The sequence below is a fragment of the Chelon labrosus genome (genome assembly GCF_963514085.1).
Source record: "Chelon labrosus genome assembly, chromosome: 4".
In the NCBI taxonomy this organism is placed as follows: Eukaryota; Metazoa; Chordata; class Actinopteri; order Mugiliformes; family Mugilidae; genus Chelon; species Chelon labrosus.
In genome coordinates this window covers 27952831-28095026 of record NC_140340.1, presented here as the reverse complement: position 1 = coordinate 28095026, position 142196 = coordinate 27952831, and the positions used below count along the sequence as shown (strand labels likewise).

Below are 142196 nucleotides of genomic sequence, written 5' to 3'. Positions count from 1 at the left end.
CATCTTTGTTCTCCGCAAAGATGCTTCAGTTGAAATGCACAGTCATCCACTATTGATTGTCAGAAAGTCAGAGTCTTGCATTAGATAATGCTTTTTTGAGTAAAATGAGATAACAAGATTTTTTTGGATTTCAATAGAAAAAAATGTTTATGTGTAGTGGTTTTATTTTATTTTATTTGTTTTCAGGCTTCTAGGAGGTCTTATACATCTCGTATTTAGTAGTCCTTGCCTTTGTTAGCATACACAAAAAAATCATGTTGGATGTATTTTATTATACTTAAACATGAAGCTTCATTCTGAAGCAGGGGTCCTGCTCAATTTACAAAAGAATAAAATACTATGATGATCAGGGATATCTCAGCCTTGATTTAAAACCTTTGACAGAAATCCTGTGTAACAAACAGAAGATGTTTGTTCTGATGGAAGGCAATCCTGAATGGCCTTGTGGGAAATGTAGGAGCCAGCGTTTTTGGTGCAGTCATGTCTATTTGGACGTAGCTTCTTCAAATCTTATTTTCAAATGTTTCTTGCGAGACTTTGAAGAGACAGAGAATTATTCAGACTTGTTATTCCAGCCATTTATGCGAAATAAATTGGGATACTCTGTGTGCATTTACCTTGGCAACAGGTTATGTCAGTGGCATTTTGTGCATGTGAAGAGTGACCTTATATCTAAATATAATCTTTAGAAAAAATAATTGCCCATGGCTCAACTCCTGCATGACACAAAGGGAAAGAATGAAAGCATTCAGATGAGGGACCCAGTATCTGTTTCACATAGTCCCTGACGCTCCTCAGGACGATCCCCTCCTCCTCCCCTCCATGAGACATGAAAGAGCGAACTTCATAATAAAATGGAATAAACCATCCTCCAAGGTTGAATTATTGTAATTACATGTAATTGAGTGTTTGGCGGCAAACCCATTTCCTCCTCAGATCCCGCATGTACTTTTTGAAAATCACAATCACTTTGTTCTTGGCCCCAGCCACCGATTGACCTTCTCCAATTGCAGTCTTTCGTGAACGGCTGTGACATGAGACAGAGTGGGACTGGAGGGGGGGGCGTGGGAGGCTGTTGAGGTGGGAGCTGTGTGCTACACTGTCACAAGATGAGTTACTCCCATCAGTTCCATATGGTTCCAGTCATCTATTGGTCTCCTTTCTCCCTATCCTTTTTTGTCTTTGCCTATTTATAAATACATGAAGTCTTTCACCATGTCCAGGCCTTGGCCAGAGCCTGGGGTTAAGAATGGGAGAAACCACCAAAACGCAGATTAGTTCATGTTTCATTTCAGTGTCTCTGAGGAGGTTGGTTTGCTCTGGGGCAGAAGTACGTGCCTCTACAGTAGACATGCCTGACGATGCATAATAGCTACCATTGTTTCAGGGTTGCACTGGTCAGCCAACAGTCTCTCAACAGAAGAGCACAAGTTTAATTGACCTCAACTGGCCAACTATTGTGCTGGTGGACTTTGTCTATTACTGTGGGTCAACAAAGATTCTACAAAAATTCATGCTGTTATATAGCTGGAAGAGAAAATTGCAGCATACTGTATGTTACCTATTCCGGCGCAGTAGAACGTTCTCTCTATAAAATAGATTTTGTCAGGCAAACCCACTGACCTGTGCTAACACCCACAATTCCACGTGTCACTTCAAGCACAGATTTTTCAACGTTCCAGCTGTCCAGTGAGGGTGAGGCAATGGGGCGAAGAGTATCCTGCACTGTAAATGCTTCCATTGAGCTTTTTAGCCCTCAAGGACCATTGTGTCATTGTGCATGTTCTCGTCTGTGTCAGCTGCGTCAAGTCGTAATTGAGCGACCGTGCAGAAGTTGCAAGAAACTATTCAGTGAACTTGAGCTCACAGGGTGAGGCGTTATAACTGTACATTGAAGTGGTGACAACGTAATGTAATTCATTCGGAGCAGAACATCGTGCTGACTTTATACTTTATATAAGTTTATATTTTTGGTGAGATTTTTTTTTTTTTTAAATTTAGTCCAGACGAGTCATAAGAAATGCAAAAAAATATGTTGGCTGTATGAAAAACTGAGTAGTATATAAGAACATAGACATTATTTGTATTAATTATATGGGAGCGAGGACCCAGCCAAATGATTATATAAGATGTTGTGGTTACATGGTTCAAAAGACTGAAAACATACTTACAGTATCAATTTATCAATTTTTGTCCTTCATGCTCTGATAGAGACAGTTTACAGCTGACATTTAGAATAAGTAGCATTAGTAAGGGTTCACTGGAAAGGTAATCATTTGAACCAATAAAATGTAAAGAGATAATTACATACATTTGACTTTTGGTAAATGAAGTAAAAGTTTTATTTTGATCTTAAAAATAAAACATGCATTAGTTGTAATGAGAGAATTGTAATTCTAGTATTCATAGTCGATTTGTCTGTGGGTATCGTGCACTTCCCCTTGATTACATGGACTCCAACTAAAAAGTAAGTTGTGATTGGGAATGTCAGCTTGCCATTTTCTTATGATTGGCTGATGAAAGGTATAATTTGGGACTGCCAAGACAGCAACTTCAAAAGCTTGCAGTGCCATATTAGGCTGGAATGTGAAAGCTGTCCAGGCAAAAAATGATCCAATTTTCTACTGGCTTTAATTACAAAGAGGATCCCCTTTCATTGGTGGGGCAATTGCTGTCCATTTCTGAAGACCGTTGGGGAAAATTATCAAGTCAAGCATATCCAGAATGCTTAAATCTGGACTGTCTTTGTGTGTCTTGTCATGATTATATCATATTTTTTATAAAAATTACTTTCAAACTGAAGGAAACCTACAACCAGATTACATTTTTGTGCCAAGGGTAACCAAAACAAGACAGAATTATAATACTAGTGGCAACAGTCCAGCCACTCAGTGTCAATAAAGTAGTTTCTTTAATTACCAGTTGTAATTTGTTTCAGAACCATGTCCATTACTAAGTTTTCTTTTCTTGGCTCTCACCATGCCAGCAAAATAAAAGCATAAATTGTGGTTAATCCCTGGAGCAGAGAGTTGTGCCTGAAGCCTGTTGGTAATGGGTAATGCCCTTTCTATTCTAAATAAAGTTAAGCATTTGTAACAGCGACTGCATTATGTAAAATCCAATTTGTGATTGCAACATCTGTGCTTAACCTATGGCTAGCTCTTTGTTGGTCATAGCTTGTCTTTTCCATGATTAATTTTCCAGGAAACTTGTTCATGACCTTGCATGCAGCGCTTTTGGTTTATATGCAACAACTGAATCCTGATTATTATGATGGTGAAAAACTTAAAAATTTAATATTCTCAGGCATGCAAAGTCATACACAGAGTACAGAAAAACAGCACCGAGTTTGGCAGTAATGCCTCTACAGACTGGTGTCTATTTATATTTGCCAAATCACCATTTGATACAGTGATGGAAATAATGCATATCACTCATCAGCTGGGCCCTTAAATGGCTTCTTCAGTTTATTTTGTTAATATAATTCATATTAACACAGATTAGATGACTTAATTAATCTTGGCCAATACTTCCTTCTCTGTCAGGTCCCATCAGACCATATGTCATGAGAAGAACGACGCAATGACAAGGGACTATTGTCACACATTTTGGGATGTGTCCAGAGGCTTATTTGTTAGCGTGCAGGGCGTGGCAGGTAACCTACTGCCTCAGAGACTACAGCTCCCTCCCATGTATTTGCTGTTCATCAGATCAAGCTGCATGACATTCCTGCATACTGTTCCAAGTGACTACTGCCAAAAGACAGAGTTAACTGCCATCAAAGGGGACTATCTCCAAACTGGATCAGTTGTGGCTGATGAGATGTCGTTGTGTCATTAGCTCAGGTTTCAGGCTACACCCTGCTAATAAACAGTTAAAAAACGGCCGACTGATGGACTCAGCTGAGCTAATTACTACAGGAAGGTAGAAGCCCCATGATCCATCAGTGTGCATAAACATGCTGTTAAACATATTATTCACCCTAATAAGTGATCTTTTTTATCAGAGCTATGACCATTCTAGCACATCAGAGGAAGGATGCATCCCCAGGCAAAGCAGAGATAAGGGCCTTTGATATAATTAAACCAACGTCAAACAGCCAGTAGATGAGTCTTGTGAAGATAAAGCTGCCAGGACTGACAGGTCTGATAATGGTCCAAACAAAGAGAAAGTGGAGATTAAGGGGTTCCTTTTCAGGGAGTTAAGTGGACTGCCCAGAGGATGCTCCAAAACATGGCTCATCTGTCAGGGACGGGGGGAATGGATACCATCGCTGTCGTTTCACTCAGGGTTAGATAGTATCTAGGAATGCTCATGAAGAATCCATAGTCCACTGGACCATAGTTCAGTTTTTACATTATCATCAGTGATCTGCTCTATCAGAATATTCACGTTTTACATTATATTTACAGGAATAAAACTAAGAGCAAAGTACCAAATTTCAAGCAAGCAGGAGTACATTGCAAAGAGGAGGCATGTTCATGCCCTGAGTGAAGTAGAAAAAAGCAAGAATAATCATTCATTCATCTTCTGTAACTGCTTGTCCTGTGAAGGGTCGCAATGTAAACATGACTGAACTAAGTCAGCCAAAAATAGTTGTTCCACTCAAATAACGTTGGGACTGCTCCATTCTTTAACCTTCTCTAACAGTTGACGCCCTCTATCCGGCTACAAACACCAAAACACAGAAATCTGTTGTATTTACTGGATGCCTGACAAAGGCACACAACAGTGTTCAGCTGCTGTACCAGTGGTTCACTGGAATTTAATGACACTGAGGGGCCATCCACACAGAGACGCTTTTTGGTTTAAACGCAGATGTTTTGCATCGTTTTGGCCGATCGTCCAAACGAATCCTGTAAACGCATTGCCTTAAAACGAACTTTTCTGAAACCTGGTCCCAGGGTGAAAAAATTTGCAAACGCAGCCCTTGAGTGTTCGTTTGGATGGCGAAAACGCATACTTGCGTTTCGATGATGTCATCGCCACACCCCTCGAGCTTAGCCTTCCACCTCTTATATCCCGCAAGACGTCTCATAACAACATCAACAACAATGGCGGGCTACATGCTCGTGTTCCTGCTGGAGAAGATATTGAGCCTATTAGGGTTACTCGTCTTCTTCTCCTTGAGTTTGGTTTCTTCTACTGCCAATTTGTAAACAGCGCTCAAGCTTTATGTACATGCTCCGCCTCTTCCTATCCGTTTTTGGTGAATTTCTGAAACTGGAACAGCGCCACCTATAGGCCTGGAATATAAAGTAGCGTGTTGAGTCGTGTTGAGATGGATCCGTGTGTACGCAAATTTTCTTGAAACGATGCCAGGGAAAACGGAGGGGGAAAAGATCGTTTTGGTACGTGTGGACTTGGCCTGAGAAAACACTATCCAAACGCTAAACAGAATGACACCGGAAGTGGTTGACCTGGATGAGATTTTTCGAGAAGTACATCACCACCGCTCTGTGCATATAGCCCATCTGATTAAAAGACAAGCTTGTTGGTAAAGGTAGAAAAGTAACCACCAAATAACAGTAATGATTTTAGTTCATATCTGGCTAAAAATAACAGGGAACAGTGTTGACTGAAATAAAAGTAATCACTAAAGCCTAAATCAGTGGATAAACAGTTACAAAACCAATGGATACATATAAATGGTTAGCAATATATAGGTGTAGGTGAGGGGCTACTTCTGAAGGCTATAGTAAAGGTTTTGAACCATTGTATTACAGAACATGAGTCATTACAGAAAACGTGGCTTTTCAGCACACTTTCGCTATTTGAAACATACTAAGATAAAATCAGTTGTAGAAGCATTATCCCTAAATCCAGCTGTCTATTCTTGTCCAGTACAGTACACGCTTGCGGAAAGCTCAATCCATGTGTTTTATCCTGCAGTGAGATAAAAGTTGACAACTTTCATGCTTGATGAGATTGCATTCAACACATTTGTTATCATAAAGGAAACCTTAGTGCCTATAACCTCAGACCTTGACAAGCAGCTCTCTTTCCACAGTCAAAGCTAAAAGAGCGCTGGGGAAAAAAAAGCTGTTAATGCTTAGACGACAGAAAAGCAGAGACAGTCACAGCACTCAGCTGTAACACAGTCTGGCACAACACTAACAAAGGAAATGAGCAAACCACACAGCAAATAACAGACTTTAATTCAACACTCTGGGCCCCACTGCTTATACCTCAGTGCCAATCGTAGTCACTTACAAATAAACGGATTTATAAGAAATATTACACACAAATTGCTACATTTGTCTAGACATGACATGATTTTAGTTTTGCTTACATTGGCATGATAAAGTTTAATTTTCTTGAATATGAATATTGATACATGTCAAACACTAACAGCTTGACTGAAATGGGATGAATCAGCAAATAAACTAAATTACTACGTAGGAACATCTTACTTCCTACAAATAATAAATCAGTTTCAAAACTTTAAAACGTAATAGCGGAAATTATACAGTTATGTGTTCATGACCTGGAAAAACATTTTAAGGTACATCTTAGTTATTCTGTTTACTGCACAGTACTTTACAGTAATGGAAAATGAAGGATAACAGCGGATATTTAACTCATATTGTGTTCAATTCAATTTTATTTATATAGCGTCAATAACAATACAAATCGTCTCAAGACGCTTTACAAAACCCGGCCTGAACCCTCAGCGCAAGCCTGAAGGCGACAGTGGCAAGGAAAAACTCCCTTTTAACAGGAAGTACCCTTGAGCAGGACCCATCTCATATGGAGGGACCCATCTGCCTAAGGCCAGCCGGGTAGAGACAGAAAAGAGAGAAGAGAACAGCAGGAGAAACAAGATACACATACCTGTCACAGATACATACATCTGACTAAAGCATACACGTGGAATCTGATGATGCAAATACTGTTACATCTCAAGATATTGTCACAAAGCGGCAGTTTTAAATGAATGCAGTAAGTTTCAGCATAGTTTTCTCTGCACTGCATTGCATGTAATATATTTATGTTACATGTTTAATGACCAACAGCATCTTTAATGTCCTCCTTTGCAGATGCAGTGGCATATAAATGTTACCTGCTGACCAGGTCACAAGATATCTTTGAATGGAATGATGAGGAGGCCAGCGGGATTGAAACCTTTGTAGTAGGACAAACCTCATGTTTGTTTGTTTTTTAAATCAGAATATGAAACCAGATTACATTGTTCTTTATTGTTTCTGTACTACTGAAATGACTTTTTCATCAGTTTAATTTTAAGTGTGTAATATTCCTGTTGGAGCTAGTGGACTGCATCCTGTCTTTGCAGCAGCTACATTTCCAAATTCATTCGCCCCTGCAAAGTTGTGCAGTGTGCTGATGGTGGAGACGTAGAGCAGGAAAGATGCAGGTGATCTCCAGAGTCAGTAAAGACCTGAGAAGTAGAAGGAGTGCCAAATTGCTTCGTAGGTGATTTGATTTAACAACATTACAAAAAGCAATTTTATGCTGTGCTGGAAATACAACTAGATCTGGATATGTTGAGAGGTCAAACTTCAATAGTAGATTTTTGATTGCGAAACTTTCATCTCTTGTATGATCATCTATATCACAGCTGCAGAGACAGACAGGTTGATTATTTGATCGATTATCTGTATGTATATACTCTCCCAACTACCCCCCCCCCCCCCCACACACACACACACACACACACACACACAAAAATAGAAGAATGCTAGCCTAGAGCAGAAGATTTTGCATAAATTAATTAGTAGTAATTAGCGTGATCACCAAACTCACATGCTTTCATTAAGAGTTTTTAAACTTAAGTTGTTTTTAAGAGATTTTTGTTTATTTGAACATTTTCGCAGCAACAACTGATTCAAAGCAAAATGTTACTGGGCATAAAGCAGGACGTTTGCACGATGTATATGAAGTGCAATAAACGCCATAAAATATAAATACGACAAGCCCTTAAAGTGAAACGTAAAGCTTTTCTCTCTGTCTCAAAGAAAATCCACGCGTCGCAGGATAATGACGTCCTCACTTGGTGACGTGTCAGTTTGTTTACAGCGGTCCGTGCGCTGCAGCTGAGCACAGACATGGCTGCGGATATAACTCTACTTTTCAAAGCCAGTGTCAAGACAGTCAAAACCAGGAACAAGGCCATAGGAATAGGCTTTGACTCCACCAAAGATGAAATTTTCAAGAAAAGCAGACTAAAGAGCGGTTTCTCTGCGAAGGCAAGAGACGTGGTAAGTTTTTACCCAAGCTAGCTTTAGCTAACTTAGCTAGCACCGACACATTTAGGGAGCCGTTAACATCTGCACTATTTCAGTTAAACGGATTTTTCTCCTGCATTGTAAAAGCAGCGACAGCATATGAAAGACGTACAGTAGGACTGACAATACGTGATGCCAAAGGAAAGTTCTTAATGAAGTGTTTGCCAGATGTTCACAGTTAGCAAGGCAACCACCTACAGTGTGTACAGTATTTTTCTGAATGTAGCATAATATTAAATGGGTTTTAGTAGTTTGCGAAATACAAAGCCTGATTTTGTAACAAGGTATGTGTTGCAAAATCTTGCAAATCAGTTGACGACCTTGTTGGCCAGTACAGTAAATAACAAGATAAATATATATTGATTCTCTTGTGAATATCTCATTCATGTTCAAGAAAAAACTCAATGTCTTTCTAACAATATAGTATTGCATCCTTATACTGTAATAATTTTCAGAGCACTCTTACAAACAATAAGCCTTGTACAGCTTATGATTGAGTTACTCAGAGCTTTATTTACATTCCCTGTATTGGAAACAGTTTTTATTTCTATACATTCACAATCAGAAATTCTTTATTAATCTCCGAAGGGAGATTGGTAGTCAGTTGTCTTACTATGTCTGTATTTCATTGCGGTCACACCCATGTTGCAGGTTTCTCTTCTGGCATCAGTGTAAATTGCAGTTCATATCTTTTAGTTTTAGTTTACATCTCTGGCACATACTTTGCTACCATGTCATCTACAAACCAGGGATTCAATTGTCTTACATTGTCTATGTACAGCGCTGCTTGTCTTGTGACATTAACGTTGGTATATATGAAAAGTACACCAGTGTATTTTCTGAAAACCAAATTGATGAATAAATATAGGTTAGTTTAAGGTTTTCTTTCTTAGATGAACTACTAGCTATTATATTTCAGCCAAAGGCATCAATGATCTGTAAAAAGAAAAGAAAGCACCACTGGTAGACAATGACTATATGGGACAATGGGGAATATCTGAAGACCAATCCAGTTCAGTGTCCAGTCTTCGTCAATAAAAGACACATTCAAGCTCATGTAAGGAGGCATCGTTTTGCTGTTCCATAGACTTGTCGTTGCAGATTAAAACGATGTGTTTTCCAGCTACTATACAATGTTGTCTCGTACCTCTGCAAAATATTTGCAGCTTTGTGGTTTCATACTTAGTCACAATTGTTTTAAACAACCAAATTAATGTAAGCTCTTTAGCTGTTTAAATGGGTGCCATGTCTTTCCAGATGGCCATTGTTTGGTGTTATTTTGTCATAACAAAAGAGCGGGTGCAGCTGGCCTTGCTCAAGCTTGTTGCTGTGCAGTACTTTTTCCATATCATTCAGAAATAACGATATAAATTAATAAAATTATTTTGATATCTCTACCGATCCTTCTAGCTGTTATTGCAATGAAAACTGACTAAAGATAGACCGTAAAAAAGCATTAGCACAACCTAAGTTAATATACCTTTGAAATGTATCACTTCCAAAATATCATTTACACAGAAAAATAAAGTTCACTGAACAACTTTTGTGTAAAGCTGTCATAAAATGCCGCCGTTGTGCCTTGAACCCAGGTCAAACTACAGGAGTGTTCAGATCCTGCTCAGTGCACAGCTCAGAATAAAACTCTGCTCTGCTTGAAATCTAGGCAGACAGAAGTTAAGTTGTTTGGTCCAACTGGCCAGCCTCAGCAATTTTTAAGCAGAACACTTTTATGCCAACTGTCGAGTATCATTGCCCCCCCCCCCCCCCCCCCCCCAACAATGACAGGCTTGGGCTCTGAGCTTTGAATTGACCCTGAAAATTGCCAAATGTGATCTTGACTGTAGGCTGCAGTAAGCTGAAAAATTACTTTAAAAACCGTAAAGGTCACTCAGTCCAATATAGAGAAGCCAAGTTTTCTTGTGATATCCTAAACTAGTTAAAGCTCATGAGAGCCGACAGCATCAGCAAGGAAACTTAGTTTCATTACCTCTTATAAAAGAAAAAGCTAAGCTTTTTGTGCAGTAATTTTGTTTTAATTGTAGAATTTAAGTGTAATTTCACATAAGTCTAAATATATGGGACTCTGAAAACTTGGAAGAAAAAGTAAAACTAGCATTTAACTAGTTCAGGACACTTAACAAAAAACATCTTAAATTGTATTCTTCCATTGAAATGCAGAGCTATCATGTACAGTTGGCAGTAACAGACGGATCATTGGCAAGTAAAAGGCTTTTCTCCATTTCATGAGTATTGCTTATGCAGCCAGAAGTCCTTGGTCTGACATGAATATCATGAGCACAAACCTCTTCAAAGGCACCTTGAAGAACCACTTTACGTTTCCCTAGGGGAGTCAGGGCTTTAAGTTGTACCTGATGTCTCCAACCATCAGTCTGAGTCAAACATTTGCAGCAGCACTGCACAGCCAGGTTTTTGTTATGTTATGTTACATTGATATTAGAAATGGTGGTTTAATAAAAGCACCGCTGCTGATTCAAAAGAAACCCGAACCTATCCTGTGGTGCCTGCCCTCTACTCTCCCCCACTCCACCGCTGTCTCCGTTCACGCTGCAGATATCATCTCAGACCATCTTGGAGAAGCAGTTTTTGCAGAAATTGAAATTGCGAGTTTGGAATGTCCTGACTGCTTACAGTTATGTCGCGGTTTTCACCCACATCTCCCCCATCTCAGCGATCCATTCTTGTGTCTATACGGCCTGACGCAGGCGGCGTTTTTTTGCGCAAGTCGCCTCTTCCCATGTATGATTCCATAAACACGCTGCAATAACATTTTCTTTCGGCTCTCAAACAATTTCTGGGGAAAGCCGATCCTCCCAAGAGCCAGTGATTAAAGGTGGAAGATCAAAACAGAGAAAATATTAAATTAGGTCCCCAGTAACAATGTTGACGGCCGGCACCTAATGCACAACAGATGTGGGTGCCCTTCAAGACATGCAGAACTCTCCCGCTAACTCTCCTCCCTCCCAAGTTCCCACTGAAGGTTCACTAAAATAGAAAGAAAACATCAAAGTTGACAAATACACAGTGGTCCTGTGAGACTTCTTTCCACTCAAAAATCAGCCCAGTGAGAAAGGAAATGTAGCTTTTTTCAAGGCAATGCAGAAAAGGTTTGATTGACTAATAAGAGGGCCAGTGTTTGCAGGATGGGGTTTGGTCAGGGGAATCTTTTACCTCATAGGGGTTGGTTTTGTGCACTGTGATCTCCATTTCACCGCTCACCTCGTCACTCTCCACAGCATGCTGCCCTTCTCGAGTTTAAATGGAGGAGGTCACTCTAAAATTGTTAAATTGGGTGTAGAAAATAGTGCTTGGCTCCCCGCTGTGCCTTTAGTAATGGCTCCTCCTCACAGTGTTTTCTTTGAAACACTGAAAGGTGCGGCTATCAGCCAGCTCTTAAAAGTATGTTGTGTTGTTAAAGGGGCTCTTCCTTGTGAAAACTTCCAACTGAAATACCATGCTTGTGTATTTTAAAAACATTTAGTTTGAATTTTGAGAATCGGGTTTACTTTATATTTTTTCAATGACGATAAAGTTTCCGAGTCTGGAGTGTTTTTTAAACATTTAACATTTCATTGAAATTGTGGTTGCTATGAACGAAATCAGCCCAAACAAAAGCAGTTTGTAAACACTAAGATATTTTCTCATTGAATTACACTGGGATGTTAAAGAGAGTTGGAGATCAAACTTTGAAAAAGTAGGTGGGGATATTTTTACGATCCTACAAATGTTTTCATTCAGATGAAACTGGATGGCTTTCTGATTTTACTTTTGTGTTTAACAGATGGCGTACAACCTTGAGAGCAGATGATACAGCAGTGACACTTAAGAGAGAATACAGTGCACTTTTTTGTAGCCTTTTCGTACAGTAAAAGGTATTGTCTGTAAAATATGAAACATTTATGAAAGAGATACAGGCACAGGTTGAGTATTTTAGTTTATATTCCTTATTGAATATACCCTCACTTTCCAGTTAGTTAGATACACTAGTGGAAAAAAAACAGTCCTGCACTGAACTTTTTTATGACTTTTTTTTGTTACATTTAGCATGCATCAATTTTATCTAGTGCATGTAATGTATTTTGGAATAGCAGGTCTCGTAATTGTTGCAGGAAAGAACAACGATCATTGGAACTAAGAAACAAAACCATAATGTCATATATGATTTTGTCTCAGGAGAAGTAGAGTTTCACTTTCCTCATTTTATTGTGAGCTGTATGGAAGTATGTAATCTACTGTTTTACGTTACGCTCACATTCAAGTAAGCCAAGTCTGTACCAGGCAATTTGCGGGGATCATCCTGAGACGACCGGCGCTGCTAAATGGTCTCTTTACCAGCTGGCCTAATCCCTTCACTGTTTTTCCACGCAAGCTGGGGCAAATTGAATTTTGAGGCATCTGCTGTCAGGCCTGAGCGCAATCTTTATTTTGTTCCACTGCATGCAACAAAATGTTTTTGGATGACTCACAAAACGGAAAATAAACGTGGAAAAGGCAGCCAAACGCAGATTTACAGATGTATGTCAAACTCTAAATCATGAGACGGACACTGGATACACCAGGCTAAATGCTTTCCTCCGAACAAAAGTAGAGTCAAGCACAACAGACAAGTTGTAAGGCTTTGTCATTAGACAAATTTTAGTTCTTGTGATTTGCAGTCGCTGAAATACTACCAGTAGAGATGACAGCAGGCTGCATACTTGACCCTGACACTCCGAAATACAGTCTGAACCATGAAACTTAACATCTGCTTAAACAGATGACAGCTCTAAAAGAGCCCTTTTATTGTATATTAAGATGTTGAAATAAGTCATGGGGTATTCTGCAGGAATTGTCGTTTCACGTTAATACTGAATGCACTGAGTGAAACTGAAGCCAACAATGCTGTTAGAATAACAGCAAACATATTGTTTTTGCTTTCCAACTGTGGTTACCATTCATCTGCAATATAGGAAAGGAAATTTGAGGCAAAGGTGAAAAGAAGTGTTGTTTGCTGCCTTCAAGTTATATTTCTCTGCTTTTAATGAGGTTTGAGCTTCACAATTATTGTCAGTATTAGAATCTGTTATGCACTCTGCTTAAAAGCCTGTTTCTTCCCAGTGGACAATTTCCAGGATTTCTACAAATTATATGGCTCTATTCAGATCTGTCAGGCTATTTCGTTTTCATTTTTTGGCATGCACATTTTAACGTTCTGAGACCAAATCTCGATTCAAGAAAAAAAGATTTTCTATTCTAAGTGCCTTTCCATATTCAGTGATTTATAATCTATAATATACAGAAGGAAGGTTTTTACATTTTGTGCATTTCATATTCTAAAGCTTAATAAAAAATTACTAGGATTTTCACAAATCACAAGACCTAGCAGATATTTTTGGGGAGAATTTTCTGGTGCTTCTTAAATCAGAATCAGAATCAGAAAATACTTTATGCCAAGCATGTTTGTACATACAAGGAATTTGCTTTGGTGTTGTTACGCATTAAAATAAAATAAAATATAGAAAAGCTACCTTATGAAGCATCTCAAGCATCAGTTGTTGTGCCCATTATCATTAGTTGGTGTATTTGCTGCATAATGGTGGGGTATATGCATAACTGCACAACTTATAGATCCAGTGATTTTATTACCATCATGACTACAGTATTCATAGTAATGTATAATTGTATTTAAAGCATGTCAGCCTTTCTTTACTATGTTTGAAGTGGGTGAAATGAAGCTGCCACGGCTTGGCTGAAACGGCTTGACAAATTCAAAAGACCAGGCAGAAATCAAAAACTGGGTGTGAGATTTAAAAACTGCCTCCCAGCGTGAATCCAGGATATGTGCCATTTAGCATTTTACACCGTAGAGGAAGACTAAGTCTTGATAAGAGTGGCAGTGTTGGGACAAGTCATATTGCAGTAATACAACCAGCACGCTGGTGATTCTTACTCAGTGTTATCTAGATGTAAACACTGAGCAAGAGAGGAGTTGATGGTTTTCCCTTATTTCTCAAAACGTTGGAATCACATAGCAGTACATATTGTAACTTACATTTATTGAATATGTGATTAACGTGCTGTTTCCCAGAGCAACTCTGACACAAGTGTTTGTTTTGTGTCTGTCGTGTCTGTTTATCTGATTTTGACTCCATGTCACCTGCCCTTCACAGAAGCAACACTGTTCATTTGTCTTGTGTCCTGTGGCATCCAGATTTTTTGCAACAGCCTCAGCCTTTGCATCTGTTTCATATGAAATTGATTGTTGAAATGTGATTGCTTCAAAATGTAGCAATGGAAACATCATAGAAATTGGTTCAAAGCAGACTACGAGACCTCTGTTAATGGTGATGTCACTAACTGAGTGTATTTCACCGAGCTTCAGCAGCAGGAGAGCTGCAGACTCTGACCAACTCTGACAATCTGTCTTGGTTCTTTTATTCTGTTGTGAATTGTGAAAGTTTAGAAATGTGACAGTTGTACAACACGGTGGCACTGCTCTGGCTGTTTCAGTTTTATGCTCTTTGCATCAAAAGAGTTGCAAAATCTGAAATATATGATTCAGACTCCCCACAGTATTTGAGATTTTATACCCATGCTTGATTGGACATGTAAGATCAAAAATAAACAAACTCCAAGACTGTATGCAAGTGCCACATCTTTGAATCTAAGAGAATTATCCAGTGGAAAGCATTAATACAACTTTAGCATGTCGAACTAAGGTGAAAGACAAAATTCATCAATATTCTTAAAAGCTTTGTTTGATTGCTTTTTGTTTGTTTATAGAGCTGACTGAAGCATTCTGTGAACAGACACGAGAAGACAAAACTCAGCCCATCTGAGAGTCAGACATAAACATGATAATAAAGTCAACATGTGGAACAGTCTTCTCCACTAAAGCATCGTCCCTGTTTCAGGCCTGTGCACAGCGTAGCATGGCGTCAGCATGGATAGCCCACGGTCAGGACACACAGAGACTTAAACCAAAGCAGGGCAGTCATCATTAAATTTTGTCAGTTACCTGGATTTAACAAAACAAAGAGCCGTCCAGGCTCTTTAGAAATCTTTTAGCTAAGCCTTTTCTCTTTTCTTCCTCATAATAATCCCCCCTGATGGTTTGTTTGGGCTCAGTCAGGGCTGGAGGGACGCAGGGGGAAGGAGAAAGTGAGGAGGTAAAGTGGGGGTCTTTGATGATGACGAGATTAGATATAGCCCGGCAGACTGTCTCCTTCTGCCTTCACTGTGAGCTCCACCTCACACACACACACCCCTACGCCGGTCACACATGCACACACACACACGCACGCTCACACATACCTACGTACACATGTATATAGTGAGCTGCATGCACAAGGCCACCCCCTCCCTCATTGTTGAGGAATTACTTGCTCTTTAAGGTCTTAAGTTACAAGAGCAATTGATCCCTCTGACCCCCTGCAAACCCTTGAGGTTGTGCTGGGAATCTGAGCTCCAATGTATACACACAGGAGACAGCTCAACCCCCAGAGCAGCAGTCTTGACACTCCCCTGCACCCCGACTACACAGCATTTTTTCTGATTCAGCATGTCCCAATGGTTTGGATTTAGCACTGCCTGCTGGCCAAGACAGGGTAGTACCATGAACATAAGTTTTGTCGTCAAATATACAGTAGTTTTTACATAAATTCAAAGCTGAGGCCAAGAGTCAGTTACAAGCAGAAAACATAGAGAAAATTTGAAAAGTTGAGATCTTTTCAAATATATTTACAGAATCCCAAACGCCATGATGATATATCATCACTTTACCACTTTAAGCTATAAAGTGCCTCACAGTCTGCGCACCAAACACATCCAGTTTTTTTATCACTGAATATTAAGAAAGTAACAAAATATGCACAATTCTTAAACTAGTCAGTAATTCAATTTTCAAAGTAATATGAGTAAACTAATTATTGTCGCTTTACATTACATTACAAATGTATGTTCCACATTGGAGACATAGCCTTGACTTGTTCCTGTCAAAATAACACCTCAAGACTTAATCAGAAAGCACAAACTAAAACTTTTACATGTTTCGATAAAAGACCCAAGAATATACATGCTTTGTGGTTTATGAAAATGGTGTCTCCATGCATTAATTTCTGAAGAAATCTCTTTCACAACACGAGTTTGTTTGTCTGTCTCATACACTGAAGCGCTAAACTGACAATATTTTGAATGACTTTAAACAGAAAGTCCACTCCTCCCTGAAATGCTGTCTAAGCTCAACTGGACTGAACAACAATTAACTCTTGACCTCAAATAATTATATTATTACAAGGGTCAGCTCGCCTTAAAAGCCCTTGCCTGCATTAGCATGTCACCCACGTCAGCGTCATACTGATACTCTAACATACACTGAGTTACCTTCTACAACAGAGGAGAGTTTTAGGTTTCTCAGATGCATCTCTGCTCTGTTTATCGTGACAGCTCCTTTCTGCATTGAAAAACTTGTCGGTTCTTAAACGCCAGCTCAAACCCAACACTGCTTCAGGTCACTGTGACGCTAGAAATGAATGTTTAGAGACATTATTAGACGGCTGGTGCCAGGTTACTCTTTACAGCCAAGGCAATTTGATAATTGAGGTTGTTAGAGTGAAAAGGTTGAAGTCTGAAGACAGCGTTGTTATGCTATCAAAATAATCCCCCACGCTCTGTGGTCGCTGTCACAGTCAAAGTCAGTGTGTCATTTTTCAATCCTGGGCTTGTCTGAGTTCTGTCTTCTTGTGGATGCAACACAGCATGCTGTGTGTGCATTCACAGCCACTTGTACCCTGCCAGCAAAGCTCTGTGGACAGGGAAGCAATTTGGTCTTTTTTAATATTTGACCGAATTACTGGAGCAAATATTGGATTAAACCAAGTTTCCTCCGGTTTCCCTGTAAACACACACACACACACTTGAACATTTTCTCTGCAAGAAATAGTAACAGATTATGAATTTAAAGCTTATTAGAGATCACTCTGTCAGTGCTCTGTCTGCAGCTCATGGTTTTATTTATGAGAGTTGTTTGACGAGGAAATTGTAGGTTTCATTTTTGTACTTCGAGGAGCTGATGAACTGTCATAAGTAAATATTGAAAATTCACAGAGATAGACATTGGTCGCCTGTCGTCTCCAATAAATATCAAATTATATATTTACTCTGGCTCTGTCCGAATATAGTCGGGAGAAAATAGTTTCCTAAACATGTCTAAAGTCTCTTTCTGAATACTGGGTCGACTGTGTCTACATGTTTGTGTGGTAGCTTTTAAAGAGTCTCATTGACATGAATGTAATGAAGTCGAGTGATGTGTCTTCTCACTTTATCTTGGCAGATCACGAACATCACCAAACTCAAAGACTTTCTGCTACAACACAGAAAAGATTATGTGAGCGCCGGAAGGTAAGCCTCTCCAAATAGTCACAGAAATCCACCACAATCAACAGCAGCCGCAGCAAAACCCTCCAAGGCTGCAAGGAAGGCTGATGAGGGGACCAACGCTTTGATCTTGAAAAAATTTAGAGCAGGTCAGGAGTCAGGGTTATTTGATGGGACTTTTAAACATGTCAGTGTGTGTATGTGTATGTGTGTGTGCTGCTGCAGGGCCTGGCTGCTGGCACAAGGTCAGCATCGAGTAGGGTGGTCTGTAGCAGCAGGCTCCAGTCTAATTGTCTGGAATAATTGAGCTGCAACCAAGTGGAGAACAAATCACGCCCAGGGACTAATCCAGGCCTTCCTCTCTTCAAGGCCCCTCTGTGTTTTGTAGGTGTGGGTGTGTGATTTGTTGATAAAGCCTCAAAAGAACACATTGACGAAACATAAGGGATGCCAGTGGGTCGAGTGCAGTGGTATTTGGTGGTGGGAAAATCCAGGGTGATATGCGCAACTCTCGTACCTATGTTCCAATTTTCTTATTAACTTGAATTTTGCTGACAGAGTAATTATAGATTATTACTGAATTTGTTTAGCTTGTCATCTGTGCAGCCCAAGAATGGCTTTGGTTAAAGTGCTTTAAAACAGAATACAATATAAAGCAATACAATACATATTTTTAACATATGATGGAAACTAAGTTCAAAGGCAATTAGTGGCATCTAGTGGAAGAATTGCAATGCAGAAGATATTCATCCATTATCTCTGTTTTTTGAAAGTGGCAGCCATTTCACCATTAAAAAAAGGAAAATGAAAGGTCCTGTGTTTGATTTGTGTGACCTGAACTACTGTAGAAACGTGGTACTGAAACGAATATCTGTAGATATAATACACTCATTCTAAGCTTACAAACACACAAAGATTTGTAGTTTAAGGTGATGATACTAATGAAAACACTATTTTGAATACAGTTTTTCATTTTCGCTGATATCAGTGGTAAAAGTCAGTGTCAGTCGTAAAAGACAAATACTTCTTTGATCGCGTCTGAAATGTGCCATGAATTACACATGCCAGTTTAATTTAATTTTTCATAAAGATAAAGACAAGGAACTCTGTGACCATTAGTAATTAGAAACATATTAGACTACAAACAGACCAGCTGACCAGCCGACTGACAGAATCTATAAAAATTGTGTAGGAGCAGACTGGATAATTTCTCTATTAACAATGGCTTTGCAAGCTTTTTAAAATATTGTTTTATTGTAAATGTTTTACCATGTCCCCAACACAGAAAGGCATAAAATATGATTGTATTGAACATACATCAAACCACAGATAAAAATGATTTGATAAAATAACATTTAAGTTACAGTGTATTCATCAGGCTTAGTTAAGTGTAGTAGAGGTAAAGGTATTTAAACATGCTCAGATGGTTCTTGTGCATTTTACAGCCTCATTTCAAAAGATCTGACCCGCATGACGGACACTGAACGAGACCAGATCGATCAGGATGCTCAGATCTTCATGAGGACCTGCTCTGAAGCCATCAAGCAGCTGCGAAACGAAGGTATGTTATAGTTTTTCAAAACTCTCAACACTGATTTTTGTTTAAAGCAAAGTCAGGTAGTCTATATTTTCTAAGTGAACGTGTCCTGCTTGTCACCACAGCAGAGAAGCAGGTGACATCAGCTCAGGTGAAAGAGCACCGGGGAGCAGTGCTGGACCTCACTGAAATGTATCTGAAAGGTGAGTTTGTGCAACTAATTACAATCTGAGTCTGCGCTGAACAGAGAGTATTTTGAATGTTTCCATATGTCATTGGCTCTTTGCCCCACTGCCTCATGTTGCATCTGAACCAATATTTTAACAAAACAGGGCTACATGGTCCTATCACGTATATCTTTGTGATTGGTTTTAAGGAGTGTGCAAGCTTTATTCTGAGCAGAGAGCAATAAGAGTCAAGAGAATGGTGGACAAGAAGAGGCTGTGAGTATTTTCATCCCTCATTCATATAATATCGCTCATCATGCTGTTGAAACTGTTGAAACTGTGCCTCACATACCTCTGTGCTCTATGGTTTCAGATCAAGACTGGCCCCAGAGCGCCTCAGTCGGGTGGAGAAAACGGTGGAAGTGGAGCCTGCAGAGGAAAAAATAGTCAAAGAGGAAAGTTCTGGTAAGTTATTGAGTCCCCTGAGACGCAAAGCTCTATTTCTGTGAAGGCACAAATACCAGAAAAAGAAACCCTGCTGCTATATACTCACTTCACTGACTGTGAGTCATGTTTTGTTGGTTATGGAATTTGTGTTTATTGTTGTTTATTTTTGCCTCATAATGTGCACTTCATTCAAGGTGGCAGTGTTTTACAGCGTAGCACTATGTATGTGATCAATGGCCAATCCTGCACATCCAGGGTGTTCACGCAGTTCACGTAAAATATAAATTGCAAGATAAATAGTTGTTCAGAGCAGTCTCAGTTAACAATCTTAAGCCCATCTTCATTCATATCTACATCTAAAGCAAACAAATGGCTCACATGAGGCAATGGCTGCAGGTATCTTCACCATCGTCCCACCTTTAAAGTAACATAGCATTTTTGATTTTATAATATTTATGCCAAAAACTGAAACTGAATGCACAGTAACCCATTTTAACGCCTGCTATTATATTATAATGCAATTCATTTATCTGTTTCCTTTCCTGTAGAGAAGAATGTTCCAGAGGTGCCGGATAACCCCGTCAACCTATGGGAGGAGGGCAGAGTGGAGGATGAGCTATCTCCAGAGGAGATCCAAATGGTGTGCCACCTTAAAAATCTTTATTCATGTTATAGGGTGTACCAAATGTATAGATCTGTGTAAGACATATGTGTGTCCCAAATGTACAGCCACCCTTTGATTAATTCCAGCCATTGCTTTGTAGAAATTCGGTTTGTAAAGGGACCAATTTTGGGCTGTTCGGCATTACAAAAACTGCACTGAGGTAGACAAACCAATATGAAGGTTTACAGGTCAGATAATGCATCGTATCCACAATCTAGATAAACTGAATTATCATCAGACCTGTTCACTGTTCAGCATTTATGAGTACTTTGTAGGTGTATTATCCTTTTTCTTATTCTCTGTCATATACATGTGAATATTTATGAATTCACAGTGTCAGATGTAATCATGGTCAATATAATTAGGCACTTTTGATAAAAAATTGCACCTTTGGCTACAATTAGACACTGCAATTTTTCTCCATTCTTCCTTGCAAAACAGTTCAAGCTCTGTCAGCTTGCATTGGGATCAGGTGTGAAGAACTCTTTTCATTTCCAGTCTCAAATTCTTGATTGGATTGAGATCTGGGTTAGACTTGGTCACTCAGGAACATTCACCTTGCTGTCTCTGAACCATTTCTGTGTAGCTTTTGCTGTATGCTTGGGGTCATTGTCTTGCTGGAAAATAAATCTCCCAAGTCGTAGTTCTCTTGCAGACTGAGTCAGATTACCCACCAGGATTTAGCGATATTTTTCTGCACTCATATTCCCCTCTGCTGCTGAGAGGCATCCGCAGAGTATGATGCTGCCACCACCACCATGCTTCACAGTGGACATGGTGTGTTTGTGGTGATGTGCAGTGTTTGGTCTTTGTCAAACAGTGTCTAGTCTGATGACTAAAAAGCTCAGTTTCTGTCTCATCAGACCAAATAAATTCTAGGCAAGATTTCATTTGAGCTTTTTTCAACGGTGGCTTTCTCTTTGAGACTCTCCCATACAGCTTTGACTGGTGAAGAACCTGGGCTGCAGTTATTATATGTACTGTCTCTCCCATCTGAGCCACTGAAGCTTTTAAATCCTTCAGAGTGGTCGTAAGAGTCTCTGTGGCCTCCCTCACCAGTCTTCTTCTTGCTCGCTTCTCAGTCAGTTTTTGTCTCTAGGCAGAATTAAACAAGTGCCATATTCCTTCTATTTCTTGATGATGGATTTAACTGGACTCCATGGGATGTCCAGTAAGTTGTAAATCTTTTTGTAGCCGTCTCCTGACATTATATATGGCTTGTGATTAAAAAGAGTAAATCTGCCGTTTTGTCTCACAGTAACTGGGTAATGAGCATAATATTTAACCAGCAGAGATGTCCTGCTGTTTGCTGTCATAGCTGTCCCCTCTCTTATTCTGGATCATATTCAGCCTCATCCTTGTACAGACAGGTTTGATTGCCTTTTCTGATCAATAACTTCAAGAGGAAGAGGTGGTGTTCACAAGCTTCTGTTGTCACCTCTCTGCAGGATTATGGAAGTTGTTCAGTCAGAAGGCAGTTGACTTTCCTGAGGGGTATTATAAGAGGCAGTAAAGGATGAATTAGTTTTTTTTTTTTAGTTGTAAATCATACAAAACTTAAAAATAAAAATATTGAGTTAGAATGTCCTCTTTAAAAGTTCTGTTTTTCTGTTTAGTTTGAGCAGGAGAACCAAAGGTTGATCAGTGAGATGAACAGCCTGGTGGATGAAGTGAGGTGAGTGCACCAGCACAATCTTTTAATAAGACTCCTCTGAACAACTTTACTATCACCGGGGTAGGTCAGTAATTTCATTCTGTTCATGTGAGTAGTGTGAGGGAATTGTAAAAATGTAATTAGGGAACTGTAGTAATGCAGAGACACCCTTGTGTGAATGTGTTACGCAGTGTCCCTTCTCAAAAAATGACATGGTCCTCACGACTGAAAAGCCAGGTGAGTGAGACAGTATTAAAATGACCCGAGGACATTTGCAGATGACACTGTTGTGGTGGTAGCCACAGAAAATCATGGACATGTTTGTTCCAGATGGAACAGAACTCCTGAGGTGAAAATCACCAAACACCAGACCTACCCTGGTGATACTAATGCCATCTGGAAAGGCTTAGATATGCTAGGCACGATATTTTAATGGGATGTGTCATGCTTACTTTTTGTGCCCACCAGGCAAATTGAGGGGAAAGTGGTGGAGATCTCGAGACTTCAGGAGATCTTCGCTGAAAAAGTCTTGCAGCAAGTGAGCAGAGTTCCTTCCATGTCATTCCCTCAGTCACTTAAATGCGGTGTGTTCAGGAGAGCTTTTACATCAGCTGATCATACGTCTCAATTTCTGTGACAGGAAACTGAAATAGACAATATCCATCAGCTGGTTGTGGGTGCAACAGAGAACGTCAAAGAAGGCAATGAGGATATACGAGAGGTACCATTTACTAGATAAAACAGACACGTGCAATTTTCTTTTGGTTGATATGAGTGAGCCCAATCAGTCATTCTGTTTACTTCTTCAGGCAATCAAAAACAACGCTGGCTTCCGTGTATGGATCCTCTTCTTCCTGGTTATGTGCTCTTTCTCTCTCCTCTTCCTGGACTGGTATGACAGTTAACATAACTGCCCCCGTGGACACAATGCATCAGGAAGCACTCTGGAGCTGGTACACATTGGAAATCTTATAAAGAAGCAACACTCAGACTGAATGCAGTTTATTATAATGGACAACTTGTTCTTCATGAAGATTGTGTGTGCAAGTGAGGACGGCAGTTTGTTCATCTGTGATGCTATCTATTAATCTTTGTCCAGTGCTTTCAGGGTGGCTCTGATGAATAAATGCACTTCTGTGGGGGCGAGCTCCGTGTTCACTTTAACAATCCATCCAGTGAACCTTTCTATACCACTGAAGGACTTTATAAAGGTTTGACTGGCAGCATCTATCTTTGTGAAGCTGACTGAAAAGCAACACTGGTATCTGCTGATTCATTTTAGAACAAATTAATGCACTAGGAAACTTGTATCTCTATTTCTCTCATGAGATATTGTAAATTATACTTCACTCTCAAATGCTTAACAATGGTTTCCTTTCTAGGCATCACAAAGATCTATTTGACATTTATGACAGCATGACTGTACTGACATACATCTTACGTTCTAGTAAAGCTAAGCAATATTTGTGTTTGAATTATGTATCTTCTTTCCTTACTTTGGGATATGAGTTTAACCTTGATTCTACTCCCAGTTTTAAAGTGCTTTGAGCGTTTTTCTTTGATCTGAACTCAAGGGAACTTGAACTATTAGCAGTAATTATTTTCAGCTCTAGGGGAGCTGCAGCAGCACTGACTAGATTTACTGTTGAAATAATGCATGAAAGCGTTCCATATAAATGGATTCCACGTGGACGTCTGTGTGAAATGTGGGCACTTTATTTAAATTTTCATTTTACATTTTTATGTAGCAAATGCACTTCAATGGTAATCGTTACATTGTTTGAAAAGGTACATAATTTGTGACAGGGTAAGTTAAATGACAAACACAGAAAAAAGCAACAGGACAAGCAACTACTGTCAGATTGTTTCACTACATCAACCTAACTCTAGCATCTGTGATGGCTGAAAACAACCATCGATAGTGACGTTAATCAATGCGAAGCATTGCACAATACAGTGTCTTCACTAGCAATGCAAAAACATTCAGTACAATAGCATAAAATGTATGCTATGAAAAGTAAATATTAAATCAGTCTCATGTAGCCAGCAAAGAAAAGCACATGGTGTTCACCAAGAGTTCAAATGAATGGAAACAATCATTAACGCCTGTTAAAAAGATTTGATGATTTAAATACAAAAAAAAAATTAACAGCACTATATGCAGAGAGCAATGTGGGCTGACTCAAAACAACACAATTTAAAATATTTTTTTTCCGCTGGTACGTTTTATCAAGTCAAGCCTCAATTTTTCACAATATCATGAAAGTAAAATATTTTCCACATAGATGACCTCAATGGCAAATGTGCTGCAAACTTAGTGAGAAATGTACAACTTGCCTGACCTCGAGAGGTCTGACATGCTCCATCAGGACTTCATGTATCGGAAAAGATAATCAAAGCCAACTGATCGATATTAGAGTCGTGCGTGCATGTGCGTTAAAACAAGCGACGCAGACACGAGATGGTTCACAGTCATTTCACAATCTGAGTACTATTGTGAGTTCTGTTACATATGTGTATGTACAAAGACAGTGAGTGTGTGTCAGTGTGTGTGTGTCTGTGGCTTTTTCTACACGATTGCCACTCTGTTTTAAAGTGTAAATAAATAACAACATATGCTATTCAAACAAACCACGAATCCACCCGACTGTAAGCCTCACTTTGCTTGAAACATGTTCAAAATTTCCGCAGATGTCCTGCTACAGTACATATCAGCTGACCAAATGATATCAACAAGGCAGCATTAGCACCTCGGGCAAGAGAAGTTGATTTTTCACCCACAGAAAGTCACTGGACTCTGAGGTTTGCTTGAATGGCACAACCATATTATTTATCTTTCTGCAGCAGGGGCAGCCACCTCCTGATCCCAGGTTGGTTAAGCCAGTTTCTGGGCAGTCTCCGTCTCCTGCTGGGTAACCTTCTCCTCAGACATAATGGTCATCCATGGTGATACTGACCGAGTGATGGTCTGCTTGGCCATGTTGTAGCGGTTGATGAGGGTAAAGAGGTGCCCACGGCCCCCAGGGCCCTGAGGGGGATAGTTGCCGTACAGCCCAGCCGGCATGCAGCGACCTTGCTGCTCCGGAAGGAGAGAGTTAACATACGAAGAGATGATAAATCATTCAATCTGCATTGTGGGTAAGTACGTGAACACAAAAGGTGAAAACATTATGATTCAGGAAAATATAAATAAATTCTACAAAATAAGCGGAGAAAAAAGGTTTAGCTTCAGAGCAAAAGAACACAATTTGCCTAAAAATCTGACAAGAAAAATAAGGCTCAGCACAAGCTACACCACATTACCTTATTTATACAAGCATCTGTGCCAATGTATTAGGATTATACACAAAACAAGACAATACCACAGTTTTAAGAGAAAATGTGTAACAGTTGATGAGCAGCAGCCGACTGTCGCCACATGTGACAAGTGTGCAATTGTGCAAAATGCTACTGTAAGACAATTTTCCACCTTTGGCTGGACAATAAACTTTTATTCTACTCTGTTCTATTCTAATATATATATATATATATATATATATATATATATATATATATATATATATATATATATATAGTCAAAGACAGCAGATTCAATAATGTATTACACTATAATACTGAACTAGCTAACCGACATTAGTCATCATTAGTGCTAGTGATCATTCCAGACCAGTGGGGCTCTAACACTAAAACCACTGTAGTGTGTTTCCTATTTATTCAACTTTTCATCTGGAAAAGGAAGATTGTTGTGTTTTTTCTCTGTAAAAAGTTGCAAAGCCTCACTCATGTGTGGCAGTAGCAATATCATTAAAATGACAGCGTCGCATAAAGATTACGTCTACAAACCAGTCCCATGCAAGTCAGATATCGAAAAGGGTTGTCAATTTCAATTAAATTCCTTTGATTGTGATAAAGAGTCTTGGTAAAGGAATATTACCATCCTTTGTGTGTTGCAAGCTTCATTGCAACACGCTGCAATTTAAAATCCATTATGAATGTCTGGTTGTAATATGAGCATACCTTTTGTATGATTGCTCACGTTTAAGTTATTAAAACAAAGCTATTGCAACATAAAGTACAAAGGTTCACCATGTTCAGGTGTTAACATCTGGGCACTGTCGCCAACAATGAATGCTCAAAAGTGTTTACCGTGTATACAAAGCTGTCAGGACAGGGCTGCTCGTACTGGTAGACCTTGTAGACGACCAGGAAAACCACACACACCAGGAAAGCCAGGGCACAGATCACCAGCAAGGTCACCTAAAGGAGATGTGCAACAATGGCATAATCGGCACAGGACTCACAGTACGTGACAGCTCCGTTAAACCACAAATTCACTGTGTCTGTCTTGTTAAAAGGAAACGAGTGGGCAGATTGGAACACTTTATTATCTCTTAATAATAAAGGTTAGATAGCAGTACAACATTGTAGTATTTAAGTTAAAATACTCATTAGAGAGAAAACAAATGCATGGATGTAGATACATCCGGCTGCAAAAGTGGTATGTGATGTTCTGCATATAGTAACTCAACGGAGCAAATGGCTTGTGTGACCATCTGCACAGCCCAGCTCTCACCTCTCAGGGGAGTTATGTAACAGCTACTGGTGTTTGTGGGCAGCAGGAGAGGGAAGAGACGATGAAGTGTGAGAGAAAACGCCTCAGTTTTGCCAAATATGTTAAAGATGTTCTCGGGTTATTTTTGTGAGACATCATGCATTAATTACATGATCATTTGCAGCATTTTTGCAGAATGCTGTATGAGAAATTGGATTTTTTCAAACAGCTCCCTCACTGTTTGTTTGACTACACAGTTGCAACAGAGACACAGTGTGCTGTTACATCATTATTGTTAATGATGCAGAGGATTTTGTGGATAGGGAGCATCGAAGTATCGTTGCCCGTTAGGATTGACACAGTGAGTATCAACATGAATGAAACAATATACTTTTTATCTACCAGGTTGATTCCTGCAGTGACACAGCAAAGCACACTTTACAACATGTACAAAGCGAAGCAACAGGAGTTTATGAGAGAGGCTGTCCGTGATGAAAGCCCTGCCTGCAGCGTTTCAAAGCACTGATGTGAGGAGACGAGCCGTGTACTCTGAGACAGCGATGCACCTCTCTGCCTTTCAGATGTTTAAGAATTAACGGTGTGTAAATGAAGCTTGACATGGCACAAAAGAGACCGTTTCACCTGTTGGTTTTAAATGTGAAGGGAGAGCGTTGCAGCCTTCACGCACAACACTATGGAGGTTCATGAATTTTAAAGTGAAAAGGGGAAGTTGTTTGCATATGCAGCTCAGTCACCTAACTATAGTTGTGTTTTCACTTTTTAGTTTACAAAACCACCTGTGTTAGTCATTCCATAGGTGTGTAGGGAGAAACACATCTGCAGACCAGCGGGGTGTTAAAGGAGGTGGGAGAGATGCTGTCATTTGGAGGCCATCGCCATGGCAGCAGCTGAATTAATGAGAGTTTCAGGGCGGGGTTAAGTGAATCATTGTGCATTATGTCTCCCTGTGTAGCCTGACAGGATGACATGAATAAGACCTGAGCAAAGAAGCCCCAGACCACAACTCGGACTCAAGAGGGAATATTGTGAAGGCATTGACAAATGTCCGGAGCTGCAGGGAGACAGCTGCCTGCTCCTCGGGCATATGCGTGTGTGGGAGTGTGTGTTGTACATGGGATGATACATGAAAGACAGACGGTGGCAGGGACATTACTCTTACTTTGAGTCGCTCAGATACGCCTTCAATGATGCTTATGGAGAACTCCGCGATTTTGGGAGATCGTAGCTTTCCCTTCTTGCTCTCACCATCATAATCTGCCTTTGTCTTCACCACCACCTGGTAGAAAGACACAGCACACACATATGTACGCATGGGATGTGATCCAATCATATTGCAGTTGTAGCTTCATGAGGAAATGAGACATGGATTGGTGAAATTATTTGTATTTAAAGATAGAAATAATAAATGTGTAAAGATGAATATTGGTGACCCTCAAAAAAAAAAAAAAAAAACGTTTCTTTAATTGCACCAATGGAAATGAAATACATTTTTTAAAAAAGACACTGGGCCCCTCACTCATGCAATCAGTGGAAAAATATCTAACACCTTACCTTATCTGGTGGGGGGAATTGCAGCTGACTGGCATCTAATGGTGTTATGAGAGGGATGGTGTCAAATCCGTCTTCAGAAACCACCTTCCCGTTATTTTTCTCGCTGAAATTATTCCCCAGTTTAACCATTTTCCCCGCACGAAGAGACACCAACCTGGAGGGATAAACGCGCGCTTATTACTAATGTACAAAAACCTATCGATTATCGATTATTCTGCCGCTGAATGATTACACAACCCGTTCGAGAAATCCTAAATGCATGATTTATTTTTTTTCCACATGTGAAAACAGCAGCTCAGATCTAAACTAAATGATGTGCATGGTGTGCGACACATATGTGGGCCTCTTAACCACAAAAGCGCAGGAGAGGACGCGCAATGCTTCGACATAATGGCAATAATGCATCACCGTGGGGGTGACAAAAAAAAGAAGAACAGCGATTTACCGCATCCAAACACTTACCAGCTCAGTCGAGTCGCGTTTTGAATCGGTGCACTTCTCTTGATGGGTTGACTCTATTGTTCCTGCGCTGCTGTGTGCGTGTTTTTTTTTTTTTTTTCGTGTCAGGTGTGACGCAGGCGATTTGCGAGGAGCTGGTGCACAATATGGCCAGCCGGGGTTGTGCGCCGCGTTGCCTCCGAGCTGGATGCTGCTGCTGGCGTCTGGCTGCACTGCAAGTGATGTAACGTCCTCATCACATCCATCCATACACACACACACACTCTGGATAGTGGCAGCAAACCCAGGAGCTCACCACTGCAAGATTTGGAGTAGCAATCACAATGCCATTTATTTGTGTCTGCTGATAAAGGATTCTGGTTTAAAGAACAGGGACATTTTAGGGAGCAACTGTGCAAAAGCACCGCTAGTTGTAAGCTATTGACTTCTTAACATTAGAATACAGTCAGTGTGTCTCCTGCAAAGTAAACCTGTGTCATATTTGCATTTATTAACTTTGCTAGAACAGATTCAAGAAAACATGGATATTATTTATTTGTAATTGCAACATTATATATATTCTGAGAAGTAGCCTATTTATTCAGTGTGTTTTGGTTACTGGCTGCTCGGTTTCATATTAAAACTGATATTTTAATGACAACAAAATCAATGTGAAGACAACGTGACAGTGTCCCCCGGCTTCACAGAGCTACAGTACAGTCTGTTTCAGCTCATTGTTTATGCTCTCAGCTCACAGCTTCACTGTCTGTGGGATTGCAGGCGGCTGTTCTTTACATCAGCATTAAAGGTGATCACATATGAACGTTCACATCTTCTGTTGCTGCCATTAGGAGGCCAGGAGCACAGCTTTTGCAGTATTTACATCTATCATTTGAAATATTTGCAACTGAATGGGCAACAGTCCCATTATTTAGTAACCCTAAAACCCTTCTGATGTGCTACATCACGACTGTATGTGTAGTTTATTCATCTGTTGGCTATATTCTATCCAGACGTACTGACTTCTCTTATATCAGATTTGCATTTTATGTGGCTCTCACCATCGAAGTATGGAAAAATATGTATTCATTAGACACTGTGTAGCTATACTCAAATAACCATGTGCTTGGTGAAGGTAAGCTGGCATGTTGCTGCATATCATCAAGTGGCTTGTTGCCAGGTTACAGTGTGAATAAAAGGGTGTTAGTGAAGGACGCATCAAGTCCGACCTCTGTTAATTTGTTGTGAAAAGGAATCTGTGGAAGAGAAAATGACGGTGATCTCATCTCAGATTGAGGTAGAAACCACAGCCTTTTAGTCCACTCTTGACTCTACTATGGAGGCTGCAAAAGCTGCAGAGGCTCCGTGTGCCACTACTTGCTTAAAGAGTTTTTGATGACTTTATGAATCATGGTCGCAAGCTATCACATTTCCCCTGTGAAACATAAGAGGTGAAGTCATGTGCTTCCTGGAAGCAGATAGTGTGGTGAGGAATGACTGTACAGTGACACAGAATTGAATTGCATCCCTTAGTCCTTTAGATGCGAAGCGGTGACTGAGCTGGAGGGAGTAGACTCATGGTTGATAAAGCTTTTAAGGTAATAATCGTTCTGTCTACATTATGCCAGCCATCCGCTTTAAGTGCATTTAATCTACATTATCGCAACTGAACAAAAGAGTTTCACTGTGGTTTCTTTTGGAGCCCATTATTTTTCATATGCATCATTATTCTTTTATTGGTTTTATAGGCTTGTCAGTGGGTGTTGCAGAGCAGCTGTAGCGTATGTGTTCCTAATGCCTCAGCAGAGGAGCAGCATCAGCCTCTGCAGGAAGAGGCTGATGTCACAGAGATTAAAAAACTGCCTTGGCCTCAATACCTGCACGGTGTAACCTCAGCAGGCTACTGCGTGTGCTGGTTCTTATTTAAAGCTTTGACTGTCACAAACATACAAGGCATGTTATAACATGACAATGACAAAGAATGTGATAATCATATGTGATCAGTCAAGCTGTTGTTATTTATGTATTTATTCACGACATCAGATGTTTTGGGGATCACCACCGGCAGAGAGAGTGCTGAGGTTTTCTGCTGCAGTTGCCTTCTCATGTCAGAACACTAGAGGGAGACACCAGCTCACTGATCTTAGAACTACACTGTGTATATGTTAGACTTTAATCATCCACAAGGGAAATTGCTGGTCACAGTAGCTTAGTTACACATAAAAACACCATTGAGAACCACAAGTAAAAAGAAATAATACAACAATACAATAAAATAGTATAAGCCAAAAATTTACAAAATTAGCACATGAACAAATGTATCAAGAAATAGAGACGGAAGTAAATATGGAGTTACCGTATCTGTTGCAGAAAAGTGAGTTGTTGTACAGCTGGAAATTGTTAATTCTGTCTTGTGTGATCCTCATTATCCCTATAATCAACAAAACTGCTGAATTATACTAAACTATGTTTCTTTAAACAGGCTGAACTAAAAGTTTTTTTGTTGTTATTGTTGTTGTTTTTACCTAGCCTATAGTGGTTATCTGAATCATGTCCTGTGTGATGTGGAATACAGTACGATACGACTTTATTGTCTATTTAGACTTTATCTATCTATCTATCTATCTATCTATCTGTCTGTCTATCTGTCTGTCTGTCTGTCTGTCTGCCTTCAAAACAGTGGAGCCAAAACTAGTCAAATAGATGTAGTGCCTCTGGACTGTGGTGGAGTGTGGCTGAACCATATATAGCGCTGTAACTGCTGTGTCTTTAAAACCCCATTCCGTTTTTTTTTTCTTGGCTGCCTGCCCAGAAAGTTTATTTCCCATTTTCCCATCCAGCCACATGGACTGAGCTCCGCCACGCAGAGAGAACAAGACTTCTCACTCAGAAAGCGGCAACTCCAGCGGCAGCCTCAACACGGGACGTCTATCTTTGACCGGGGAGTTTGACATCCACCGCTCCGTGAAGGACTTCAACCTCCCGGCAGACCTGTCACAGCCTGTCAGCCCTCGGAGAAGTGAGGTATGATTTACACTCACTGCTCCGTTATTCGTGTCACTTAGCGGTTTGTGTACGGTACATGTTTGATTTCTGTTTTGTGGTTCCGCTGTGCTAACTTCTGGACACTGGGTCAGATGACTCATTGAATGTGCTGTGTCTGGGTTAAAGGTCCTGCTGCCATGCGGGAGCTATTGTCTTCTGCGTGAAACACAAAGCCTCTTTTCACAAATCTACAATTCCCTTCACTAGTCGACCCAGCAGGTTGTGTGTGTGATGTACTGAGCTGTATTTTAGCTCCACTCGTTAATGCTTCTCTTGTGTAAATCTACTGTTACAGGTAGCAGGTTGCTGAAATATTTATTCCTCTTGAGGAAGAATCAGTGACACAGATTTCAACTAAAAGTATGTTGTCTTGAATTAGACTTGAAGTTTGACCTGTTCAAGTTCCCACAGTGGGCAGCAGTAACCAGTCTGCACACACACAGAGACTGATGCTCAGGTTGAATGAACACTCACCAGCATCAGCGATGCTGACGTAAGAAGCCAAGCAAGATGTTTTCCCATAAACAGCCTGGTCTGTTTTTCTAGACGACTTGCACAGAGGCAGTATCATGTGAGAAACTGGGCTGCTGAGGTTTTTGAAGGATTTTCTGGGAAGATGAGGTCAGAGGGAGACACACCCAGAGGCTCAGGCTGGGAGCAGGAAAGGCCAGCAGTGGAAGACATTCAACAGTGGCTTTTAGTGAGTCACTTGCTGGGAGGAAGTCATAGTTTGGTTGGAATGTCCATTCAGTTTGGAGAACTTAAGCCAACGACACAAACAGAAGTCGCATGCAAGCCTCAATAAGGTTACGTAATGTTTTACAAAAGCAGTCATTTAGTTTACAATATTGTAAGAGCTTGTTTCCTTAAGTGAACAACTTAGATGATGGAATGTTGCTGGAATGAGGCTTATTTCCTCTTGGACCAAAAAAATAAAAAATCAAGCTGGATGGCCTGTGAACTTTGTGGAAGCAGTTATACCCCCACTTCCTGACTTTTCCTCTCTTCATGCGAACATCCATTAAACAGGTGGAACTTCTTTTAAGTTACAGTTAAGTTTTGAAATAGTATAATCTTGTGTTTTTGTCCGCCAGTGCACTCTGTTCTGTTTTGAAGAGGCTCAGATTTAGCCGTGTACACAGACGTGGCTGAGAAAGCTGACCAGGGCGGAAGTAGGGGAGGGGTAGTGGGGATGTTGAGTCAACACAGGACTGCTTCTCTTGTCACTTCTGGTCTCATGCCTTTCAATGGGCTCACGGGCACACGCCGAGGTTGCGATAACACAAAGTTGCAAATGAGTACAAATGGTTGTGGTGTGGCCAAAATGAAATGAAAGTAGGTTGAGTCTGGTTGGGAGAGTGATTTGCTGCCTCTGAATTAAAAAGAGAGGAAACCTGTGAAACTGCATGTGACTTCACTAACAAAGATCCTTACATTCAATGTGTGCTTGTTGGTTTTCATACTAAGCTATATATCCTTTTACTCTATCTATGAACAATATTTTTGAATCACCAGGCTGTAGAAACATGACATACAGAGAAAGGCCTCCCTTCCGTTTGTACACCTATTGTCTGCATTTTGTGACTATTTTCACTCACCTTGTCCACTGCTGTTTATGTGCATACTTTGTAAATTGCACAATTTATTCTGTTAAAAATATAAATTCACTAATATATATATATATACATATACAGTATATACAGTGTAATATGATACAATGTAATACAATACAATGCAATAGGATATGATACGACATACCAGACAAGCTCTATAGACATGCAACATCAATTTTAAATCTGCTAAACAACAACAGCGGGCAGCGCAGTGGCGAGGTGGTTAGCACTGATGCCTCACAGCGAGAAGGTCCCGGGTTCGAATCCCGATAGACTGGACAGCACTGTGCAGTGTTCCTCACTGAATTATACACCAATCAGGCATAACATTATGACCACCTTCCAAATGTTGTGTGCCCCCAAAACAGTTGTGACTCATCAGAGAATGGACATGGGCCTTCTGAGGGTGTCCTGTGGTGTCTGGCAACAGAATGTATGGGTTGACCGGAGGGGCCTCTGTGGATCATCCCACAGATACTTGATCAGTTTGGGATCTCGTGAATTTGGAGGCCAGGTCAACACCTTGTGCTGCCCTTCATGTTTTTTGAGATGTTAGTAGACTGTTTTCCTGTGTGTGTCTGTGTCAGGCTGCATCCTGCTGGGGATGGTTGCTGCCATCAAGGAGTGTCATTGCTATGGGGTGGGGGTGCCTGGTCTGGTCTAGGTGGGTGCTACATGTCTAAGTAACATCCACATGAATGCCAGGTCCAAAAGTTTCCGAGCAGAACATTGAATTGTTACAAGATGGTCAATGTTATGTACTTTACTTCTGTCATTGATTTTAATGTTGTGGCTGATCGGTGTATTTATGCGGTGTATTTTCACAAATTACATACTGTAGTGTTAGATGCTTGCAGCACATCCTTAAACTATAAAGGAAGTCCACACAAATTAATTATATGTCCTGTAAATGATTGTTGCCATAATCAGCTCATTCATTCATTCATTCATTCATTTTCTGTAACTGCTTGTCCTGGTGAGAGGCGGGGTACACCCAGGACAGGTCTTCAGTCTATCACAGGGCAAACACAGAGAGACAGACAACCATTCACACTTACATGCACACCTACGGCCACTTTAGAATCACCAATGAACCTAATGAGCACGTCTTTGGCACCAGTCGACCGATGGATTCGAACGGAGAAAATTCTTGCTGTGAAGCATCAGTGCTAACCACCACATCACTGTGTCACAATTCTACCTCTTCTTAGTCTGCAAATACCATCTTTTTGAAGTCCGTGTCTGATTGTATGCATGCAGTGCAATGACTGGAATGAAAGAGGGGCTGACCTTTTTGGCTCCTTGACCCTCGGCCTATGAACAGCTCAGAGCTAGAATGTACTGCAAACAAGGCGTCTGTACAAGTTAGGCATTACAATGGTGGTGTTTTACCACTTTCAAAACTTTCATCTTTCTTGTTTCTCACCAAAATTGTCCTATAAATGTATCTCGTAACAGACGTGTTGACAATACAAAATCATCTCTTTCCATCTTCCTCAAAGCCAAGTGCATGTTTGAGTAGTTTATTATTCAAGTTACAGTGCATCTTCAACAAGGATTATCGGGTTATGGGTTTGTCACATAACCCAGATATTGCTTCAGGTCCAACTTGTGACTTATTTCCACTTGCTTGCCACAGTTCAATCCAAGGAAAAACTGTTGCCTCAGGAGTGAAAGTATATTCTTACCGCAAGATTGATATGCACTGGTGTCGCTTATGTTGTACAAATTACACAACCTCTGTGTGTTTAGCTAAACAGCCCTTCAGCATGGCTGACAAAAAAAAATAAATTACTTTACTGTTTAATTATTATTCTAGTCAACATGCCATGAATACAACTTAAATCAGCTGACTTATTTCCCAATGGATTCACATGTTTTGCATAATAACTTCTGGACAAATTACACTATGAACAGCCTGCGCTTGAAAGAACAGTGGCCCTGTGTTCTTCTGAACGCTCTTGCAGCGTCAGGAACTGGTCAAGCCAGATCTCTCAAAAGCCCTGAACCACATCCCACTTTATCTCATGACTCACAATATCTTTTTATGGCTGAGACTTTCTACCCAAAACAAGCAGGCAACACAAGCCACAAGCCGATCCCTCCCAGTTAGATTACACTACAGGATTACAGATCTTTTGTCCACGTTCAGTAAAGTGCGGTTAAGTTGAGGGAGGAGACTTTAGAGTTGTAAAGCAGAAGAGGGAGGATCCACCTGTCAAGACAGAAGAAATCCGACTGCGGGGCAATACTGTTACCAGCTGAACGGTCGCAGAGGAGTCTGTCCATCGACTGGAGAGGGAATATCAGAATGGGTGGCACTATAAGTCAGAAGAAGGGCAGCAGGCGAGCCAGCTCAAGGAGTTATGCCAACAGCATCACGTGAGTTTAATCACTCACCTGTTTGATTACAAAATACGTTACAAAAATGTAACGACTTCAAACAGGCCTCTCCTTGGTTACTTTTTATATATATATGTGAAGTTATGTGATAACAATGAATCATGAGCAAGAATATTCAAGCATCATTGCACTATGCCACGTTACTGTGTTGTACATGAGACTGGCCGCTATTGAAACGTACATTCACATACACATGCAAATATTCACACACCCACAACATGAACCCAGAGATAAAATGGACTGTTAACAGCGTCTGCTCACTAGGCTCACACAGGTACGTGTTTGTCCCCGTGCCTTTTGGCAAATACACCAAAGTAAAGGATGTGATCTGACGTTAGATAATAATAATAATAATTAAAAAAACTCAGAGGCAATAAGTTGAACATATTCAAGGTTTAATGTGCCACGTAAAAAAAAAAAAAAAAAACATGTTTGGTACATCAAGGATTTGCAACTGGTTTAACACGATCAGTTATGGTGTTGTCTGAACAGATCCACGGTTGTATCATTACAGTATGATCTCATTGTGAGAAATATAGCTCCACTGCGTCAATATTTGCTAGAGGCAAATCTTGTCCTCTTTGTACACGGAGGAACAGTGGCAGCTCCGCAGTTCAATTTCTCGGCTGCTCTTCTTTTGAGTTTTTCAGCGTTAACGTTTCGCAGACGAGAGGATTTGTTACACGACCACTGCAAGCGACAAATGCTGTTTGCATTTCACAGCACTCAGCGACAGGCCGATAGTGTTTTACGCTGACCGAAAAATCATGATCACACAATAGGTCATATTCTGTTCTCTTAAGAAGTAAGAGGTACAAGAGAAAATCAGTTCAGACTGAACTGGCTGCTGCAGACTTCAGCGATGTTTCCTAGAAGTGAAGGCTGACTAACTAAATAATCACATTTTCTGAGGAGGTAATGAGACTCCCTGTGCTCATGTTTTAAATCAACAATATATACAAAGTTAGGAGCAAGCTCTCACTTGCTCCTAACTTTGGCCGCCTGTTTCAGAGCTTGTTTGTGCGGTGTCTGTCTCTTCTGATCTGACCCAGGCTTGAGGTAACTGGCTCTTCTGTGTTGGCAGCATGTCAGGCTGGCACGAGTCGGCAAACCTCTCACGCGCTTTCTCCCAGTTCTTCTGGGACCTCGATTTGGTCACCGACACTTCGTCTAGAGACATGGCGGCACCGGCCCCCAAACCAGACTGAGCCTTTCTGATTTTCAGTTGAATCTGTGTACAGGGGAGCGGAAAAATAAAGAACACTTTTAGTTGCTTCAAATAACATCAAAACAGAACCACCAGACTGTCAGATTGTCTTACCGGATTTTTCATTCCTGTTCCCTCTTTACCCAGACCCTCTCCTTTCTTCCAGCCCATCTTTTCCAGCATCTTCCGTCCTTTATTAACTTCACTGATCTCCCTTTAAGAAAACGAGACGCGTGACCACCACTTGAATCTACTGTTTCCCTTCAGTAGCCATTAGGAGTCAAAGTCAGCTCTCTACTTACTCATGAACAGAAGCTGGGGCATCATCTCGTTTAAAAACACCCTCACTGCCCACAGTCTGACGGCGAGACTCCGCTCTGTCCTTGTATTTAGAGTTCTTCACGGCTTTGGTCTCCTCATACTCATTGCTCTGTATACAGAAATGCACAGAGATGACTGAATGTGTCACAAAAACGAGTGTTCAAACTTATCAGGCCAAGCTGCTGCTTCTTGAACACTCACTTGCAGGCCGTATTTGGCCTTCATCTGCTTCAGCTCTTTCTGTCTCAGTGACTCTTTATCCTCTTTGGTGAGGGTGGGACCTTTGAGAAACAACAGTGAAAGCATCAGCTCTGTGGTACTTTCGATCTCATATCACCTCATGCGAGGATGGAGGAGGAATGGATATAACAAGTATGTCAGGATTACTGAAACACTTTTTAACGACAGTTTCCTGAATATATCTAAAATGATCTTTTTCCTCACCAGTCCAGTCCTCTCTCTTGTGCTTGCTGAGGTGAGCCATCACCTGACCGGGCTCACAGCCATCACAGGTATCGGTCCCTGAATGGATATGGAACGACAGCACAGTCTCTCCCATCTTCACCTCATCGCCATGCATCAGTGCGTGTGGATCGCACTTGGTTTTGGGCTGCAGAAGAAAGACTCACTGTTAAGTTGGAGGTTTTTACGGTTTAGTTTAACCGACTGAGACACAATGCCGACCTGCAAGATTCGGTTGCCGTTTATGACTGTTCCGTTCTGGCTGCCTTGGTCCACCAGCACGTAGCTTTGCAGCTCCTGCTCAAAGTACACCTCTGCGTGGAACTGCAACACATTTAACATTTAGAGGAGTCACATAACCCAGCATGACGCAACAGAATAATTTTAATCTCTGCATGAAGCGGAGAGGCACCTTGCTGACTCCCATTTCTGGTATTCGGATTGCGTGGTCCATATCTTTCTCTCTGCAAACACAGAGACAGCGTGTTGTTTTCAAGGAGTTTGTTGATCCATGACATACAGAGAGAGATACTGGTGGCAATCCCTTCTAAAACAACACACCCTTACTTTTGTATGTACCAAATCCTGTATTGAGATGGGACTCAGAAAAAAAGAGCACAAACCTGCCGATGGTGGCTGGAGAGTCGGCTGTGATGATGAACAGAGTGCCCACCTGCAGCACTGGAGACCTGACTACAGTCACTCTTACACAGGGAGGCCAAATATCTTTGGCTGCAAGAAAAATAAACCGTGTCAGTGCTAGAGTTGGGAACAAGTGATGGTCTAATTAGTGTCATGTTACCACCAGATTAAATTCATTAGCCCTAAAAATAATTTTTTAAGATGTATGCCCTGCACACATCAAATTCAGCTCGTTTTTGCTCTCACCTTCTTCATTCTGTGTTTCCATTTCTAACTCTAGACCATCTTCAGAGGGAGAGCTCGAAGACGATGAGAATGAAGGTGTAGACTCTTCTTTCTCTGACTCTGTGATCTCACCCTCCTCTGGTTCACTGTTCCCCTCTGACTCATCGCTCCGAGACGCATTCTTTTTCTTTTTAGGCTTTTCTGACTTAGATTTCTTCCTTTTCTTTCTCGACCTTCCCTTATCATCATGGTGAGAGCCATTCTTCTGCCTTTTCTTCTTTGCTGAGGATTTGTCTCTGTCTTCCCGACATTTAGAGGAGTCTCTTTTACGCCGATCCACATCTGGACTGCGAGATCTTCGATTCGACTTTCGTGATTCTGTGTTCTTCTTAGTTGTTTGCCGTTCTACCCACTCAGTTTGTTCTTCCAACTTTACGTCATGGATTTGGGGTTCCTGCCATCAGACAGTCAGCAGTGAGACTACCATCCAAGTGACAGCGGGCCAACTGACTTTGTAGTGTAGATCCCAAATCTTTTAAGAATTTGAATGCATGGTCTCAGTCTTCAAATACAATACACTGTATGTTCACCAGATTACTTCAAGCTTAACATCGGTGATCCAGTTATTATTTCAAGGTTTATGAGAGTTGTTTTACTACCCTATAAACTGACTAACAGGACTGAATGGTGGCAACAAGAAGTTTGGAATCTGTGTGTGAGTTATCATGTCAAATTTAAACACAGATAAGGCACTGCTTAAAATAAGGTTGAAATGGCCTAGAAATACCGTTCAGTGCTTTACATAATAATATTTAAAGATGTACCTCGGTAAGAAGCAGTTTTCCAGTAAGAGGAAATCTTCATTTTAGCCAAAGAGTTAGTCACCTCTTGCACCTACAGTAGGTCAGATAAATAATCCTTTAGTCAACTAGCCTTGCATCAATTACAAAACAAGAATTAAGTATCTGAAGACTGAGACCAAAAAGATACCAAACTTTAATGGAAACTACATGGTCAAAAGTCAGCTATCCACCACCACTACCAAATACAAACATTTTCAGGCCCAGGCATGGCAACAAAATATCTGGCAGTTACATACCCTGTCATCCTGGTGTGTTTTCTTCCATTTCTTGACCTTTCTGCCTTTCTTGTCAGCAGCATTGTTTTCTTGGCAAGTCTCTGCACTCGCCTGTGCAGCCGGAACCTCGATCTTAGAATGAAACTGGTATCGTCCGCTCTCTGCATCGTAGTAGTAATAAATGCCAGTGTTGGCATCATAGTACAACTGACTGACCTGAGGAAGATATGAAAGACTATTACAAATGTGTGTAAAAACTGACAAACGGCCTAACTGTATATAAAAGAAAAAATGTTGACAAACCGAGTCATAGTAGAAGCCTGTGCTGTGGTCATAATACATCCCAGTATTCTCATCAAAGACAAAGCCAGTCTGTGTCATAGCCTCTTCAGCAGTGGCCCTCAGCATATCAGCTATGGATCCTGGATCACCTTCCTGAAGCAGATGTGATTATATAGCCGTTTAATTATGTACATAAAATTCAAGAATTCAATTTTCACGTTCATAGCTACATAAATTTAAAACGAAAACATCAACAACAACTAATAAATAAATACTGTAACTAACTAATAACGCTTCATAAAGTACACCTCTGTTGTGACTGCAACACTGCTGTCTGGTTGAGCTGACACATCTGCAGCTGCTGCTTCATTTGGTGTTGAAACTTCTGCTGCCTCGCTGCAGTCAGCAGCATCCACCGCAACGTTCACATGTTCCTGAGTCTCAGCCTCCTCAGGGTTCTGAGAGTAGCCTGCGTAGTAGTAATTGTAATAATCTGGAAAGGAAAATTGATACTTTGGTCACTTTTTGGCTACTTGTTCTGCCCATTTAACGAATGAACACAGTAACTCACCACTTTCTGTCCACACATATTCCTCTGTCTGAGTTTCACTGCTGACTCTTTCTTTATCCTTCTTCTTCCGTTCGTGAATCTCTGCACTCAGCTGGTCAACCTGAAGCGATGCATTTTTAGATTAATTCAAGCTCTAGAAACTCCCACACCTCTTAAGACAAAAAATACAATGCACTTAATCGGCAGACATCTTTTGGGTGCAAGACCAGAGCTGATTTTCTCCAAGTATGTTATGAGACATGATTTGTTAGGATCAGGGTAGTTTATTACCACTGCTAAACAATCGATTTTCCTTTGCTAAACACTACAATATACACTCACTTGCCAAAACATTAGGTACACTTGTGGAAACTAATGCATTCTAATATAACCTGCACTAAATCCCTCTCATGACTGTTCTAATGGTCAGCATCAGAAATGTGGTTATTCAACTGCAGGATTGTTTTGTAGGATGTAGTTTGAGGTGCTGTTAAACTGGATTAAGTTAAACACTGAAGTATTTCTGGTATTTAGTCTAGCCCACTGACTAGAACTGGGGTTGTCAAAATAACAAAAACATGTTGCGGTACAACACAATTTCAATAGCACTACAAACCACAGCCTCAAAAATGGAAACACAACTGAATCAATAGTTCTCTCAGTTATTTGAGACAAATGCTGAAAAGCATAACCTTCATGAAGCTACGATTTAGAACAAGACTGTTAAAATGCTACAATTTTCATTGCTGTACCTAATGAACTGGCACGTGTATGTATGGCATTGTCATGATTTAAAACCTTTTATATTCAGAGGGAATATGCATATCCAAGCATGTTGTGTGTAATAAACATTTAGATTTTCAATTTTTAAGTTAACAAAATGTTCAGTAACGCTGAAACAACGTCGTGTAGTATATGTAGCCAATTAGATGAAAACAATAACAGTACATTTTGTTAGTGTTCGCATGGATGTACCTGTTTCCTCAGGTCTTCGTTGTAGCTCTCGGTGCTCCGCTGCAGCCTCTCAGACTGGCTCAGTTGCTTCTGTAACTTGGCCAGCTCGGCCCTGCACTCTTTCAGCTCTAGCTTCAGCGACTCAACCTTCAGACGGAGCTGGGCCTCTTCGGGCTCCGGGTCCTTTTCTCCTGGGCAGTCTTCGTTCTCCATTTGTCAAACTAAAAGCGACAGTATTTATCAATCGTATAACTCGGAACTGACAGAAGCAGCGTTAACGGACGATAGAGCATCAACCTGCTCGTTATTTGTTACCGACTACACTATTCATTCAACACCGGCGATTAAGCAAATATACTAAAATATGAATTATTCGACAAAGCTCTATTCCCACGATGTCAAGTAACGTGAATATTATCAGACTCTATCGCTTCTTACCGTGTGCTTGGTTTTGCGTCTGCGTGGCAGTGATTTATTTGTCTGCACGGCACATGAAGCAACCTGAAAGTTGAAAATAAAGACCTTGTCACTACGCTGCATGTTCGACACAGCCCAGTACATGTTTTGATGATAATTAGACAGTTACAGTTATGACCGTGGAAATGTTTACAGTCCACCCTGTTCGCGACCGCCATTTACTACTCGCTAAAATACGTCACGGCGGAAGTACTTCTTCTTCGGGTTTGGCGGACCTCTCATTTGTCTGTAGAAGAACTCTACCGCCACCTAACGGCATATGATATTATAACCACTTATTTAGAAACCATTGCCCTCATACCTTCTGCCTGAGCTTTCATGGATGTTACTTTATATTCTTCATTCGTATTTCACTATGAAGTGAGGTCACGGACACTTCTCAACATTTTATTGTAAACTATAAGCATTCTTGAGGTTGCTCTATAGTGTTTTAACATTTGCAGGAATGTGTGGTAATAAAAACTTCAAGCAAAAACTTGAATACAGTTTGGTGTAAAAATATATTTTTGTAAATGAATAACATAGGTCAGTTTTAGTAGAGACCAGCCAGCTAAACGTTGCCCTGTTTCCCAGAAAGTTAGGGAAATTGGCTGCTGACTGCTTTTATGAATTCTACAAAAGACTCTCAATTATCTTAACGTGTATATGGTAAAATGTGAATCGAACATGTGCTGTATGTAAATAGCTTGGCATTTCCCTGAATACAGTGGAAAGAATTCATAATACTTTAACACATGATACAATTCATGTACAGTTGATGCAATATTGGGGACTGTGAATGAACTTATGCAACATGAGTGTGAGTATTAAGTATGCAAATATTGGTCTGTAGACAGGGCCGCCTTAACCTAATAGACCCCGGGGCTGAGAAGGTTTTGTAGGCCCCCCATCCCCTCGATTTATAGAGTCTCATTTTAAAAAAGTGTAATATCTAGGCAATCTTCATCACAAAATGCATTAGTTTCTTTCGAGACATACAATGAGTTCCTCCAGTGCTGGGTCCATCTTCAGCAGCAGCTGGTTTAAAAAATCCGGTGAGCTTTGGGATGCTCTTTAGGAGCTCCTTTTCGCGCAATAATATGTTTTTTTCTTTTCTGGGCACCACTCTCAAACGTCCTCCCCGACATTTTCCACTTAATGTCACTCAATCACAGAGGGACACACCCCAAAACTAACTATAGACATTCTGATAGGTAAGCCCACGGGCCATAGGTTATGGCGCCACGTGTGTCACTCCTAATTTGGATCAATCAGTAGCCAAGTAACGTGCGATTAGATTGATTGACAGAAAACCTGACAAGTTACAAAACAATATGACCTTTTCAGCTCATCATGAACCTGAACTTGGGAGGCCCCTGGGCTGGGAGGCCCCTGGGTTTCAGCCCAGGTAAGCCCGTGCATTAAAGCGGCCATGTCTGTAGACCATTACCAGGCTGCAAAGCATTTCCAACTGCGTTCAATTCGGCAGTAACCCCTTGGTAATAAAAATACAGCATGAGTATAGGTTATATGATAATTTTATTTTTTATTATTTGTTAGGTAAGTCTTTTAGATGATAATGTGCATGGTTGTGTGAGAATATGTTTTCAGCAAGTTATCATAGCGTTCATTGTCTCGATGTCATAATGTCATTTGACCACTAGATGGTGCTATCGGATTGCTCAGAGTAGCAGACCACTCAGATGAAAGGTAATATTTACAGTAGCTCAGAGACTGGCAAAAGTACTTGTACTCATTTCCATCTACATGTGGTATTAACGTGTATCCGTTGGCGACTTTATAAATATAGTTTCAGTTTGCTTACCATCTCTACATTTGCTGTTTGAGTGCTGACACTTAAGTTTCCCTCATAAGGCAGAAGTGAGAATTTCAGCATACTAACATGGCTCACTGTTGCATGCTTCATCAATCTCAATGGATCTTACTCCACTTCTCCTTCCTCTCCCTGCTCTGTGTCTCATATTCACATTTTCGGTCACATTTTGTTTCACTTCCTTCCTCCTCGTCCTGTCAGCTCTCCTCCTTTTGCCCTTTCTGCCACATCTTTTTTTTTTTTTTTTTTTTTTTTAATGTTCATTACTTTCCGGGAACCTCTGATGCATTCAGTTAGTTTGCTGGGACCAAGCCATGTGTGTGTGTCTGGACTTATTTTAGTCTCCACAGGAAGGGCTGTTATATAATTACATGGCTCCACTATTGTCTCCTACTCTATTTATGGTGATGGAGTATTGAAAGTATTATACCGTTGACACAGTGTAAACACCATTTGCGCATTTTATCTCTGCATTCTTTCAGACACTTTTAACTGTACATGAAGCCATGTTAACACAGAGCCCAAGCATAAATGTGTCATTAGTCACATTTGCACTGAGACGGTCAAAATTTGAGATGCTGTGTCAGCTGAGAAAAACGTCACAACAGAGACGGGCTGGATTGTCTTTCGGTCTAGTTTAGTGACTATCTGTTTTCTTTAAAAAAAATAAAAAAATAGAAAAGCCTCTTGGGTTCTTCTCACTGTGTTTGAAATATGATCTCTTTTGAGTTGTGTTTGGATTTTTGTGGAGCCTCAGTCTCCTTGGCAGGAGCTCTGGGGTCTGTGGTGGTAGTGGCAGAGCAGCTTTTAAGAATGGGGTGGGCTTTTATCTGGAGACGCACACACTCACAGCTGCCTCTCGCTGCCTACTGATGTTTATTGATGCCATTTTTAGACAAGAAAAACTCCAGTCCTCAAGATCGCCTCTGTGTGCGCGACTCGGAGAAAGAAAACAAAAGACAGAGGTAGTGTTTTAGCTTGGTCTTGAAAACGTTCAGATTCAGATCCTTTTCTTATATAACATACTTATCCCTGGCCATCATGCATATTCAGGGACTCATCACTGCTGGTGGAAGGGGCTATTTGTAATAACAGTAATATACTTTTTCCACTTCAAACAAAGCTGAAATTATTCAAAGTGCTGTCAGTGCTGCTCAAAGATAATTGACAAGAACTGCCAATTCATAAAAAGTTTGGAAACAAAATTGTTTTACTTCAAGAACTTAAAAACACTTCAATTCCAAAATGAATTTGATATTTACGCTCCGGTGAAATTCTCTCTGTATTAATTGTGTACACATGGCGGTTAAGGGATTACTCGCTCTGTACCAGCCCTTAACTGCCATGTGCACACAATTAATGCGTGCAGGGATAGTCTTCACTTCAGCCACAAACTCCATCAGGCCCAGACGGTAAATAAGTAGGCAGAGGACAAACTCCACCTTTTCTGGTCAAATGTGGAAACTCTGACAGAGGTGCATATGTGTGTGTGTTTGCTCCTCGATGGGAATCCGGGAGGAGTTCAGCTGCTGCTGCACAGTCAAGACAAAGCCTTGAGCTTCTGGTACTGGAGAACAGCAACACAATGCACCCAGGAGTCATTATCATTGTATCCTTTGAGGCTCACAACAAAAGATTACAATGCTTGGTGTGGTAGAAAAAGAATGAAAAAAAAAAGAAAAAGAAGTAACAGGTTTAAACACAGATTCCTACAGTCTATGGTCTATTAACAGCCAATATTAATGCTGTCTTTACAAGTGTTGGAGCACTTTTCTTTTGGTACAGTTTATGTTTGGATATAGTAATTCATTTACAGGTTTCTTTTGATTAACTCACCTGCAAATTAAGCAATTGTGATACGGCCACTGAGATTTATTTTTACTTTCAAAACTCACACACCAAAATGGAAATCTCTAGATTTCTGTTATACCTTTTTAAAAATACGCGGTGAGAACAGACAGTCAACTATTTTGATTTATTTAATCCTTTAACTTAAGCTTTTTTTTTTTTTATCATATCTTATCAGATATCAGAACTAGATTACCTTTACTTATCTAAAAGTAAACAGGAAATCTTTCGTGTTTAAACAATTGTAACTCTGGAAAGAAAAATCCTTTCAAACTACAAATCAGTTCATTGAGGAAATGAATTTGAATCTCTAATGTCAAAAACCTCTATTAAAGCTTTAAAAAATCTTTGTGGCTTCCCTCTTTTGTATTAATAAGTATAGAGAAATACAAAAAAGAAGTCCAGTTCTCACCATAGACTGAATAAATATAATATTTGTCCTATTTGGCCGTATTTGTAGCAGTGATTGTAGTACTTTTGGGTTCTATTTCCTTAAACATTCATATTATTCTGTCAAATTTCTCTTGAGTATTAGCCATACTTTCTCGTGATGCAGAGGTATTTCAGACATACCTCTTAAGTAATGTGATCTCCCTACTTTTTACCTGACAACATCCAGTGGTTTTTAATAACTGCTTGCACTGAAGACTGTGGTTTTCTGTCACTTGAGTGGTCTGAACTGTTGCCTTAGACAAATTGAATTCATCCAGGTAGATCTCCTGAGGCCGTAGAACTGGTTCCCCTGGTCACGCATGCCTTTCTGCTACTGGATGGGGACAAACAGTTAACTGTTAACACCCCAAGGGTGGGGGGGCAAATAAGGCTTTAAGATCCAGCCCCACATTCCTAACTTCTCTCTCTGGACTATAAAATGTGGAGCCCCAACAGCTCCTCCTCCACCTCACCCTCCTCCACCTCCCTCTGTGTTTGTTTTGTGACTCCCTCCTTCTGCTTCAGAGCCTGACAGGAACGTACCATTTTTCAGCCACAGGGGAAATCATTTAGAGGCATAAAGAGAAGCGGCATTCATTCTTAGAGGCTCGAGCTTCCTGCAACCCCCCGCTGCATTTTCCGACGGTGAACTGTTCCGAGGTGGAGGGGAGAGAGAGGTTGGAGGGGGATCAGAGGAGGAGAGAGAGTGAGCACAGCATTTGAAAAACCAGCTGATCAGAGCTGAGGTATTCTGCCACAGAGACAGAGTGACTGGGGAAAAAAAGAAAAGAGAAGATTGAGAAAGCAGCTCTCATTTTGAGATTGATGACACGCGGATAGAGGAGTGAAAAGAAATGTCTCCTTAATTTCATGGGTGACTGATGTGAACGGAGAAGCTCTGTGGAAAGATGTGAGAGCTGTTGGCAGGGTGGAAATCTGAGGAAGAGTCACAAGAAAAAAAAGAAAGGCTCAGTCAAGCGCTGCAAACCAAAGCTTGAGTCGACGGAGGGTCGAAGAACGCCTTTTGGAATAAGGAGTGATGTCTTGGCTGTCACCCGTGTCATGGGCCAAATGGACGTGGACGGCGGTGAGAGGGGGAGAGGGAGAAGAGGAGGAAGAGGGGCAGGAGGCCAGCGAGGAGAACGAGCGATGTAGAAGAAGAAGAGAAGACGAGGAGGAGGAGGAGGAGGAGGAGAGATCTCAAGGCTGCAGGCAAGTGTTGTGCTGGAGCGCTGTAAATACTGACAGTGTGATTCACAGTGTCTGGACTGGAGGAAGAGGCCTTTTACCATGCCTACCTGTCAGGTTCAGGAATCTGTAATTTTACAAAGGTTACATGAAATGGACACAGGATCTGTTGCCTCATCCTCCTCGACATATTTTTCTTATATGCTGTGTGTTTGTGTGGCACTGACACATTTCTGGTGTGGCTGTGGTTTAGATTGTCACCCTGTTCAAACTGAATGTTTTTCCCCTGGCACATCCTCTTTTCTGCTCAGAAACGACACACTCTCAACACACACTGCAGCTATGTGCATTTCAGTTAAATGAAGCAAACACTGCGAACGCACAATCATGACACATGCTCAGGTCATCAGGACCTCGTTGTCTCTGCTCCTCCTGTATGCTTTGAGTGTTATCTTGGCCATTGTTTGACACAAAGAGTCACAACTGCTTTTTTTTTGTGCTGACTTTCTGTCACCCTCATCTCACCAGATACTCTATCAGTACAGTACTGATACGGATTTAAATGTCAAAATCTGTGTTTACTACTTTAGCAGATCAGTAGTTACTGAGCAGGAGTCACACTGCCATCTGACTGCACTGTGCCGTCGCTTCCTGACGCGATCTAATCAAACCGAACGCTGCTGTGCTCCAAAGTTAACGTGTTTGTTGGAAAGAAGCTTGATAATTGTAAACTGTAATCAGTCACATGTTGACTTGAAATGAATCCATCATTTACAGCTTGGCTCATGCTTTATGCTACATGCTTCTTACATTGTAACAGGAAATAGCACACTGCACCTCATGCACTTCCACTTCCTCTATATATCTTTTACTATATACCGACATTTTGCTTTCTCTCCTTCAGTGTTTCAGATATTAGTGAATGCCACCAATACATTTTACAACAACAGAGAGAAAGTGATTTACAGTATATATATAGATGGTAAAATATAATGATTTTAGTTATCTAGATCTAATGTACAGGATAGTGTGACCTCTTCAAGTCTCTAAGAAAGTCTTTATTTGGGTTGAACCTGCGCTGAAATTTATGTTAAAACACGCTGAAACAGTTGGGAAACACTGGCTTAGATTATATGATTATCATGAATCAACTTTTTTGCAGTACGGTAGTTCTGTCTATGCAAGTCCTCTATAGTCCGTGGCTGTTCACAGTGCTGATTCACCCTTGAACCTTTTGGTATCAAAAGTTTTTGTTTGCAATATAGCCAGTACTCCTCAGTTATGTAAGGTCTCCTCTGTCCTCCTTTCTCGTGTTTTGAATGTTTGGAAAGTTCACTCTCTCTCTCTCTTTTTCTCTCTCCCTCTCAGCTCTGACTCAGAGGGTCATTTTGACACACCCGAAGCAGCTACCCCTGTCCGCGCCCCTCCTACCATCCCAGGAGAGCTGGAGAACAACAACTCCGATGCAGACAAAGCAGGTGAGGCCACTGCTGAGCGCAAAAACAGCCCCGAGATAAAAAAAGAAGCAGATGATGTGCTGTACAAGATGTAAACACTGTTCTCTCAAGTGCACCCTGCAAAACAGTCAGCATGCCTTTCTGGAAGTTACCATGGAAACAGAGTCTTTTGATGGCGCTCTAAGTGGTCGGTGCTACATGTGTTTATCCTCATATCAACAAGGGAAGAAAATGTGTCTAAAATATGTCAGCTAAGTAATGTTAAAATCTTAAACAGCACATTACAGCGTCTGGTCTGTGTGCGTGGTGTATCAAGTTCTCCATGCCACAGTAATTGGATACATATGCTGTCTGACAGTTTCGCAAATGTACCAAACCCTTCAGTAAGAACTGATCTGCCCCTTTAAAATATGACAAGTTATTTAAGTGTTCAGGATTTTTTTAATGTATTATACAGACGTACTATCAAATGCATAATGCAGGTTACCTAAGCAGGCAGAGAAACGTGTTCTGCTTGGTATGAGAGCTGGTATGCACACAGACTCAGAGATTTTGGGTGGGTTTTGGGTGTGATGATAGCGGAAGCGTTTACATTGTCCCTTGAATCACTAAGAGGAGGAGCCTACCGCAGAGTGTGGGAATGGCCTTTGCCCTGGAATTCAACAGGTTCAACAAAAGCTCTGGTTTGCCCTGCTTTGCACTGGTCACTGATAGAGGTCACGGTGAGGGAAGGGACTGAACAAAGCATGTCGGCAGGCCCAAAGCATCGCGCTGCACACTTTTTAAGGAGGTTTTTAGGAGTCGTTGTACTGATGTGACGTCATTTCAGTTTTGGTTGGAATAAGTCCTTCCTGTAAAACAGCTCCAGCAACATTTTCCAAAGGTGCAAGTTGCAAAGGCTAGTTGGTGTGCAGGGTGTGGGAGGGGAGTTAACTTTAGTTTCAAAACATCCCTGGTAGGCAGGAGCTGAAGTACCTCTAGAAACGTCTTTGAATGTAAACATGTCAATGACTGTGTTTGTCTGTTCTGGCCTCCTTTATTACATTAGCCTCTGTTTACATGAGATGACCGTTTCTAAATACTTTCTGATCTAGATAGTTGAAGATTTTGTCCCACTCAAATTGAAATCTGACTAATAGGATATATAAGAAGCTGTAGATCATTTCTGTGCCGTTCAATTCTAAAACCTGAGATATTCATATATAATGAATAATAATGAGTAATTTGACTGAGTATAAGATAAGATAATCCTTTAATTTATCACATAGGTACCTTTTAACATCAATCACTAAAGCATGTAAATCAATGCAAAACTGTTAATTTTGTTATTCATAGTAGACCACAGGATTTGTGTATTATTGTCAGCAGGCTCTGCAGCTGACTGAGCTCTACCCTCCCTGTGACATGGTCAGCCTCCATGCGAACACATTAGTGCTGAACATACATACATTTGAATGGGGATGTGTTTATACGGGCAAGCTGAATTGAAGAAATGCTCTGGCGACATGAAATAGGTAGTGAATGGAAGTAGGTAGAAACACAGCAGGCTGTTCTGGTCTCCTAGCAACATAATATTACATGAAGACGGTGAGTGTGACAGGCCTACTGAAATATGCCGTACTCTCAAAATGTTCCCTGGAGCTAATAACTACAGCATAGCAGCCGCTGCCACTGTTGTCCTCAACAAACAACACAAAATAAATCACCACTGTCTTTATTTGGATTTTCAAATGCACTGCTTTGTTTATATGTCATTGGCCTAGTAGTAAGACATCACCATGGCAACAGCAGCTACTGGAACAGTTGGCTTGCTTCTAACCAGCCAATCAGATATCCCCAACATCTGAGTACAGATGTGATTGGAGAGATTGCTACTATCAGCACAAGAGTGTATTTACTTTTATATGTTGCATGGTTGTGTGGTTAATTGTGGTGGGGTTTTTTTTCTCTACAGATTTGGAGCAGGAGGAAAACCTGATAGTCACTGCTCCTGTTGAGGATATTTTGCTCGGCCGCAACATGGGTCAAGATGAGCCTGCAGTCCCCATGGGTGGCCCACTTGAAATAAACATCCAAACCCTAGAAGAAGAACAAACGGAGCATCTTCCAGAAGACTTGGGCTCTGTGCCTGCTCCTGATTCATCCTTACTGAAGGAAGCAACTAAATGTGCAACTCCGACCCATGAATCAACGCAGGACACAACCTCCCTCCTGGTTGCAGATCCTATCCCACATCTGGCTGCAGCTCCAGATTCTACTCCTCTTCCAGAACCAGAGGTACAGAGCAGTGAACCTGCAGCCTTCTCAGCTCCTGAGGTCCCTGAGGAGAAAGCTCCTGCAGAATCAGAGCCACCATGTAACGGCTTCCCCAACCAGGTAGAGCCAAGTCCAACAACTAAAAGCACCAAGTCCAAGCCTCCTTCTCTGAACATTAAAGCTGCGTCGAATGAGCTTGTTCAAACCAACGAGGAAGAAGAAATTCCTGTTCCTGAAGCTGCATATAACTTTGACCCTGTCCAGATGGATGACAGCTTTAACCCATTTACCAGCGGTGGACCCAAAATCCAGAACTCTCCCCCACCATGCGGCCCGAGCTCTCTCCACAGACTCGAGCCAATAGGTAGCTCATCGCCCGCTTGTGAGGCCAGTTCAGAAACACAAGCAGAAACAATGGCGTCGTCATCAGAGGCAAAGCCTGTGATGCTGGAGTTTGGTTTGGATGAAGGAACTGTCAGCAAGCCTCCTCCAAAGAGATTAGGGGGGAAAAAGACAATCAGCAAACTTGCTGCAAAGAAACAGAGGCCCAAAGTATCAGAGGCATCCTCCAAACCTGCACCAGAACCCCCAGTGTCAGAAACAGATTCTCAACCAGTACCAGAACCAGTTTCCCAGTCTTTACCAGAACCAGTTTCAAATGCTATTGCAGAAACCAGTTTACCAGTTTCAGACTCTTCCGCACCTGTGAACCTGGACGATGTCCCTATTCCTAAAACAGGAGTATGTAACTTTGATCCTAGTCAGTGGGACGACCCAAACTTCAATCCATTTGGTAGCAATAGCAAGGTGAGCAGCTCTCCGGTGCTCCCTAAAGGTTCCTACAGCTTTGACCCAGATAATTTTGATGACTCTGTAGACCCTTTCAAGCCTTCTACATCCATAAGCACTGAGGACTCGTCCAGTAGTGCCCCTCAGGCAGAGAAAAAAGTCAAAGAGGGAAGCAAACAGAAAGCAAGGCAGGCACCTGGGGAGAAGAAACCGAGGCAGATTCCCAAGAAAAACAAGGAGAAGACAATCACGTAAGTCTTCAGTGAAATTGAAACTTTTATTTGTTGCCCCAGGAGTTTGCAATTTTGTGGTTGTAAAATGATCTAACATGATTCCAGTTTACTACATTTATTAATTTATAATTGATCTCTTTTTGAATTCTCTTGCTCTTTCCTGGGCTGAAAGTATAATAATTTACACCTGCTAGTGGTTCGATACATACCAAACAATACTTTGAACACACACCAAACACTTAACACGGCATACTGAGCATTAATGCAATTCTCACACAGGTTATATATAGGCTGTTAGCGCTTATGGCTGCAGCAGCTAGTTTTAGCGACGTGGAACTCGGGCTCAAACGTTAAACTGTCTGCTGACTATTTAGCATTCAGAGCTAAACACATTTAGTCACTCACTCGCTCTCCTTTGTCTCTTGCCCCCCTGTTCTTTGTTCCCTTATCAAAATCTCTCCGTTTCTTGCTTTACCCGCTTCATCCTCCATCTTCCCTCCTCTTGTCTTGCTACGCAATCCCCAAACCTCTGCTTTCTATCGGCCTCAGGACATCTGAACAAGTCAAGTTTCTCTGTTTTCTGTTGTAAGTACTCTCACTATCGACGCACTCTTTCTTTCGTGCATGACCGCTTCCTATTTCGCTCTCATCATGTGGCATGTGCTGTGTCAGAACCGACTTTTGAGGGAGCATGTGAGGGAAATAAATGTCTTCCTCACTCCCACCTTAGTTAATCAGGCCATCCCCTCGTACATTACCAATTTATTTTGTCCCATCTTGTACTCCCTCCTGAAGTTGTGCAGCACATGTATTTATCTCACCTGATTTCTGTGCAACGAGGCACAGAAATGCTCACAGCTTTGCGGCTGTAGACACAAATGTTAAGGATTACACATCCTCCGGTTTATAGCTTCTAACTTTTGTGTCATTGTCATGTGCTTGCTTTGTAGGAATTCCTGTAAAGTTCAGAAATACGATGAAAGCCAGTCCTTGGTTCTTGACGTGTGTAACCAGGTAATTTGAGTATTTGTTAGAGTGTCTGAGCGTGTGAGTGCTGAAATGTTTCACCTTACTGCAGTGACACTGCAATGTCCATTATTCAGCAGCTGTCCAACCTTTTGGTCTCACCTCCTAACACACACGCACACACACACACACACACACACACACACACACCCACACCCACACACCCACACACAGACACACACACACACACACACACACACACACACACTCAGAGGAGGGCCTTACCTAGCCCCTAACGCTATCTATAATCTAATTGTAACCTCTATCCTGAATCCAAGTCTTTGGGGCCCTGCAAAAGAACCCCACAACAACAAAATTGCAGCTTAATAAAGCAAGGCCACTCACACAAAAAAAAAAAGAGCCACAGGAGCTGACTGTAACATCAGCAGACTCTCCAGCTCTGCAGTACTATCTTGGCGTGCTGACAGATCTGTGACTTATCACTCTGCAGTCACATATTACTCTGCTGCTCCTGCGTGTCTTGGACATTACCACCTCTGTATCTTTCAAGCTATGGAGTGCTTATACCTTAACACAATTTGCCAGTGATATTTAACTGTGACTTCACTGGCATACTGCACTAGGAATATATTAAGAAGCAATAAACTGTTCCCCTATTTGATCATGAAAAACAGAACATGCCAGCTTACTATATTTATTTCTACGATTTTTATTTTTCATGTTAACATTATGCTGCTTTGAATATATATTTTATAATCCAGTAAACATAGAGGCAGGAACTAAATTCCATTGTAATATAAGTCTATATCTGACTCCCCTGTGTCCAGGGTGAGGATGAAGTGGTGGTTGAGACTCCAGAGATCACGCAGCGAGTTCATCATGCCACCGATGAGGAGAAGCTGGCCTCCACTTGCATGATGGGCCAGACAACAGACAGTCAGGAGGAGAAAGGAGAACCTGAATGCATCAAAGCACCAGCACAGAAGCAGACAATCAGTGATGTATCTGCTGTGGATGGTAAGTTCAGCGGTGGCGTTTGTGCATACACGATCTTTAGACTTATATCTGTGTGTTTTCTCTGCATAGTATATATTGAAAGAAGACTTTGTGCAGTTAAGTTAAGGTCACTACTAAGTAATGGGCCAAAAAGATTCCAGATCTGTCAGTAAGATGAACTAAACCATGTAAAATATGGAGGGTGATGCGGTTTCGTAACTTTCTCAAATGCGACTGTTGGGAATACAAGATACTGCAAAGCCCCAAGAATGTGTCAAATGTTGATGATGAAGAAAAATGGATCATGCATGCTCAGCAACAAGCTCACCTGGAGATAAGAAAGCTATATGCAGTATATACTCCTAATGCAGTTGTACATTAGGACTAGTCTGTGCCAGTGGAGTCATCACTCGACAAGTTTTTAGTGACGTTTTGGATTTGCTTCATTAAATATTTGAATACCAGTGCTATTTGTCATTTGATCATGTGTTTATCTTCTCAAAGGTCCTGAAACCAAGATGTCAGATGAACTGGAGGAGAAGGACACCTTCAGTTTGAAAGATGATATTGTAAGTGCGTTATAGTAACCACTGGTAGGAAACATGAATATTTTAAAACAATCTGTTTTGCACCAGCTGTTCTTTATCTCATTTTGGAAGAAGATAAGCTAGCCATAACGCAGCTTTATTTTTGTCTTCCTGCAGCTACATTTAGCCTGCGTTGCAGTCTGTTGCCCCACATGTTATTTTGGTGTAGAATAGTCTTCATTCACACAATGTTTGTCTAAGATAATCACTTCCACTTCTGAGCTGAACAAATGTTTGATTAATAAAATCAACACACCTGCATCTCCCCAGTAGGCTCCTTGTGAGACATCATGTGATGTATGCACATTTCTGAAAATAGCAGTGAAAACAGTATTACTGTTTTGGCTGTTTATGCCTCAACACGGTGCTTTCTTCCATAGAGTGAGTTACCAACGAGTCAGACAACAAAAATGACCAGCTGTGAAGCTCCTGATGCAGCAGCTCTGTGCAAGGACAGCATGCCTCTGAGTGAGATGGACAAGGCAGCCGTGCTTACGCTGATCAGAGAAGAGGTATGTCACCACTATATACTCCGACAGAACAATAATAGCAGTATGTAACTTTTCATTTCATGCCTTTTCATCTACAGATTATCACTAAAGAAATTGAGGTCAATGAGTGGAAGAGAAAATATGAAGAATGCCGCGCAGAGGTGATGGAAATGAGGTATGAGAGATGTGCTGCTCTGTGATTTAACTTCCTGTTTAAAGAATATTAAAGTGCAAGTGCAGCAAAATATAACCAATTTAACTAAACAAAACTGACACAGTACTGACTTTTATTCTTACCCTGACAGGAAAATAGTTGCAGAATATGAGAAGACAGTTGCGCAGATGATAGGTAAGTTGCTGCCACCTGGTGGTGGTTTGTTCTACACGCGCCTCATGGCTCCAGAATGCTGGAGCGTTGCGCATGTTTTTAATGACTGGTCACACAACTCTGTGACTCCTTCAGGGGTACATTAATTAAGGATGCATTATGTAAAGCCATGTTGCTCATGTAAAGTGTGTTGTGCAGTCAGAAACTTGTGTTGTGCTCTTCTGCAGGTTGGTTTTGGAATTACAAAGGTTACAGAGTCAGCTCTCAGTATTATTCTGAAAGTTCTTGTTTGAGCTACTGTGTGTGATTTTTTTTATTATCAACCCCAAATTTTATCAAAGCAATAACAGTAGTCAAAGCGGGTCTTTCCAAAAACTTAAATATAGTCATCTTATCTGTTTGGTTTAATTTTTTTGGCTCCAATCCAACAGCAGACTCTTTGTATCTGCCTGGACTTCACCCTTGTTTTTGTGGCATTTTGTCTATAGTTTGATCTTCAGGAGCTAAAAACGCATAATTTGTAATTTGGACTGATGTTGGCCTATTGACTTTTAAGCACATTTCACTGTGACAGTGTAGCCGTAAATTTGTTCTTTGTATGCTTTGGCTTCACCGTCCTGCTGCTTCGTCCTAAACCTGAGCAGCCACAAGTAACAAATGTGAAAACATTTCTAAAAATAATATCTCTTTTGGTTTCACACAAGACACAGATCTGTTTCCCGGGTGAAGGTTCTGTGTTTGACCCATTCATCTACCTCAGCCTCCTCCTTATGTGGACTTCATCACGTTTTATTCTACCTCTCATGGCTCCCTAACTATACACTTATCTTACATTCTGTCTCATTTGTTTACAGAGGATGAGCAGCAGCAGAAGACACTGTCCTGTAGTAAATCTGTCAGGCAGTTGACCTTGGAGAGGGATCAGGCCCTGGCTGATCTCAACTCAGTTGAGCGCTCCTTTGCTGATCTCTTCAGGAGATATGAGAACATGAAAGGCGTCTTGGAGGGCTTCAAGAAGGTCAGTACAACTCTCATGAGATTCTGTCTCAACCACCTTCATATTATAGCCAGGTTTCTAGATGTGTTTTAATTGTGTCTCTACAGAACGAGGAGGTGTTGAAGAAGTGCGCGCAAGACTACCTGATGCGGATCAAACAGGAGGAGCAGCGATACCAAACTCTCAAAGTCCACGCTGAGGAGAAACTGGACAGGTAAGCATCATTCTTTCTAGACAGATTTTTAATCCTGAAAAATCCATTTGCATTTTAAGGCTTAACCTCACATTTTTGCGATCCCTCTTTGTCCCTCACTTCCTGTCTAACAGAGCTAATGAGGAGATAGCCCAGGTACGTGCCAAGGCCAATGCAGAGGGTGTCGCGCTAAATGCGAGCCTGAGAAAGGAGCAGATGAAGGTGGAGTCACTTGAAAGAGCAGTCCTTCAGAAGGTAGGACCAGAGCAAATATGATTAAAGTTGATTCCTGTGTTTTTTAAGTCTATGAGTAAACAGGGCTGGATAATTAAGGATGAAACACTTTCACTGGGTACAGGCATCTTCTCTACTTTCCTTTCAGTCTGGAAAAAGACGTTGAACAGACCTCAATATATTACTGTCAAATGACTTGTGGTGTGTTGGAATTATTACTGGAAACTAATAAGACCACAATTAGACAATTAGTGGGTTTTATTTTACACCAGTGGGAAGACTACAGCCATTGTTGTTTCCCACCATTACACGCAAAACCAGTTATTTCCTGTTGCTTCCCAGTGTCTCTTCTATGTTTGGTTTTGTCTTTACGACAGTGAAAGGGATGCATGTGTTTTCCTGTCGACTTCTTAGAAAAAGCTATAAAATCTTTCCTGTTTGAATAACAGATTAATGGTGTTGTTTGATTACAGAGATTTGGGGATTTCAAAAGGGCTTTGTTTACAGTAATCTTGGTGTAACACTGACAGCCTTTGTTAATGTGAGACCTTCCGTGTGTGCAGGCACGGCTGTAAAAATTCGCCTCTGCCAAATTCACTAGCATGTAGCTGAACACTAGGGGGCAGTGTTTCATTAACGGAAACCAGGACCTGGTTGAACTCAAGAAAAAAATTACCAGCCATTATCAAGCACATAAATTATGGAGAGGATCAATAGATTATATCTTTACATACTTTTGTTCTTGTCCAGGCATGCCAGCTCCACCTCTCAATTACTCTCTGTCTCTCACAGAATCAAGAGATCGAGGAGCTCACCAAGATCTGTGATGAGCTGATCGCCAAACTGGGAACAGATTAAGTGGCCTTCGATCAACCTCCGTGGAACTTGATTAAACTTTAATACCTGCACTCCCTCCAGCTCGACCCTTAAGACGTTTCGCACAGCAACATGTAAATCCTGTACATCATCACACTTTGGCACATTGCAACTTTCTGAACATGAGGGTTTTAATTATACAGTATCTATATATTACTGAAATACAGACTGGTTGCACGTGCTCATTTGCTCCTTTCAGGCTGAAATATGAACCGAGAACAATAGCTGCGTGTTATGTTAATCACGCCATGGCGATTGCAAAAGCACAGTTTGATGATTAAGATGTATTTTTATTATTCTGAATAGAAGAAAGGCCACAGCTCATCAGCCTTTGATTAAAGCCCTAGAGGAAATTCTTAAGGATCAAAGGTTGAATAATGTTTTTTGAAAGTGTTTGCTTTGTTACAAAAAAATCCATCACACACAGTGCACATGTGCACTGTTAAGGGAATGACAGTGTGGGCAAACAGCACAGACATTTTTTTTTTTTCTTACTGCAGCACATCTAAACTGTAATTAACAGTGTTAATGATACAGTCTGCAGAAAAGACACATTTCTCTGCTGAGTTACTTAACTGATCACAGTGGATTGGTATTCTGGACTTTCCATGATTCTTGCTGCATATTCTTTTGTGATACAGGCAGTTTAGTTCACATTATTTTTTCTTATTTCACAGGTTGACAGTATATAAGAGTATATAAAGTGTCCTCAGTTAGAGTTTGAAGTTAAATGGCTTTTGAGTTTTGACATAGTGGACATTATGACCCATTAGGATCTTGTGGACTCTTAAATATGAAGAGCACTTAAGACCACTCATTAATTTAATGTCTCTTTATTTGATCATACTTTGAGAGTGATGAGTGAAGTTGAAAGTTTTCAGTAAAAACTTTTATCATACTGTAATATTAAACCGTGTGCCATGTGTCATTTGCCATGTAAATATTTTTTGGATTGTATTCATATTTTAGCTCTAAGCACAAATGTTTCTTGTGCCTTTATTTTGTCTTTTTTGTAAAAGAAAATGTTTTTTTTTTCTTAATGCAGTCGTTTCTGTACTGTGTTGCAAAAGTGTACTGAATACAGCATATTTCTGGTGTGATCACAGTATTCTGAACAACAGTGAGTTATAATGGGTTTGCAGATTTAATGCTTCACCTGCAGTGACAGATCAATAAGGCCCGTGTTATCATGTAATTATATCTCCTTTGCTGCAACATGTTCTGGTCTGATTGAACTTGAAATAGCACACAGATGTTTGAATGGAAGGCGTCTTTGACTTTAGCACAATCAATTGCCAAATGTCACAGCTAAATTAAAAGGATTTCAGTGTGACTCCATGTCCTGTTTGTAGTGTAGTTACCATTAGTGGAAAGGTGCTTTTCATGCAACTCCATTGTTATAGTACAATATATGTATATTTTATACTTTGTCAAAAGAACATTCAGAATTGTGTTGCTAATATTTGTAAAATTGAAAAATGGAGTATACTCAGATTATATGTTAACTGCTATATTTTGTGCATTCATAAATAAATGGTTGAGATTTAATATTAGTGGACTGTCCTCCTTGGCCACAGTCATTTTGACTGAGCACATAGCAAACCTTAACATGTCTGTGGTGGAGTCTACTATCATTGCATTCAAACAGATGTAGCTTAGGTCATTCTTTGTTACAAAAGAGGGGCGACAAGCCAAATTTCATACATGATTTACGGCACAAAAGTATTGTTGCTTTTAACAAGCTTGTAAATATTGGAATTTTGTTTCTGAGTGAAGAAGGCTGCAGTTCTCATGTCGTAATGTATCAACAAAACAGTCAAGTGTGGTCCTTCAGCTACTTCAATATTCATCGAGGATTTGAAATCTTAATGAAATATTTCATATTGTATTTTGTAGATTTCAATGATGCACAGCTAGTCACTCTGCACTGGTTTTGCATTTAGTCTCCTTCAACATTCACCTGTTCCGTTGAAACTCAAACAAAAAGAAAACCTCCTCTGGGGTATAGCAGGAAAACTCTACAACCCAGAAAAGTAGCTCTCCAATGTCCTCCCAAAGGCAGGCTTGTTTAACAAATGTGGTTACACTGTACCACTAGATGTACCACAGGTATGTTTTTAATGTACTGTATACGTTACAATGTATGAACATTTGTTAATTTTGTAAGTAGTCAGTTCTTTTTCTTCCACAACAGAGACAGCAAACAGAGAAAAGAAGAAATCCTCAGAATTTATTTAAAGAAGCCTGGACATACTTGTCCTAAAATCTGTCTGAAATCATTCTGTTGAGGCATTTAATCTGACATGTCTGAGGCTCAGTCTTCGCTGCACCTTCCTTCCACATGGTGGTGTCCTTAAACGCCACAGTACTGGGATGCCTTGATTACCAAACGATGAAGGCACACATCACATAACCACATGTTGCAGCCTGGAACCCAGTGTCACATGTCAGTCTCCTCTTTCTTCCCTAGTTACCTTTACTGCCTCTCTGTCCTATCTAATTTTAAAATAAGAATCTCACCAATGCATCCATGGACACGCACCCCCCTATCTCAAAGAAATTATCAATCCACAAAACACAACACGCTCCCTCCGCCCCACTCACTCAAACTTCCTCCACATACCCAGAACCAGACGGAGGACCATGGGAGATAGGGCCTTCTGTGCTGCTGCCCCACGTCTGTGGAATGCCCTCCCTGACACCTTGAGGGCACCACAATCCACTGACTGTTTTAAAAAAGGTCTTAAGACATTTCTTTTTAGCAAAGCTTTTGTTCCCCTTTAGATGTTTTTTTTTTTAAACCTTTTCTTCTTCTTTTTAACCTGTAGCACTTTGAGATCTTTGATGTAAAGTGCATTATAAATAAAATTTATTATTATTATTATTATTATCATTAATCTGATCTCAGATGGATCAGATTCAAGTGTCATAGTCAACATCATTTTCACATGGGCAGAACAAGTCAAGGTGTCTTTACCAGGGTTAAGAAAAGAATAGATTCTTTTTCTAATGCACTCTTTGAAAACCCCCAAATTCCACTGTTTAGACGGTTAACAGTGAACTACTAGCAGAGGCGCACAGCCAGGACAGGAACACCGAGAAACTGTTTGGGGTCCCATGAAAAATTAAGAAGCGAGCCCCCAAATGGCTACCTTTTGGCAATATTATGACCACCATAAACCTCCTTAAACTTATGAAGGCTTTAGCCTGGAAGCCAGATCAACTTCCTCTACCCACAAGATTTTTTGTGCGTGGAAAGTTGGTCTGGAGTCATTCTGCTGGAAACTAATTACCCTTTGGCAAAGATCCCCTGAGCCAGTCTAATTGGTTGTAAGGTTTTCCAATCACATGAGACCCCCCATAACGAAATCTAAAGGACCTGTTACAACAGGCTAGAAAGGTCTTACGTGCATAGACAATGCTCCTTCCATCTACCTTATGACAGATTGTTGTACTTAGGAGTAGAGGGATAGCACACAAACTTTAAGAGGAAACCTTGGAATGTGAAGCCTCATCAAATGGTGCTTAAATGACAAAACAAACAGCCAAAAAAAAAAAAAAAAAAAATGTACGAACTAACATCCACTATTACTGGATGGATAAACCATAACAGTAATTTATTAATTCCTAAAAATAAGTAACCTGAATTTAACTTAATGTAGAAGTCACTTCAGGGGTATGACACGTGGGATAAATGAACCATACCACTTTTCCACCCAGGGAGGGTCTTTCTAGCGACTTTGGTGTGTTTTCGTAACCCTGGTGATCGGGTCGGAGGGGGCGGGTCCAGGATGCTGAGGCGGCCTCTCATTGGCTGCGCTGTGTGGTGAGGAGTGGGACGGGAGAGCCCTGCCAGCTGTGAGGGGAGCAGAGGAAACAGCCTGGAGAATATTAAAAGGACCAAGAATCACTGCTTCATATCTCATCCTCCTCAGAAGCTCGGAAAGACAGCGTCTTGGAAGGGGTCAACTGTCTATCTACTACCAAAGTAAGTCCTTTTACTTTAAAGACACCCCTCAGTGTCCGACATATTGAGTTCTGATCCGCACGTGCATGAGTGTGTGAAACTTTGAGATGCCAGACTGTAAACTTTTTTTTATCACGTGTCCTCTCTGCACGACTTACAAAATATATAACCAGGTGTATTTTTGAATTTTTAGCTTGTTAACATTCGTTTAAGTTTATTTACTATCAAATATTTATTTTCATTTAAGTGTAGAGGAGCACAAAACCCCAAAGTTTCAGATGCTAGTAGGAGATACGGTGTTATTAGCATCTCTAACTCTGCTGCTGGCTTTTCCAACTCCATAAAGTTTGTTTTTTTAATTTTTTTTTTTATCATGGTGAATATTTACATCTGCTTTGATCAGGGCTTAACAGTCGCTAATGGTTGATTTATGCCTTACACAAATGAACAGCAGACAATACAAGAGCCCTGGCTTTGACTGAGAAAGCAATAAAGTGTAATCATGTGGGATTTTCCAGTCGACCTGATATCCTTGGCTACCCTTCATTGACAAGCTGCTTTTTTTTTTTCTTTTGACATTATTGTTCCCATCTGACTACATGTTTTCAGTTTTCTCCATAACCATCTACAATCTTGAACGCTTCATTCACATCTTTGCAGCAGCTGGTTTTGACTGTGATCATCCTTCTGTAGGAAGTGGGTGTGACTCCACTGGTTTTGTTTGCAGCGGTTTATACAACAGACACAATATAAGCTGTTATTTATTTACTATAATCCACATGCTCACGTGCTCACGTGCTAGATTGATGTTTGTTCCCTTAGTTATAGATGTGCACATGTGCACTCTGATCTGCTTGACAAAAATAAAACAGTCACAGTGTTATTGTGGATCAGTCAGTCATTTCAAAGTGTCATTGTCAAGACCAGGTGTCTTTATCAGGGTAAATGAAGATGAGTTATTTTTGTAATTGTGTACATCTCTTTGTTGGAATAGTTTGTACTCTTTAATTACTATGGAAATGATTAAATATATTGTTTGTACGTTTGTACTTTTAAATGCATTACTGTGACAAGAGACACACTGACATACTGTTAAAATTCCAGACTACGGTGTCCCCAGTTTAATGCCGAGCTTGTTCCTGTCATGGAGAGATTAGCCGAATGTTTTACGGATGTCCCCAAATGACAATTTATTGACCATGTGCTCCTACAGTGTTGTTTCACATCTCTGCAGTTTGTTTGGCTGTTTCTATGACGTCGACTTGGAAAGAGCCCCTCACCCCACCTCTGTCCACATACTGCATGATGTGGAGGTCTCCTTACTTTCACTGCCTCCCTTTTCTCCAGAAACATTCCTCCCTCGGGGCTTTTGGTCCCACCGTTGACACTTTCATGGTTTGCAATGAAATATCGAGGTGAAGTCAACTTTCCGTCTGAAGCTCAATTGCGCGCCCTCCAGGCACAGATCAGCAGATAAATGAGAGGGGCAGCACCCTCCCTGCAGGAGCCCACATTTGCTCCCCATTAGTCTGTCAGAGGCTGACAGAGAGAAGACTCCGTGTCTCAGCAACATCAACTTCATTCTCTTCCAAAGCCTCCCAAATTCTCCTTCTTCTTTCTCTCATTGGCAGTCAAATGTGTTTTTATGGTTGTTGAGTATACTGTAAAACTGGGGTGAATTCTGTTAGTGATTTTCAAACTTATACTTGTGGTTGCATGGGTGCTAGTGAGCCCGATATGATGGCCAAACCAAACTGTTGCACAAGATTTTATACTGACACGGCTCACTCTCTCAAATTATGGACATAACTACCACACACCACAAAATGACTGTCTGCCTCTGCTTGTCTTCAGATGACATTCAGCCCTCAGTTTGACCCTGCGGCACTGGAAAAAGACACGTTTAAATGCCATTTTATTAAAAAAGATTAAAAAAAAACAAAAAAAACATTACTCTGCAGTGGTATGAAGCTGATGCTGACAGTCTTTTGTCCTTTTTTTTAATCTCCCTTTAGATCACATATCTCTGCATCATGTTGCGCCCAGTTTCTGTCCTCTGTCTCTTGTCCACCTTGCTGTCCATGTGGGTGCTGTGCAGTGCTCAGTCAGATTCTGGCAAACCTGTAATCCAGCTACGTCTAGCGGGGGAGAAGAGGAAACACTACGAGGGCCGGTTGGAAGTTTTCTACAATGGAGAGTGGGGAACAGTGTGCGATGATGACTTCTCCATCAGTGCTGCCCAAGTGGCGTGCAGAGAGCTGGGCTTCCTGGATGCCGTGTCCTGGTCGCCCTCAGCCAAGTTTGGAAAAGGAGAAGGTAAGAAAAAGAACCACAAGTTTATGAGAGAAGTGTCTGTTGGTCACCGGCAGACACTTCAAGTTTTCATCTAACCAAAACCTCCCAAAATTAAACTCAGAATTATGTTAAATTAGCTGTTTAAAAATGGATGTGAGGGTTTATAGGTGAGGGTGCTAATTTGAGCAAACAGCTGCATACATTCAAAGACAGATTTGCCCCCGTGTCTGACTGCTAATCCCCTCAAGCACTGGTTTCCCCATTAGAGGAGAACTGAGACACGCCAATCAGTTCATGAGTGTGGGATAAGACTGGAAACACTGGGTGTATAAACTAGACACACACAGACATAATCTCACCACCTTTTTCTTTTGTGTCATTTTCTTTCTGTCATGTCAGATTTCCTCCATCACTGTAAAAACACTGATGAATTTCCCAACTGTGAATGTGATAGCTGCTGGCTGGTGCTGGTGAATGTGTCCCTTGTTAAAGGCACGTGTTTTACTACTGGGTCGGCCACATGCAGCTAGCCACTTCAAAAGTGGAGTAACTGACTTCCCAAAGCACTATTTATTTTTAGTCATTTTTTCAAGAATTACAGTTCTTCTTTCAAGAATTACAAATTCTGCTCTAAACTAATATAATGTTGTTGCATACAACATACTGTTTTATGAGAAACAACTGTCTAGCAATTTTACATATATGCGTGGAGCAATTGTTCACGTCACTGAAGCAGTGGCTTTTGATGTCACCTTTGGATTAGGTTAGGGAATGCTCTTTTCAGTTTGAAAGTTGTGAACACAGTATAAAAATATGTTTCCTGATAGTCGGGTGATGGGTCTGTAGGAAAATCATTGCGAAAACAAAAATGCATGTGTGCATAGAAACAAGTTTTATCTGTGTTTTCTTGTTGTTGGTGTAGACACATGGCTATAAAAGAGATCAAGAGGATTTTCCATTTCCCATCAGGATGACTTATGCAACGGTGAAAATAACCAACAAATGTTTTTTAATTGACAACAGAGCCACATAACACGTACATCCTTTTTGGATGGAGAGATTTTCCTGCAATGATGTTAATCAGACCCAACTATCATTACACAACTATTACTTGGAGTCTTAATAAACAAACAATGCAAAGGATAGCTGATTTTAGGTTACTTTTTTCTTAACTACAAAATCCATTTTATTCAGATCTGTTTGGGCTATGTGGTTAAGTTAAAGTGCCAAAAAACTCAGTCTTTTAGCATTAATTAGTGGCTCCTTGCAGACTATGCTCCCTTCTTGTTTTCAGTGGCTTGTTAAATCCCTGTAAGTCTCCAAATAAGCAATCTAGATTTATGACAACTGGCAATGCTGAGTATTTGTTTAGACAAAGGTGTACCGGAGCCAGGCTGATTCTCACTCTGTTATATTTCAGCACCAGAGCGCTTGGCTCTTAGTATGAAAATGTTCCAGAGATAATGCTCTCATTGCCAGCCAGGAGGAGGCCACGTGACTGAATAACATACACTCGCTCTCTTGGTATGATCACGATGTTCCTCAGCGACATGTTGAGACTGCCAGAATGATGAGCTGCCCATTGGTGGTTTCCAGGGCCAGAGTTATGTGGTTTTCCCCCTCGGCTGATTCAGCACAGCCAGCTGGACAGCAGATGATCCGCATCAGCCTTGACAACATTTATTGGTCACTTTCCGGATGAGAAAAAAAAACATCAGGTTATGTTAGAGACCAAACACATCTCCACGTGAGTAGGTTTACTGTCTCTGTGACTAGACTAGTGGAAATGCTGAAATAGATATCAGGTAGCGTGTGAGCCACAGCTTAGGAAGTCAAGATGCACTGGTTAAACACTTCTTCTATATATATTTTAAATGAAGTAATCACTAGCTGTAGGAAATCACTGTGAATTTGTAGCCCTATGCACTGGGAAAAGTGAGACCTGCAGCCTAAAAAAGGCACAGCGTCACCGTAACAGTCAAAATACATACAGTACATACAATGATTATTTTCATTTTCTATGTATTTGTTGATTATTTTCTTGGATAATCAGTGATTGGATCAATTAAATGTTAAAATAATGACAATGCCCTTTACATTTTGGTAAAAGTGTTTTTAACCTTAAGAAATTTTGCTTGAAAAGACCTAAAATATTCACTTTACTAACATAAGACAAAAAAAGAACAAAAATCGGCCTGCGATAGACTGGCGACCTGTCCAGGGTGTACCCTGCCTCTCGCCCGATGACAGCTGGGATAGGCTCCAGCCCCCCTGTGACGCTTCACAGGACAAGCGGTTACGGAAGATGAATGAATGAATGAAAGAACAAAAATCATGGTCATGTTTGCAAAGCTGCAATCAGTAATCGAAACCGTTGCTTCAAGTAGCTTCTTTAAGAAACCAAACACGTCCTGTTGCCTTGGTTGCTTTGTTTTTTGGATATACTATATGTGACACAAGATATACTTCATCTACATCAGAACACAAGTCCATTTACTTGAATCTTTCCCTTTCTCTCTTCCAGGTCGTATCTGGCTAGACAATGTGCACTGCACTGGTGGGGAAAAGAGCCTGGCCCAGTGTCGGTCCAATGGCTTTGGAGTGTCGGACTGCAAACATTCAGAGGACGTCGGAGTGGTGTGCTCCCAGAAGCGCATTCCAGGATTCAAGTTCATCCGGAACCAGGCCAGCACCGATGAGGTAGGTTTACATGGGGCAACACGCTCACAATCAAAGCTTCACCCAAACACACACAGTCCACTTACAGCATAATTGATACATGGAACGTGAATATCATCTCACACAGTGTTAACTACAGGGTGGGATTTGTTGATCACAGAATTACCGACTCTCAAGTAGCATCCACACATGGTTCATGTACACGCACGTACCTGAACAGATGTTCTGTGCAATAAAAAAGGAACAGAGAATCGGCTTAGGATGAAAGAAAAACCTTATCATTGCTCCAAATAGCTCAAAGTGAAGTTCTTTTTTCAAATCCCTCCAGCTTTCCAAACTAGAATTGAGTTACTCCAGTTAATAAATCATTTTTTTCTATCATGCAAAAAATGTATAAAGTTGCTGCTAGGAAACAAATGTTGAGTCTCCCACTTAAAACTACATAGATTGAGCAGGAAACTGCTGAAACATCATAAGCTGTAATATAACTTCGAAAAATAATAGTTTTCTGAGTCTTTGCAAAGAGCAAATTGCAAAGAGCTTATTTCACCAGCTCATGTCGTTGGAGATACAACTAGTAATGGAAGTAATGACCCAGCATGTCTGGACAAAATGAGATATCTGTTCCTACATGTAGGTAGTCACGTATAACATGGCATGAAGTAAGGGAAAGGATCCACAAGTCAGCTAGGGTGGTGCATACTGTTGAGCTGTCTTCTCCACTGTTTGCAGTAATGACTTTGCCAGGCTCCTATTAGTGCAATACTGCCTACACCAGACCCCCACTCTGCAGCCTGGGAGATTGTGGGGATGACTCATAGAGCGGGAAGACCGTCCTGTCTGGCTACACAGAACGCCTCTGTGCCGGATGGAAATTCAGTGTGGGGCTGTGGACGTGACAGGAGAAAGGGAGGGAGAACAGAGGGCATTCCTTCAGCTTGTCGGAAAACAAGTTATAGTTACACAACACACAGCCATACACTAGAGACCGGAGGGTTTCCCTATTTGAGACCGCAGTGAAAGGCTTGAAGCAACCATTTAGAAGAAAGTCTGCGCTTCAGCTATTTGTTGCAGCATCCATACCAGAGTCTGTTCATTTTAGATGTGGGCTGTTAGATTTGGCTGCGTCACCGGACTCCCTCCAGCAGCCAGAACAGTGACTATGTTTCTTACTGGAATTAGTTAAACTAATCAGCCTGAGGAGAGCATGTTAAATCCTTGTTTATCTTTGAAATGCCTAGGCCCGTCATGGGAGTGGAGGAGTAGAGGGACAGTTAAAAAGAAGTTGAAATGTTTGCATAAAGACTGACTGAACCCTGCTCATGACGTTCATATTTTTATATGTTGTAAATGGAAGCAGCACTGTCTTGTTCCCCATTTGTGCTGTGTATTCAGGGTCTTTTGGGTGTTACTGCAGTTCAGTCCCCCACCCTGTAAATATTTCCTTGGTCTGGCCTTTCAAGTCCCAGGGAAGTGGAATAGGAAAGAGGTGTAGCTGCAGCCTTTAACTACGCTTGAACTGCCATCAGCAATGGGCAGCGCTGTTTCTGCAATCTGTTTATTCACAGCATGAATTGACATTCTGTGCTCAATCTGGAAACTTCACCCGACTATGTGTACTGTGGTCAAGTGCAGGTCAATACTAAAAGTTGAAGTAATCAGCAATATTTAACTGCCATTAAGCCTTGAATGTAAATATTTGTTTGAAAATTAGAAAGTTAAAAGTATTTATAAATAACAAACCAGAATTTAAGTTTTTACCAGCAGTTTGTTCTTTTAAGTAGTGCATGTCATGGGAAATTTACACGCCACAAAGTTGCCTTAAATACCAATTATTCTAGTTTTCTGAAGGGTACGTGATCCTGAGATTGCTTTGCAGTATACACTTGAAAAACAGACCAGTAACAGCTCTGCCCAGTTCAGCTTTGACCGCAAATGACAGTTCACTGGAAATATGAGTCTATTATTAATGATAACAGCATCCTCCGCTGGCATGGGTGACTATAATTTTTGCAAGATCAGACAAATGCATGTCAATCTGTACCCGCAAATAATATTAGGACATTAGCATTTATAAAATAACATGCCATCCTGCTGATATCCAGTCTCAAAGTGTTTTTCTCAAACAGCCTCAGCTCTTCTTAAACTGGCATTTAGTCTCAGACCTCAGAACCTCATATTGTCTTTGATGCAGTCTGCTACTGATCTGACCTCAGGAGACAAAAGCCACGTGTCTTGACGTTCACAGGCTTTCTCAGCTGGTTATGCATCTCTGCTAAAACAACAAGGGAACATACATTCTTGAGTGACTGAATCTTTGTCTAGAATAATGTAAATTATTTTAATGTGCAGCATCTGATGCCCCCCACCAACATAAAGTCCCTAGGACTATAATCCAGCGCAGCCTCTTTATTACTGTCATATGTTTCTCATAGACGCAGCAGATTGTGACAGAAGGAGTTTTTCTGTCAGTACGGGAGGGCACGTTTTTGAGCAGAGCCAACCTTTGTTTATCCTGCTAGTAGAGATGATTCAGCCCGCTCTGCCATGTTCAGTTGTTCGTGTGGGAAAAGCAAGTTGCAGACCATGATATGTCATTTAAGGATAATTACAGGTTCATGGTAAAGTTTGGTAGGAGTCATTCCAGGATGTTTTGTCCTCTGTGTGTTTTCCAAAGTTGGCATTGCTGTTTGTTGCTTGTGTAATCGTTGCATAATATTGCTGTTTCCGTTACCTCCAGAAGAGAAAAATCTAATGGCAAAAGAGTCGCTGTGAATAAACAAAAGACAAAAAAGCAATTCTCAGATAAAAACAAGTGACTATAAACTCTTCTGAAGATCTTTTCTGGCTGAAGGGATGAGGAAACATGGGGCTATGACAGCAGCTGCAGCTGACCATCATAACATTTATCACGTTTTCTTCAACCAAACACTTACATCAAGAATCAACAGGCAGACATAAGAAGCCTGCTCTAGTAACAGAATGCAGCTGTTAAAAGCCTTTTGATTCTTTACACATCTAAACAGGGCAAAGGTTGCACTCCATCACGCGTGACGGTGTCTGCACGCAAGAATTTCTGTTCCTCACATTCTTTGCAATACAACAAAAGGAAACCCGAGCCTGAGTTGGATTTTGTCTTGGGGCGGGATGTATGCATGGGGCTTGTGAGGAGGAGAGTGGTTGAAAGGAGAAAAGGTTGATGCTGAAGCCAGTTTCTCTCATGCACACAGAGTAGCAGAAAGATTCACCACATGTTCAACAGCTGGATCCCCCTGTGGCCTCCTCTCCTCTGAGTTGCACAGTGCCCAACTTCTAACTTTTACTATTCATACCTATACTTTTCTGACTTAAAATCTTTATGAAACTGCGCAAGTGCATTAAGCCTGAAGTATAAATATTGCCAGCTCAAGCTTTTCAAAATATAAGTGTCTATAAGTCACTTTAAAACATTTAAACACTTAAGCATTTTACTGGAGTAGCATGAATTAAATCCACAAACTACGATTTGGTCTAGTTATATTTCAGTACTCAACATGTGTACTTAAACAGTTTAACATCAGGAAATACACTTTCATTTAAAGGCTGAAAAAGATTAACAATAGTCGCAGAAATTTCTGCTAGCATCAAGTCTCTGTAACATTATGTAATATTTTAAGGTTTAATCTTAATCTGTACAACAAGTTAAAAAAGTGTAATTTTAAATGGGGATTTTGTGATGGCTGGGCTGTTTTCTTATCTCGTTTTCTGTGGTTGAAACTTACCTAATTTGAGAAATAGTGAGCTTCTTTATTTGACGCTAAACAAACAAACTAGCTGCTTCATATATAACACAAACACGAGCGTGGTGCAGATCTTATGTAAATGTCACGTTTACCGAACAGATGAAGACCATTAGGACTAATTTGTAGAAATTAAATGGTTCTGTATACAGTTTTATAATCTATTATACCAGACACAGCCAGTAGCTCTGCAATCAGGTAAGTCCAGTCTGAGAGGGGTTTTATGTGTGTCTTTTTCTTTTTACTGCCAAGATGGGAGCTGTACACTCTCATAGAAATTCCAGATGCAAAGCACATTGCCACTCTCTCCCATACTTAGACACACACACACACGTCCTCAGTCAAGTCAGACTGGGGGCCGGTGAGGCAGAAAGTGGGGTGGGGCAGATGTGAAAGTCATTTCAAAGAGCCTTGCTGTTCTCTTGCTTTTCAACCATGTGACGATTAGCATTCATACTAGCCTCGTATCGTAAGGTGGGGCAGGCGATGGGGAGGGTAGGGCAGACGGTGGGGCAGACGGTGGGGCAGACGGTGGGGAGGGTGGGTGGGCGTCTGCAGCACGTGTATAGGAACGTGCAGGGCTGGAAGGCTGAATAAAGTGGAAGAAATGCACAGTAGTTGAAGCATTAGTCAGACACTGGCTAGACCACAGTCTCATGTTCACACATCGACATTCTAAGGAGGACCTCTTCAGGAAAAGAAGTCTGCTCTCCAGTTGGAAATAGTTCAGTAATGGTCAGAGCTCACTTCAGAGGCTAGCACTTAATAGATATGAATGAGGAATGTGTTCTTCCCACTCAGTGTCCACACAAACTAGAGTGAATTCATTATTTTTGTAAAAAAGCAGCACAATGAATAGGTCACTACAGTATGCAGTCAGGGAGTTACAGTAAGATGAGGTAACCTTTAGAAAATGTTCAACTGAGACTAACCTCAGTATGACTTTTAGGATGGAAAGCCTGCTCTCGTTATGACTGGCTTCATGTTTAGCATATTTAGTTTGCCAGTGAAAATTCACACTGATCCAGATGAAATTTAAATACCCTACTTTTGATATTTTTGGAAATATACTAATATTTTCTTGTCAAACATTAGATGACAAAATGTACACTATAATATTCACACTACTGTTGGCATGGTATACATGAAGCTACTGTCAGTGGTCTGTCGTATAATGATTGGAAACAGGCAGAAACTGCTGCAGCTCGGCACAAAGTTAACAAAAACCAGCATCTCTAAATCTCATAAAGGAACATTTTAACTTATTTATATCCCATGCTTTTGGACAGAGCCAGCATTGCCAAGGGAACTGGTTAATCTTCCTGACAGGGGACTTCCTGCTAGCAGTGTGAACATATGAAGTGGTGTCAATATTACTGATATTGTAAAAGGATATTAATGATCTCTCTTTATTTTTTGCAGTTTTTAGTCGTGTAATGTAAAACAATTTACCATGCCTGCTTGTTCTTTGCACTGCAGCTGATTTTTTTCATGCATTTCTTTTCAAGAAGTACTAAAATCTGACCAGTTTATGGGGTTGGGCATCGGCCAAACAGGATTTTGCTGAATTTACGTCTGGTGGTCAGGGTTTGAGGAGGTGGAGGGTGGACACCCGGACCGATCCCAGCTGTGCATATCTGTCTGCTTCTCTTCAGTCTCACATTCAGATGGCCAGTTTCCTCCCTCTGAGCCAAATGAAACATTGGTTAGACCCAGCTCAGTGCCCCTTTTGATTCTCACCTTGAGCCAGCTGGATATTTTAGTCTTTTTTCATGTTGTATCAGGTGTACTTTACATTCATCTTGTTATGCTTTTTTAGTATGTGTTTTTAAGTCATAATGGATAAAATATATCTGATATATGATGATATATGTTTATTTAATCATATATGATACAAGGGGATAATATATATATCTATTATATCATATATCATCATATAAGCATATATAATTTTTGTTTAGGTTTTACTTTGAAGCAAAGTCAATCAAAACACCAAGGCTTCAAATTACGAACTAGCTCTCTGATCATATTCCCATCCTGCCAGGCACCAACGGAAAACACTCTGTCATGCTATGGCCAGCAGGAATCTCTTCATGAAAGAGTGGTTTTTACCCGCTCTAACCGCTGCGGTCAGTGGGAAGACCGGGGTCACTGATGAAACAGTCTTAGTTAACAGTCCCCTCCTGCACTGCCGTCTTGAAGCTTAGAACATTCCCTCAGGCTGACGCCATCTCAGGAAACCACCCTGTGGGCAAACATTTAATATTCTGGGAGACGTGCCTGAGTGTGGATTTTTTGTGTGGAAGAAACTGGCTGTGATGAAATTACTGAGATCAGCATTTGCATACCAGAGCAGCTTTGGACTCTTTTTGGCACCCACATTGCAATCTCACATCAAGGGAGGAACAAGCCAGTAATATTCGACTCATGTAGGGAAATTAACAATGTTATTAGGTAGCTGTTTTCTCATAAAGCCCTGAGGTCAAAGGCCACCATTCCTTCCTGATTAAGGGGTCATCAGCACACATGATGCTAATTGTACGTATTGTTGACCCACGCTCTGACCAGCTGGCTTTACAGCCCTTTATGGCAGACTGTGGACCACCCATAGACACTCTCCAACCTGAAACAATCGCACCATCTTAGCTCGCTACCTCTGCTCTCTTTAGCCCCTGTTTAATCTATGAGTTCACTCCTTTATCCTGAAACCCAAGCTGGTAGTTGTGAACTCTTTTGAAGAAACATTTTTCCTAGATGCCTTCAACCAGAGAAAAATACTTGAATTTGCGGTTTATTTCAGCCCCTTTGTTATTTTTTGCAACAATGCAGTAGTGACATAGATATATTTATCATGTCTGAATCACTTTTTCTGGGGAAACAAAACACATTATGTTTTGACAGAACTCTGCAGTGATAAATGTTGCTCCCTACAGGCCCTTAAAACCCAACTAGGAACTCTGAACAGAATGAAGACGGATAAAAAATTCTGACTGACCTGCAAAGGCGTCTCTGCAGTACCTAACAAGTTCGACAAAATCTGAACTTCTGATTTTTTAACTCCTTGTATTTTTAAGCCCATGTGCAAGCTGTGCAGTCCCTAAAAGGCCACAGTGCCATGCAACAGTTCTGCATCCACACGAAAGACAATCTTCCTTCATGACTCATAGGCCGCATTGTATTTACAATTCATCAAGTGGAATAGTACACGTGAACTCAGTATATACAAATAAAGTTCACTACATCTTGTAAATAACATTGTGGGTCTTTCTGACAGCTGATTATTCATGCAAGATTAAGTTAGCTAATTGCATAACACTGTTTATAAAGCAGTGTGTCAGTAAAGTTTATAGAATCTTCAGGTGGATTGAGTTGAATGTAACGTAGTGCTGCAGGTTTCACACTATAATTCACAGAAATGTGATTTAGGAAGGGAAGTGACTCCATATGTGTGCAATGCGTATTATTGCTGTAGGATTATTCTGAGCAGGGGCTGGCAATCTGAATGTCTACACATTCAACATAAAACCACAAATGTAAGCTTGAAGAAAAGTCAGCAAGGGGTCAGCAAACAAAAAATACGATTTATCCTCTGGGGAACACGGATAAACAAGAATTCCTGACAATTCATCCAGTAGTTACAGAGATATTTTACTCTGGATCACAGCGGTGGATATTACACCTACAGAGCCACATGTGCTAAGATATCATTGTTTTGTAGCTGCTGTCAAATGTTTGTCAAAGGTTTTGCCTGATGCTGTTGAATGCAACTCAGTATTTAGTAGCTGCAATTCATTTATTTATGTTTTTAATTTAACAGAGATGAAAATTTCCTCTGTTGTGTTTGTCAGGGTGTGACGGTGCAAGTGGAGGATGTGAGGGTCAGGGCCACATACTCTCACAGGAAAAGGATTCCCATCACCGAGGGCTTTCTGGAGGTGAAAGACGGGGGCAAGTGGAGACAGATTTGTAGTGAGGAGTGGACGGAGATGAACAGCAGGGTCATCTGTGGCATGTACGGTTTCCCTGGGGAGAAACGCTTCAATACCAGACCCTACAAGTGAGTAATGGTGCCAAAGGACAGCAGCAGGGTTTAAACAAGGCCACTTATACTGTGTAAAATGTAAGTCTTCACAAGGGTTAAGAGAGACGCATCTAAAATTGAGTCAAGTTAAATACACCCTAGGTTATGGGAATATAGCAGAGCTATGTATATAATGAATCCTTTTAAAAACATGAAAACATCATTTGAGGTACATCACGTGTTCTTTTAAGATACAAATTGATTTTAAAAATGTTGCATCTCCTGGGACATAACGTTTTTTTTAAACAGTTTATTTTGGTCTTAGTCCATTTAGGAGTGTTCAGACCAACTGGTGTTAGGAAGCATTACCTAACCAAGTTTGTTTACTGTAGTCATCCCTCACCCCTTCATCCGTTTTCCACATTGAGATTAAACATACTCGGGCCTGCGGATTCTTGACAAGAAGCCAAACACTGTCTGAGGAAATTTTAGCAGATGAAAGACGGGGACTGAGTGCACTGCACTACACTGTGAAACAGTGGCTCTTCGAGCTTTATCTAATTGTTTAAACAGGCTGTTACAGTGTCGTAGGCAATATGCAGTTCAACACAACAGAAGACAGATGTTTAGCTGTTTTGTAGAACACTTTGTGTCTTAAATGTTTATCTGCTTACATGGGAACTGAAGCTCAAAACCAGATGCATGAGACAACAATCACATGAGCAAAACTCCCTCACAGCCAGTGTTGGCCTCTACAATCACCTAAAGCCTTAGAGAACAACAGTACACAACAGTGAAGTCCAAACCTGTCAGACATCAAAACAGATTTACTGTGCAAATATACCCTTAACGTGGCCATCTCTACGCCTGGATCTTTAATGTTCCTTGCTTTGATTAAAGGTTTGGCAGATCCAGTCTTACATATGGATGCTATATAGGGAACATCAAACCAGCAGTTAACTTTGTCACTTAAGATCACAAAGCTGGTGTGGTTTTAAAACATGCAGCGGTGCTGTGGTCTGACTTCTTCACTGTTTTAAAGAGGTGAAAATCCCATTCAGTCTGAAACAACAAAGCACAGGTCTATTCACAAAACGTGCCAGTATGGGTCTAAGTAAATTAGAATCTCTCAGTTTAAAAGTGACATCAATTTTAATTTCACCAAATACAAATTTTTCCTGAACACAAACCAATTTGGCGCTTCAAGTTTACAGCTTCTGAACAAGGTATGAGAACTAAAAGGCCATAAATGAAGCTCCTGCTGGTTTCATTACACGCTCCGTTGCTTCCAAGGCTCGGACCTGCTTCAAGGTCCACTGTTGTTGGGTTTCTCAGTGACCCTTAGCAGATGACTTCTATTCAAGTGTGGGGTCATGGGAATGTTTAGGTATTTTCACCACAATACTCCCATTGTTAAAATTCCTCACAAAACAGCTCCTCAATATTTTATGAAAGCGTGAGAAAGACTGGTAAAGGTACAACGTGCTCTGTTCGCCAAGTTCCAAATGGTTTTGTTCATTTAATTTTTTAATCTAGCTTTTATTCTTTCAGTTTAACTATGGTATGAAACTAGATATGGAAAGTCCTTCAGGTCCACGTGCTATCATTGTTAAGTTACTTAGCTGGTATCAGACTGTTTTCACAACTCTGTCAGTGAGTGATGATTTAGTGTTCATGACGAAGCCTCTTACCAGCTCTTGAACACACCATGTATATAACACTTTTCATAACAATCCACGCAGCAGCATAACTGTGCAGTGATGACATAAGAGACTGAATAAATATTGACTATAATGGATAGCTTTTTCTGAAGCAAGTCCCAAGTATGCAGCTGTTGGCTTCAACTGATACTGGTGGCTACCTGAAAGGAGGAAAAAAAAAAAAAAAACTTTATAATGTTTTGAGTTATATATGCAAATAAACAGAAAAATAATACAACAGAATTTGTTTATTATTGTATTTTTATTCTCAGACTGCTGGCCAAGCGTCGCAAGAAGAACTACTGGGGTTTCGCTGTCAACTGCACAGGCAACGAGGCCGACCTTTCCGATTGTAAACTTGGCCGAGAGATAGAGCTGAAGGGCAACAGCACCTGTGGGAAGGGCATGCCTGTCGTGGTCAGCTGTGTGCCTGGACGTGCCTTTGCTCCTAGCGTCAGCATCGGGTTCAGGAAGGCCTACAGGATGGAGGTTGGTCAGATTGTAAACACTCAGCTGCACGGTGAATCTGTCACTTCCTAGCAGGTTTTTTAAAACACTAAGTAACACGTGAACAGAAGGAATCTTCAACTGTTTATGCAGCTGGAACAGTGATTCGCACACAGGAGAAAAGAGTCACATGTGCTAAAAGTGATCCCTTTTGGACACAATGCAAAGGTTTTTTTTCTTCTTACTAAGACACATTTTAGGATTATTCTTAGAATAAACATATGGCTGCACAATCCAAACACTGCTTCTTAAATACGATATGCTGCTACATTATTACTTCACATTACATTAGAACAAACATTTCTACGTGAGTGTATTGTTTAGTATGAACATAATACACTATCCTATATTCAATTCTTGACATGAAGCCAGCAGAGCATTACAACATTTCCTGCTTACTACTCTTGTGTAATCAAGCATCTGGAAACATTTGAACAGATGGACACCAAACATGGTTTGCTTAGTTCTGGCCCAGGTTTACTTTTTCTTGCACCACAAAAACAATGATAATGCCATTCATTTAGAACTTATTGCTGATGTTTTGTTCACAGGTGTGGTGCAGTTATGTGCAAATTTGATTGGCTGCATTGTTTTAGCTCTTGTTTCTTGTTAAATGCAGACAAAGAATATTGTATAATTGCCTTGTTGAAGAAAACAACCCGTCTTTTGTTATCCACGCATATTGTTCAACTTAAGAAAGTTGTATAATGTGATTCCATCCATCAAAATGTTTTTTAGCTTTGATCTTCTTCTAATCCTTTACAATGTAACAACTTTTTCATTCTTTCGATCATTTCCACTGATTTTCATTTTTTTGGCCTGTTGTTTCCGCAGCAACCTTTGGTGCGTCTAAGAGGTGGAGCTATGATAGGGGAGGGGCGAGTGGAGGTGCTGAAGAACGGAGAGTGGGGAACAGTTTGTGACGACAACTGGAACATCCGAGCTGCCACCGTGGTGTGTCGGGAGCTGGGGTTCGGCAGCGCCAAAGAGGCCCTGACTGGAGCTCGACTGGGACAAGGTATCGCTTACAGTACTAATGTATGGGGTGGTACAGCTACATGGAGCATGAAGTGTGTCACTATGAAATAATATAGAATATAATAGAAATATAAAAATATAAAAAAGCAAAGTAAAAGAAAAAATATATAGAAGGAATTTTATTCTCTTGTGTACCAGTTTTATATAGTAAAATATAATTAAAGAGCAACTTATTACTTGGTTTAATTCAAAAAGTATTTCGTATTTAAAGACTACGGAAATGCCAAGAACTTTTTGATGATATTTCACACCAAGTACTGACACTCAACAAAAGTCAAAATAAACTCATGTCCAGCTGTGAAAATGAAAGGTGCATACTGAAACCAGAGACCTCCACCTCCACCTTATCTTTGGCTTCTGAACCACCACCTGTTTTTGTCTCACTTCAGTCAGTCTAGACCTTAACTCAGCACATGAAGGCATTAGGGAATGTATGGAGTTGCACACTAATGTTTAAACATTGACCCAAATCCAGATTCGGTGAAATGTAATATTCCACAGCCTTATAAGAATCATATGCTCACTGGAACTGTTGTCTTTTAATCGACCTTATCCTCACAGCAAAAAGAACATGGTACAAAATGTTCCAGCAGAAGAAAACAGACTTTAAGGGTTACAAAAGAGGAATTCTTTTTTGGCGAGTGAACAGGGTTATTTGAGGGATTTCTTTACGAGTTGACCACTGGATCCAAAAATGTTGCCCCACACAGACTTGAAATAGCTGACTGTGTTTGTTTGCAGTGATGACAGTGATTTATAAATTCATTTCTATGTTGTTCTCACTTCCTTAAATGTTAAGGAATACCAACTAATATAGAGAGTTTTGCTCGGCCGATAGACATTTGATACGTTTTATTTTTGTCAACTGTAATAGTCATCTGTCAGTTCACTTACCTCACCACTGTGTTCCTACAGTTGTGAACTGATGCTTTCCCTCTGGCTCCCTGTCTGTCACTAGTTCACATCACTTGAAACATTCCTGCTCAGTCACATGGGAAGAAACCTAGAATGGAGTTAGTGCTCATGCACGTTTTTGTGGAAACTCCTCCGCTCTAAGAGACTTTTTTTTTTAACATGCCCCATGTGTCTCGTTTTCATTTGAAACAGCCAACTGCTGGTTTCCTCTGCAGTATAATACTAGAGAACTTAAATATGTCTTTGGGCGGACTTGTTGTTCTAACAAAACACCCAGGCAGGGAAGACTGCTGCTGTTTCAGTCTGTAGTAGTGGGCAGTATAAGTTTGTGTTTCTGAAAATCATTGTGTAACCTGAGTATCACATTTCATTTTTCCATAGAAAAGCAAGGATAATTCTTCTGTGATTGTTTTCCGCAGTGTAATATTCCAGCTGCGAGTTTAGTCATGAGTTTAGTCATGAATTAGCAGAATATATTTTTCACATGTCTAATCTGTCCCTGCAGGGATTGGGCCGGTGCACATGAACGAGGTTGAGTGCTCTGGGTTTGAAAAGTCTCTGACCGAGTGCTACTTTAACCGTGACGCTGTGGGCTGCAGCCATGAGGAAGACGCAGCAGTCAAGTGTAACGTTCCTGCCATGGGCTTCAACAACAGAGTGAGTAACAACTTCTACCATATAAAACTATATGTATTTGTGTAGCACTGGAGGAAACATCTATGAATCTCTGTCTTCAGCTTCGCTTAAGTGGAGGCCGTAACCCCTATGAGGGCCGTGTGGAGGTCCTGGCAGAGAGGAACGGCTCTCTGGTGTGGGGCTCGGTTTGCAGTGACAGCTGGGGGACCATGGAGGCCATGGTGGTGTGCAGACAGCTGGGCTTGGGCTTTGCCAGCCATTCTTTTCAGGTAAGACCTCTGAAATAAACACCTCCCTCCAGGCTCACTTCACATCAAATCATTTTAATGTGAGCTTATCTTTGGTGCACAGACTAAAGGGAAATTGTTTAGTGGTGCTCTGACATAAGACGGCCAATGCAAATGGGTCTTATTTATTCTATCATCACAGCCACATGCATTTTTTAATTGAAAATGAATAATTGTATTTATGACAATCTCTCTTTCATTTAGATTAACACACCCCTCTTGTATGTGTGGAATACACACTGAACTCTGCAGACACACCGCTTGTATTTCTATAACATCATGAGTGTCAGCCAGTGTTTTCACTACTGCTCTTGCAGGCTTTTTTGTACATTGCTTTGTTGTTGCTGGAGATTGTCAGAACAATTGTACATGTATATTTTAAGTGTAGCAAAAACAGCCTTTATGGGTTTCAAATAGGAATTCTTTGTTGGAGCGTGAACAGGGTTATTTGAGGGATTTCTTTATGAGCTGGCCACTGGATCCAAAAACAATGCCACACATTTGAAATGATTGATTGTGTTGAGCTTTTAAAAGTCAGTCAAGTGGTCAAAAGAAGAATGTCAGTAAAACTCCTTTATTTGTATGGATTTGTATTTGTATGGGTGGAAACTTTAGATATTTTTGCTTGTCTCGTAGAAGTTTTGCGTCCCCAGTTTGATATATTTAAAGTTTCATTTATTTCATTTATTATAGTCATTTGTCCAGTAAATTGATGGAATAGAACTGTGTTCCTCCTGATGCCTGTTTATATTTTTTCCACTTCCAATGTCGTTGGAGACTGATGGTGTATTTTACGTCCTTTAACACTAAAGATTTTCCCTTAACCACCAGAAATTACACACACATACAGTAGCTAGTTTCCACAGAGCAGTATTGGGTCTATCTGCTTTGTCAGCTTTCGTTTTCTTCACATTATACCAGACCTACTTTTATTAGTAGTTTAGAAAGTATTAGATTCAGATTGAAGGTGGAGAAGATGATATGTAGGTTACATCAGCTTCGCGGTACTACCAACTTCCATGCGTCTTTGTGCGTCAGTGTGTGTATACATGTTTGTCAGTGGATGTCGTTAACTCTCACTTTAACAAGCCTGAGGTTTATTGACCCCTGAAGGCAAAATTAAGAAGTCACTTCCTTGGAAACATCAAAAACACAAAGTCAGCACAGAAGGCAGGTCAGTGGTACAGTTAACCTGTGACACACATGAATTTTGAGCTGCTCAGCAGGAGTGATGAGAAAGTATTTGAAGTTTACTGGACCCTCCACTAGTAAACCCCATGGCATGACGAGCAGCGTCACAGTCCAGACCTGCTTACGTTTTCCTCTTGCTTTTTAAAGAAGACCCCAGAGCTCCCTTTACATCGTGAGGTGAGGGGCGTGTCAACTTAAAGACCCCCCTTTGTGTTTTTCAGATGTTTTCTATATTAAGGCATTTGGTGTTTGCGGTGTGTGATGATATAGGTCTGGAAAGTATGTGTGTGAATCATGGGGAGGTGTGTTGATAACACCAGGGAGTTTTATGATTGGAAATTGGACTGAAATTAGGGTGTGCCTTTTGTGCCAAGTCAAATAATAAGGTTAAGGTATCACGACAATATAATGTCTATTTGTCGCTGCATACAGTGAGTTGTCATTATATAAGAGTTCTTGTGTTAGGAGTAATAAATGTTTATCGTGGAGCAGGACCTCTGGCCCTCTAGAGACGCTTTCTTCTCTGACTAAATACTTCTCCATGCAAAGCCCACCACCAGACGGAACAAATGACACCAAGTTTAAAACGATACTGCTGTATGTCTGTCCTTCTCCTCACCCCACCAGCAAATACTCCCACATCCATATCCCTTAGCTCATTTTCTTTCTCATGAATCCCCCACCTCCTAAACAAATGATGGAAAGTATGAGTTACCTCGGTTTCCCTGTAGTCTGCAAAATGCCTGTTATAAGGCTGAGTCATGGCCATGAGGACAACAGAGCACTCCTTGTTGTGTGTGTGATAGACCCTTTGATTAGATCTGCCTTGCGGGACAACTGGCATAACATGTCTGCAAATTAGAAGCAGTAGGAAAATTAAGACAGACCCAGATCCCACACAGATCTTACTTAACAAAAAAGTTTGAGGGACATGATGTTAGTCTGTAGCTAAGTGGGGTATAAGTGGATGAGCATGTGTAACAAAGCTGTAGACTGGGGATTAAGGGAGAATGATTAGTTTGTTTTGGAATGTACGCTCATTAGCCTTTTTGTCTAGAATTGGATAAGACAGTTCATACAGCTCTCATTTTTCCAATATAAATCTAAACCCACAACCAGCAGCTTGTTGGCCTAGCTTAGCACAAAGAGGAAGTCAGAAACAGCTAGCCTGACTCTGTCCCATGGTAATGGACATCTCAAACTTTGCCTAAGGTTGTTCTTTATTAATGAGACTAAAATATAAACATAATGATATTTATTCTGTATATATGAAATAGTTAGTATTGCGATAGACTGGCAACTTGTCCAGGGTGTACCTCGCCTCTTTCCCCCTGACTGCTGGGATAAGCTGTTCTCCCAGTTTTTTAACTTTCTACAATACAGAAATGAGAGTGATATCAACGTTTGCATCTTACTCTTGATCGTTCAGCTGTTTCATACCTATTTTCTATTCTTGTTTTTTTTTTTTTTAAATCAGGAAACGTGGTACTGGCAGGGAGATTCATCAGCTGATGCTGTGGTAATGAGTGGGGTGAGATGCTCAGGGACTGAGCTGACTCTGGATCAGTGTCTGCATCACGGCAAACACGTTCTCTGTCCCAAAGGAGGTGGACGCTTTGCTGCTGGCGTCTCTTGCACTCAGAGTAAGAAACTGCAGACAACGATTGACTGCATATTGACTGCATCAATAAATCTTGCATAGTGGAAGAGTTGCGCTACAAACACATTTTCTATAATATAAATGTGGCAACATGCCTTTTACATATAAGATACAGTATTTTGACATGTAACTGATGGAAAAGCACAAGTGTAAATAATAAAATGAATTACGGCTGAATTCAACTTGCTGTTCTTAACCACCACGTCCCTTGTTACTCTCCCCCTCCCAGCGGCCCCAGACCTGGTGCTGAATGCTCAGGTTGTGGAGCAGACCACCTACCTGGAGGACAGGCCAATGTATGCTCTGCAGTGTGCCCATGAGGAGCGCTGTCTGGCCACCAGTGCTGACAAAGCAGACTCAACCTCCTATCGCCGCCTTCTCCGCTTCTCCTCCCAGATCCATAACAACGGCCAGTCAGATTTCAGGCCTCGGGCGGCACACCACTCCTGGATCTGGCATGAGTGTCACAGGTGAGACTTCATCGCAGCTTAGATTTCGTTACTGGTCTAATGACAGCTAGTGTGTGATCTGTTACTCTCAATTCATTGCTTACTGTAGAGGTAAATGTTGTTACTGTTGATGCTAGATATCAAATCTGGTATCAAGCTGACTACCAGAGAAAGGTAAACATATCTGACTCAGAGTACAGCCACTAGACAAGTGGATGATGGACACTGTACAGTTCCTAAATATAGGTGTGCACATGGTGTGTCAACACTTCATTTTTCTTTGTATAACCCAGGCATTACCACAGCATGGAAGTTTTTACCCACTATGATCTGCTGAGTCTGAACGGCACTAAAGTGGCAGAGGGACACAAAGCCAGCTTCTGTCTGGAGGACACCTATTGTGATGAGGGTAAATACAGACACTTCCTGCCTTCTGTTTTCATTACATGACATACTTTGGCTTTGGAGCCTAGTTTGAGTTAACATAGCCTTCTAACATAAAACATCTGCCATCTATTGGATACCAAAAATGTCTGACATCTAAATTTATCTGATTTATCTCATCTGAATTCAGGTATCCAGAAGAGGTACGAATGTGCGAACTTCGGGGCCCAGGGAATTACAGTTGGTTGCTCGGACACCTACAGACATGACATCGACTGCCAGTGGATTGACATCACAGACGTGAAGCCTGGCGACTACATCTTCCAGGTAAAACACGTGTTCCGTTTGTCTAGCCATAGTTGATATGGCACATCTTCCGCTGGAAAGATCCGTCTCCTCTCCAGCCAGCGTAGTCTTATAGACCAAACAGATATCAACTGTTTCCACGTGTCTGTATCTGCTCGTGTTTGGCGTTCACCCCAAGTATACTCAGATTTAAAACAAGTGAGCAGGGGTTGTTGAAGGACATGGAGCCTTCTGATGGGCACTGAATTAACTCTTAAACTCTGACCCCATCTTTCTTAATGAACAGTTAAAACTTAAATTAAGCTGCCATCCTTTTAATCTAATACAACCTGTAGTCTTTATTAGTACTTAATTTAAAAATGTTTCAAAGGGAAATACTTACCCACATATAACCAACACTGCTTTGTCCTGTTTCAGGTTGTGATAAATCCAAACTATGAGGTTGCCGAATCAGATTACACCAACAACATTATGAAGTGCCGATCCCGGTACGATGGACAACGGATGTGGACATACAACTGTCATATAGGTGAGACATTACTTTATTAGGATCAAAATCTCCCCTGCATTAGGGATAAAACGGAATGCACTACAGTAGTGAATAGTTCAGTAGAGGCGCTGTGCAGAATTACTTTTATCACCAATTTGACCTCCTAGGATCTGCATCCAAATATTCAATAATTTATTAATTTATTTTCCTGTGCCCTGAAATTATTCATATTGTTTACACTAGCCATGTGATGCAGATGTCGCATATTAAAACAAAATCTGCTTTTTAAAATAAGATTTGACTTCATTTCAAAACCAAAGCTGCTGCTGCTGCTAAAGACTGCGCTAAATATGTTCACTTAAAATGATACAACTCTGAAACTTGTTTTATTGGCAGTTTCATTCTGAGAATCTGCAAATTTACAAAGTTAATGTAGGGAGAGACACAGAAAAATGCTTTTTACTCTCATCACGCACTTAAGATACTTACTCGGCATGTCAAAAAGTTATTTTTTTTAATAAAAAACAAAAATACTTTTACAGTTTCGGACATAATTTACAAAATGACATTAAAATAACTGAACAGTAACGAGTATAAATGCCCCAACATTCCAAGGTCGCAAAGACTTCTAAAATGGTTTCTGTCAAGTGGAGAGATGAACTTGAACACTTATGTATTAATTAGTCTAGAATATAAACAGAATGATATTTACATATATAAAACAGAGTGGGTATAACAAGTCTACACACTCCTGTTAAACAGCATGTTTAGTGATGTAAAAAAAAAATAAATAAACTATTGATTTGTGAACTCTGGCACACCTCTGGAAAAAAATACAACCTATGCAGTTCCTCCTAAAACCAAAGTGACACAGTTCAGAAAAAGACTAACCTAACTGTATATGTGGACATCCTTTTGTAGTTGGGTGACGCGACTCCTAATAAAAGATATGCCAAATATAAGAACAATGGGCCACACAGACAAAGCATCAAGATATCACTCTGCAGAGGGGTACTATAAATGTCCAAGACTTTAACATGGAACAAAGTGAAGACTGGCTTTAACAAGTGGAGAAAATATGGCACAACAGTGACAATATCAGAAATGGGACATTCCATTAAAATAGGACAGGGAGGCCTAGAGCAGCATGAAAGGGGCTGCATCTCTTTCTGCCAAGTACTAAGTACTGGTTGTTCCCAACAACTGTCCCTTTGTTCTTCATTCGTCTGGCTTTATGGAGCAGTGCGGTAACAAGCAAGCTTTCTCTGACTAAAAGAAGAAAACATCCAAGCTCGGCTAAAATTAACTAAAATATATTCAGTCTCCCAAAAAAATTGTTATGATCCGATGTGACTAACGCTAAACGTTTTGCCCGTAATTGTAAAAGTATGTTTAGAGCTAAAAACAACACACTGGCAAAAGGACACCATACCCATGGCCGAGGACATGGACTCACAATTTGACAGGTCTAGAATCTTTTTGCAAAGAAGTTTGGGCAAATATTCCTAAGTCAAGATGACTCAAGCTGACAGACTCTTACCCAACAAGGGTGAGTGCTGTACTTGAAGTATAGGGTGCTTCAATTAATTTTCATTCAGTTGGTTCAGGGATACGCACACATACACAGTTAGATTATACAAAGGCTTTAAGGGTTTATCATTTTTTGCTGAAATGTCACTTTGATTTTAATTGGCTTTGCATTGTAAGTTCAGTGACATTGCATAGATTGCTGAAATTACATTAAAGGCGCAAAAATGTAATGGATCACAAAAAAAAAAATGCTGTTTTAACAGGCATTGTACATTTTCTATAACCATTGTAAATACTAGGAAACAAGAACAAATAGAAATTTGTTTCAGAAAACAGTTTTAAAATGAACAAAACAATTAAAAATATCTGAGTCTAGTATAACATTCATTTTTTATGGTTTTCTTGTTAACAGGGTCACTCACTTTAAACATTGGCTTCTGAAAACAATATTTAGTGTAAATTTTTAACAAAATTTCTTTAATAAACCTATATTACCTTTATCTACATGCAATATACTGTACTTCTCTTCCCATAGCCTGAGAATCCCTGTGGAGGGATTTAACATTAAGTTAGAAATAACATTGAATTCTGTAATCAATCCTGTCAAATGTTTCTCTCATTTTGTCCAGTGCCTTTAGAGATATCTGAACCATTTCATATTTCACATTTCATTAACACTGGTAAATAACTGAATTATTAGTGGTCTTTTCCACTGCACCAACATGGGTCAGGAATAAAATACTTTTGTGACAGCTTTGACCACAGCTTCAGTTCAGAGTTTAGCCAAACCCCTTAAGCGGTTTATACCTCTGCGGGGCTAGATGGCGTAATCTAAGCCGGAGCGAGGCATTTATACTTGTACTTATATTTGAGATGATGAAAGTGCACAACAGGAATCCAACAGTAATGTCCATAAAATAGGAGTCAGGATTAGCTATGCCAACACGCTGTATTGGTCACTAAAGAAGGCAGACCATCCTGGACTGTCACACAGTAGATCAGCTGTTTGTGGCCACTGTGGAGACTCTTCAGAGAGCTGCTATGGGATTAAGCCCGTGCCATGTAAAAACAAATGTTTTGAAAGGTTACAACTCAGTTTCAGCATTTCAAAACTGAGATGTCAGGCTTACTGATTCTGATTTCAGGCTTTAACGTTCTGAAGGCTTGCATGTTTTGAAACGAAACAAGGGCAACTGTCCCAGCTTCCAGCTTTTTTATTTTTCAGACCATTCAGAGTTCTAAAAACTGCTGCAAGAGAACACTGCCAAAAAGCATAAGACTCAAAACTCCTGTGTGGTCAAATCTATGAAATATGGGTGTTAGTTCTGAAAAGTTAGCACTCATAGAAGAATGCAATATGAGTGCAAATATACATCCTTCAACATGTCAAAATAAAGTTTCACTAGTCCAAAACTGAAGGGTCAAGATATGAAAGCCTTCAAAACTTATTTTCAGACTCGCAAAACCTTTTTATTAGATTTAAGCTTTCAAACACTGAGTTCCAACCTTTCATGACATCTTTTTGCAGTTTTGGATTATGGCCTGATCTTAATCACATAGACTGGAGGCAGACTTCTGCTGGACCTTTCTGTAGAAATCAAGAAAACAGCAACGTAAAGCTTTTCCAAATGTAAATCGACTTCCTGATTCTGAGTTGCAAAAGCAATGTTTTTCTAAGTGTGGCATCACTTTGTCACCAAAATTCTATATTTAATGTATCAGGTGGTGTGATATTATTAGATTATTAGATCAAAAAAGGAGTGGTACTGACTAAATGTTAGATTTGTTTTACCGGGAGCATCAACATTTCATGTGCATTTCGTCTTGATCATCATCTCCATGTCTGTCTTTACAGGTGGCACACTGAGTTCGGAAACAGAGGAAATGTTTCCTGGATTGCTGACCAATCAGCTCTCACACAGATAGACCCCAAGACGACAACAGCTGGACGGCATTATGAAAGCCTATATTAATATTTGACAACCACTAGAGGGGGCTGTATGGCTTAGCTTCCTTGAATCAGTGCTGGATTGTTGTTGGGCTCAGGACTCAGCTGGTACAACAAATGACTCAATAGGAAAATGAACTGCTTGCTTATCCATTAACCACAATTGTTTGTGTCGGTACAGTGTAGATTTGACCTGCTTATTAGAGGATATGCCATATGGATTGCAGCCAAATTATTTATTTAACTAACTGTGCCCAAATTGCCTTTAAAGCTAAAGGCTAACTCGATGAGACCATGAACTTTATGCTGAGCTCGCTTTGAGTGGATGGAAAATAGTCATCCACTAAATTTGGTGCTACGACTTGTCAGAATCTTGTTATTCCTCAAACAGATGAATTGAAAAAAAGATGACATGTAACCACATGTGCATTATTAGTGAATGAAAGTAGGATTTATTTTTATATTTTCTGTCAGATCCCCCAAGCACTGAATGTACTAGACGCCAGCAAGTTGCTTGGCTTTGGTTTCCAGCAGTGTTTCTGACAGTGTGTAAAGAACATAGACAGAAACTGAATTAAGAATTTAAACTTTGTGGGAAAGTGCATTTTTACTTGAGCTCATTTTAGAAATAGTTTTATTTATTGATATTCTTTTCAGGCTTGCAATGGTAGACACACATTTTCATTTTCACGATCTGCTCGGCTTCTTTCTCTGTGTCTTCTATTGTTAAATTATTACAGTCAGGGACCATGATAACATTGTGGAAGTACTGTATCAACCACACATGTATGTGAAAATGCCTCTTTATGGATTTGTAAATTTGTTTCTTAATGCAACAAGTCAAGGATCCTTCATTTTATAAGGGTACTTGTTAGTTGCTGCCTGTTTTTTTGTATGCATGAATGAATGTGGAAAAGCATTACATTTTATAAATAAAAATGGTGAAAGCAGAAAAGCCTTTCTTGTGTTTCTTTGTACTAAAATAATTTCACAGCAACTCAGGGTGAAAGTTCACAGACATGTTACAGTAACATGAGACAAAAGTACTGTATTTAATACAGCTAATTGTGCCAACCTGAGTTTTCAGTGTTGTGGTGACTAGCACCCAAACACAACTGATCTTATAAGCATTTAATTTGCTGGACAACAACAAGAGAATTACAACATAATGGCTTATGGGATGATTTTTAGGTCAAATAAATTCGTGTTTGTTGTTAGTCTGCTCACCTGTGCTTTATGCCAGTTAGCAATTCTCTTTAATATCGCTTCACTCTGCCTCGGCCCGGTATGCCCAAGGCTCTGGCCACCATCCTCCTGGCAACAGCACTGTCTGTCCTGGGACGTTCCTTCACTGGCTGGATAAACTCTGCAAGAAGTAACAGAAACAACCATACGATCCACATCATCAGCATTAAGACCCGCTCACTAGACACAAGCATGTTGACAAAACAGTACTCCTGTGAGTTAAGATGACTAAAAGGTTCCAATACCTGCTCTTCTCATGGCTTTGCCTCTGGCTTTTTTACTTCCTTCAGCCAGTGCCCGTACCTTCAGCAGTGGGTGGCAGATGGAGAGAGCATGGAGTGCTGCATGCGACACAACAGATGACATTCACAACATATTAGCCATTGCCACCTTTTATCCTCAAACCAAGCACCACATTCACTGCACAGTCAAAGATCTTACCTGCTGCCTCACTGGAGAAAACTCCTAGCGCGTGTGTGTTGTCCACCCACTTGATCTTCATTCCACCATCACTGAGACACACAGGGAAGCACTTTAGGACTCTGGTAGCTGGATTGATTGTTTGAGAGCATCTTAATTCACCAAATACAACCACACAACACCACAATTTACTGACTGAGGACTCCTCAGCTAAAATGCACTCAGGGGCCACTTTACTGTACACTTGTACAACTGAATCAAATTCAGTGTAAACTTTGAAAGGTTTCTAATGTTCAGTTTTTGATGGGATTGTAGATGACATATATAAATTCAATGATGTGTTACTGAGTTTGTAGTCCGCTCACACCTGTACTCTGTGAACGCATCAAGGAGGTCCTCTGTCTTAAACACTGCTGGGAAGTCATAGATCTCGATCACATGGCCGAAGTCGTCCGAGTTGACACACACGTTCTCATAAATAGAGTAGTCATTGTGGACATGCTCGATGGAAAAAGTTACTGCCTGTTTTAGATGTGCCTTGATCTGGAAAGAATAAACAATGTATACAATATTACCATTAGATGAACAGGGTCGTAATCACTTAGTTCTATATATCATTGCACTGATTTATTAGTTTTTTAACTAAAACATATTTAGCACCATCCAAATATCTAGCTTTATCAGGTTGGCTCTGAACAGATGTACCCATATAAACTTACTCATCATCATCATCAATAAACACTTGTGACCCAGTGCCACTGGAAACCATGCATGCACATCCATGTCTGCCTCTACTGTGTTTTACAGATGTATGCTTCAGATCTTGAGCTGTTCCATTTCTTCCTCATACATTTTCCTTTCTGTCGTTCAGGTTCAAATTAATCTTAGTGTCATCAGTCTAAAAATTGCTGTTCCAAAACTGCTCTGCCTTTTTTAGATGTGTTTTGCAAAGGTCAATGGCTCTTTCTATTCTATAAAGGTTTTACCCCTTGTGGTGAACCATGTAAATTTGCTCTCATGACGTATTCTCTGCAGAGTACACACGGATGATGATTTGGCTCTCTGTTGACACCCAGTCCTTTTTCTGTTACCTAGCTCACCAATGTGTGATTTCTTTCCTCAGAATGTATCACTCTGTTGTTCTGGCCACTCCTAATGTTCCTGCTATCGCCCTGATGCCAGATGTCTGTTTCATGGGCAATCACAGCTCCTTTTGAATACATATTGAGGTTACAAAGCAACACTTTCCAAATACAAATGTCACACTCGGAAAAAAAATCCCACACTTTTACCTGCTGAAGTGATAAAGGAATATCTTTAAAGTCTTCCCTTTAAAACCATATTCACTGTAACTTCAGATGTTTTGGTAAACCGCTAAAATAATAAAAATATATCTGTGTTCAAAAATAGATGGACCTAGCTGTACATTAATAAATATCAGTAGATACATTAAGAAATACAAAAAAAAATAAAAAAATCAGACCATCAAAATTCTATCATGACTTACCTCTTCAGTTACATCGTCCACGTCTGTGTCTTCTGTCTGGGGGCTGTGCGGCACATCAGCAACGTATTCTTGTTCTTTCTCGTCCTCCTCCACAGTCATGTCAGCAAAGCAGCACTGAGTCTGCTCCAAGGCGAGGGCCTCATCTTCCTGGAGCCTCAGCTCCAACTTTTGTTTCTCTTCCAGAGGACACGGCATTGAACTGTCCGAAGAGAGGTCAAGAATACCGTCTGCTAAACTGGGGGATGCTTCCTGTCTGGATGTGTTTTCTGTGGTTTCAGGACAGGAGAGAGAGTCAGGTGAAACGTTAATAGAGCTACTGCTACAACAGGCTGAACTTGGTGGCTCTTTGTCTGCTTGTAAAGACAGTCTCTCTCGAGCAGCTCGGGGCATGTAGAGGGGCTTGTCCGGCCTCTTAGGTGTGCGGCTTCGTGATGGGTTCGAAGGTTTAGGCTCGACATTGTTTTCCACCTTTGTACATGAAGGCTCTTCATACACGCTGTTGTTGCCTTCCAGGTCACTGTCTTCCTCTACCTCACCCCTATAGAAAAATATAAAAAACAGAACAACTAAACTGAAGAGCAACTTTAAACAAGAGGCTTTAGGAATTTTTAATTATGCAAAATGTCTAGATTTACCGGTACCAACTCTGTCATTACACCTGATCATACAAACTCTCTCAGTAATCAGACACATAGAGACGTACAGATTTGTTCAGTACCTGATCTCAGAATGGCAGACCACCACTCTACGGCACCAACTCTCCCCTACTGAGAAGGTGGTGAGCTCTGGTAGGTCTTCTATGGTCTTGTGAATCAGGTATCGCAGCCTGCTCGGTAGAGGCGGGAACAGGAGCACACTGGACCGGGACACAGACAGGATGACAGCAGATATGAAAGCTTTTATTGGCTGTATAAAAATATTCATAGGTCCTCTGAGGACCAGTCTGTATAGATTACACAGACATTATCTTCCTGATAAAACACAGGGCCCAATAATAAGAAAGAGGAGCAAGTCAAGCACAGACATGACTGTTACTCAGTGGGTTTACCCAGAGGTAAACATGCTTTATTCTAATATAAAAACTCAATTTTGTCTTCAGATCCTCTGCCTTTAGCTTAAATGTGAGACTACTTAATTTCTCAGTCATTTATAAGACTGTACAACTTTATAGGGGTGTAAAGTAAAACAGATTTGTGTCTTACGGTACAAACTCTCAAATGTCTACAGGCATTGTTATCGGTCGTAACGATACCTCTTTCGGTGGCTCTTCTTCTGTTGATATATTTCCAGTTCATCCAGAACAAGGTGCACGAATTCATTTTCTTGCTTTGGGAGGTAAATGCCATCGAAACAGGGAAACGCCAGGGTGGACAGAGGAGGAGGAGGAGGACGACTCCTGGTGATAGCACGGAGAAGTTAACTTGTCAAACTATTGTGACACTAAAATCATTTACAGTCTACTAAGCTAAATGCAAATAGACATTAATGGCCATTAATGTTAGCTGGCCACCGTGGTCTGACAGGTTAAATAAAATAACATTATCTTTGTTAGTTCAAGTCAATTAAACCAGCTGCTAATGTACTAAAACATGGATTAAAAACAAAGCTAGCTTACTTTTGGCGCGTATGGTAACGCTAACTTTCAGTCTGACAGAGGTTACCTAACTTCTGCGGTAACTTTATTGGTCTTACCTTTAAGGTTGGAGTGCACAATTTTGACTTAAGATATGCTGTGCCCGAAGAATGACAGGTGACTACTATTAAAGTCACACAGGGTGAGTATTTCAGGGCTTGGCTAGCAGCATTTAGCTTCCGGAAACAGATGTTTCCGTCGCAACAAAAGCAATATCACATCCGGTTTGATTTCTTCAAAATAAAAGCCACAAACACGACTCAGATTTAAATTTGATTTGACCATTTAGGTAGAATTAACGATTTAAGATTTGGAAAACACTGCCCATACATAATACTACATTTCAATCTCTTATAAACTCTGGTTTTTAAATGCAGAAAAATCAAATCAGCTTTATTGATGTGAACATAGGTGAAATGAGGGCAACTAGACTGGATGGTTTTCTTGAATATACAGTATATCATCATCATCCAAGTAGCTTCTTTAGTTCTGAATGACTGGTTAGGGGTATTATTCAGACCATCCGTGGGTGTTGCCCACCTGAAACTCAAGTGACAGGGTCACCAGATACTCACCTGCAATTGGAGGAGATATTATTATTATTGATAAACCCCTAGTTTACAAGACCAGTGCTCTAACTACTAAAATATAGAGCCAGGTAGAAATGACAATACTGGGTTTATAACAGATTTCAGGAAACGACCATTTATTTACATAAGCCATAACAACAACCACAAGAAGACCAGCTGTATCAAACCCCATTTAAAACAATCATCTGAGGAGCATTTACAATTCCTGTGACGTTAAGAGATGCTGAAAGAGAAGGTGGCATTTTCGGCATAGAAAGTGAACCTTTAGAGAAACGTGTTACGGGACTCTTTTTAGCCATGGGCATATTAATGACAAACATTTCCAGTTCACGACATCTTGTTAATACTGTGGAGAACTAGTCATGGGCCCAAAGAATGACCGAGTTGAAAACCTGCCTTATACTCTTATAAAGCCCAACCCGTATTATGTCAGTTCTTGGCAACTATGCATTTTTAGACATCATTTACAAAACAATATACACCTCAAATCACTTGTGATTAACATGGTGAATAAGTGGTATTTAAAACAATGGCACTATTAACGAAGACTGGTCTTGATCAAGTAGGTTGCGTATATAAAAAACAAACATGAAAACACATTTACATGAAGAGTGTGAAGGTACACAAAATTCATGGTTTGGTATGAACCTTGGTGTTGGAGTCATAGTTCGGTACATGTGTGGTACGGCAGAGGAAACATCATCAACAACAACAAAGGATATGTTTTAACTGCATTTACGTAATATTCGATGTTGCTAATCAGCCATCATTCTCGCTGGTTAAGGCACTCAAATGCTGCATTCTGGCAATAAGAAAAGAGTCTGAGCTGTTCACTCTGAGGTATAAAATACATATATGTATAAAAAATGTCCATTAATGCAACATATTTCAGACTAAATTAACCATTAAAGCTAGCTGTGCCGCTTTAAAAACATCAGAAAATAATGTTGCTGTTCTTCGTCAACAATGAGGACACTGCCGCTTAGTTTAAAAAATAAAATGACTGGAACCGTCACTGGACAAAGACATTTTGACTTCTTACAATAGAGAAGGCACTGGTTTATTAATGATGGCTCCATTCAACCTAAGGGAATGCTTTGTGATTGACTGTCATGACTTACCTGGCCACTTCACACAACTAAACCATCAATATTATACCCGCACTTGACCTACTGTAACAAAATGCAGAGGAAGGCTGATTAAAACTCAAACTCATTGTGAAGTGTGAGTTCACACACACTTAATTTTATCAAAGCAGTTGAAATTGACCGAGTGTCTGTCCATCTTTCAAGACAAACCTTGCTAGCACACGGTAGGTGACGGACAATTATTGGTGCTATGCCAAAACGTTCAGGTGGATAATAATCAACATAACATAATCAACAAATAGGCTTGACATCATGTACTGAAACCAGGAAATTTCATACCGAACCGAATGTCGTGTACCGAACAATTTGAGACGAATACATGTACGATTACACCCCTAATTTACATACACATAAGGATAGGCAATCAGCAGAGTACTTATAAATAACAGAAAAAAAATGGGTCAGATTAAAATTATATACATCATTTAGGTGAAGAAGAAGAAGAAGTCTGAATATGTGTTGTCAGACAGATGAAGTATATCTGGTCAAAGTCCTCAACCTACAAAGCAAGGTAAGAGAGAGAGAGCAAAATTCTGTTAGAATAACAAATAAAGACAATTTTTGCCAGTTTGCCATGCTCATATGTCCAAGAAAAGTTTCCAGTTCTGTGATGTAACAATGGCACTGATCAAGACACACAAATTAATTTCGAAAAATTGATCCTACTCCTTGTCTTTTTCAGGTTGACTTATAATTACAGGACTGAAATCTATTCTGACCTGCAAGTTACTCTTCAAGCTTTTCCGGCCAGGTGTTTTACAGTGGTGAAATTATGACATTAAAGGGGTGAAAAAAAAAAAACACCCTAAAAATTGTGATTTCCTTAATTACAAGAATGATCATCATATTTCAACTCCAAACATTGTCTGAGCAAAGCCGACTCTTTATTAAAAGTGCATCTGAACGACAACTTACCTCAAGATTCTTTTATCTTCCAGAGCCAGTACTTCTGTCTTCGAAAATGGTGATTTCAACCTGGAAGACAGCAAGCTGAGGAAAATACGGAACGCGTAAAGGACATCTTACGTCATTAACAACTGTCTGCTTTTATTCAGACATGAGCCAGGTCAAGGATACAACTCTGAGGCCTCTCTCTATGGGGTCAGTCAGCAGCAAGCCCCTGGGAGCATATATCTTCTCATTCTGGTCCTTAATGTATCTGGCAATCTTCTTTAACACCTGTACACCGAAAGACGGAGAGCAGATATGGTGTGTAGACATGTCCACCCAACAACTGAATGTGAAGCACAATATATCACTGAAGCGGTTTTACCTTTTCATAATGTGTCTCCATACAGAGGAAGATGGTGTAGGCAGTTAGACAAGCCAGGCAGCCCTCCAAATAGGACTTCCCTCCGAGTTTCTCTGCCTCTGCATACAGGTTATTTAGAGTCTGGATGGTCTCCTCAAACTGCTGCTTGTCGAGCTGAAACCAAACCAACATTTTATGTCCATAATCTGTGAGCACTGGGAAAACTATTACAACATCCATGTAACCAATAGACACACATACCCTTGACTCGAGTTCTGAGGGGAACTTGGTCTGGAACTTGCATATGGTTCCTGAGCTGTAGTCTCTCTGGATAAACACCTTGGAGGAAACAGCTGGCTGCTGGAGGTCCTGTAAGCTGTGGGTCTAGACAAAATAGTCAAACTTTATGCGACTGCCTTTCGTGTCTTGCTGAACGGTCGGAAGAGCACCTACTGTAAAGCTAGCTAACGCTTAAACTTTGAGGGAAATGAGTACACTCATGCTAAATGTATCTAACGTTGGCCCAAAACAAACAAAAAGTACGTACATGAACTAATATACCAAGCTGACAGTTACAACATCACTTAGTGTGCTTATAATATTCTAGCTTGATGACAATTACCCTTTACGTAGCGTTGACACTGTTAATAATATCTGACGCTACGATATCGGCTAACGTTAGCTAATAATGCGTTAGCTTACGTTTGGTGAATCATCAACGCCGCTGGAAAGTGTGGCAGTTATCGTCGCGTTCAACAACAACAACAACAATTCATGCTAAATATTTAGACCCAAATCGTTACCTCCGTCTTTTACAAATCAAACAAAACCTAAAACATACCTCAGCCATTGCGGATGTTTCTCCCGTAGCTGCTGCGCATCAAGCTAGCTGACAACGACTTCCGGCCTGTTGTTTTCAGAATAAAAGTGCGTTTTGTTGTAGAATCAAAATCAAAAGTTTTTGTCAAAAGATTTCTGTAGACTTTCGCATCGTTAAAATATCGTTAGGCTTTTAAAAATTGTATGGGCTACAATATGTATTACATGCACTCCAAAAAAAAAAAAAGTACTCACTTGCTATCATGCAACAATACAACTGAAATTATGGAGTCACCAGTCTTTGAGGATGTTCATTCAGTTGTTTAATTTTGTATAAAAAAAGCAGATCACAGACATGACACAAAACTAAAGTCATTTCAAATGGGAACTTTCTGGCTTTAAGAAACACTAAAAGAAATCAAGAAAAAAAATTGTGCTAGTCAGTAACAGTTACTTTTTTAGACCAAGCAGAGGGAACAAATTATGGAATCATGAAAAACAAACAAACAAAAGAACACTTCAACACACCACTAGTACTTTGTTGCACCACCTCTGGCTTTTATAACAAGCTTTGCAGTCTCTGAGGCATGGACTTAATGAGTGACAAACAGTACTCTTCATCAATCTGGCTCCAACTTTCTCAGCTTTGCAGGTTGGAGCCTTGTCATGGACCATTTTCTTCAACTTCCACCACAGATTTTCAATTGGATTGAGATCCGGACTATTTGCAGGCCATGACATTGACCTTATGTGTCTTTCTTCAAGGAATGTTTTCACAGTTTTTGCTCTATGGCAAGATGCATTATCATCTTGAAAAATGATTTCATCATCCCCAAACATCCATTCAATTGATGGGATAAGAAAAGTGTCCAAAATGTCAACATAAACTTGTGCATTTATTGAAGATGACTGTGGAAATTTGCATGTTTTCTTCAGGCAGTCGTCTTCATAAATCGCATTGGAACGGCACCAAACAAAAGTTTCAGCATCATCGCCTTGCCCAATGCATCACTGAATATGACTTTCATCCAGTCATCCACAGTCCACGATTGCTTTTCCTTAGCCCATTGTAACCTGTTTTTTTTCTGTTTAGGTGTTAATGATGGCTTTCGTTTAGCTTTTCTGTATGTAAATCCCATTTCCTTTAGGCAATTTCTTACAGTTCGGTCACAGACGTTGACTCCAGTTTCCTCCCATTTGTTCATTTGTTTTGCTGTGCATTTTCTGTTTTCAAGACATATTGCCTTAAGTTTTCTGTCTTGACGCTTCGATGTCTTCCTTGGTCTACCAGTATGCTTGCCTTTAACAACCTTCCCATGTTGTTTGTACTTGGTCCAGATTTTAGACACTGCTGACTGTGAACAACCAACATCTTTTGCAATATTGCGTGATGATTTACCCTCTTTAAGGAGTTTGATAATCCTCTCCTTTGTTTCAATTGACATCTCTCGTGTTGGAGTCATGATTCATGTCAATCCACTTGGTGAAACAGCTCTCCAAGGTGTGATCACTCCTTTTTAACTGCAGACGAACAAGCAGATCTAATCTGATGCAGGTGTTAGTTTTGGGAAAGAAAATTTACAGGGTGATTCCATAATTTTTTCCTCAGAATTGAGTGATTCCATAATTTTTTCCCTCTGCTTGGTCTAAAAAAAAAAAGTAACTGTTACCAACTACCATTTTTTTTCTTGATTTCTTTTAGTGTTTCTTAAAGCCAGAAAGTTGCAATTTGAAATGACTTTGATTCCATAATAATGGGGTTGTACGTACTCAAATTCTCATTTTGAAAATTGACACGCTCAAACAGTAAGTATTACGTTGTTTTTTTTAATGACCAATTTCCTGAACTAAATGTTGACGTGATTGCATGATACCAGGTAGAAATAATTTGGAGTAAGGAACAAGTCACTTTAACAGGATCAACAGAAAGATCATCCTCTGAAAGGACTTGTTATGGTCAATTATATAAGTATAAATAATTTCTCAGAGAGAAGGCGTTAAGATTTAAGTTTAAAGAATACAATTGGAAGTGTTAAAATGAAAAGCTTCAAAAACCTTAAAATTTCTAGGTTCACACAGATTCTATGTGGTGCATGGTGTAGTTTATAACTTTTGGATTTTGTATGAAGTTAGAAAGAGACCCCCCCAAAAAATTGCTTAATGTACATCAAATTTTAATTTTCTGTATTTTAATTAAAATATAGTTTGTATTTAAAGACAGACACAATTGTACACAAAGTGCATTAATGTAATGCAATTAAACAAGTCTTGCAATCAACTTATAGTTTTAAGCAAGGCATCTCATCATTAACCAAGTTTGGTTTTACTTCCATAATATGAAGTTGCCAGAATTGAAAAAAGTAATGAAACAAGTGAGTGTTTTTATGACATTTATTCAATCATGGTCTTATTTGACTGAAATCTGGTTCTGTTCGCTGTGTTTTTAGTCGAACAGACCAAAGCCCATGTCGTCATCTGATTCCTCAGACTCCTCCTTAACCTCTTCCTTCTTAGCAGCTGGAGCAGCAGTCTCAGCCACTGCAGCAGGTGCTGCGACAGCAGCAAAAGCAGATGGGTCAGCCAGGAAGGCCTTGACCTGTGAGGAACAAAGGGTGCAACATTAGTTTTCCATGCACAAAGGGAAAGTTCAGACTGGAATAATGTAAAAGTGAACATCAGTTTAGGGCCATTTGCAGGGTGATGACAATAGAGCACTATACAAGGCTACACTAAAACCTTCCCTGCAGATTAACTGATATCCCAATTGAATAATCATAGGCATCATACCTTGTCTGCCAGAGGGAAGGAGTAGTCGGTCTCCACAGCAACAGCCAGGACTCTTTTGTAGCCATTGATGAGTGAGTGGGGGACAGAGGCCAAAGTGGGGTATCCAATCTCCAGACACACGCTAGCGATGTTCCTCACACCCTGGAGAATTACAAATTATACACCGTGAACTCACAATTTATAAACATTCAGTCCAAGAACACAAAAATTGAACACTGCATCTCACCTCCAAGAACTTGACATGCAGAGAAGCCTCTGTGATGTCGAGCACCTCAGGACTGTAAACACTGCCATTGTCATACACCTGCTGGATGATGAGTCCGTAGGAGAAGGGCGAGATGTTCAACATGTTGAGCAGCGTGGCCTCGCTGGCACCAACCTTGTCGCCAGTCTTGATCAGACCGACATCACTCTGAGGGAGAGAAATGTTTAGTCACTAAATGCATTCCATTTGGTTCAAAGTTTATACTTCATGAGTGTACATGCAACTGCAACTTGAAGCCAAAAAAAACTCACCAAGATTTCAATGGTTCCCCTGGAAATTTTGGTGGTGATACCCAGAGCCTGGAAGAAAGAGGTCTTCTCGGGACCCAGACCAGTATTCTGGGCTGGCACCATCACATCACAGGGAGCAATGGCTCCAGCACGTGCAGCTGCAGGTACCTGGAGTAAAATTTAGGCACATCACTTAACCTTAGAGGGCATATCCAAAACAGTTTATAGTAGATGCACGTATGCAATCAAATCAATTAGCTAATGTCTGAAACCATACGTCCCTGGCAGTCAAGAGAGGATGACAAACAGGTATAGCGAGGAAACAGGTTAGTGTTTGCAGGGGGAACGACAATACAGTACTACACAAGCTGCATTGTAACTTATCCTGCATGTTGACATGGTCCAATTAGGGTTTAGGTCATTTATTATACATTATAACCGCACCACCCCAACTCTAAAAGCCACCCTTATCTTTTAAATTGTGTGTAATATCAGTGCTTGAATTATCCGTTTGTGATAGAGTGCAGCCACAGCCTTGCAATAAATCCTAACCCAACAATTTAGTTTTTACAGTTTACTCCTGTAGTCATGTCTTGTGGGCTCTTACCTTGTTATCTAGCAGCATGTCCCTAACCTCAGCCAGGTCCTCCTTGGTGAAGACAAAGCCCACATTACCTTTAATGTGGGGCAAAAGCCTGTCAAAACACATAACCAGCTTTTATTTATGCGAGTATTATTAATGTTTAAGCATTATAGTTTGCCAAGTGTCTGAGACCTTGCGTCCCTGGTTGTCGGTGGATGTAGACAAACAGGGATAGCTGGAGACATGTTAATTTTAGCAGGGGGAACGACAATACAGCACCACACGAGCTGCACTGTAACTATCCTGCTACATAAAACCTAATGGACTATGAGCACAGAAGTCAAGTGAAGGTGAACTCACTTCTCCAGGGCAGGATTGTTCTCCAGGTGACCACGGATGGCCTTGCGCATCATGGTGTTTTTACCCATCAGCACCACAGCCTTTCCACGCAGAGACATACGGATGGTCTGCATCTGCTTTGAGCCCACATTGTCTGCACCCACAATGAAGCATTTTGGATAGTCATCCAGAAGTTGCTGCGAAAATACAGTCGTGTGTTAAACAAATTTTCAGAGAGGTTAAAAAAAAATAAAATGGAAATAAAGATTAAACACTTGTGCATGCCAAATTCTACTTACGATGATTTTCAAGAAGTAGTTGGACTTCCACGTGGCCCTGTCTTCCCTGGGCATCTTTGCAGTGCTTCCAAGGATCGCTTAAGCGCCGGTTTAAAGACAAGGTTGTATCTACAAAGAAAGAATAAAAAGTTATTGGTAAATGTGCTTTACAAAAAGGCTAAACGATAAAACCGGAAATATATTAGGAGTCCCGACATGTGGTCGACAGCTAGTGCTAACCGGCTAACAGCAAGCTAGCAATATTTTAACAGGCCAGGCCTGGGGGAAAAAATCGCATCTAAGACAATTCATGGCACACGGGCTATATGTCTTTAAGCGCTATATATGTTTATTACACGAGTCTAATAAATATATTCGCTATGAACACGACAAACATCAATTTATTAGTTTAAGAAAAGACCAAGAATAAAAGCCTTACCTCGCGATAGGGTCGCGTGAAAGAAAGAGAAAGAGGGAGGACGAGAGAAGAGTATATAAGCAGAGAGTGACCAATCACAGCGGAGCTATGGGCGTCACGTTCACATCTATTGGACCATTTCCGTCTCAATCACTTCTACCATAGACGCCTCATTGAGCGCTGGACCGTACGTCAGCGTCGCCGCCATATTGGAGGAGGCAGCTCTGTCCCGCGAACCAATACAAGTCAATGGAATGAACTTTATTAAGCAAGCGTCTTCTGCAAAGTACTATAAGCATTTACACATTCACACACGAACGTATATATTCAGGAAACCGATAGGAACCAAAAACAACGTCTGATTACGTTAATGTTACAGACGTTGTTTTTGGTTCCTATCGGTTCCCTGAATATATACGTTCTATTGGTTCGCGGGACGGAGCTGCCTCCTCCAATATGGCGGCGACGTTGACGTATTGCAACAACGGGCCAACCCGCTCAAGGAGGCGTCTTCTACCAAAATGTCACATGGTCACAGCCAATCTTCCGTGGAAATTGCAAATTTGTCATTGTAATCGACTGTTATCAACTGTGTGACTTGCGGCACAGTTCAGACGGAGTCTAAAATATTTTTCTTTTCGCCACTGATCACTGTACATGTTTTTCCCATTTACTGTTTTTCGGTTTTTCCTGAAATGATGTCCCACGATGGTCCACCGGAAGGGGCGGGGCTTACATTACCTTATCTTATCTTCAGTGTTGACTTCAAGTAACAAACCTACGTGGTCATTATCTGCCCTCTCGAGTGAGAAAGCAGGCGGAATATGGTGTTATATCATAATGTCTTTAAAAGAATAAAATATGGCTTAAATATTGTATAGTTTTGGGTTGCTTCTTACCTCGTTAATATCTCGTTCCACACTCCAGTCCAGTGGGTGGCGGTAATGCAACTGGTTTGTCACTAAAACTGAAGTAGAAGAAGTAGTAAACAAACGTGGTGGCAAGGGTGATCTTTCTGGTGAAATATGTGCAGTTATTAGCCAATTTGCTAACGTATCTGTTGGCAACAGCAGTACAATGGCACAGTTGCCCCTGCAGCTTCCGTCTGAGGTCTGGAACCACGTTTTTGGGTACCTGTCAGCGGCGGACAAGTTCAGCGTCCGAGCATCCTGCAAGTATTTCAAGAAACTTGTGGACCACGTGTCTCTGTGGAAAAACTGGACAGTGGTTTTGGCTTTTAACCATGGCTCTTATAACAGCCAGTTCTGGTCCACCCTTCGTCGCAGAAAAGTCACCAGTGTGGTGGTGAGGAGCGCCAAAGCCAAGCACTGGAAGGAGCTCGCCCTGTCTCTTCCTGCTCTCACCTCATTGGTGATGTACCACAGCTCTCAGAAGAGCCTCGACTCTCTGAAGGACTTTCCACATTTGAAACGCCTGGCAATAAGAAGGAGTTGCTCCCCTCTTTTGTTGGATGCTTCTACAGTGCCACAGCCGCAGCAGCTGACTCACCTTAGCATGTGTGATGTAGCATTTGCCAATACATCAATAGATGGCTTCATTTCTGCCATCTCCCACTTTCCAAATCTTAAATCTCTGGTCTGCCATAACGTGGGAATCTTTGGAGAAACCATTTGGATGATACATTCCATACTCACCTGCCTCCCTCGACTAAGTCACCTTTCCTTGTCTGTTTTGCAAACATCATGTGGCCTTTACGGCGTTCCCACAACTAACCCGTGTCCCTCAGGACGAGCTGGTGCCTCTGCCTTGTCCAGTTTGGAACTGATCGACTGCATGGATCACTGTTTTCCAGAGGATGCTATGAGAATTATGCCTGGACTGAACAGTCTGGCTGTTTCCTTCAAGCATTCACATCATGAGATGTCAGAAAGATGGTACTCACCTGTGTGTCATCTAAAAACATGGCTGGGTGACCTCCCTTGCCTTTCAACCCTGGTCATTGTCAAGGGCCCACCTCTTGACCTGTATGTCACCTCCATTCCAGCCACCGTCACCAGCCTCACCCTGCGCGTTGCCAGATTATCCTCAGAGGACATGGTGGCCATAGCAGGGCAGGTACCAAATCTCTCCCACCTCCACGTAGATCCCTGGCCCTCACATTTGGGAGCTCACACTGCTCAAATCCCAAAACTGTTTCCAAAGCTCAAGAGCCTCAAACTTCGCCACGAACACGTACCAGAGAAAGATTTCTTACACCTACACCAGCTGCAAGAGCTGGAGTACTTGGAGATTTTGGATAACCTGCCACATCTCCCTGAACTTATAGAAAAGCTTCAAGCTCTCAGAAAGCACAGACTACAGGTCACAACCGCTGCTCGCCGGAGACATGAGACGTGTCCTTGTTCCTGTCTAGTTTGATGATTGTTTTTTGACCAGTGAAAAGTCATTCAGGATCAAATTAACATTTTAATTTTCAAAATAATTTGCATGGATGTTTGCTCGGATACAAATCCTTGCTTTATGAAGTAGTAATTTTTAATCTGAAACTAATCTGGGAAACAAAAAAAAAAACATGTTTCTGCTACTCAAATAGGTGTCCATTTTTTCCTACATTTCTTTAATCTTTGCTTTTTTTTTTTCTTCAATTACTTGACCGACAGGGCATAAGTTTGTAAGGGGCCAAAAAATGTAGGAAACTTTATTTATAAATAAGGTGTGTGTAATTATTCAGATTTTATATAGTGTTGTAAATCAGCTTATAATGTGAAACTTTATGCCAGTTTTATTCGATGGAAAAAAATAAAAAAAACTCCAGGCAGCAACAGTTTGTGTGGAAAATAAAAGCACGTGAGAATGCCGGAAATAAATACAATATATTTTATTTGCAGAAGTTGCATTAATCAATCAGTAATGGGGACCCACATACGCTTACACCCCACCCACACAAAAAAGCTGAACAAACCCATGGCTCATGTGAAAATTCACAAAAGAATCACATGAATCCACTTGCAAAGCAAAGTTCGCTTAATTGCATAAACAGTGAATAGATTTGATTTTTCTCATGAATTCTTTGACAGAAGAAAAAAACTGTAAGGCAGTACACTGTAAGAAGATAAATATACATGAGCAGAATTAACTCAATTCCTGTTTTTTTTTTTTGTTTTTTTTTTAATAGGCATAAACAGGTTAACTGAAGATGCAAATGAAGTCTTCCAACAGCCACAGTCCTGCTACATATCGTAAATCTGAATCAGCTACAAGTGAACACTGTACTTAGTGCTGGATGACTCAGTACAGCGGTTTCTCATCATCTCGTCTATTACAGTGTTAAGATGCACCACAGCAGATGAAGCCTCTCCCAGAGTTTAGCACAGAAAGAGTCAAATCACAGGAAAGGCTGAGAACTCCACAGTGTATAAGACCTTATTGCATTGACATGTTTGGCACAAGAAATATCTTTTTAAATGAAAATAAATCTGACTGTGGACACTTTGTGACATTTACTCCTCACATAAACATGGATCGAAATGAAAGACAAGCAATATTGTGACCAAAAAAAACACAATGGATCATATCTGCCGATAACAAATGATGTTAAAATAATCCATTGATTAAATTTTGCTAAAGGCTCCGGCGTGTCATAATCTGATTCCTGACCAGCTAAGGTTCCCTTCCAGCTTCCATCAGTGAGGTCTGCACTGATCTCCCTCAGACAATAGGATCACAGTTTATAATAACAAGATTCTGAAGGCTGCGTTCCCTCTGACATTAGAGACACTGATATGTGTGTGTGATAGAATGAGACCAGGGTAAACTATTGTTAGCTTACATGCCAATAGAGCCAGCTCTTTGCATATCAGCGTGAGCCTCAACAGCTCACAAATATATAAATTCTCATCAAAATGATGACAAAACACAGTTCTGCCACAAAGCGTATTACATGTATATAAATTTTGATTGTGATTGTAACAGCAACTGGCAGCTGGTGCTGATAAAACTAAAATAAATGGCATGCTTCTGATTTAAAAGCACAACAAACAGATTTAACTGGCTGTATTAGTAGATTTAATACGGTGATAGATGTACATACCTAGCAACAGCACAATACGGAAAATGCCGAAATAAAGCATCATCTACTCTGGATAAAATGAGTTTTAATTTATTCTGTGATAACTGGATGAATACAGCAGTAAAAGCTCCACATTTAAACTGGAGTAAAGTCGGTCAACTTTGATTTGGCTCGTCTTTGTCATAAATTGCACCAAAACATTTAAAACATTTAGAACCATACCACGTATATTATTTGTAAAGACCTGTTTTGTGATATAATTAGTTGCAGCACTTCAATTTAATTTGAAAATGATTCATGTAAATGACACAGAAGTTACACAAGTTACAGGTAAAAAGGTTTAAATGATCTTTTTTATGTCTGATTTCACCTCCTGTGGGGAATAACTCGGTTACAATTTAGCATAAATGCGAATGAAATGTAGGTTAAAACTCCTGGTTTCATTTTCATAGGAAAACTGTAGAAAAATAAAAACTAATATCTGGATGACACCAACATATAAAATGCACCATAAGAAGGTCTCATCAAGAGATCTGTTGTCGGGGAGTGCAGAGGTTGGAGTATTTTGTGGTTCAGTGTGTGTGCGCATACATATGAAGCGTATTCATGGTTATTTTAAATGGCACCTCAAACGTTTCCAAAAGCTAGAAAAATACATCTTTTTCAACACGCATTGGCCAAACACTGAGTATTCAACACTCAACATACTGTAAAACTGCTTAAGTCAACTCTCCATGGTCCATGCAATCAAGCAACTGTCTCATATCTGCATAAAACTATGTCAACATAGGCTCACCACCATATACGCAAGGACTTGCCCTGCAATGCGGGAATAAAGTATTTTACAAGTCAGGGCTCTTAACTGGTTCTTAACTGCTTATTAGCATCACCTCTGTTTCTACTGTGCACATGAATAAAATAAAAATCTCTTTGGGCTCTGTTATAAATGTCTTTAGTAAAATTGTGAAATGCCAAACCTGAGAGGTTGGACAGCCTAAGAAGTCCCTTCAGTGTCATGAGTTAATAGTCAGAGACATTTCCTGCCTTTCTTATCATGTGATTGACAAAGGCATAACACACACTGTATGAAAAACCACATAGATGCACACAGACACGTGACATCCATCCACACGTGCATGTAAATAGATGTGTGGATGCATGCTCACGCACAATTGCACACAGACATGCAGTCTAACTGAAGAGTTTGACAAAGCAGCCGTGGCAGTAAGGCTTGTCATTCTGTTCTTTGAAGGTGCCCTTGTTAAGCTGCTTGAGGCAAAAAGCACACACGAAGTGCTCTGGGTGGAACTTCTTGCCCATGGCCGTGATGCAGCGGCCAGTGATGGGCTTCTGGCAGCCGGAGCACAGCGAGCCACGGCGCTCGTGGTAATGGGACTCGCAGTACGGCTGGCCCTCGTGGTCAAAGAAGCTGCCGTTTATGAAGGGAGTGAAGCACTCCTGGAAAACACAACAGAATATTTATGATGACAGCTTGACACAAAATATTCTGGACAGATGATTCGTTTTAAATTTAGATCAGCTGCTGATTCGTCCAGTGACTCACCCTGCAGACAAAGCATTCGGGGTGCCAGAGTGAACTGAGAGCAGAGATGTAGTTCTCCAGGATGGCTCGGGCACAACCACCACATTTAGGGGCAAACATGTCAAAGTAGTCCTTCCTGCAGAACGCCTTTCCGTCCTTCTCGTGGAAACCTAAAGGGCGGGAAAGGCACACTGACTCACTCTGCACGCTTCCTTTGATTGTAACAATAATGAAACAGCTCTGAATCAGCATGTGCCAGGGATTGTAGCCATTACCTTCTGGTCCAAAAAAGGCTCCACACTGGGCACAGAAGAAGTGCTCTGGATGCCAAGTCTTGTCCAAAGCTGTCACTACTTTCTGTGAAACAAATGAAAAGGAGAGGGTCATCATTTCAGTATTATTTAAATATTATTTATTATTATTTAAAGTCAACATATAGGGGTACATATGTATGTCATTATGGAAACACATCAGCGATCAGAGGCCAGCAGAGGGCAATCAAAGGCAGAGTGGGAAGTGCAAGGATAATAAGACCGTTAGCTCATGTTTTCCAGGCCTGATAGCATTTACCAGCAGCTTCAGCCTTAGGCACATTGTCAGTGAAATGACATCTTAAGACATCCACTCCCGCTATATTTCAGTGCAACACTTACACAATGTAACCACTGTTGCAGAGCTCTCTACATTTCAGGGAAGAATTGATTCTTGATTTTACCAGTAGGAGGTGCACTGCTGAAAAAGCGTGTATTGTGAGGGAGGAAAACTTTTTATTCATTTTCCGTATAGGATAAGGCAGTTAAAGTGTTAATAAATAAAACATATTACAATGGTGTACAAACACACTGTAATTGCAACTGAGCATCGCCAAAGTTTCTCCAATTTAACATGTTCAAAAACTGAGTATAAAATGAGGATAAGAGAAGGACAGAAAGAAGTGATGGATATACTGTGGATGTCAAAGACTGCTTGAGGATCGGTTTGGAAAACTTGGCAGTGACTCAAGTTGGCCTTTCCCCAGACTAAAGTCCACTGTTACACAGTCTACTTCACTTCCAGTACCTCTGGCAATGTATGAGTGTGTGAATAAAAAAAAGACTTCAATGGTAGCTTGTCACAATGAAGATGATGACAGAGGATTGACAAATGTGAGAAGAGAAAAGTGGGTTGGTCTGTCAGCATCAGTGTTGAGCAAGCTTCTTGAAAACTGTAATTACTCACTGAAAAAGTACATGCTGAACTAATCACTCCACTGTAAACCTAAGGAACTTGAGGTACCTTTAAACAAATAGTGTTAAGTGATGTCAAGGTTCTACTACTTTCTGCTTCCATCCCACTACGTGTCAGAGGTAAATAATATATGTGATGAACACATTAATGCACCAATAAATAAATTCGATACATAATTTTACATTTCTGACCACCGTTTTCTGTGAACAGGTCTCACTGATATGCAGCCACATCCTGACTTTGCACCCAAACTGCTGTCCAAACTCTCATGTAACACAGCCTTCGTAATTCTCGAGCAAGAAGAAGCAGAAAAAAAGCTGTGAGAGAAACAAATCTCTTTGAAAATATAAAAACACAGCCCAAATCACAAAGGCTGAGTCACACTTGATTAGTATTATCAAAGGAGCTCTGTGTTTGGAGAAATATTGTAGGTAGTTTTCAGTGTAGTTTTCACTCTTCAAATTAGGCACATGGCCGATTTGCACAGGATTAAGATCACAGACGACCTCTGCAATCATTACACATTACTGGATGTCCCCAGGTAAAACTACTGGAATGCAAAGAGGGCTAAAGACAACTTTTCTGAATTGCAATTCTCCTGTTTGTATATGTAGAAGCTAACACCCATCCTGCACTCATAACTGATAATAGTAACTGTAATGTATTTACTTAACTGGTAATGGTAATCTCCCAGTGGATTACATGATGCATTACTACATGGACAAGAAACTAGAAATCACTTTGCTTTGACTGACAAGGAGCTGTGACAAGAACCACGTGCACAAGTCTCCTTGAGAATGAAAAGCAATTTCCACCATGTGGTGATTTTTCCAGTAAGGGCTTAGTCCATTAGGCTATAAATAAATAAATATAATTTTCCTGTCCATTCACTGTATATACAGTATGTATGTTTGAGTATGTGTGTGTGTGTGTGTGTGTGTGTGTGTGCAGAGTGCGTGCGTGCATTACTAACATCCAGTATGGGCCCATTACAATAGTGGCATCTCGGTGAGAACAGGCCGTGGTAGTCTTTCTCGCAGTAAGGCTGCCCCTCACGCTCAAAGAAGTTCTTGGAGCCAATCTCCTCCTGACAGTGGGTGCACACAAAGTGCTCAGGGTGCCACGTTCTGCCCATGGCAGTCACCACCTGGTGTGGGGAGACACAGTGCATCAAAATGTAATGAGCTGCAAAAGGAAAAAGGCTGGCTCAGCAGAGAGAACATCTTCAACACTGCATGCAAGACGCAAAGGGATTACTGCAATGTACAATGAGATTTCACAAACCAAGTTTAAAAAAAATAACAATCAATTTTGGTTTCATTTTGAAAATTTGCCCATATGCTTTCATGAATTTATGTTATTTATTCCTTGAAAAAAAACTTTGGTTCTTCAAGAGAAGACATATTGCGTATTCTGTGCATGGATACAACTGAATGTGTTCGTGTAAAAGTAATTCAAATTTAGCATGTGCACTAAATCTGACCTTTCACGCTTGTTTAAATGTAAATGATTCTGTATCACTACCTGTCCAGCAATCGGTTTCTTGCAGGCACCACAGACGCCCTTAGCTACCGTCTGGACTCCGAGTCTGTTGAGGTCGGACTGCAGGCTTCCCAGCATGTTGTCCAGTTTGTTGGCTGGTTTGGGGGCGGCAGTGGGAGAAGTCTTGCCCTGTGACTGGATCTGACAGCGATAGAAGAGATGGTGGTTAAATTAGACTACTCATGCATTTCAGGGGTTTACAATGTAACAGAAACACTTTAAATTGAATGCAGTAAATATGGCTATGAAGGACCTCTGAGAATAATAATAACAGTTTGATTGTGATTGTCAGCGTGAGTAACCATACCTCCTTACTTCTTATTTTCAATGTAATGTGAATTATTTAATAGAATTACTTCATGTAATTTGAACTAGTCTGTGCTTGTATTGCTGGCAGTACACCTAGTGAACAATTTATTGGGTCCCCAATAATGGCCTTGGGGCACTGGTGATGCAAACAAATAAAGGATGCCCCCCCCCCAAAAATGCAAAGTTGAATAAACTCCTGGCATCTGACAGAAAACGTGCATGACAGTTAAGTCCAACACACAGGACCCTTTTAGGAAATGAAGGGTTTCTGTCCAATCAAATGCTACAGAGCTTTACACAAGAAACTCTTACAGTTACTGTCGGGATAAATTAGTGCACTGGTCAGTAACTAACTTCCAAGAGCTTTCAAATGTTATGTTGTTACAACATGATCTACAGCATTTTCAGACCAAGCTGTTGAGAGACATATGCCTCAGATGACAACAGTGAATCTAGATGAGTGGTGTCTCCTCTTGCGGGTAGACAGGGAAGAGACAGAAAGAAAACAAGACAATCCATCAAAACATCAGCCGAATAAAAACATCTCCTGATCAACCCTAATCCACGATGAAGACTCTCTGATATCAGCGTTGTGTGTTAATAGTGTCTGGCTACTGTAATGTACGTAAACATAGACCTTCTCAAATGGTGCGGTTATTGGAGCTTCATGACTCCTACATTCCACTGTGAGAGAAAATAGAAACTCTGCTCTGTGAATTCCCTCTTACCCTCTTTCCACACACCCGTACACAAATGACCTTCTTACCTTTGACAAACTAAAATGACAAGGCTTCCTCCTGGGGCTTCGAATCATGCATATGTAACGCAACTCGTGTCAATCTGCTACACCAAGTCTTCACCAAATGACTTCGGTAAAGACAGGGTGGATTATGAAAGATGCAGTGGTATTCTGCTTCAACAGGCCTGTATCTAACCAAACGAAGCCTGTTGACTTAAGTCCTGTGAGACATGCTATAATAGTGGTGGTAACTGTGCTGTCATGTGGCAGATTAGGTTTCGGTTGCAGTGCGAGCCTACCATTCCTGTGCATGGCAGGACACTTAGTGTAACAGGAACATTGGGGAGTAACACTCTACTGCTTTCCCCTAAGCTCCTAAGTTCTCTACTCCACTCTGTACACACAGCTCTTGGCGCCATCAGATGTCAGAATTAGAAAAGGGGCTCAGTCTCTCTAGCCCGGATGCCAGCAGCCCTCATAACCAGGACTGACTGGATTTCAGACAAAGCTTTATGGTGGCTAACCGTTTCAACACCAAAAACAACGCCAAAGACCAGATAAATTCTACAACGTCCATAAATAACCAAATAATCCCCAAACAAGCTCAAGAAAAACAACTCCTAGCAAAGAGAGTGTCTGGCAGAAAGTGGAAAGTGAGTTTGAGGTGAGAAAGGAGGACGTGCAGAGATGAAAAGAGACGATCCATGCCTGCATTGGTGGGAAGACGGGATCATACTCTGTCTGACAACCCACTGATACAAAGACTTTGGGAGGCGGGGGTGGCGTGATTGGCTTGGGCGGGGGGCTAGGTGAAGGAGGGGGCTGGACAGGGGGTGGTGTGGGCAATCTGGGGGGAGGAGTGGGTACTCTGGGGGGAGGAGTAGGCTCCTTAGGGGGTGGAGGGGAAGGTTCTCGAGGAGGAGGGGGCATCGGAGGGGGCGGCGGGAGTGGCGGAGGAGTCTGCTTGACTGGGGGTGGCTTTTTGGGTGCAGGGGGGGGTTGCGGAGGGGGAAGGACTTTTCTCTGTGGGGCAGGTGATTCGGGAGGTATGATTATCTGTGGGAAAGAAGGAAAAAGGAAAAACCACAGAAAAGAGAACAAACAGACAAGATAAAAAAAAACACAGTTAAAATGAAAAATAGGTGAAAAGGGTGAAAAACAAGAACTATCCAGCTGTTTAAACTGATTTACCGAAACGATTTTATGGCAAAGTGATGAAACATAAATGTTTAATATTTGCCAATTGGTCTCTTGATTGTCGGCCAAGCAGACATCAGATAAATCATCAGAGGGAGGTTTAATTTCCAGCTTGGCTCAACACATGCTATGGATCTCTAGTCTACCTTATCCACAGAGGGATGAATTCCTTCTTCCCGCGTCCGCTGTGGGTTGGATGTTACAATAACTCCCTCTGTCAGCCAATCATCTGGCTGTTGTTTACGTCTGCGTTCCACTCGCCCAATGCCCAGTTTTCCCTGCAGCTCTTCGATAAGTCGATCCTGTGAGTTGCTTTTCTTCACGATGATTGGTCCCATTTTACGTCTTAACAATCCCTCCCTGTACATAGGATGCACATTGGTGGTCTCTTTGGTGCGACGGATAACTGACTTCAGCTGGAGAGTACATGAGAAGAAGGTGTCGGAAGCTGGGATTGTGGCATTCACCAGAAAATCCACAAGCACAAGCAGGGCAGCCCTAGTGCTGGATCACAACACTCGAGCACTGGCTTCAGTAAATGTCTGTCAAAATGCAGTTTCTGCGGAACTCTCATATTTTTGTTTGCAGACGCCAAGTACAGCCTTAACTTTATCGTTTACTATCCAGTCTACATAAAATGGGTCAAGACCTGTGGCCATGCATGCTGGATAGCTGAAGTCAAGACAAGTCTGTCACAAAATGCTTTAACAAATATCTGCACATGCCAAAGCAAGGCCAGTGATCAAAGAAGCAAACATTCTTGTATGTTCCTTTGGTTTGTGTACACATTCTTACATTTATGCATTAGCAAAATAGAAAATACCTCCTCTAATATTGACTCTTGGTATCGTTACTCAACTTATCAAGAAAACAGGCCCCATGACTAACACAGCAATGTGTAATGAAGCAAGTGGGGACGTGCGTCGACATCTTTTCAGCAAAGCTTTCAACATCAGCCACAAACACTCTCTACAGGGAGCCTTCTCCCTCAAGCCATTTTGCTATATGACACCACATGCATCACACCACAGAGAAAGAGGAGTTTCTCTTCATCTCGACATGTTTATACTGTTGCACAGCTCCTCGAGTATTTCGAGCAGGAGCTGCTCTCCCAAAATAAGACTATTTCAGCCCTGAGAGATACACTAAGGAATCAGTTAACATAACCAAGTCAGTCATTATTGAGATAATCTATCTCACGGAGGAGCGTGTGCATCATTTATCATGGATAAATGATAGAAAAACCACATGGGGTCTTAAATCCTCTTTAGCTTCATGCCAGCAGCTTATTTTGGGAGAGTCAAGCTGAGCCTCATACTTGACCAGAAGCAGATAGTCGCTCGACAGCAGAGGGCTGCTGTGAAGGCAGGTCCAGCATTGCATCTGGTGTCCCAGGGCAGGTGGAAGGGGTGAAACACTCATCCACCCAGCTGGACTCAGTCATGGGTGTCAGGGTTCCCTCTCGGCTGAATTCAGGGTAAATTCCATCTTCCTCCTCCCAAGATCTGTCTTCATCTCCAGGTGTAACAGAAGTAGGTGGCTGGTTCTCACCCTGTCGAGTGGAGTCAGGGGCTAACAATTTGTCTAAAGCATCATCCAAAAATGGCTCCCGGCAAGGCCATGTTAAATCCAGAACTTCATCTCCTTGATTTTCTGTAGAAGGGGTATACCGGCTATTTGATGGTACAGCGGTAAGTGAAACTGGAGAAGCTCTGGGACTGCTGGTTCCTGGAACTGTGTACATTTTTCTGATGACTTGAGCAGGACTCTTAGGAACTGCTATTTCACTCTTTGGAACTGTTACTGGACTCGAAAGCCTCAGAACTGGACTTGAAAGTTTTGGAACTGTTGCTGGACTAGCACACTTTGGGACGGTTACCGGACTAGAGATATTAGCGACTGTCACGGGGCTTGCACTTTTTGGAACTGGACTTGAAAGCCTTGGAACTGTTACTGGACTAGCGCTCTTTAGCACGGTCCTCACAGTGGATGGCACTGTGACTGGACTCTTTGTAGCAGCTTGTGGACTATTACTTTTAAGGACTAAGCTTTCAGGTTTAATGTCAGGGGAAATGGGACTCTTGGCTCTAAGAACAGGACTGAGGTTTTTGGACACAGTATCAAGATTCTTGGAAACAATCACTGGACATGAGGTCCTTGAAGCAGGACCTGGACTAGAACTTCTGCCAACAGTCACTGGACTTAAGCTTTGTCCAAGTGGATTTGTAGAAAGTTGGATCACTGACATATCCACATGTGAGATCTCTGAAGTGACAGTGCTACCATCATTCTTCTGGCAGAACTGAAGGCTCTTAGATGATGCAATTACTACAGCAGAACCAGGTGAAGATGTAGAGCCTGAACAGCCATCTTCATCTATGTGGAGCTCCAGTGGAAGAGGCGTACAGGAGGGGGTTGTGTAACTAGAGGGTAGAGAAGTATCCACTGAACCAATATGAGGAGTTATAGATGGTTCAGTTACCGCTTGGTCTGACGGTGAACCAGCTACCAATAAAGGGTCTACTGAATCCTGATTCACAGACAACTGAGTGTCAGACTGAATCAGGGGCAATGTAATGAATACAATGTACATACAAACACAAGACATACACAGTGGTGGAGAAAAGAGAAAGAAACCAGGAAAATGGATAGATAAATAGAATGAACTGAGAATGAAGGGAATAAATAGTAGCAAAAAAGACAGACTTCTATTCTACAATATAAGGCTAAAATAAATGGGATGAGAAAAAAAAATCTTCAGTTTACATTATTAACAAACATAGTCTTGATTGTTGCCCTCATAGAGGGGCCAGACACTCTGAATCTCAAGTGCTAAGGTGCTAACTTGACTTTTTCACTGCCGACAAACCTAAATGCTGTTATCGAAGATAAAAAATAACATTTATTGCAGTAAGGAAAATAAAAGTCCCAACCACTATGGTCATTGAACTGCACTGTAATCTGTTGCTGAGGATATGAAACTAGGAACAGCAGAATATTGGTTCAAGAAAAACTAATTTGTGGAAATATGCGTGTGTAAGAGGATGTGGATCTTTTCAAAACCACAAATATGGAAAGACACCAAATAAAATTAGTCAGGTCCAATTGACTTCTACAATTAATTTAAGAGCAGTGCTAATGTAGCATAATCCTTAACAGTCTCACAGTGCCAAAAATAACCGTCCTCCATCAAGCAAATCCCAAATACACACTTCTGATCCAAACTCACATTGCTTTGGACTTTAAAGTCAGACAGGGAAGCCATTAGCTCATCCAGTTCTCGTGTGGCAGAGGAGGCTGACATTCTGGCTTGTTGCTGTGATAGCGTTTCCTCTTGTCCATCTGTGTGTTCATCTGACACCACCAAAGGTGTGGGACTAAGAGAAAATGTCGTAAACAATAAAACGATCAGATTTTTTTTCTAGAAGTATAAAAACGTCTATGGTCATAGCATGGCTAAACATATGTAAGCACTCATTTATTGCCCACATACAGGACATATTAGTACAATTCCTACGCTGTTATAATATTTTAATATTTTTTTCTTACATGGCTGATGGCACAGAACTTTCAAGCTCATCTAGCAGGCTCTCTACACTTGGTCGTACATCCTCTATACCATGTTTGGGCTTCCCCAACACAGGTGGAGTTGCTTTTCCTGCAGCGGAGACGCCATTCTCTTTTATATGGTGGATGGTGCTGCAGGCAGGAAGAGGTGGAGCTGCTTCTTCTATTAAAAGAAAAAAAGATTGATGTGTTTCCTTCATGGATCTAAAGCACATTTGACTGTAAACTCTAAAATACAATAGAGAAGTGCCATATTTAGATAGTTGCTTCTATGTTCCTTCAGAGAAACATGAGACAGTAGCTCATAAAGTGTAAAGCAATCTACATGTACCTTCTGTGGGGAAGGCAGGGGTGCTTTGCTGGACAGCATTGAGTTCCAACAGCAGGCGATCCAGCTCCGACAGGTTGCTGCCCAGTGATGAGTTCATGGCAGCTCCGACAGCTGATGAGTCACTGGTCTTCTGCTTATTAGGGAAGCTGTACAGAGTGGAGACAAGAACCAGTGTTTATCACCAAGGGGGTTATCAAACCATCCATTTTTGTACAGTGGCTGTAGTTTACAGCAACGTCAGAAGTCAAGTTCAGACTGGAGATTTTGACTCCACTGTTTTCACTAGTCTAACAGAAATATTGTAACCGCTTTATATAATTTAAAAAATGTTTTAAAGGTTTTATAAAAGCTACTATACAAGCAGACTTATCAAAATATATTTCCAAAGAGGTATGGTGACATAGTTAACATACAGTTGCATGCTGTACTCTGTGTACAACCATCCTACTAACGTGGATGGCCGGTTAGACCCCAGCTCTAACCTGTATACGTGGTCCTCTTCACCAGCAGGTTGGCTTGGACTGTTGCTATCTCTAGACCAGGGACTTCTCTGAGCTGAGTTAAAGGACTGTAGAGAGGAAATAGTGTTACTGTGGAGTACTGAGAAGAGTGTTCACAACTGAAGCAGCACATTTGTGCACTTTCATCCATGAGTAATTAAAACAACGCATTTAACTGAATAGTACGTGTCGACCATGGTAAGGGCATGCGCAGTATCACGTGTAAATGCATTTACCTCTGTTTCAGCAAGTCCGTTCACAGTTTGCTCAGAGGGAGCAGGTGGGACTTGGAGGGGAGAGCTGGGGTCTTGCTGATCCCCAACAGGGAAGGAGTAGGCGGACTCCTCAGACAGGAAAAGTGGCCGCTTGGAAATGTGGGATGTTGTGGACTCAAGGTCCGCCAACAAAGCATCTGCAGAAACACAAAACACAGATTATATCATTGCAGCTCTTTTAAACACAAGGTGAAAAGAGAGACAAAGTCACAAATATGTATCTCTTGGTCACCATACATAGATTTACCCGAGATAAGTTTGTGGTTGTCCACCCAAAGAAGCAGGGCGGGACCTCACCTCTCATAAGGTTTTGCTAGAACTTCTCTACTGATGTTGCTATACTTCTAAAATCTATTGAAGTTATCCACTTGACTTAATCCACACAGTTCATTCATAAATAAAAAGTTAGAATTCACCAACTTTACGTTTGCATACACCAGCACAGAATAATTACTGCTTCTTCTTTCGCAACCTGTCAAAAACCAATGTGCACTGACATCAGAGGACGTGGTGCTGTAAAAAGTGAATCATGCAAGTTGTCACGGCCGCTCCTTTGGTTACTCATTGACCCGCCCCTGTCTGCAGTTGTAACATTTAAATCCAAGGCTTGCCGTCATATCTGCAACCAGGTACACATGCATATACTTCTGTCTACACACTGACAGCTACCGTCTCTAAGCAAGGGGGCTGTTTGGTATTTTAAGAGGAACATGGACCAAGAGAACAGTCACTTAGTAATCCTAACAAGTAGGTAGAAGGACGTATAACATTCAGAGGGATTTAATGAAGAGCGCAGGCTGTATTACTGAATACTTATTTTAGCACACTCCCTCACCAGAACAGGGTCTAGTTTCTCGTACAGAATTTCACAAGTCCTAAAAAAATTAAAATACTGTTTTTTAAAACCCGACCTAACAAGAAATGTCTTAAAGTATCAGCAAACTATTACTGTTTATACACAGTGTCAGCATACCAGCACATTATAGGTAGTAACGACACTGCTGTTGCCTGTGTCTTTAAAATATAGTATAAATAACCAATAACTATAAACAGCAAATCATCAGCGCAGAAAAGCTGACTGAAAAGAATTCAAACTGTTTTATTCTATGAGAAAATCTGATACTATAGCCGATAATGCTAAGCTGTGGTCAACAACCAATGCAGCACTGAAGTCACATCCTAAAATTACACACGGGCAAGAGAGACACACTCACAGCTAAAGTATACGCACATGAGACATACCTTAGAAAAAGATAAAACTGGACATCCAAGGGATTACAGATACTGAGAAAGAATAAGCAGAGGAGGAAGAGGGCAACCTAAACACACTGTCTGCCAGGCAGGAACTGCCTTTCTTAACTCTACCATCAGCACAAGAGAATATGAGACACGGAGGAGGAGGAAGAGTTGGGTGCAACTGAGAGTAGAACAGAAAGAGAGGGTCAGGGCAGAGAGGGTAAGGACGGGTTAAAATTAATAGCAGGGGTTTAGGTTCACCCTTCCACTGAGCTCCAACCTAGCTGCCTGAAAGCTCAAGTAAGAGATACTACTCACGCAAATGACGGACCACTGAAAACGGTCTGTGAGGCAGAAGCTGTCCAACTTTAGCAGACTGAGCCTGTAAGAGTGAATGAAGGCGTACACGGCGAGGAAATGAGGAAAGTTGAGAGCAATAAGAGCTCTTATCAACAGAGGCATGCCCAACTAAGGGAGTGGTATCACAAAGGTATATAAGGGGTATAATCAGCCCCTCCTTCATCCAGTCAGCACAGGCTCCGCTTAGGTTACTCATGACTCAACACTCATTTTAATGCTACACTATATATAATCTTTTAAGTGCAATTGTAGTATTAACATGAGTTCCTATCTAAACAGTGCCAACGTCTAAGAGGAAACTAATAAATTCTATGGATAACGTAGTATCATCTGTTAGGTTAGGTGGTAACTTGTACCACCATGATTCCCAGACAGAGAGGAGACACAGCAGAAGCTGAGCCAGATCCTCTTGGACCAACTAAGCATTAGCATGGTTAGCATGATTAGCATGGCTAACATGCCAGTTGACTGGGTTTCACAGCAGGGACTCCTCTCTGGACACGGATACATTCCTCAGAGTTTCATTATGATACAGCAGAGCCTACTGTTTACACTAGAGCAGCCAGTTTTGTGAGTGTCTCTTTTAACTTGGTAAAAGAAAAAAAAAAACACACACCAAAACAAGCAAACAAACAACAACAACACACACCTGTAAAACTAAAGCCAGAGACACAATTACCACTGTTTATAGTACATACCAAGTTTGGTGTGTGATAACAGCAGGTGCATCTAATGCTCAACAGCTTGACTTTTGGTCCACTAGAAGGGGAAGTTTGATTGTGAACCTTGTCTAAGAGGTTTCCTGTGTTAAAACGTAAGCTTTAAAACTTCTTCTTTACATCATTTCCAGACATGCAGCGGATTTTTACTGTAATGACATCAAGCCCAGCAGAGAAAGAAACTGTGGTGAGGATGTACTTTCTTAGACAATGGGCTACACAGTCCGCCAGCTTGCTAATATTCTGCAAACACTTCATTATGCTTAACAGATGTACAAATTGAGGAGTACAAGCAAAAAAAAAAAAAAAACTATTACACTTAGCCCATGCTTTCACTGACAGAATAAAACGTGATTCAGATTTGAACAGATACTTCTCTGAAATACTGCATGAATAAATGCTAAGAAAATCTGCAGGGCTCTGTTAATATCACTGACGTCACAACAAAGTTTTACTGCAGTTGGTGGAGACCTCAAGTCAACAGATGTTACTCCAGATGGTTTACACAAGAGATGTTAATCAACTTAGCTCTCGAGCTGAACTGGATTTAACCCTGGCTATTAAGAATCAGCTGCTCTAAAACCGCACAAACATGTACATCCAGGCTACATAAAATACACTGTTTGTTTGGTATTGGGTTGAATAGGTGTAGTATATTTAAAGTGTGAGAGGTCTAACAGCAAAAATGAAGCAAGATCACTGAAACCAATAGTTCAGTTTCTTCAAAAATGTAGTCAAAGTGCAGTACTAATTTAGAAGATAGAGTTTTGCTCCAGGGCTGGTTTTTGTCGAGTGAACGGAGCGTGCTAGACATGCTCTGACCCATCCACAAACCGCACAAACACACAGAGGTGTGTCAGCCTGCTCTGCCAAAGAAACATACCATAATATGCAGACACAAGTGCAAACACAGGCTACCTCCCCAGTGACCAAAAATGGAACTACAGAAAAATGAGGAACTTATGAGACATGAGCGCTAAACAGTAAAACGAACCTGTCTTTTGTAAAGAGAAGCAAAGAAGGAGAGAGAAGAGAGAGAATGAGTCAAGACAACCCGCCACATATGAATTCCAAACGGTATAAAAAGTCTTATCTACGTGTTACAAGAGCAAAGTTATGTAAAACCTCAAGATATCAAAGTGATCTGAGAAGCAGGAGGTTGTAAGAGGGTAACAAATCAGCGCTTAAACAGGCTACACATAAATCTAACAAAGTGCATCCATCAATTAAACACGGCCTTCAACTGCAGCTAATGAACGCAGAAAAACACCAGCGCTCTGTTGGCTTCTGCATCCACAACCCTAAATGTGACATGGCGGGGCACAGCTGGGCTCAGACAATGAGGAATGGAGGTGGGTGTGTCGAGAGAGTGCGATAGCGAGTGAAACTGGGAAGTGTGTGTGCGTGGCGCGCAGCAGCTGAATCCTCAGAGGCTAAAATGTGGGTTGACGCAGATTAAGGAGACTCCCTTCCTCCCAGATGAATGGTGTGCATTTTAATTACACGAACTCTGCTTCACATGAGGCTCGTTATGGGACAGAGGAAGAGGGAGATAAAAAAAAAAGAGGACTAGTGAGGCTGGGGTGGCAGAAGAAGGGACAAAAAAGACAGGAAAATTAGGAATGAAGGGAGGGGGATACAGGAAGAGGGTCGGGAGGGTATAGAAAGGAAACCATTTGAAGAGTTAAGTATGTTTACCAGTACCAGCCTCTAAATTCCAACCTTTTACACTCAACTTGTAATTTAAATGGAATCCAATTAGCACCACTCTCCTCCTGACAGTTTTGATCACTACAAATCCTGGATGTCCGCAGAGGTAGGCCTCCATTATCCCTGACAGGAAATCCTGTCTGTTTGACTGTGCACACACCACATGAGCAGCCATCAGTGCTGACCACTGCAAAGAGTGAATCAATGCTGTCTACTATTCAACGCATGTACTCACTATTCATTTCAGGGACTAGCTCCTATCAAATGTAACGTGAGCGCATACAGCATTTAACAACCTGCAGGGGGCGATGTTGAGTCGTGCATGAGCGCATTGCTTCTGGCTTTTTATTCTTGGGGCTGGTACACAGACAAGGCTTTATCTGCGAGGTTCACGAATGCCAAGGCATTCGCCGAGATATAAGTTAAACTCCCGAGATGAATATTAGCTGCAAGCCGTTGTCTCTCTCTGCAGCAACTTTACCTGCGTTCTCTGACCTCGTTTCTGCATCTCTCTACTCTCATTCCTTTCATTCTCCCCTCTGCATTTGATGTGTTGCAAGGTGCACGCTGGCTGATACGAATTCCTAACGTGCCACGGCTCGTCTTCCATATATGAGAGAAGAAGGGAGAGATCCAGAGAAATGTGAGGCACACACCAGCTGAACAAGATAGTCTGATAAGACAAAAAAGGCAAGATAGGACAGAGGCAAGAAAACAGAGAAGTCACCTATTACACAAGACACTCTGTTTCATAATCTGTTTTTAGTAAAAACAAAAATGTTATATTTAATCCAAGTTAATAAAATTAAAAAAATCCCTGCTGTAAGGAACTATTTAGAATTACTATTCTGCTGGATTAAAAACATGAGTGTACATCGTCATGAAGTGACAGCCTCCCAGAGACGTCTGTTCAGTGTGACACAAGCTGACAGACCATTGCAGAGGTGATGAATCCTTCTCTTTGCTTGTACAAGAGGGGGGTAAAAACCAGGACAAGTGGAGCGCACATGCACTACAACCCTCTGGGCTTGTGTTAGGCAGCAGAAGGCCTGTGCCTGTGTTCATTTGGAGCGCATCAGCGGGCACACAGGAGCAAAATTAAATCACACTACAAACACACAAAGGTGCAACAGTAGACAACAACACTGGAGTCACAGGTACCTTTCAGCATGGCTGCCTGCACATACCAGACCACAGACTGAGGCATGTAGGCCCCACTATAAATACTTTGCCGCCTGACCCTGACCTGTGGGAGAGGGGACATTCAGAAGATGATGGATGACCATTCCTGTCAAAGCAATAGTAAGGTATTATGGACCACCCAACCTGCATGTACTTTCAGTAGATTACTTTACATTTTCTGTACCACGCTGCACACTTCTGTCCTGCACAAAGAAGAGGCTGGATGGAGTGTCTTTTAGTTAAATCAGTGAAATGCTGCAAATGTTATAAGGCTCCACAGTCCATGCTTAAACTGCAGTACGGACCTTAATCTGTGATTCAGTACATCTGGAACAATACATGCCCACATGCAATCTAAAGTAAGCGTTTCCTGTACAAATGCACCACTAGTGCTATTCTTATGGTCTGACATGGTCTCATTATTAATGTAATGACAGATAACATGACAAAAAAACAAACTGTCATGCAGCTTGGGCCATACTGATAACTAATACGGAAAACGCTGTTAGCACGTCACTGATTCAGTTCAGGTTCATTTCCTGCCTGTATCGGCACAGTACTTAAAGTATAAAAAGAATCAAAGTTAGACTCTGTGGTAAAATGGAGAATGATGAGAACAACAAGACATGTTTGTTTCAGCTCTACAAAGTTTTATAGCAATTCCCACCTTTACAAGTGGATCACAAATAGCTTGCAGATGAACTAGTGAGTTCTACAGTCCCCGTGCATGATCTTGCATGATTTTGCATTGCAAAAGGGGTTTCTTTTGATAAGTGCCAAAAAATATGACCTTGCAATTGTCGCAACTTCCGTGAAAATAAGGACCTAGGCCACAACTTCACTTCTCATTCCGGCAAAAAATTAAAATAGGCAACTGTGCATTATAAAAAACAGGGCGCTTTTTAAGCTGCATGCGAGAGGCCAGAAGATAATTCTAAGGAAATTCTTGGAAAATGTATGCGTATTCTCTTTCATGCTTTCTCTTCTTTCTCTTTCGAGTTAGATGAGACCATTCTTATGCCTGTGAAGTCATGATGAGCGTAGCCTTTTCCCTAGAGGGGAGAGCTAGGACGGCTCTTTGAACAAACTTTTTCTCAAATGCATGACAGCACTTGAAGCTGTATTCTGAGAAGGCTGCAGCCACACCAGCAAAGCGACAGTTGACTGGAGGAACAGTCACAAGTTTGACATCTCAGCGCAGTTCACTTCCACCGAGAAAGAACCGCCCTATCACACTGCTGGTGAATCTGTTTTCCCAGAAACTTGTCTACGTTTGACCTCAACAAGTATATGCACCCTACAAGGTGTCAGAGTTAAGTTCAAACCGCTAGTTTGTAGGTGTAATCAATAAAACGTCAGTAAAGACCTTAAGTAGGTTACCTCATAAAGAGGCATGATGGAGGTTAAGAGAACAAGTGAATACTAATGTCCCCACAAAACCCTGCACTATATATTAATCTTTGTTTTGTTTTTTTTACATTATCTGTATTTCTCCTGAGTCGATTCTCGGCTTTCAGAGCATTTCATTTCGGAAAGCCACTTCAAAGGTGATTTTACTTTCAAACGTTTCCTTCCTCTCTTTTTCAACCATTCTACCACCATCTCTAACTATATCTTCTAAAGGAACAGCCTCACAGCTGCTGAATAAGCTGACATTTTGCATCTTAATTATGAGTCTTCCTCTACTGTGGCAGCAATGTATAATGTGAAGACTACTTTTAAACTGTAAGTTCCTGTGATATTTTTGTAGTCATCACACTCTTAAGTTAATTTGCACTTCCCACTTCCTCTTTGGCCACTTTTTATGTTTTGTACATACAGTATGTATAAGACTGTATTGGAAATAGCACTCAATAATGCCAACGAGAATTGAAGGAAACTAATGCAAATGAGAGTGACTATAACTAAAATAATACCAAAGCCTTGCTGTTTCCCACTTACCTCACCTCCCTGCCCCCCCACCTCCCACCCCCGGTCAAACTTGCAGAGAAAAACAGTAGTGGTCTATGTGTGCTAAAGCTTTGCTGTGGTTTACAAGTTCTGTACGCACGCAGAGGTGGCAAAGTGCTTTAAACAAAGTGTGCACTAGTATTTGTCCGAGTCAAGAGTGCTATGAAGCAGCTAAAAGGAGACAAGGATTTTAACAATATTTTCCTGAATGTCTGCACAGAGTCAAGTCATTCATCCAGGTTTTAGCAATGGGAAATCAACAATCCACTGGAATCCCGATACTGCAGTACTACTGTTGTGAAAGACACTTCCCCACTCACCCTCAAAAAAGCGGTCATTTGAGGACAACTGTCTGGGCTAAAAAGTTACACTTGACCACAACGAAAAGACTACAACCAACTGCCAGTCGGGGTCCGACTAGTGCTAACAGTGTGGGAAACGCTGCCAAGACTAGGGCTTACTAACAGCCTGACACTGGCCAACAACTGACTGTCAGCTTGGTGTGCCATGGCCTTAATGTAAAAAAACAAAAAATAAATCACAGAATCTAGGGTTACAATGTGCAACCAGTGCTACACGTCATGCATCTACCAGATTCCAGCCATTGCTTCTATAGTGAAAGGAACCTACCTCGTACATAGATACTAGATAAACAGTTCTGCAGACAACGATTATAAAGTCGAATTAATAAAATACTAGCTCTACTGTGAGGCTCTACTTAGGAGTGGAGGTGCTGAGATACTAACATCAGCATGCTAACATCCTCACAGTTACAGTACTCAGGCAAAAAAGCCACGATTTTAATTGAAGTCATCCTTTGACTTCCTTTGATACGTGGACTAGACCTGATTTCAGAGGATAATTCACAAAAAAAGACTGAAATAGTTCTCCTCTCTACTATAATTGCAAAGTGACTCGCTGGCCAACTCTATTCATGTTATTTTAATCTGTTCATTACATCTTGGCTTTTTGTATTCAATTTTTTCAAAAAGTAAGACTCACAGTAAGATAAGCGCAACGCAAATTTATTCAAACAATGCAATTTTGATTCGCACAAATCATGAGGCCATGACCAATCGCCATATAGGTCATAGCTAAATAAAAACATTGCTAGTGTCATAAAATGGACTTCAATAAATGGCAGAAAATAGATAGCTTGCAGGAAAGGCAGATGGATGGATAGAAGGATTTCCCCTTGTCCTAATCAGTTCTGTCCGACTCTGTCTTTTCCATGTTGAAGTAGGTCACAGTCCCAGAAACAAGCAGCTCTCTGTCCCCCTCTGAGCAGGACAGGGACAGAGGAAAGAGGATGGAGGGGAGAGTTAGCGAGGTCTGCAAAGCAGGTCAAATCATTCCACTCGAAAACAATCAGCCTCATGTGGGTGTCGGAACCTACACGCAGACTGTGTGTTAAGCCCATGCTCTCATAAACCTGTGGAGTAGTAATCCCAGTATCAGTGTCACCATGTCATTAACTCGAATCAAGTCTAGATCAGACTCTCTCAGTGATCCTCTGGCTGTAAATGAAGGGAGATGAAGATGCAAACACACATGCACTCATTTCACTCAAACTAATTTTTCCTGCACCCTCCTACCTTCTTCATTTTATCAAAGGCTTGCTTTGTGGTTGCTTTATATCCCAAATAGGGCAGGAGCTGCAGTGTGTTAGTGACCCATTCAACTTGAGCCAAGGCCAGAAGAAAACTCCTGGGCACACACTCATTTCCTGATAAAAGAGCAATGTCTTATCTCCGCCTGCAGCCACACCAACCACACAAGCTCTTAGAAAAATGACATTTAGGAAGCAATTAGGGGAAAGCCTGAAAAACCATGCAGGTGCATTTTAAATGCCATCTGTCGCTGTGAGAGCTGTAATTGTCATCCATTGTACTGGTGCACTACTTTAACAGCAGAATTGTTTCAAAACACTGTGGTTCTTTTAAACGCAACCAATCACCACTACCGTATCTTCTACGGAAAACAGCTACAGCAGCTCGCATCGGAGAATCAGCTGCATCGCATCAACTGAGCTGTCAGTCACTGACGGACTGAAAGGGATGAGAATCTCACAACCAAGTCTGCAGGGAGCGCAATTCATCAGAGCACAGCAGGACAGAAGAAGGCTCATAACAGCTTTGGGCATGTGCGCACAAGGCATATACCTGCTCCACAATACAACATGTGCTACAACATGCTTTATCAAGCTAATGAACAGTTCTGGTTGCCTGGAAACAAAGTAGAAAACAGCGAGTACGACAACAAAGATGGACTTCAATGAAGGATGTCAAAAACATAGGACAGGATGAGGCATGTTCACAACCCAGTGTGACTAACACAATGTCTGCGACCTACTGGGATGTTGCAGCAGACAAACTTCATGACTGCCACTACAACAGAGGGCACTTCCTGTCATGAAACATATGTCCAAGGAGAGGCTACCCAATAAAATGGATTCAATGAAGCCCTCAGATGACAAATAAGGGACACACTATAGTTAAAACTAGACAGAACCTGAGGATGAATTCCTGTTTTTCCCCCATGTAAACTCTGGTTTTAAAAACCTACAGTAGCTGCTGGGCTATCGACCCTGCAAGCTCATGAGCGATGACATGACGGTTGGCTGAGTGTCGAGCTGCTGCTGCTTAGTCAGCTTCCCATTCAGGGCTGTCTGTCCGCACCAGCAGTCTGAGATCAGAAGCGTGTAAAAGTTCTGTCGTGTGTGTGTGTGTGTGTGTGTGAGAGTGTGTGTGTGTATTTATGTGTGTGTGCACCATATGTTTCAAACCCTTGCAGCACTTTCATTTTTAAGTCAAGCAGATGGACAAACCCAGGAGGAGATAGAAGGGATTCTCTCAAGCTTTCGGCTGCGACACTGACTGCATGTGTGATTTACATGCATGTGTGGAGCACAAGAGACTTATCATCAACTGCAGGCATGCACCCTGTAGCATTAAGCTGAGGCTCACTGAAGATGCCAGTTATATTTAGCTTTAGTGAAGAGGAAGTAAACTAGAGGGGATTATTTTTAATTGGAAAGACACTAAAGTGATCTAGAACTGCACTTCAGTATAAGTCAAGGGCCGTAGTCAAAAAGCATAGCCAGAAATGAAGCAGCACAGGCAGCAATATCATAACTTTTTGTCCCAAAAACACTAATCTACTACTTCCCTTGAGCAACTCAATGGCTTTTGTTAACCCTTATGCCTGATAAATACCCCCTTTTTACCCAAATCCACCACAGTAGTATGCATTTAAAGGCATAGTTTGGGGAAATATTTCCTTTCTTGGTGAGTTAGACAGGACAGATGATAGCACTCATTGGATAAATATTTAGCCGGAGCCAGTAGCCAGCTAACTCATCTCCGGACAAAGACAGGAAAACCAAGGAAAACAGATCACCCGGCTCAGCCCGAAAATCATAAAATGCACATATCAGCACGTCTTAAGACCACAAATAAAAATGTGAAAATGAGAAACTATTCCTCTAAATTTGACATATGGAAGATCAAAGCAAAAAATAAACATAAAACCCTGATATGCAAATTACACGTCTGCACATTCATCTGCTGATTGCTGTCTTACACCAAAGGGAGTATAGAGAATTAACTGATGCATTAGAACATCAAAGTTCAGACTGGAATTACAACGGGAAGAAATTAAAGCAAAAGAAATCAGCATGTAGAGGAAATGTGAAATGTACACGAGAGCCAGTTGATGTTTCTTTTTGTCTATAAACCAACCTATATTTAGACTCTATCTAGGCTACATCAGGTCTCATTAGGACGTAGTGAAAACTACTCCATGAGTGACATTTCCAACACTGCAGCTGCTGCACCAACAAAGCTCTGGGGAGTCGCTTCGCTTCAAATGATGCCACTAAAGTGACAGCTAAACAAATCAAAAGGAAAGAAAAAAAAGACGATGGTTACTGTACTTGCAGACAAAATCCTGAAAGGTACAGTGCATTAAAGTCAGAAAGATTAAGTTTGCTTGCGAGGCTATTTGACATTCATGTCTTGTTGGTGCAGGCCCAGAGCAGTGAAGCAGGTAGCTACGCTTGGCAGCGCTGATAGCTGAGGAGGGGGAGGTCAATGAAAGTTTGCCTCAGAACACACCACCTAAACTGCAAAGACTGCAAAAATAAAAGGAGACACAAATAACCCAAATACAAGTCTAGCATAATAAAACTAAGGCTTTGTAATGATTAAAAAGCTGATAATTGCTAAATCAGGTTCTACAAAGTGCCTTGATCCAAACCTTCCTAAAAGCTAATCTTCTCTCCTGTAGGCTCAGCCATCCTCAAACTGTCAATAGATTGCAGCCTGCAGTTTCCTATGTGGTTCACCACAGGAATGGTGGGGAGTGGGAAGAGAGAGGGTGGGGCAGTGCAGTGTTTAAGGAGGATGCATTTTGGCTAAGGCCCAATCCCTGCATGTGGGCCTGATCCACCCCGACGCCCTGGCTGAGATCAGCGCTACTCTGCTCTTTTGGCCGGTGTTGAGGGAAGCACGGTGATATAATAGATCCAGCATGCGGACATGTGTGGACCACAGGGATGAAATGCTTTTAGTGTGAAAGCAAATATGCCTGTTAGAACCACTGCTTTAATAAGAGGGGATTTGGAACGATTTGAGAATTGAAATAATTGTTAGAAAAGAACCTTTGGAGGAACTTGGTAAGGACCTGGGTCCAATTTAATTTCAAGGGACTTCTTTTTGAGTATTTGGCCTACTCAACATTCACTGCTACTTGTTTATATTTGTGAAATATTAATAAATAATTTTGCGCTGATCCTGTGTGTTACTGTCCTATTTCCTCAGTTGCTGTCACACTGTAAAGTTCGCACTGTGGGATCCATAAAGGATTATAAACCGTGGGAGTGGGGCTTGCAGCAGGGAACATTTCTGGTTGGCTGAGCTGAGCTTATCTCTGGCTGTGCAGTTTTCCATTGTCCTTAGTTTCACACAAACATTGAGTTGCAGAAGTAGGTATATGACATGGACCAACGATAAAGTTCAAGCCTTACTGGGCACTTATTCCATGGGAATTGGAGACCAACAATGGGAAGGTGTACAGAAAATCATTGTGCAAGTTAAGTGATCAAGGAGTTGCATGCAAAAATGTAACTTTTTCATGCGCCAGCTGATCAATTTTCCTAATCTTCCTGGGTTTTAAGATGCAGAAAACACAACCAGCCTACAGTCTGACTTGAATTCCTTAAAAAGAAAAGTCCAGGGACTAAAAGTTCTGGTTACTTTTAGTGGAAACAAGGTTATAGTGAGGAACAGGAAAAAAGAGAGATGTGTGCTGATGGTAATGGGTTTCTAGGTGCTGCTGCTGGCTCAGCTCTTGAGAGCAAAGACTCCTCTGCTAAAAATACATGCAGGTTTTGTTGTCCCCTCTGGGGTCTGAGGTAGACAGAACCCCATACTGCCTCGCTTAAACTCCTCTGGTGGTAGTTCTTCAGACTCCCCACTGCATCTAAACCATTTTAATACGTCAGTGCATCTAATTTCCATAAACAGGTGGAGGTAAAATATCCTGCTGTGGCTCCTATCCCAACACTACGCATAATGACAGAGCACCCATCATCGGATACGTGCCACATTTGCACATGTCTCTGCTAAAACGATGACAGGATTTACAGCCCTGTGACATGGTAATTACACTGGGTTGTGTAACACTCTTTTTTTAAGCAGCTACTTTAAGGAAACCCCTTCACCCACGTAAAGTGAGAGGGTATCCATAAATATTGACCGCACATAGTGTGACCAGTATTCTTGGCACACTCTCACTTCCACCACCAAGATGTCAACCAAAGAACTTGGTTTTTAGCCAAAAATGGACACATTGGGTGTTCTTCACGATGGTGTAAACCGAATATAACACTATTCTCGATTTAACATAATTGTTCGATACCCGAGAACAACGGAAGTGTGGGCTGCCTTCCCCTAGCTGGAAGGTGAAAGACACTCACTATTTCTTTACAAATGCATTCTGATACAACAGTCCTGCACTAAATCTTAGCTTCATGAACGTTATGTTTCTCAGCATTTGTTAAAAACAACTGAGAGAGCTGCTGATTCAACTGTGTTTTAATTTTGGAGGCTGTGGTTTGAAGTACTGTTGAATTGTGTCGTGTTGCAGCAACACACGTTTCTATTATTTTGACAATCCCATTTCAGTCAGTGAGCTAGGCTAAATAACAGAAACTCTTTAGTGTTTAATTCAATCTAGTTTAGCAGCACCACAAACGCTGCTTCAGCGTGAATACCATACCCTTCATGAAGCTAGGATTTAATGCAGGACTGTGGTGTACCTAATGAACTGGCCAGAGAGCGTACTCAGCTCTCGTTTGATGGCAAATCCACCTGCAGCTCACATAGAGGGGTAATCATTTTTGGATGACTTTTGGAAGGCATTTATCATCTTTGACTCCACAGATGCATACTAGAGGGTTTTTTTAGCATCCAATGAACCCGACTCCTTCGATGCATTTCACGGATGTCCTGCTAAACATAACCTTACAGTCGCTGGGGGAAAAAAAACATACAAAAAAACAGCACTGTGCAAACTGCAATACTTTTCCTTCAGCTTCTTATCCGACTGAACACTTTTTTTCCCCCAAAAGGTCTGCATTGGACGTATGATTTACTCTAAACTATTGAGGAAAAAAAATCCCACAAGCCTGGTAATAGTCTCATTTTAGCCGTTACATGCGTGGGTTCAAACTAAAACAAGACAATGACTGTGTGGCTCATAGCAGGAAGCTACAAAAGCAGAAGAACTGTCTCAAAGGGGATCAGTCGAACCAGGGTGTTGTGTCTATTAAGAGCATTGTGCTGAGCGCTACACACCCTCCCAGTCACCACAACCTGCCTCCAGGCTTCACATTCACATCTGCTGTCACAAAGAGTGTGATAACTCACTGAGTTAACCTCATCCTTGCAGGCAGAACAGAACAGCACAGAACAGCACTGGGTTCATCTGCTTACTGACTGCATATGTGAGCAACATCACAGCAGTGGCCAAACAACCAGCTGGATCAAGGCTGAATTCTGGCAGACAAACTGGACCACAAAGGTCTAGATCAAAGAAACTGGGTTACCCTCTCAGTGACTGCTTTTATCAGAGGTTTCACTAAAGCCACTAACGCTGTCCCACCTGCAGTAGAGGCCGTTATGTACTTCTGACAGTCACCAGGTGGGGCTCAATAGGTCCATGAAATTGTTTAAGGGTTTAATTTCAACATTTTTGTCAGGTCTGAGCAGGAAAAAGTTCAGGGAGCCGTGCTCTGGTCTGTTATGGCTGATGTGGAGCAACTAACACACTAGTCAATGCCACCGACCAGTGCACTATGTTCACACAAATTGTTTTCACGTTACAAACACCAGCTCATAATAATAAATAAATTGATTAATATAAATACACCAATGCTTCCTGGTGTCAGGAGCACGGGGGGGGGAGGGGGTCTGTGAATTTAAGCTCTGCTCTCGGTTGAACCTGGATAAGTTAAGCCCACCTGGAAATGCAAAACCGACTCCAACATGCAAACTACAGCTACCGACCTCCGTGGATAACCTCGGCGTGGCTGCACAACACTGTACATCCACGGCTAGCATTGTGCGTTTGCGCTAGCGGCACGCGCTCGTCCCGCACGCGCTGCTTTAATGTTGCGTTCACGGCGAGCGAACTTACCTAAATCATCCATGTTGTTGGCCGGAAATGGTTCCACTGCCGAGAACCACACCGGTCCCTCTCAAGCGGTCGCAGCCGGACTGTACGCTCCCGATTCGGCTCCTAATCGCCAGACCTCCGGTCGCAGATCTGCCTCGCTGTGCGCAGGGAAGTTTTCAAGTCCCCCTGCTGCTCGACGAGTCTGAAACACACTCACAACCACACACGCACACATACCCAGATGCTGCCCCCCCTCTAGGAGTCTCCAACAGTCCACATCCAGCCCCCATGCCAGCCCTCCAGCAACAACTCGCGGGGAGCTGCGCCATCTAGCGGCAGAAGAAGGGATGAGTCATTCACTTTAAATAAATGTAATTAAATTTACTGCACTGAGGAAGCGCTTCCTCTTCATCCCATCATACATGGAAATGATCCATATCACAATATAAATCTATAGAAGGGAAATAGTAAGAGTGTGTGTTACAACAAACTGTTTACTAAACAATATTTTATTTGCACTTCTACAAGTCTTATCCCACAGCTATAGCCAAAACAGACTTGTCTTGTGTGCATACAAGGTGCAAGGTAAGATTTTAGCTTGATTCCTTTATCTCTAGTCTTCATTGATTCATTCCTTCATTCATCTTCTTTAACCGCTTGTCCTGTGAAGGGTCCCAGGGGGGCTGGAGCCTATACCCCACCTGTCATTGGGTGAGAAGCAGGGTACACCCTGGACAGGTCGCCAGTCTATCGCATGGCTTATCTCTAGTCTTATTGCAGCTAAATATTATTATTCTTATTATTTCCAACAACAAAACAAAAACCATTTGGGGCAGCCCACATCATGTTCAAGTGAAGGGGACCTGTTCTGTTCACACAGATCCATCATCAGTCTACAGTCAGTTCCTGATTTGCTAGTTGTTAGTAAAATGATGTATGGACACCATTCCATTTTTTTCTTTTAAACTGTATTGTCTTTAATTGTGTTGTATCTAATGATGTTCTCATTGCAAAACAACTGAAGACTGTAGGACGTAATCCCGGAAGAATCCCTTTGTAAAAACCAATGTGGTCCTCTGTCGAAACACAGCCTTCTAATTCAGAAAACAAAAACTTGACCACAATGAGAGAGCCTCCTCAAAAACTGAATGATGTAATGGGACAAGGAGATGCAGGACAGACTCACCATGACCACTACTGAAGGCTGTGAATCCTGCTGCCAGGGAAATGGGTCAGCAAAAAAAAGCCCTAGAACTGAAAAACAAATTTTCTTTAGAAAGATTGTAGGAGGGTAGGAAGACCTTGGGAGAGGACATCGATACTGTAAAGAATAAAAAATATTCGAGGCTAGACTAGGATAGAAGAAAATACATGAAAAGGAAACCTAGAGCTTGAGTGCGTGGAACAATATAGAAGGGCAAAGAGTTTCTACAAAAGAAAGAAGCCTGCGAGGCAGAGAGCAGGAAACTGGAGATCAACCCCCTACAAAACAGAGGTGTGACATGACCTGTAGAAAAAGATGAATGGCAAGGTTTGATACAAAGAGAAGGAGACTTTTACTTGCTGACCCTTGACCTGTCCTTGCTTTGAGGAGGAGGAAAAAGAGGCCAGGATGAAATATAGAAGTTTTCTGCTCCTGAAGTATCCTATAAATAGACAAATGATATGAATGTGCAAATGAGCATAGCTCACAAACGGGCAGATGCATCGAAGCACAACTGGAGGTAACAGGTGTGGTGCCCTTGAGGAGCATCGGCAGAGTATGGCAGACTCAAATTTTGAGGAGGAGCAGGACTTGAGGAGTGAAGCTGATAGCATTTTTGGTGTGGTTACTCAAACACAGAGACAGTGGGGAATGTGGAGACAGGAAGGAAGGCCAAAGACAACAAAGAGCACGAACGCTAGCTGGCCCAGGAACAGACCATCTCTCTTGTGTTCCTTCACAAGGTTCCCTGCAAGTTGTTGGTTGGAAATTCAGGGGACAGAGTGCATTTTAGATTTGCTGGAGGGCTGAGATAAGGTGGTTAAGTTATGTCTAATGTCTTGTGCCATCCTGTCATTTTGTGCATAACACACTGTAGTGTCTTCTGCTGACAGTTTGTATTTTGATAGCTTTGTGGTTCATGTGGTTTTGTTTGTTACTTCACTTCTTCCTTTTATAGGTGTGACACCAAACCAAACTAAGTGTACTTTTAGACATTGGGGAAGTGCTAGCGAAATATCTCCAACAACACAAAATGAGTAAAAACTACAAAATGGAAAAGATGAAAATGCTGTTATCTAAACGTTAATCCTCCACTCTCACGAGAGAATGAGATTTCTTACATCTAATCCATTTCTTGTGCAGCTGAAATCAGACTTCTACGGTTCACACTGAAAAAAGTCATCCATTATTTCTCAAGGCGTGATAGAGACTAAATGCCACTTAGGCACTGCATTAAATCTCAATATGAACCTCAGTGAGAGTGTGTTAATAGCACCCTCAGCCCACTGTGATCTGCTCCCTACGAGAAAGGATTGGTGTAATAATCCTGCGGGGAATTACAGCGTGTGATGTTCAGCAGTGAGATTATTATTACCCCAGGCTTTCATGCATTTTATGTAGGTTATTAATACCTGTTAAAGCTGTCGTTTTGATCTCGCTGCATGATCATTTATAGGTTTTGAGGAGATATGTGAAAATTAAGATTCATCAGGTCTGGAAAGGTTGCGCTTCATAAAGGCATGTTATGGAGCCCTCCTTTATCATTATAGGTGCTCACATATCCTTCATTTTCGTCTTTGGCCACTAGAGGGTAGTCATGTACACGGTTTTACAGATGTGGCTTTGTTTCTAGTTTAGTTTCAGTGAATTAAATTCTAAATAAAACTTCAGTTTCAGCATCTTGTCAGTAATATTTTAGTTTTATTGTATGTTTCACAATTGATTTTTGCTTACAATATCATGTGACCAGTGAAACACAAAAATGTCTTGAAGCCTCCCAGCATCATTTTAGTTGAATAACTTGGAAGCAGCTTTGAGGTCTATTAACTTTCTGACAAGCGTTGAATTTCCAACTCGAATTTAAAGATAAATATAAATAACATTATTATTCCTATGATTTCAACACCTGAACAACAAATCATTTTAAATACTCCTATAGTTTCATAGCAACATGTTAAATTGTAGTGAAAAATGAATTATCGGTCTGCACCGAGATGTCTTACTGCATATGTTGCAGACAGAGGGCCCCAAAGTGCAGTCATCTTCACTTTATATACTGCTGCCTCTGAGTGTTATATCCAAAAGGAGGAAGTCTCTTTCCCTAAACAGAAGTAATCAGGGTTTCAGTCTGATCTTATACTAGATATACTGAGCGTGTACTATCACATATGGAATTAGCTCTTTGTCACCTTGTTCATTATGTTAAAAAAAAACACCTGTAATCTAATCAGGGCATAATAGGAGTGTTTTGACCTGATTAACATGCTTTTCTGTATATCCCAGTTTTGGTGATGACCATTTGTGACAATGCTTTGTTCAAGAAATGTTGTGTGTACTGTACACTGATCAGGCATAACATTAAAACCACTGACAGGAGAAGTATATAACATAGACCAGACCAGGCGCCCCCACCTCATAGCAATGACACTCCTCAATGGCAGCAGCGGTTTAGGAAGAAGTCAAAAGACATGAAGAACAGCACAAGGTGTTGATCTGGCCTCCAAATTCACTAGATCCCAAACTGATCAAGTATCTGTGGGATGATCCACAGAGGCACCTCCCCTCAACCCACTGGACACAAAGGCCCCCACTAACAACATTCTGTTGCCAGACACCACAGGACACCCTCAGAAGGCCCATGTCCATTCTCTGATGAGTCACAACTATTTTGGAGGCACAAGGGAGACCTACACAATATTAGGAAGGTGGTCATAATGTTATGCCTGATCTGTGTATATACACTTAGAGGTTCTTAACAATGTGCCCAGCATGGATTAACTTTCTGTTCTCATCTCATTCTGTGCTCTAGTTTCACTTGAGATACTGCTGTCATTGTCTGTGCTTTAGTTTTCATGTGCATGGCCGTGTAGTGCCATCCAAAATCAAATCAAATCATAAAAAATATCCGATGATAAACACATTGCAACATCCCACTCTGGTACTGTACCAAATGCTACACGCAATAGTTTATGAAGTGCTCTACATAGAACTATTAAAGTTAAACCACGGGGACACTGAATGGCTAAATGGTTGGGGCTCATACCACACAGGCTAAATATGCACTTAGCAGCACAATCCCAGTCTCTACTGTGAGTCATTCCGTCACCCACAGCACATTAGAGCTGACTTAATTGCTTTTTTTTGTCACTTAAGGCCAGATAAACAGCTGACATTTTACCACCTTGTACAACTGATCATATGATGGGAAGAAGTTGCAAATGTGCACACCCAGCAAATACAAATCATCAGCATACCTACATTGACCTAATAACCAGTTTGTTATTAGGTACGCTAGTGAAAATGAATGGTTCTAATGTCCAGATTATGTGGAAACAGCATCAGAAAGGGTGATAATTCAACAGTAGGATCTTTTTAGAGGATGTTGTTTGTGGTGCTGTTGCATTGGATTTAATTAAACACCAAAGTGTTTCTGTTTTAGCCCACTGACTAAAATGATTGTCAACATAATAAGAACATGTGTCATTACAACACATTACAATTCAATAGTACTACAAACCACAGCCTCCAAAATGAAAACACAGCTGAATCAACAGCTTTCTCGGTTATTTTAAACAAGTACTAAATGCCATAACCTTCATGACGCTTAAATTTAGTGCAGGACTTTTAAATTAGAATGCATTTTCACAAGCGTACCTAATTAACTGGCAAGTGAGTGTAAATGCCCTGTCTGTTTAGCTCTATTTTGGTCTCCACACACTCCTGAGTTAAATTTGGCTCTAGATAGTAGTTGATCAGAATTTTGTTTTTGGACTTGTAGTGTACACTTAGTAAAACCAAAAGAGATCAGTTTGTAGAGCTGAGAGGAATTCCAGATTTGGCTTCAAGTGAACGAAAGTGATGACAATTCTTTGAATGATGGCTGAATGAGAAATGTGTCCCCTGGTCACAGTCTGTTCTTAGAGGACACACGATATGAGCGAGCTGATCCAGGCTGATCCAGAGGAAACTCTCCTCTACAGAAGATAAAACTTCAGGCCAGGGTTGTCAAGCCGACTCACCCCCTGCCCTGGACTCTCCAGCTGGAACAACTGCGGATTTTCACCCCTTGCGTCACTCAAGTGGACGGTAAGGGAGATGAGGATCACTTGGTGGCATCCTTCTGTGCGCCTGCACAGTATAGCATTACCCTCCACACATCAGCACAGCACTAAAATAACAACAGGGCTTTGTCTCTCTAAATCCTTCTGTTTCAGTAGCCAAACATCTTTATGGACACGTATCCTATTTTCTGCACACACACACACAAACGGGTTTTGAATTGAGCTCTTGGGGATTTGGGAGAGTCACCAACCACACATCTACTATTCTTGAGTACACACATTCACTTCCTAACATGGAATAAAAAGAACATCTGGTGCAGTCAAGTATTCAAGCGGTAATCCTGTCGTAACACAGACATGAGCTCACCGATCACATGAAGAGTGCCGTCCCTAAACTGGGTTTCAAAAATCAAAACGAAAACGAGAGGTGTCTTCAAAAACGTTTATTGGAGCGACATGCACAGACCTAACAAGTGGATATGACAAAAAAATAGCAAAGTGGTTTGCAGTGTATAAAATGATAAGGAAAAAATAATTTAATTCGTAACGGGCGAACGTGGGAATATACTAAAAAGTAGAAAGGAAGCGAGACAGTTGATGCTGTCAGTTGTCCATTTCTGGGGCTTAGGAAACCACCTATACTGCACTGTACAGAAACAATGAAGCCGAGATGAAGGCCTTCACGGGCACTTTCAAGTCATGAGTGGGGAAAGGGGACAGATGTTACATTTGACAAGTTAATGAAAAAAAAAAAGAAGAAGTTTACTCCTGGTCCTTCTCCTCGCCGTGAGTAATGATATGAACCAGGTTCTTGTAGTCCAGGTTTCCTGCCACATCTGGAGGGAAGGCAGTGAACATCTGCTCCATCTAACCAACAACAAGGCACATATCACCATCACTCTCATCATGCATGCGCCGCAAAAACAACACATACGACACACATACGTGTGCACAAAAGGGGTGTGAAGATGATTCAGGTTTTTTTTTTGTGTGTGTGCATGAAAATGAGCCTGCTGTGGACGTAGGTGGCTGTCATGATGACGTCCATCCTTTTAGTTTTTTTTTTTTTTTTCATTTTTAACGAGTCATCAACACACAAAAAGCTGTAATGATGATAATTAGCGTAACACTACAAAGTACCTCTTCTGCGGTGAACCGGTCGGCTTGTGTTGTCAGCATCTGTGTCACGCTGGGGAGGAAGAAAGAGGGAAATAAAAGCCAGTGAGATAATGATGAGATCTGTCTTCCCGTCCGGAGGAAGTGTTTCAGGTAATAATGGTCTTTCGCTCATTGTGATGTTGCACTGAGATGAATGGCTGCACTCAGGCAGAGTCATAAATGGTGAGTGGAAGCTAATGCAGCAACCTCTTGCAAATGAAATGAACGTCCACTGACGTGGTCTGAGAAGAAAGCTACTTACTAGTCCTTCCTCAGCACACCTTTCCCCTCAGGGTCAAAGACTTTAAAAGCGTTGAGGATGGTCTCCTCTGGATCAGCACCTGGAGACATCAGAACAGCCATTACCCGTCTTAAAACACATTGACACAGAAGTAAGTGAGTTTACACGGCCGTTCTGTTTAAATTAGCATCTTCAGTCGGTGTGTTCTTACCTTTCAGCTTCTCGCCAAACATGGTGAGGAAGACGGTAAAGTTGATTGGGCCAGGGGCCTCTTTGAGCATCTCATCGATCTCTTCCTGTTTCACATTCAGACGTCCTGCAGCACCAAATACTCAGTGTGACCATACGACACAAGCAGACTGAGCAGACTGAGCAGATTCAGGGGTTGCACATCAAGAAAAATGTGGAATCCTAAAGGACTAAACCGTTCCCCAAACTGAATGAAAACAACACAGCGTCTTCCATGAACATGGGTGACGACAAAGTACCTAGAGCTGCAAAAGTGTCCCTCAGATCATTCTTGTCGATGAAGCCGTCTCTGTTCTGGTCCATGATAGTGAAGGCCTGACACGATAGCACAAGAAAAATACAGGTTGCACCTTTTAAAATCTTTGCTCCGTGGATTTCTTTTGATGCGTTATCTTCATAGATGAACGCTGTTAAGTATTTATAACATGCAAGCCCCGCTCGGATTGAATGTGGCATCCGGGGCATGCCCAGCAGTTCATCTAGAGCCTAATCACTGATGACACAGTCTGGATATCTGGGCACCGCTCAACCTCATACCAACATACCATAAGCCTCAGAGCTGTCAAGCCAGGGGCAGGAAAATAGACAGGTGGGCATACTACAGCGATGAACAATAGAAATGGAAACACACAGAGGGAAAGCAGAGACCTCTCCGTGTGTGTTTTGATTCGGATTCTAACAAAGAAACACTTGGATCACAATCCTCGACACAGTGAGCCAACTTGTGCACTGACACAACAATTTCCACACATTTTCACTTAATTCCCAGGCACAAATTAATCGGAGAAATTAGAATTGGCTGAGGAGCTGTCACCTCCTTGAATTCCTGGATCTGGGCCTGCTCAAACATGGAGAAGACATTGGAGTTGGCTCCCTCTGCTGTTCTCTTCTTGGCTTTCTTGGGGGCCTTTTAGCGCAAAGAAAGGAGGAGAGATGAGGCAGAAAGAGCATGCTGGTTAAGGTAAAGCTACATATATAAAGGGATGACACGGATTAATAAGAGAAACTGGTGTTGTAAGAAGTGAAGATGGCTTTCGAGCAGCAAGACAAGTGCATAAGCTACGTTTAAGTTTGTGCATAGATCAAAGTAAAGACTAGTTATTCTTTCTTTGTCAAGGAAAATTTCTGTTTGCAGAAACAGAAATAAGAATAGAAAATCATTTAAAATAAATAAAAGCAGCATCCTCCAGGACAGCATCTGTCCTTGCAGCATAACAACAGCACACACACACCGACTTACCATGGCTGAGCAGCTGGGAGGTCAGACCAACAATGATGCCAGTGAACAATGGGGAGATTGTGGGTGGCCTTTTGTAGCCCCAACGCTCAGCTCCACTGGATGATATTTATAAACTATGTCCTCTTTAGGAAGTGACAGGTAAATGATGCTTCATACGGCGCATACAGTATTGCATGCTCGCATAAAGCGGGCACACACACACACACACACACACACACACACACACATCCTTCAGCCGTAGCCGGTCTGCCTTGTGTTGCAGTCATGACTGACATTGGACATAGAGTGGAATAACGGGTCTAGGATGTCAAGAGCAGAGTGAAGGTTAAAACACTTAATCGCTTTAAACTACCCCCCGTCTGTTATCTATATAAACTATAGGGGGCAACGGTTTTAAGTGAATCAAAGTGATGCATGCACTCTGCTCAGTTGGCTGGTCTCTTCTCCGCTTTCTATTTTTATTTTATGGGGTGGTAAATCAAAGCCAACTTATGCTAAACAATATTTCCCAGGCCGTTGACAGAAGTCCGTTTGAGAATTTCAGATATTCGTGTTGATGCGTAGCCTCATTATTCGAGCCTGAGCTGCCTATATCAAAGTGAATTATAAGCTCTCACCAACAAAATCTTAATCAACGCCCGGTTTGATATTCCGATCCGAGTGCCAATTATTTCGCACTGTCATTTGATAAAAGGCCAGAGAGTGCTTGAAAATCACCAGCTCATTAAGTGTAATTTACTGGCCTGTCAGGACTGTGGTAGAGGCAGCCTTACTCACATGCTTCCGCAAATCATTGGTGCTGGATTGGACCTGACCTGACATATGGTGTGGCATTGCATGTGTACCAAGTTTACTCCATTAGCTTCTTTTCTACTGGAGCTAATCCAGGTTGATTGTATATAAAATATTATTAACAGCAGTATTAAAACTAAGAAACCATAGATGGTTTAAATTCCTAAACTAAATAATAAGAGTAGATCTTTTTGTACAGCCGAATAAAGGAACAGCATCATGTTTTCAGTCATCTTCTGCACACTATTACCGTGTTAGCATGTCAGAGCTTATGAAACTAAGCTCTTAGATGTCAACAGCAGTAGGTGCAACATGCTGAAGTAGGACCCCGCTGACACTGAACACGTCCTTACAATGTGCGACGTCTTTCTGCACCATTAACAAGTCATCCAGTATCACTCGGGGCTCCCGGGTCAAGAAAAGTGACAGTGTGTGAAAATGAGCTTGAATGGGCCGGGGTGAGGAGGTGAGGCCACAGGTGTGCGATCTAAATAAAGAGAGGGGCGGTGAAAAGCTTTCTTGTCACACGCGCAAGGCCGCGGACGGGCTAACAGCAGATGTCAACGGTGTCATCTCGCAGCATGGTGTGTACAAGGAGGTCGGAATTAGGAGAGTTATTGTTAACCGGCGGGGCAGACGCTATTGTTGAAAACATTTCCTCAGCTCCTCTCAGAGACGAGCAGCCGCTGCAGCTACAGCGACTGGGATGGCAGGCTATTGTCGCACTGGCTGAGCGCTGGGATCAGACTCCTATAAATAGACAGACCTCTTCTAACACGATGGACGTGGACAAATGGCCATTACTCTAGCAGTCTTGAAGAGACTAGAAGCACAAGATAAGAGGCTTTTAATGAGCAGATTTAGACCTTCTCCTCCTTACAGAGCGCATAAGATTGAGTGTAAAGTCATTTGTCTACCATCTTAAACAACTAACACACAAGCACAAGGAGACATAAGGAGGAAAATAAGTGAAAGACAATGGTTATAATATTTAATATTCTGTGACAAAATCTCTACAGGGAACGTTAATTAAACATGTGTTAGCAGACATCAATATCATATCCAGCGTTACGGCATTATGGTTCAGGATCATGTGAAAGCAAATTAAAACTGAAATAAAACAAGGTGGACAACCCTTTTGTACAGAGTCCTATAAAGATCAGCTGAGAACATGTGCAATCTGTTGCTTTGGGTGCTTTTTGTTGACCATTTGAGTGAATCAGCTCTATGTTCTTGGCTTTAATACATTCAGGAAGATTTGAGTTTACATCTAAAAAAGAGGCAAAGAGGAGCCAGAGTTGAAGATCTTCCGATTAAGCGCCTTACTGTTGATAGACACGATGGGAAAGTTAAAGTGTGGCATCCGCTTACATTCAAAAAACATTACTACAAAACCCTCTGGTAGATACAGCCCATACGTCAAATTATGACGTACTGTATAAATCATGTTAGCTGGGTGATCTTTAGCATATTTTCAGATTGAACAGGATGTTTTAACTTGCCAAGAGTGCCTTCATAAAAGAAAAAGAAGAGATTCGGGAGTTATAGTGACATGAATCCATTGTGCAAATAGGTAATAGTTTATAGAAAGGAGATATCATTCACGTGCTTTGTTGTTAAATTGTGGCATAATAACCCAAATGAGTCAGAAGCAGAAGACAACACTCTGTTTCATTTCAGATATACATATCCATGCCATTTACGAATCAGGAAAAACAAAGATTATTTTCATCTTCACCTTTAACAATTTCTGGGTTATATACAATAGTAAGGGACATTGTACAAAAAGAAATGCTCAAGTACTATGCTGTAAGCTTCAAACATGATCTTTTTTTCCTCCTGTCATATATTTAAGCACTGAGGTTTTTGCCTTTGACAGATGGAAGTGCACACACAAGTTTGATCCAGATACAATCACTCACTTAATAAAGGACGTTTGGACATATTAAAAGAATACTTATCGGACATTCAAGAGGACACGTTGTCACTTTTTTTTCTTTAACAAAAATAGACATGGCTTAACCAGCCTTGAAATTCCTTCTCAATATATATAAAATTATGTCTTGTCTATTTACAGTCAGATAGCGTTCTGGAGGATTAGAAAGGTCCTGCTCCATTGCTGCTGGGGATTGTGGGTAGTGCAGTTTTAGTGTCAACCTATTCCTGGGCAGACTGTCATGCGGCGTGTGGTTCTATACGGGGCGATTGTTCGTTTATTTAAATTTAATTCAATTTATTTGTGCTCCAG

The 142196-nt window shown here is 41.1% G+C and overlaps 10 protein-coding genes across 13 annotated transcripts; 3 read left to right on the top strand and 7 right to left on the bottom strand.

The window, feature by feature from the left end:
* The first annotated feature begins 7995 nt into the window (after positions 1-7995).
* On the top strand, positions 7996-23554 carry stx18 (syntaxin 18). Its single transcript, XM_084542137.1, has 11 exons — positions 7996-8219; positions 17575-17642; positions 19064-19179; positions 19281-19358; positions 19532-19598; positions 19696-19787; positions 20318-20409; positions 22050-22108; positions 22556-22625; positions 22728-22808; positions 22897-23554. Exons 1-11 carry the CDS (start codon positions 8067-8069, stop codon positions 22990-22992), a joined length of 972 nt encoding a protein of 323 aa, XP_084398263.1. The 5' UTR covers positions 7996-8066; the 3' UTR covers positions 22993-23554.
* A 1280-nt stretch (positions 23555-24834) lies between these two features.
* Positions 24835-28543, bottom strand: LOC311487110 (neuronal vesicle trafficking-associated protein 1-like). The gene is made up of 4 exons (XM_084543229.1): positions 28212-28543; positions 27820-27936; positions 26234-26344; positions 24835-25163 (listed from the first exon to the last, which is right to left on the bottom strand). Exons 1-4 carry the CDS (start codon positions 28338-28340, stop codon positions 24963-24965), a joined length of 558 nt encoding a protein of 185 aa, XP_084399355.1. The 5' UTR covers positions 28341-28543; the 3' UTR covers positions 24835-24962.
* A 6949-nt stretch (positions 28544-35492) lies between these two features.
* Positions 35493-60452, top strand: tacc1 (transforming, acidic coiled-coil containing protein 1). Of its 2 annotated transcripts, none has more exons than XM_084543636.1 (13): positions 35493-35689; positions 48558-48667; positions 50601-51942; positions 52875-52938; positions 53739-53928; positions 54412-54476; positions 54875-55006; positions 55084-55160; positions 55291-55334; positions 56168-56331; positions 56418-56524; positions 56638-56758; positions 57530-60452. In XM_084543636.1, exons 1-13 carry the CDS (start codon positions 35619-35621, stop codon positions 57593-57595), a joined length of 2553 nt encoding a protein of 850 aa, XP_084399762.1. In that variant the 5' UTR covers positions 35493-35618; the 3' UTR covers positions 57596-60452. The 2 variants fall into 2 exon arrangements, with proteins under 2 accessions (XP_084399762.1, XP_084399761.1); XM_084543635.1 differs by lacking the exon at positions 35493-35689 and adding an exon at positions 46583-47213.
* On the bottom strand, positions 36089-42270 carry aggf1 (angiogenic factor with G patch and FHA domains 1). Of its 2 annotated transcripts, none has more exons than XM_084542769.1 (15): positions 41870-42270; positions 41453-41652; positions 40499-40598; positions 40236-40420; positions 39949-40080; positions 39667-39861; positions 39392-39461; positions 38324-38432; positions 38113-38164; positions 37923-38024; positions 37683-37848; positions 37440-37519; positions 37220-37347; positions 37032-37131; positions 36089-36941 (listed from the first exon to the last, which is right to left on the bottom strand). In XM_084542769.1, exons 2-15 carry the CDS (start codon positions 41642-41644, stop codon positions 36699-36701), a joined length of 1854 nt encoding a protein of 617 aa, XP_084398895.1. In that variant the 5' UTR covers positions 41645-41652; positions 41870-42270; the 3' UTR covers positions 36089-36698. The 2 variants fall into 2 exon arrangements, with proteins under 2 accessions (XP_084398895.1, XP_084398894.1); XM_084542768.1 differs by lacking the exon at positions 39392-39461 and adding an exon at positions 38589-39021 and having other exon boundaries at positions 41870-42267.
* Positions 60453-61375: 923 nt separating the features above from the next.
* loxl2a (lysyl oxidase-like 2a) lies at positions 61376-88593 on the top strand. The gene is made up of 14 exons (XM_084543772.1): positions 61376-61601; positions 63596-63896; positions 66400-66575; positions 74182-74390; positions 76327-76543; positions 77396-77579; positions 79020-79171; positions 79252-79419; positions 82106-82271; positions 82518-82758; positions 83031-83146; positions 83312-83448; positions 83845-83956; positions 87303-88593. The coding sequence occupies exons 2-14, from the start codon at positions 63614-63616 to the stop codon at positions 87371-87373; spliced, it is 2232 nt and encodes a 743-aa protein (XP_084399898.1). The 5' UTR covers positions 61376-61601; positions 63596-63613; the 3' UTR covers positions 87374-88593.
* Positions 83973-92774, bottom strand: r3hcc1 (R3H domain and coiled-coil containing 1). The gene is made up of 8 exons (XM_084543773.1): positions 92260-92774; positions 91286-91963; positions 90568-91105; positions 89428-89603; positions 89082-89152; positions 88886-88981; positions 88623-88761; positions 83973-87035 (listed from the first exon to the last, which is right to left on the bottom strand). Exons 2-7 carry the CDS (start codon positions 91489-91491, stop codon positions 88652-88654), a joined length of 1197 nt encoding a protein of 398 aa, XP_084399899.1. The 5' UTR covers positions 91492-91963; positions 92260-92774; the 3' UTR covers positions 83973-87035; positions 88623-88651.
* Positions 92775-92889: 115 nt separating this feature from the next.
* Positions 92890-97377, bottom strand: LOC311487482 (golgin subfamily A member 7-like). The gene is made up of 6 exons (XM_084543774.1): positions 96032-97377; positions 95452-95574; positions 95212-95364; positions 95016-95117; positions 94854-94913; positions 92890-94437 (listed from the first exon to the last, which is right to left on the bottom strand). Exons 1-5 carry the CDS (start codon positions 96038-96040, stop codon positions 94866-94868), a joined length of 435 nt encoding a protein of 144 aa, XP_084399900.1. The 5' UTR covers positions 96041-97377; the 3' UTR covers positions 92890-94437; positions 94854-94865.
* Positions 97378-98386: 1009 nt separating this feature from the next.
* On the bottom strand, positions 98387-100967 carry rplp0 (ribosomal protein, large, P0). Its single transcript, XM_084543196.1, has 8 exons — positions 100931-100967; positions 100513-100620; positions 100235-100410; positions 99899-99986; positions 99313-99459; positions 99023-99208; positions 98797-98937; positions 98387-98605 (listed from the first exon to the last, which is right to left on the bottom strand). The coding sequence occupies exons 2-8, from the start codon at positions 100564-100566 to the stop codon at positions 98453-98455; spliced, it is 945 nt and encodes a 314-aa protein (XP_084399322.1). The 5' UTR covers positions 100567-100620; positions 100931-100967; the 3' UTR covers positions 98387-98452.
* A 2766-nt stretch (positions 100968-103733) lies between these two features.
* Positions 103734-131361, bottom strand: LOC311487082 (paxillin-like). 2 transcript variants are annotated; one of them, XM_084543195.1, is made up of 11 exons: positions 131025-131361; positions 116131-116306; positions 115877-115962; positions 115395-115540; positions 115046-115226; positions 114726-114873; positions 109234-109392; positions 108683-108856; positions 106758-106839; positions 106504-106652; positions 103734-106397 (listed from the first exon to the last, which is right to left on the bottom strand). In XM_084543195.1, exons 1-11 carry the CDS (start codon positions 131035-131037, stop codon positions 106131-106133), a joined length of 1581 nt encoding a protein of 526 aa, XP_084399321.1. In that variant the 5' UTR covers positions 131038-131361; the 3' UTR covers positions 103734-106130. The 2 variants fall into 2 exon arrangements, with proteins under 2 accessions (XP_084399321.1, XP_084399320.1); XM_084543194.1 differs by lacking the exon at positions 131025-131361 and adding an exon at positions 117724-117979.
* A 5669-nt stretch (positions 131362-137030) lies between these two features.
* Positions 137031-139003, bottom strand: myl2a (myosin, light chain 2a, regulatory, cardiac, slow; the record flags this gene model as incomplete). Its single annotated transcript, XM_084543985.1, has 6 exons — positions 138731-139003; positions 138156-138231; positions 137879-137983; positions 137689-137767; positions 137409-137457; positions 137031-137135 (listed from the first exon to the last, which is right to left on the bottom strand). Exons 1-6 carry the CDS (start codon positions 138764-138766, stop codon positions 137031-137033), a joined length of 450 nt encoding a protein of 149 aa, XP_084400111.1. The 5' UTR covers positions 138767-139003.
* Positions 139004-142196: the final 3193 nt, after the last annotated feature.

Bases quoted from the DNA above. Each gene is read 5' to 3' on its own strand.
- stx18 (XM_084542137.1), top strand. From the start codon at position 8,067: ATGGCTGCGGATATAACTCTACTTTTCAAAGCCAGTGTCAAGACAGTC. The intron at 19,359-19,531 runs GTGAGTTTGTGC...ATTGGTTTTAAG, and splicing joins CACTGAAATGTATCTGAAAG to GAGTGTGCAAGCTTTATTCT. The intron at 22,626-22,727 runs GTGAGCAGAGTT...TTTCTGTGACAG, and splicing joins CTGAAAAAGTCTTGCAGCAA to GAAACTGAAATAGACAATAT.
- loxl2a (XM_084543772.1), top strand. From the start codon at position 63,614: ATGTTGCGCCCAGTTTCTGTCCTCTGTCTCTTGTCCACCTTGCTGTCC. The intron at 79,420-82,105 runs GTAAGACCTCTG...TTTTTAAATCAG, and splicing joins TTGCCAGCCATTCTTTTCAG to GAAACGTGGTACTGGCAGGG. The intron at 82,272-82,517 runs GTAAGAAACTGC...TCCCCCTCCCAG, and splicing joins TGGCGTCTCTTGCACTCAGA to CGGCCCCAGACCTGGTGCTG.
- rplp0 (XM_084543196.1), bottom strand. From the start codon at position 100,566: ATGCCCAGGGAAGACAGGGCCACGTGGAAGTCCAACTACTTCTTGAAA. The intron at 99,987-100,234 runs GTGAGTTCACCT...GTGTTTTGACAG, and splicing joins AACAATCCTGCCCTGGAGAA to GCTTTTGCCCCACATTAAAG. The intron at 99,209-99,312 runs GTGAGTTTTTTT...TCTCTCCCTCAG, and splicing joins GGGGAACCATTGAAATCTTG to AGTGATGTCGGTCTGATCAA.
- LOC311487110 (XM_084543229.1), bottom strand. From the start codon at position 28,340: ATGGTTAAACTGGGGAATAATTTCAGCGAGAAAAATAACGGGAAGGTG. The intron at 27,937-28,211 runs GTAAGGTGTTAG...TCTTTCTACCAG, and splicing joins AATTCCCCCCACCAGATAAG to GTGGTGGTGAAGACAAAGGC. The intron at 25,164-26,233 runs GTAAACACTTTT...CTTCCGGAGCAG, and splicing joins CTGACAGCTTTGTATACACG to CAAGGTCGCTGCATGCCGGC.
- LOC311487082 (XM_084543194.1), bottom strand. From the start codon at position 117,961: ATGAGTAACCTAAGCGGAGCCTGTGCTGACTGGATGAAGGAGGGGCTG. The intron at 116,307-117,723 runs GTGAGTAGTATC...GTGTTTCTGCAG, and splicing joins TTCAGTGGTCCGTCATTTGC to ATGCTTTGTTGGCGGACCTT. The intron at 115,227-115,394 runs GTACATGTAGAT...TTCTTTTAATAG, and splicing joins CCCTGCCTTCCCCACAGAAG to AAGAAGCAGCTCCACCTCTT.
- aggf1 (XM_084542768.1), bottom strand. From the start codon at position 41,644: ATGGAGAACGAAGACTGCCCAGGAGAAAAGGACCCGGAGCCCGAAGAG. The intron at 40,599-41,452 runs GTACATCCATGC...GCATCGCTTCAG, and splicing joins ACGAAGACCTGAGGAAACAG to GTTGACCAGCTGAGTGCAGA. The intron at 38,433-38,588 runs GTGAGAGCAAAA...TTTTTCTTGCAG, and splicing joins GGAAACACAGAATGAAGAAG to CCAAAGATATTTGGCCTCCC.
- LOC311487482 (XM_084543774.1), bottom strand. The intron at 95,365-95,451 runs GTATGTGTGTCT...GTTTGGTTTCAG, and splicing joins CCTCAGAACTCGAGTCAAGG to CTCGACAAGCAGCAGTTTGA. The intron at 94,914-95,015 runs GTATCCTTGACC...GCTGTCTTCCAG, and splicing joins TAGAGAGAGGCCTCAGAGTT to GTTGAAATCACCATTTTCGA.
- tacc1 (XM_084543635.1), top strand. From the start codon at position 47,041: ATGTCTTGGCTGTCACCCGTGTCATGGGCCAAATGGACGTGGACGGCG. The intron at 48,668-50,600 runs GTGAGGCCACTG...TTTTCTCTACAG, and splicing joins CTCCGATGCAGACAAAGCAG to ATTTGGAGCAGGAGGAAAAC. The intron at 51,943-52,874 runs GTAAGTCTTCAG...CTTGCTTTGTAG, and splicing joins AACAAGGAGAAGACAATCAC to GAATTCCTGTAAAGTTCAGA.
- r3hcc1 (XM_084543773.1), bottom strand. From the start codon at position 91,491: ATGAATATTTTTATACAGCCAATAAAAGCTTTCATATCTGCTGTCATC. The intron at 91,106-91,285 runs GTACTGAACAAA...ATTTTTCTATAG, and splicing joins GTCTGCCATTCTGAGATCAG to GGGTGAGGTAGAGGAAGACA. The intron at 89,604-90,567 runs GTAAGTCATGAT...TATTCTTTCCAG, and splicing joins TGGACGATGTAACTGAAGAG to ATCAAGGCACATCTAAAACA.